A 144179-nucleotide genomic window follows, 5' to 3' on the forward strand; every position below is an offset into this window, starting at 1 on the left:
GGGGGGAATCCGAGGTATCACCCTCGTTGGATTCCGAACGATGTACGCGTCAAGGTGGGCTTGGAGGAATCACCCTCGGGGGTCCCACACTTGACGGGTTACACGACAGAGGCGTCATCGGGAATGGTGAAAGAGGAATCACCCTCGATAACCACGACCGACTAGCTATACTACAGAGATATCATCTGGAGTACTTAGCGAGGTGTCACCCTCGATACCTGATAGTATGTGCTGTGTCGGGTCTGGTTCGTCGATCAGGGATCGAGATTTGAAAACAAGTGGGGCAACTGGACTACGGGGCCAGAGGAGATGACTGCTCCACCTATACTAAGCAGATTTAAAGTACAAGACTGAAACTAGTAGTTCATCAAAAATAGGCTATGCATCAGATATAGGAGCTAACTACAACAGTAGCAAAATACTAATGCAAGCAGTAGGAAGAAAGACATAGGCGATATAGGAATGATCAAGGGGGGTTTGCTTGCCTTGCTGCTCTGCGGCAAAGGACTGATCGGCAGGGTTGTAGATGTACCAGGCAGCAGTGTCAGTCTCGGGGTCTACCGGTAAGAAGAGGGGGAAGAAACAATAAATAATAGCAACGGTGCAACACAAAGCATGACATGGCAAGATGCAAGCTAGACATGAGCTAACGCAGCAACATCTGTCATAGACGGGTTAGAAGAATATCTGACGATATTTTCCGGGTCTCGAGCTACTACCGGTCATACTGAAAATGATGGAAAAGTTCCATGTTTGATATGCTAGGGATGCGTGACAAACGAATGGACCGTGTATCCGGGTTCATATCGTTCTGCTGATCAACTTTCATGTTGAAAATATTTTGATCTGACTTACGGGTTATTTTATATTAATTTTAAAGTTTTATTCAATAATTAGGAATTAAAAACAGATTTAAATAATTTAAGAAAAAGCTATTATGACATCAACATGATGTCATGCTGACATGAGCAGTTGACTGGTCAACTGACCAACGGGTCCCGAACGTCATAGGCACAAGTTTTAATTAAAATTAAATATTAATTAATCAGATTAAATTAGTGGGGGACCCACGCGTCATACTCTAATTATTCTAATTATCCAATTAACTAATTAACTGATATATCTATCTATTTATTTAATAAAAACATTATTATTATTTTTATAATTTAAGTTTTACTTTACTTAAAGAGAGGGTGTGGGGCCTCCCCGTCGTAGACAGCGGGGTGAGTTGGCCCCACCGGTAAGTGACTTTAGGCCACATACACATTTTACCTACAAATACCTATTCATCCAATTAACGTATTCTCCATATACCTACATACATAAATACATACATCGTGCATCTCATACATACCAAATACGTACGACATTTATACATACATACATACGCAAATACATCGTTTATTTTTATTTCTTTTCTTTCAAGTCATCTCCCAACTCCCACCTCTTTGCTTAACACAGAACTCAACAAAGAGATATACATCACCACCATCACCTATGCGAACCTTGTTGGGTAACGTAGCATAAATTCAAAATTTTCCTACGCTTATTCAGATCTTCCTATGGAGAGACCAGCAACGAGAGAGGGGTAAGAGCATCTTCATACCTTTGAAGATCGCTAAGCGGAAGCGTTTGCTAGAACGCGGTTGATGGAGTCGTACTCGCAGCGATTCCGATCTAGTGCCGAACAACGGCACCTCCGCGTTCAACACACGTGCAGCCCGGTGACGTCTCCCGCACCTTGATCCAGCAAGGAGGAGGGAGAGGTTGGGGAAGAAGACCAGCAACACGACGGCGTGGTGTTGGTGGAGAGACGAGGTCTCCCGGCAAGGCTTTGCCAAGCGCCGGCAGCGAGGAGGAGGGAGAGGAGCAGGGCTGCGAGAGAGAGAGAGATTAAACCGTGTCTCAAACAGCCCCGAACCTCATCTATATATAGGGGGAGAGGGAGGGGGCGCAGCCCTTAGGGTTCCCATCCCTAAGGGGTGCGGCAGCCCTCAGATGGGGAAGGGGTGGCGGCTAGGGCAAGGGGGAGGGGTGGCGCACCCCTCTGGTGGGCCTAAGGCCCACCTGAGTTAGGGTTCCCCCCCTCTTTTCCTTTCCCCTGCGCCATGGGCTGAGTGGGGAGGCGCACCAGCCCAACTAGGGGCTGGTTCCCACCCCCACTTAGCCCATCTTACCTCTTGGGGTCGCAGCCCCCCTTCGGTGGTCCCCCGGGACCACCTCCGGTGGTCCCGGTACGTTACCGGTGATGCCCGAAACACTTCCGGTCTCCGAAACCATCCGTCCTATATATCAATCTTTACCTCCGGACCATTCCGGAGCTCCTCGTGACGTCCTGGATCTCATCCGGGACTCCGAACAACTTTCGGTAATCTCGTATAACAATTCCCTATAACCCTAGCGTCATCGAACCTTAAGTGTGTAGACCCTATGGGTTCGGGAGATAGGCAGACATGACCGAGACACCTCTCTGGCCAATAACCATCAGTGGGGTCTGGATACCCATGGTGGCTCCCACTAGCTCCATGATGATCTCATCGGATGAACCACGATGTCAAGGATTCAATCAATCCCGTATACGATTCCCTTTGTCTGTCGGTATAGAACTTGCCCGAGATTCGATCGTCGGTATACCTATACCTTGTTCAATCTCGTTACTGGTAAGTCTCTTTACTCGTTCCGTAGCACGTCATCGTGTGACTAACTCCTTAGTCACATTGAGCTCATGATGATGTTCTACCGAGTGGGCCCAGAGATACCTCTCCGTCACACGGAGTGACAAATCCCGATCTCGATTCGTGCCAACCCAACAGACACTTTCGGAGGTACCCGTAGTGCACCTTTATAGTCACCCAGTTACGTTGTGACGTTTGATACACCCAAAGCACTCCTACGGTATCCGGGAGTTGCACAATCTCACGGTCGAAGGAAAAGATACTTGACATTAGAAAAGCATTAGCATACGAACAATACGATCTAGTGCTAGGCTTACGATTGGGTCTTGTCCACCACATCATTCTCCCAATGATGTGATCCCGTTATCAATGACATCCAATGTCCATGATCAGGAAATCATGATCATCTATTGACTAACGAGCCAGCTAACTAGAGGCTTGCTAGGGACACATTGTGATCTATTCATTCACACATGTATTACTGTTTCCTGTTAATACAATTATAGCATGAACGATAGACGATTATCATGAAAAAGGAAATATGATAATAACCATTTTATTATTGCCTCTAGGGCATATTTCCAATAGTCTCCCACTTGCACTAGAGACAATAATCTAGTTACATTGTGATGTATCGAACACCCATAGCATTATGGTGCTGATCATGTTTTGCTCGTGGAAGAGGTTTAGTCAACGGGTCTGCAATATTCAGATCCGTGTGTACTTTACAAATATCTATCACTCCAGTTTGGACTTGGTCCTGGATGGAGTTGTAGCGGCGCTTGATGTGCTTCGTCTTCCGGTGAAGCCTGGGCTCTTTGGCTATGGCAATGGCTCCAGTGTTATCACAGAAGAGTGTCATAGGACCCGACGCGCTTGGAACCAATCCAAGGTCGGTGATGAGCTCCTTCATCCAAATTCCTTCATGAGCCGCTTCTGAAGCAGCTATGTACTCCGCTTCACATGTAGATGCTGCCACGACTTCTTGCTTGCTGCTGCACCAGCTCACTGCCCCACCATTCAACACATATACGTATCCGGTTTGTGACTTAGAGTCATCCGGATCTGTGTCGAAGCCAGCATCGACGTAACCCTTTACGACGAGCTCTTCGTCACCTCCATAAACGAGAAACATTTCCTTAGTCCTTTTCAGGTACTTAAGGATATTCTTGACCGCTGTCCAGTGTTCCGCACCGGGATTACTTTGGTACCTCCCTACCAAGCTTATCGCAAGGTTTATATCAGGTCTGGTACACAACATGGCATACATTAGAGAGCCCACGGCTGAAGCGTAGGGGACAGAACTCATCTTCTCTCTATCTGCTGCCGTGGTCGGCGACTGAGTCTTACTCAATCTCATACCTTGCAAAACTGGCAAGAACCCTTTCTTTGAGTTTTCCATATTGAATTTAATCAATATCTTGTCAAGGTATGTACTTTGTGAAAGACCTATGAGGCGTCTCGATCTATCTCTATAGATCTTGATGCCTAATATGTATGCAGCTTCTCCAAGGTCCTTCATTGAAAAACTCTTGTTCAAGTAGGCCTTTATGCTCTCCAACATCTCTATATCATTCCCCATCAATAATATGTCATCCACATATAGTACGAGGAAAGCTACAGAGCTCCCACTCACTTTCTTGTACAGACAGGCTTCTCCGTAAACCTGTATGAACCCAAACGCTTTAATCACCTCATTAAAGCGAATGTTCCAACTCCGAGATGCTTGCACCAGCCCATAGATGGAGCGCTGGAGCTTGCATACTTTGTTAGCACCTTTAGGATCGACAAAACCTTCTGGTTGCATCATATACAACTCTTCCTTAAGATTCCCATTAAGGAACGCTGTTTTGACGTCCATTTGCCAAATTTCATAATCATAAAAGGCGGCAATTGCTAACATGATTCGGACTGATTTCAGCTTCGCTACGGGAGAGAAAGTCTCTTCGTAGTCAACTCCTTGAATTTGTCGAAAACCCTTTGCGACAAGTCGAGCTTTGTAAACTGTTACATTACCGTTTGCATCAGTCTTCTTCTTGAAGATCCATTTATTTTCTATGGCTCGCCGTTCATCGGGCAAGTCCACCAAAGTCCATACTTTGTTCTCATACATGGATCCTATCTCGGATTTCATGGCCTCAAGCCATTTGTTGGAATCCGGGCCCGCCATCGCTTCTTCATAGTTCGAAGGTTCACCGTTGTCTAACAACATGATTTCCATCACTGGGTTACCGTACCACTCTGGTGTGGAGCGTACCCTTGTGGACCTTCGTGGTTCAGTAGTAACTTGATCCGAAGCTTCATGATCATCATCATTAACTTCCTCTTCAGTCGGTGTAGGCACCACAGGAACAACTTCTTGCGCTGCGCTACTTTCCTGTTCGAGAGGGGGTGTAATTACCTCATCAAGTTCTACCTTCCTCCCACTTACTTCTTTCGAGAGAAACTCTTTCTCTAGAAAGGATCCGTTCTTGGCAACAAAGGTTTTACCTTCGGATCTAAGATAGAAGGTATACGCAATAGTTTCCTTAGGGTATCCTATGAATACGCATTTCTCCGCTTTGGGTTCGAGCTTTTCTGGTTGAAGTTTCTTCACATAAGCATCGCAGCCCCAAACTTTAAGAAATGACAACTTAGGTTTCTTGCCAAACCACAGTTCATACGGTGTCGTCTCAACGGATTTAGACGGTGCCCTATTTAAAGTGAATGCTGCAGTTTCTAATGCGTATCCCCAAAATGATAGCGGTAAGTCGGTGAGAGACATCATAGATCGTACCATATCTAATAAGGTGCGATTACGACGTTCAGACACTCCGTTGCGTTGCGGTGTGCCAGGCGGCGTTAGTTGTGAAACGATTCCACACTTTCTTAGGTGTGTGCCAAATTCATGACTCAAATATTCTCCTCCACGATCAGATCGTAGACATTTAATTTTTCTGTCACGTTGATTCTCAACCTCACTCTGAAATTCCTTGAACTTTTCAAACGTCTCAGATTTGTGCTTCATCAAGTAGATATACCCATACCTACTCAAATCATCGGTGAGAGTGAGAACATAACGATAACCACCGCGAGCTTCAACGTTCATTGGACCACACACATCAGTATGTATTATTTCCAATAAGTCGGAGGCTCTCTCCATTATTCCTGAGAATGGAGTCTTAGTCATCTTGCCCATGAGGCACGGTTCGCATGTGTCAAATGATTCAAAGTCAAGAGACTCTAGCAGTCCATCAGTATGGAGCTTCTTCATGCGCTTAACGCCGATATGACCAAGGCGGCAGTGCCACAAGTATGTGGGACTATCATTATCAACTTTGCATCTTTTGGTACTCACACTATGGATATGTGTAACATCACGATCGAGATTCATCAAGAATAAACCATTCACCAGCGGAGCATGACCATAAAACATATCACTCATATAAATAGAACAACCATTATTCTCTGACTTAAATGAGTAGCCGTCTCGCATTAAGCAAGACCCTGATACAATGTTCATGCTTAAAGCTGGTACTAAATAACAATTATTAAGGTTTAAAACTAATCCCGATGGTAGATGTAGAGGTAGCGTGCCGACGGCGATCACATCGACCTTTGAACCATTCCCGACGCGCATCGTCACCTCGTCCTTGGCCAGTCTCCGCTTATTCCGCAGTTCCTGCTTTGAGTTGCAAATGTGAGCAACAGCACCGGTATCAAATACCCAGGAGCTACTACGAGCGCTGGTAAGGTACACATCAATAACATGTATATCACATATACCTTTAACGTTGCCGGCCTTCTTGTCCGCTAAGTATTTGGGGCAGTTGCGCTTCCAGTGACCTCTTCCCTTGCAGTAGAAGCACTCAGTCTCAGGCTTGGGTCCGTTCTTTTTCTTCTTCCCGGCATCTGGTTTACCGGGCGCGGCAACAGCTTTGCCGTCTTTCTTGAAGTTCTTCTTACCCCTGCCTTTCTTGAAACTAGTGGTCTTGTTGACCATCAACACTTGATGCTCCTTCTTGATTTCTACTTCTGCAGACTTGAGCATCGAGTACAACTCGGCAATGGTTTTCTCCATCCCTTGCATGTTGTAGTTAAGCACAAAGCCTTTGTAGCTTGGTGGGAGAGACTGGAGGATTCTGTCAATGATAGCATCATCCGGAAGTTCGACTCCAAGTGAAGTCAGACGACCGTGTAACCCAGACATTTTGAGTATGTGCTCACTGACAGAACTGTTCTCCTCCATCTTACAGCTGAAGAACTTGTCGGAGATCTCATATCTCTCGACACGGGCATGAGCTTGAAAAACTAGCTTCAGCTCTTGGAACATCTCATATGCCCCGTGTTGCTCAAAACGTCTTTGGAGCCCCGTTTCTAGACTGTATAACATGCCACACCTGACCAGAGAGTAGTCATCACTTCGCGCTTGCCAGACGTTTAGAACGTCCTGCGCTGCTGCGGGAGCGGGAGGGTCACCTAGCAGCGCATTAAGGACATAAGCCTTTTTAGCTGCTTCAAGGATGAGCTTCAGGTTGCGAACCCAGTCCGCATAGTTGCTACCATCATCTTTCAGCTTGTTTTTCTCTAGGAATGCGTTGAAGTTGAGGTTGACGTTGGACATCTACAATATTTATAAAGACAACTTTTAGACTAAGTTCATGACAATTAAGTTCATTTAATCAAATTAAGTATGAACTCCCACTTAAATCGACATCCCTCTAGTCATCTAAGTGTTACATGATCCATGTTGACTAACCCGTGTCCGATCATCACGTGAGACGGACTAGTCACCATGGTGAGCAACTCATGCTGATCGTATTCAACCATACGACTCATGTTCGACCTTTCGGTCTCTTGTATTCAAGGTCATGTCTGTACATGCTAAGCTCGTCGAGTCAACCTAGGTGTTTTGCGTGTGTAAATCTGGCTTACACCCGTTGTATGCGAACGTTAGAATCTATCACACCCGATCATCACGTGGTGCTTCGAGACAACGAACCTTCACAACGGTGCACACTTAGGGGAATACGTTCTCGAAATTTTAGGAGGGATCATCTTATTATGCTACCGTCGTTTTAAGCAATAAGATGTAAAACATGATAAACATCACAATGCAATCATATAGTGACATGATATGGCCATTATCATCTTTGCTCATTCGATCTCCATCTTCAGGCATCGCATGATCATCATCGTCACCGGCGTGACACCATGATCTCCATCATCATGATCTCCATCATCGTGTCTCCGTGAAGTCGTCACGCCAACTACTACTATCACTACTACTATGGCTAACCGTCAGCAATGAAGTAAAAGTAGCAAGCACATGGCGTTGCATCTCATACAATAAATTAAGACAACTCCTATGGCTCCTGCCGGTTGTCATACTCATCGACATGCAAGTCGTGAAACCTATTACAATAACATGATCATCTCATACATCATACATGCAACATCACAACTTTGGCCATATCACATCACATGTCAAACCCTGCAAAAACAAGTTAGACGTCCTCTAATTGTTGTTGCAAGTTTTACGTGGCTGATTTGGGTTTCTAGCAAGAACGCCTTCTTACCTACGTGACAGCCACAATGATGATATGCCAAAGCTATTTACCCTTCATAAGGACCCTTTTCATCAAATCTAATCCGACTAGAGTAGGAGAGACAGACACCCGCTAGCCACCTTTATGCACGATGTGCATGTCTGTCGGTGGAACCAGTCTCATGTAAGCGTACGTGTTAGGTCGGTCCGGGCCGCTTCATCCCACAATACCGCCGGAAAAGAATAAGACTAGTAACGGCAAGCAAATTGACAAACCATCGCCCACAACTTTTGTGTTCTACTCGTGCATAGAATCTACGCATAGAAAACCTGGCTCGGATGCCACTGTTGGGTAACGTAGCATAAATTCAAAATTTTCCTACGCTTATTCAGATCTTCCTATGGAGAGACTAGCAACGAGAGAGGGGTAAGAGCATCTTCATACCTTTGAAGATCGCTAAGCGGAAGCGTTTGCTAGAACGCGGTTGATGGAGTCGTACTCGCAGCGATTCCGATCTAGTGCCGAACAACGGCACCTCCGCGTTCAACACACGTGCAACCCGGTGACGTCTCCCGCACCTTGATCCAGCAAGGAGGAGGGAGAGGTTGGGGAAGAAGACCAGCAACACGACGGCGTGGTGTTGGTGGAGAGACGAGGTCTCCCGGCAAGGCTTTGCCAAGCGCCGGCAGCGAGGAGGAGGGAGAGGAGCAGGGCTGCGAGAGAGAGAGAGATTAAACCGTGTCTCAAACAGCCCCGAACCTCATCTATTTATAGGGGGAGAGGGAGGGGGCGCAGCCCTTAGGGTTCCCACCCCTAAGGGGTGCGGCAGCCCTCAGATGGGGAAGGGGTGGCGGCCAGGGCAAGGGGGAGGGGTGGCGCACCCCTCTGGTGGGCCTAAGGCCCACCTGAGTTAGGGTTCCCCCCCTCTTTTCCTTTCCCCTGCGCCATGGGCTGAGTGGGGAGGCGCACCAGCCCAACTAGGGGCTGGTTCCCACCCCCACTTAGCCCATCTTACCTCTTGGGGTCGCAGCCCCCCTTCGGTGGTCCCCCGGGACCACCTCCGGTGGTCCCGGTGGTCCCGGTACGTTACCGGTGATGCCCGAAACACTTCCGGTCTCCGAAACCATCCGTCCTATATATCAATCTTTACCTCCGGACCATTCCGGAGCTCCTCGTGACGTCCTGGATCTCATCCGGGACTCCGAACAACTTTCGGTAATATCGTATAACAATTCCCTATAACCCTAGCGTCATCGAACCTTAAGTGTGTAGACCCTACGGGTTCGGGAGACAGGCAGACATGACCGAGACACCTCTCTGGCCAATAACCATCAGCGGGGTCTGGATACCCATGGTGGCTCCCACTAGCTCCACGATGATCTCATCGTATGAACCACGATGTCAAGGATTCAATCAATCCCGTATACGATTCCCTTTGTCTGTCGGTATAGAACTTGCCCGAGATTCGATCGTCGGTATACCTATACCTTGTTCAATCTCGTTACTGGTAAGTCTCTTTACTCGTTCCGTAGCACGTCATCGTGTGACTAACTCCTTAGTCACATTGAGCTCATGATGATGTTCTACCGAGTGGGCCCAGAGATACCTCTCCGTCACACGGAGTGACAAATCCCGATCTCGATTCGTGCCAACCCAACAGACACTTTCGGAGGTACCCGTAGTGCACCTTTATAGTCACCCAGTTACGTTGTGACGTTTGATACACCCAAAGCACTCCTACGGTATCCGGGAGTTGCACAATCTCACGGTCGAAGGAAAAGATACTTGACATTAGAAAAGCATTAGCATACGAACAATACGATCTAGTGCTAGGCTTACGATTGGGTCTTGTCCACCACATCATTCTCCCAATGATGTGTTCCCGTTATCAATGACATCCAATGTCCATGATCAGGAAATCATGATCATCTATTGACTAACGAGCCAGCTAACTAGAGGCTTGCTAGGGACACATTGTGATCTATTCATTCACACATGTATTACTATTTCCTGTTAATACAATTATAGCATGAACGATAGACGATTATCATGAACAAGGAAATATGATAATAACCATTTTATTATTGCCTCTAGGGCATATTTTCAACAAACCTAACGGCGTCGGATCGGTACGCCGTTTGCCGGAACGGAACCGGAATGACGCAAGGAAGGAGATGGTGGGAGGAGCCCGAGGAGGGGCTCACCAACATTGATGAGACGGCCCGGTGAAGCCGGAGTTCGCGGGAAGGTGGAGGTGACGGCGGTGATGACGGCGATGACGGAGCCGGCGAGGTCGTACCGAGATGGGCCCCGGTGAGGAAGGGCCTCGGGATGGAGCCGCCGAGAGGGCTCCGGCCGGCGAGATGGAGAGGGCCTCGGCCGACGGATCCGGAGGGGTGGTGGACGGGGCTCCTGGGGCTGAGGCTCGGGAGGGAGCCGACGTGTGTAGGAGAGGGTCGGGTCGCCGGAGCTTGCAGGGTGGAGGTGGTGCCGCGGTGGGGAGAGGGGCCGACGAGGGGGATCCGAGAGCTGCGGGAGATGGGAGCCTCGATCTGGGACAGCGATGGGAGGCTCGGGCGTGGGGTTCCTGGGGTCTCTCGGTCTCCAGGGGAGAGGAGGGACCGATGGGAGGCTTGGGCGTGGGGTTCGGTGGTAGGTGAGACGGGAGGGAGAGATAGGCTGTCGGTGGGGTGGGTGCTGCCGAGAGAGAGAGGAGAGATCGGTGGGAGGGGGCCAGGCGAGCGGGATTAGGTGGGGAGGGGCCCCGCCTCTCGTGGGGGTTGGTGTGGGGATCGGGGGAAGGGAGCCCCTGGCGGCGGAGGGGGAAACGGGAGAGCGGGGGGGGGGGGGGAGAGCGAGGGGAGCGCGCTCGCTAGGGTTTGGCACGGTGGGCTGGTGGCCTGGCTGGCTGGGCCACTTTGACCAAGTCGTCTACGGGCTCGGTTGTTTTTTTTTATCATTTGTTTTTCTTTCCTTTACTTTCTGACATTCTATTATTATCATTTTCTTATATATATATATATATATATATATATTTCTGTTCTAACTATATAGGACTTTTAGTACCATTAAAAATGTCCGATTCATTTTTATAACCTATTAGGGAATTTCAATAACTCTCCCGACATTTTTACTTAACACCACAAAACGTTTCTCGTTCGATTTTAATTTTAAATTTCGAATTCGACTTGGTTTTCGACTAACACGAGATCAATGATAGAATTTATGATGACATGGCTTCATTAGCGTGGATTACTGTCGCTTGACTACAGGGGTTACTGTAGCACAAATCCGGGGATGTCACACATTGATAGATGGGTATATCTTAAGAACCATGACCATCAGAGAGCAATAAGAACCATGACCATAAAGCATATCAGAGAGCAGATATAACACCATTTGAGCAATAAGAACCATGACCATTTGTTGTGCTATGTGAAATCTGCTAGCTATTAATTTCCTAACTAAAGAGAGCTCTTAATTTCCTAACCTGTTTCTATAAAAAGATGATGAACACATAAATAGATCAGAACCATGACCATCACATCACACATCATATAACCTGATCATCAGCTCACCAAGAACACATAAATAGATGTGAGGCATTCTTATTTTTGAACCCAAAACACATAGGACACATCACTTAGTACTGATCATACTAGGCCTGGGCATTCGGTAGAAACCGAAAATTCAGTTTCTATTGTTCGGTTTTTTAATGAATTCGGTTAGTGAAAGTAAAAAACCGAAATAGACACAAAAAATCAACTAACCGAAAGTTCGGTTAACCAATTTTTTGTTTCGGTTTTTAGTATTAACCGAACTAGGGACAACGTACAAAAACCTTATTTTTACAGTAGAAACAATAAGCTCAAAACCACACTAGTTAAGTGTTTCCTGGCCGTGAGCTAACTTTTGTGTGCGTTGTACATATTGTACTCTGTCTTCTTAAGTAGCCAAGCTCATTTTCGCATCCTCTATAGCTAGCCGAGGTTGGATAAATCCAAGGGAAGTGACGTACGTAGCTACCTGAGAGTACTATTCTGCCAAGTGTGGGCCTTAGTTAATTGCATCGTGTAGGTGAAAGGCCCAGGAGAGGTACACGGCCGTCGCTAACTCACACATGCGGCCACAAGCATGACATGCGCGATGGGATTTTGCATGTTCGAACACGTACTTCGATTTGTGTTTCGGTTATCGGTATAAAACCGAATAGTCCGAATTAAATTCGGTTAGTATACTCAAAAACCGAATTTTACTGTAGCAGCAACAAAAACCGAAAATTCGGTTTTTTTGGTTTCGGTATCGGTTCGGTCTTCGGTTTGTCGGTTTTTATGCCCAGGCCTAGATCATACAACCAGCAAATTCACTTAATACACATCATAGAACTTAGTACTTATCTCTTATCACACATCACTTAGTACTGATCATACAACCAGAAAATACTCTGAATACACATCATTAGTCATGGTTACCACTGGCAGTAAAAAATGCCATCCACCCAGAATGGTTTCTTGGTGTAGGGCAACTGATGAACCTCCAGGAGCTGATGATGAAGCTCTAGCAGCAAATCTTGGGGCAGGAGCGGATGGTGAACCTGCATCAACAGATGATGAACCTCCAGCAGCAAATCTTGGGGTAGTGAAAGGCCTATGAACACTGGCACTACTTGTTGATCTTATGGTAGATCTTGCAGGGGGAGGCTGTGATCTTGCTTCCCTCCTTGGTCTTGCAGATGGAGGCTGTGATGTTCTAGTTCTAGCCTGTAATAATGGATTGAACACATGAACATAATAGTTGCAAAGCAAATAAACACAAAAGGACAATAGTTGGAAAGCACATTATGAGAAAATGGTTTACCACATGCTTGTTTTTCCTTAGAGCCAACTCTGCTCTCAACTGTTGTCTGCAGTTGGTGTATCTGTGGCCTTGGAGCCCACAGTTGTTGCATGTTATAGTGGCCATTCTTGAACTGTCCTTTGGTTTTGGAACCTCAAATTTTCCCTTTATTCTCTTCTCTTTCTTTCTTCCCCTCTTCACATGAAATGTGGGTGGCTCTATGTATGGTCCACTTGTCCTTGTCCAATCATGTTCTCGAGGAACATGATATATCATTGGCTCATAAGAAGCAAGGTAGAAGGTTTTTTAAAGAATTTGGACACATATTCCTGTGGAAATCTTTTTGCCTTGTTAATTGCTGATATTGCATGGTTTCAAGGTATGCCAGACAGGTCCCACTTTGTGCAGCCACATGTATGCAGTTCCAAGTTTACAACATGTGTTTGCTTCCCACTACTAACTTGCCATAGATTAACACCAACTTGGATAGGTTTGCAGTATCTAGCCCTTTCCTTTTCCACCTCTAGCTTCTCAGCATAATGTGGTGTAATCTCCCACAAAGCTGCCTTTCCTTTCTCTCTATTCCTATGCCACCTCACCATCTACTTGTCCTTAATACCATCAATCATAGTCCTAATAGGTTTTTTCCTAAAATCTAGGATATAATTGTTGAACACCTCAGACAGGTTGTTAACAACCAAGTCTATCTTGCAGTTAGTGTCAAAAGCATGCCTAGCCCATGTGTGCTTAGATATTCCACTCAACCACTTCCAAGCTTCCTGACTCTCATTTTTTAGATCATTCATGGCAATGTTAAACTTGTGTTGGTTGTAAGCATAGCTGGCATTATCCATGCATTTCTTAAGATCTTCCCCCCTAAAACCAGCATTCTGGAAATTTGCATAGAGGTGTCCAAGGCAAAATCTTTGATGGCAGTTTGGGAATACTTGATTTACTGCATTTAGCAGCCACTGATCACATAGCATCCTAAACTTAGGTACGATACAACTACAAATACAGAACTTAATAGAAATGCTAAATTTGATTCAGTTGCAAAGCACATACCTTCTGTCTATCAGGCATGATAGTATCAGGACCAAATTTCCCAATTTCACCTCCTAAACATATCTTCAATTGGTGCAAAAACCAACACCAATTATCTGTGTCCTCTTGTCGAACTATAGCAAATGCAAGTGGGAAAATATTGTTATTGCCATCTCTTCCAGTGGCAGCAAGGATTTGAGCACCAGTTGTTAGCTTAATGAAGCATCCATCAACACATGTTGATGGAAAGTAAAGAACAATTTAAGTCTATAAAGCATTGCTAAACAATTAAAATTATTGATGCACAATAAAAGAATGACTAACCAATGAATGGTCTGCATCCATTCAGAAATCCCTCCCTTGCTCCATTGATGCAGAAGAACATAGCATGAAACCTTGGTGCTGGATGTGGTGTTTTTGTAGTAGGTTTAGAAGTAACTGTTGTGACTACAACTCTACTACCAGGGTTTGTATCCATGATGGTCTAAGCATAATCCCTAAGTCTAGGATACTGCTTCTTGTGCTCTCCTAGCACAGCTTCTACAGCAAGGTTTTGGCCCTATAGGCCATGTGCCTTCCCACATCAACACCATAATTCTCCCTACAGTTATCCATCAAAGTGTTTATGCTAGTGCTGGGATCAGACCTGAACAATGACTCATAGGTCTTTGCAAGCCACTTTGCACTAATCCTTGATTTCTGTGTGTTGGTAGGGCAAGTGTGCTCCAGTCTCATTTTCTTAATAGCAAAGGTCTTCTCCCCTTTGTTAACTGCAGCAACAATGCAAAACTGGCAATGATCTTGCTTACAACAAGCAATGATCCTTTGGTCTGAGTTTCTGTGATACCTAAAGTCTCTGGCCTGTGTGATGTGCAAGCTCAACAAAGCTTCTCTGAATTGATGTTGATCCTAATGCACATGTACAGACATAATTGCTGATGTGGATGCTCAAGTTTGTCATTGTACCACATCCTTGGTTTCCTTTTCTTTGCCCTACTCTTCCTCCCTTTAGGTAGCACAAATGAGGGTGGCTCATGTCCATCAACTTCATCCTCAAACAACAACCAATCATCTTCTTCATCTGCTGAAGGAATAAAATCAGGTATCACCTCCTTTAACACACTACAATGTGACCTAGTAGTGGGGCATTTCCTAACTTCAAGTTTCTTCCTCCTTTTTGTAGGTTTTTGCATTGGAGGCTCTTCTCTTGCAAAAACATCCTCATCTTCCTGCTCAAACAAATCCTCAACATCAGTGTCACCCTCATAATGTAATAGTTCCTCATCTGAATTTTCATCTGAATCTTCAGATTGATCTACATCTTCTTCCTCCTCTCCTAATTGTGAGCTGTTATCTGAATTGTTATCACTATCATATGCATCCTCAGTTTCATCACTACTATTATGTGACTGTTCAAACAATGGCTCTTCCTCCATTATAACATTAAGATTGTCCTTTCTAAAGTTTATGCTCTCTTGGGTGCAAAAGGCAGTAGGTTGACTAGGGTTGCTATGGAAAACTACACCTTCTGGATCAACAGCAAGAAATGCAAGCTCACTAAGATCATAAAGAACATGTGGTTCATAAACTATTGCTGCTAATTTTATCCTCTCTATGACTGACAGAAATGATATTACTTAAATTTGTTCTCTCTTCAGTTGCTGCACTTGCTGCTAAATAAGTTGTTGTTGCCCTCACTAGCAAGTTGAGAACTAAACTGTGCTTATATTCCTTTTTTAGTTCCTGTAATTTGATGTTTGTGTCAATCAAATCTAAGCCCTGCTCTCTCTCCTCTCCTATTCCTAAATTCCTCATGTGGTATAACTCATCTGACAAATAAAAACCTTGTGTTTGCAACACTGCATACAGGTTCAGAAATGTAACATCTGAGCTACATAGCTTCATATCAATATTTGGTTGGGAATCAAAGTGAATCCGAAGTTCCCAAACATCATCATTCAAACTACAGTTCAGACATAAAAATTCAGATAAGCACATAAGCATGTAAATTCAGATAAGCAAGCATATAAATTCAGATAAGCAAACTCATAAGCATAAAAATTCAGATAAGCACATAGACATAAAAATTCAGATAAGCACATAAGCATTTGCTGTCTTCACGAGTCAAACTATAAGCATATAAAGCCTCTACTATGAATTCTGAATTGCAGAGGAGCAACACACAACCTCTACTATGAATTCTGAATGTCACAGGAGCAACACACAGAATCTAATATGAACATGATCCTAATAATATCGAGTCCAGGAGCACTGGTTCAGGATTCTTCAGTGACTCTACCATTGATACAACTAGCCTCTACCATTGATACAACCCCAAAAAAGAAAGAAACAACTTGCCAGTGTTCTTCAGTGACTTACATCATGCCGCCACCAGCACCACCGGTCCAGTGATGGCTACTGCTAGGGTTGGCGACCCAGATCTCTGCCATCTTCACCCTGTCCTCCATGCACAGCGTCGCCTCCTCCTCCAAATCCTCATCCTACGAACTAGCGCTGGAGGAGTGGTTCGAACTATAGCCGCCATCGTCCACAGCCAGACCTACGTGGTCATCTACCCCGAGGCCGGGGAGGTCTCCGTAGCCGCCCGCAACGTCATCGCCGCCGGGAGTCACCGTCGCCATCGTTGGAGAGCCGCACAGAGAGGGAGAGGGGAGAGCAAGGCTAGGGTTCGAGCGAGAGAAGAGGGTTGGTCCGGTTCGACCGTGTTTGAGCGAGAGAAGAGTGTTGGTCGGGTTCAACCAGGTTCGAGTGAGTGACCGAACCGGTACGTGTATGCCACCGTGGAGACTGACATGCGGGCCCGGTACGTCAGATACATCGTCAATACGAGTTATACGGCTGTCAGATCATATTGTAACAATTAGGCTATGAGATGGTACTGACACGGAAAAAAATGACTATTGGTACCAATCAGTTACATGGTGACCAAGTGTGGTAGTGCCTTGCAATTATCTCAGTGGATGGTGATGTTGCTGTAGACAACAAGCTCGGATTTAGTGATATGATAATAGTGTCGTAGGTCAAAAGAAGGACACGTTGTGGCGAGGCTGGCATGCCCGACAGAGCGATGGGATCAGAAAATGGTCCCGCGCTGCGCTCTCGCCGGCCCGCAGTGTGGCGCCTAAGCGCTCGACGCCACACTATCATAAGTTTAACGCCTATGGTTAAGACGCCACACTACGGGAGGTGGGATGGGGTCGGACACCAGCGTGATCAGGGGTGTGGTACCTACGACTAAGGTGTCATACAGTGTAGTGTGATGCCTAAGTGTCTGGCGCCACACAAAAGGGTCAGCTGAGTGAATTTTTTTCTAATACAATTCAGTTTGTGAATGTTTTGTGCCCAAGGATCAAATTTGTCGATTTTGCCGCAGTAGGGAGGAAGAAACAAATGAGAGAGAAGGAGAGGCGTGCGGGGTAAGTCGCTAGATGGATTCCGATGGGCTTTTTTATGTTCATTTTGTTAGCCCAACTACGTAGTACATACTAGAGATGAACTATTATTAGATAAACTATAGTGTACACTAGCATATATACTAATGTAACACACACTAGTAATCAAGCTGATACACTGAGGAAAAGAGGAGGATACACACTTGAGTTGAAGTGGCTTGATGCCTTGTGTTGATTGGAGTGGAATGATTTTGCTACAACACTGCTTACCTACAAGAGTGAAAAATAAAAATGTTCTTGCTGACCTACTCAACTGCTAGCTGTTTCACTTCATAGCTAAGTTACTGTTGTCGGCAACTCGACATGCAGCCTTAGTAGACCAAAGTTGACCCAACATTCTCCCTCTCAACATTGTCGAAGGAGTTTGATGTCGATGATTCCAACCAACGAGAAACTCACGGTGTACTAGTAGGTATGAGATCTAGCAAAATCATTCCATTCGGATCAATACAAGGCCTCAAGCCACTTCAACTCAAGTGTGTATCCTTCTCTGTTCCCGAGTGTATCAGCTTGACTACTAGTGTGAGTTACATTAATATATGTGTTAGTGTATACTGCAGTTTATCTAGTAGTACTCCACCTCTAGTTAGTTATTGGGCTAACAATTGGTATCATATTTCACCATTCTTGAAAGTTGTATGTGCACACAGTTTGCATCAGCCATTGGATCCAAAATGCATGGATAAGATAGTAAGGCAGTTTAAGTGTGTGAAATCTACGCGTTTCACTTTTTTAGAGATTTTTTTTACTGTTTTTAGGGTTATAGCGTTGTTTCCTAGTCTTTCGGCAATTTGACACACATTCTCTGGGTCCGGGGCGAACGCAGCTTCGATGAATACATGAAGCCAAGTCTCACCATGACTTATCACTCTTTATCAGCCATCCATTAAAGATTCCACATATTTCAAACTAAAAAGTTTAAAGTGTTCAGAAAAAAAAATCCAATAAATCATAAATGGTCCGTTTTGTATTCTTTGAAAGTTTCAACCAATTGGATGTATGGTTTGTGTTTAAATATCCTGTTGAGCTCATATAAATAGAAATGTTTATTTACGAAGGCTATATCCAAATAGGATGAAACTTTCATAAAACACAAAACAAAAGATATATGACTTATTATAACTTCTTCAAATTCTTTTGAAGATTTCAAAATTTTCAAGTCGAGATAGGGTCAATGGCACTCGGATTTTTAGTGAATGGCAGATAAAGGGGGATAAGTCACGGTGAGACATGGTTTCATGAAGTCATTGAAGTTGCATCCATCCTAGGCTCGGCCTATCTTTTTTCTCATTCGTATCTGTGCATCCATTGAGCAAGCCACCAGTGCTTTGTGAAGCGTCTAGATGCTTCTCAGTCGGTTTCTTTCCTTTTTTTCCTTTTGTTTTTTCTTAAAAAAACTAATGTATATGTTATTTTAAAAATATTCTACCTTTTAAAAAAAAACTTGTGAACTTTTTTGATATCTGAACTTTTCAAATTTTGTCTTTTCAAATTCATGATTATATATTTTTTCTAATTTTGTGACTTTTTGTTGTTCGTGAAAATTTTGAAATTCTAGATTTTTTTCAAACTAGTGATCTTTTTTGAGTTCACAAACATTTCTAAATTTGTGAATATTTCCAAATTCATTAATTTTTAAACTCATGATTTTTATAAAAATCGCAACAAATTTTCAAATTCATGGATATTTTACCTAATTTGTGAACCTTTTGCAAATTCATGGTTATATTTTAAATCCATGAATAATTTTAAATTATTTTTTAAACGAAAATTTTCAAATTCACGAACATTTTTATAAATTGTGACCGTTTTTTGAAATTTTTAACCTTTTCAAAATTTGTGAAATTCCCAAGTTTTTTCCCTTGATATTTTTTATTTGTCTAGAAAATCGATTGTTGTTTTATTGTAATAAACAAAGGGTCATTTTTTAACTAATAACTTATGTTTTTTCATGCACAATACGCGAGAGAGGGGCATATTTTCGCGAGCATGCGAGCGAGTCAGAACGAGTGAGTAGGGCAAGCGAGGAGCCTGTGCGCTGATGGACGGACCAAGAGAGTTATTTTTTTGCGGGGGACCAGGAGAGTGTTATGGGCACTATAGTAGCTAGATGACGGTGAATGTTCCATGTAGTAGCGAGAAGAAGCGCTATGCTTCTTGGAAAGGAAAAACACAATTGTGCTTTCAAAAAATAGAAAGAAAAACGCAGCATGTGCTTTCATGAGAAACAAACTCCTCTTACATGAGAAGCACAATTGTGGTTCCCAAAGAGGAACCTGTGCACTTCCAAGAACTTGGCTTATTCAACTGTGTTTTTGGGTTTCCTTTTTCGAGGTTTAGGCCTTTTCATTTTCTGTTTTATCCGTTTCATTTTTTTTATTACTACTTTAATATTTCGTTTAAAAAAAATGTTTATCAAAAACATATAAATATATGATCTAGTTTAAAGATTTTATGAAATTTAAAAGTGAATACAGTTCGTGAGTTGGATGCATGGTTCAAAAGATAAATGGTTCTAGAAAATGAATATTAAAAAAAAAACTCACATTTGCGATAATGGCGCGCATGCAGTGTCCGACTTGTCACCATCAGAGAAGATGGGGTAGTATTTGCAAATGGTATCCTTAAATTCTTAATGGATGATTTTGGAAAACCCAGTCTCTGTGCTTTGTTTACTCTCTTTTTTAGGTGCTCATGTTTAAACAAAATGGGTTGGGCCGCACGGCTCAATTGAATGGGCTTTGATTGACGGGCCGACGTAGGCCTAGGTTTTTTTTATGCGCCAGGACAATCCTCTATGCCGAGCATGTGGGGATAAATATTTTCCCTTAAAAATGTGGAGATAAATATTGCCAGAATGGAGTACCTGAAATGGGAAATTACATCACAATACAAATTATACAATAACCAGTCCTGTACGCGATCTTCCAAGAAGCTAATGAAAGGCATGACAAAAGTAGCTCTCGATCAAGCAGCACGCGGGCATGGCCATGCATACTACGAGTACTTCGGGACGGCAAAGCCCATCCCACCGAGGCCAGCGACGAGGACGAGAGGGAAAATGGAGAGCCACAAGAAGACCTTTCCAACGGCGAGCCGTCGCCGGTTGCACGGATGGCAGCTCACCGAGAGCCCCACGAACGCCTCGGCGAGCCCGTAGAGGACCACTGCGGCGAGGACGACGTAGTAGGAGCAGAAGACGGCCTTCCCATGGTCCGCGAGCACGCCGGCGGGCTTCCTGTAGAGTACCAGCCACAGCGCTGCCGCGGCCTCCAGGACGCCGCACAGGATCAGAGCGAAGGGCAGCTTCTCGCCGCCGCGGGCTGCGTCGGCTATGGCGCCTGCCGCGCTCTCCAGGTCACCCATGTCTACTTGTGATGGTTTGTGTGTACTGTGTGGCAGGGAGAGGTGGTGTTTGGAGCTTGAGGAATGGCGGAGCTTCAGAGAAATGTGTTTATGGAAGACGTGGGGATTGGATTTTATACGCATCGCGCGTGGCGCGACGCGCACAACGACCAGCATGACCACGAAAGCACAGCATGAACACGAACACGAACACGAACACGAGTCCATGGCATCCAGTGCGACGAACCCCGACTACTATTCTATCCTGTGAATCGGCGGACAAGGATATCTGGCAAAAACGAGCATGACCGTGCGGCATTACCACGGTGCAAACGTCGAAGTCAAACATCCTCACGTCAAAGCAATGTTGTCGTCCCCGATCAGAGCTAGATATGTCTGGACCATGGAATTTCTTTAATCGAGCAGTTACCGGCCTTTTCCGTTGCCTTCCAAAAAACCAACCTACCGTTGTAAAAAAAATCAAATAAATTCAAATTTGAATGATCAAAAAGGGTCAAATAAGGTTCAGTTGAAAGATCGAATCCGGTTTGCCCTGCTCTGTCTTTGATATGCGGGCCCTTCACGGTTGATAGTAGACTTTTAAGCTTGATAAGGCAAAAAATGTGTTGCTAGGTTCATTAAAATCATAAATATTCATGTGACCCCTAGAGTTGGAGTGGTAGATTGAACATATTTAGGACGCATTTGGTAGGTTGCATACAACCCAACCACACCCGAATCGAATGAAAAGAGGTCGTTTGATTGTGTGTGCAAAGGCATGACTTGCGTAGATTGAACATAATCAAGACGCGTTTGGTAGGTTGCATACAACACAACCAGGCCGAGACGAGATGAAAAAGGGTTGTTTGCCTGCGTGCACAGAGGCATGCCTCGCATAGGCACGAAACTTTAAGCACCCGAGAGCCTGACTCGCCGAGGACGCTCGAATCAACCGTTTTCAGCTAGCCAGGCTGACTCGGGTGGAAAAGTTGTTTCGCACATTGGGCGTGATGTAGGGGGAATTCGGGCGGAGATGGCGGGAGAGCGAAATCAACGGAGGTGGGATGGCACGAAATATACCTTCACACCCCTCCCCCCTCATTTACTTTAAGCACCCCAGAGCGTGGCTCGTTGGGAGCGCTTGTGTAACACCCCAAAAATCGGGTTATCGATTTTTGTGTTGTTATTCCTTCCTAGCTTCTCTCTCCCGGATTTTTCCTCTGGAATTTGGCAAATGACAAGGTGAACCCAGTCTATCCTCAACCTCTCCGTGCATTTCCCATGTCCTTGTGCCAGTTTGTTCGCGCTGAGAAAATCCCGAACCTCTTGGAAACCCTAGCTCCGAAATATTGGAACTAGGAATCCTGTCGTTGTGTTTTCAAAGGAGCCATCATTTTCCTTGCTCTATTAATCCTTCAATTTCTCCCAGAGCTCATTATTCCCTCATAGACCCTAAATGTGCAAAAATATTGCCAAGTCTTATGCAATATTTCTTTTCTAAAATTAATTCCTGTTTCTGCCTTTCTGAGGAATTAAATTCAAAAAAGTATCTATCCATCTCCCAAGGTCATGAAAACTTGTAGAGATATTCACTGTGATCATATGAAGCTCTCATAAAATATTGGTTATCACTGAGTAGGGAAAAATGCATTTTTCCTATTTAAAGCCAATATTCCAATTTGGGGCCTTTCCAAAGGAACTACCATTCTGGTAGCGAGGAAAAATCCCAAATAATTTGTGGAGCTTCTCATATCCATATATTCACCATTTCCATCAAGAGATCAAGTTCCCCAGTTCAAAAATTGAGCACAATATCCCTTTGCAGATTCTGTCCAGATTTTCTGTTTGCAAAGGAAGTGCTTGATTCCTTGTCTCCCTTGAGCTGAAATTTTGCAGAGTAGTTCATTATGATAAATCATCCTTGTCCACAAAAAATTAGCCCCTGCCATCACTCCATTCTTCCTCAGTGAATTATTTAAGATGGAGTCTGCAGTTCACTGGAAACACAAAACCACACCTACTTTGACGTCCATGACGTATCCCCACCATTCATTTCATCAAGATTGGTGCAGCTTTTTTCAGTTCGCTTCTTGAAGCCTCTGCCAGTTTGCAAAGGTCGCCTCTAATTCAGCAGATCCTCAAGTATATATGTACATTTCTTCAATCCATTCACAATCCTCTATATGAAGAAGAAAATGTTTGCATATCTTACATTACCATATCTTATGAAGCAAATCATGTGTTTGATAATGTCATGTAGTATACGCAAACTCATATAAGGAAGAACACCATTTATGAAGCAAATTTCGTTGCCACCTACCATGAAGTAAATTTCTATCCAACTAGCAACATGAACATTGTACCAGATCAAATACCATCAACATGATTTCCTTATACCCCTCACTTTCTAAATAATTGTAGTTAGGGAGAACTAGTCTAGTTCTACCCAACTATAATTATTTACGAACGAAGCGAGTAGTACACTGATCCTCTTTTTATATTTTTGTCATCAATTTCATCACATAAAAAACAATGGATCGTGCATAGAAAAACCTATTAATGATAAAGCAACAAAGAAATGCGAATCTGAAAAAATAAAGTCCCCACAAGCAAAGGGGAGGGTGCATGAAAATGTATCTGGACAGAGAAAATCCCCATAAGCAAAAGGGGAGGTGGCATAAAACTGGATCTGAACACAGGAGAATGGAAGCATCCAAGGACAAACAGAAACCATGTAATCATTCTAAGGTCAATTTCTTGGAGCATTATAAAACGTCATTGGCATCCATGGACTCTTCTATGCAAATGCAACAACATCTCAAGCAAACAGATCGAGTTGCACATGCACTTCAAGAAAATCTCAAGAAACAAATCCGAGCAGAAAATAATTCAACATGAAAAAAGAATTGTTCATTGTGAAAAATCAAATATAAACCTAGCAGATCTCGCTCGTTGCCGCTAGCTCGCATCGGGAGGCTGGATCCATCTGTAGCCGTAGCCGGTAGGGAGTGGCCGGCGGAAGTGGAGGGTAAAATCGATAAATTTGACTCTTCGGCGCAAAAAAATTACAAACTGGACTGCGTTTGAATTTTTCTCGCTCAGCTAACCGTTTTGTATGGCGTCCGATACTTAGACACCACGCTGACGTCCGACCCCACCCACCCAGCAGTGTGACACCTAAGCTGCAGGGGTTACACTTATGATAATGTGACGCCGAGCGTTTAGGCACCACACTGCCACTTAAATCTGTGGCCGCGGCTGCTCCCGTCTCTGCCTCCGTCGCTAGGTGGGCTAAGGGGCTGCTCAAGATGGACCTCAGCGACAAGCCAATAACCGCCTCGACGGCCGCATCCTGCCGGAGCTCTCCGGGCTCGAGAGCCTCACGTTGCTCGACCTCCGGAACAACAGCCTCACCGGTGGCCTGCCGGAGTTCGTAAAGGGGATGCAGACGCTCCAAGACCTGCTGCTCTCAAGCAACCCGCTGCTGGGAGGCACCTTGATGCAGCACAAATGGGAGAAGTTCGCGAGCCTGGCCACGCTCGACCTATCCAACGCCGGCCTCGCCGGCACCATCCCAGAGTCCATGATGGCGATGCCCAGGCTGCGGTTCCTGGCGCTGTACCACAACCGGCTCTCCGGCACCGTGCTGGGAAAGTTCGTCGCGCTGCCGAGCATCGGCGCCATGTACATCAACGACAACAACATGACGAGGGCGCTGGAGTTCTCGACCCGGTTCTACCAGAGGATGGGTAGCACGTTCGGCTCCTAGGACAATCCCGACCTGTGCACGACGGAGACGGCCGGCGGTGGGCCGACCGGCGTGGCGGTGTGCAAGGACGCGCTGGATTCGCCTTGTGTCGGCGCGAGGGATTGGATGGATGGGGGTCGGATGGCGTCCTCCTCATCGGCTGGCATGGTCACCGTGCTCCAGTTGTCGGTGCTGGTTCAGTGGATGGGACATAATTGTAGGGCACTACCACACTTGGGCACCATGTAACGGATTGGTACAAATAGTCATTTTTTTGCGTGTCAGTACCATCTCATAGCCTAATTGTTGCAATACGATCTGACAGTCGTATAACTCGTATTGACATTGTATCTGACGTATTGATACGTCTTCAACGTATCTATAATTTTTGATGGTTCCATGCTATTATCTTGTCAACTTTGGATGTTTTGTATGCATGATTATGCTATTTTATATCTTTTTTGGGACTAACCTATTAACTCAGTGCCAAGTGGCAGTTTCTGTTTTTTCCGTGTTTTTGACCTTTTTCAGAGGAGAATATTAAACGGAGTCCAAACGGAATAAAACATGCGGAATGATTTTTTCCAAAATAGAAGATATGCAGGGGACTTGAGAACCAAGGCAAAGGACCCCGGGGGAGGTCACAAGCCCCCTAGCCGCGGCCTAGGGGGCCACGCCTAGCAGGCTTGTGGGCCCCCCGTGGCTCCTTTGCCCTACTTCTTCCGCCTATAAATTCTCTAAAAATCCAAAACTGCGAGAGAGAGCCACAAAAATACTTTTATGCCGCCGCAAGCTTCTATCTCCGCAAGATCCCATCTGGGGCACGTTCTGGTGCCCTACCGGAGGGGGGATTCACACACAGAGGGCTTCTTCATCAACACCATTGCCTCTCCGATGATGCGTGAGTAGTTCACCACACACCTTCGGGTCCATAGCTAGTAGCTAGATGGCTTCTTCTCTCTCTTGGATCTTCAATACAAAGTTCTCCATGATCTTCATGGAGATCTATCTGATGTAATGTTCTTTTGCGGTGTGTTTGTCGAGATCCAATGAATTGTGGATTTATGATCAGATTATCTATGAATATTATTTGAGTCTCCTCTGATCTCTTATATGCATGATTTCGTATCCTTGTAATTCTCTTTGAGTTGTGGGTTTCGTTTGGCCAACTTGATCTATAATTCTTGCAATGGGAGAAGTGCTTGGTTTTGGGTTCATACCATGCGGTGTCCTCACCCAGTGACAGAAGGGGTGGCGAGGCACGCATCATGCTGTTGCCATCAAGGATAAAAAGATGGGGTTTATATCTATTGCATGAATTTATCCCTCTACATCATGTCATCTTGCTTAAGGCGTTACTCTCTTTGTTATGAACTCAATACACTAGATGCATGTTGGATAACAGTCGATGTGTGGAGTAATAGTAATAGATGCAGACAGTATCGGTCTACTTGTCTCGGACGTGATGTCTATATGTATGATCATTGCCTTAGATATCATCATGACTTTGCGCGGTTCTATCAATTGCTCGAAAGTAATTCGTTCACCCACTGTAATACTTGCTATCATGAGAGAAGCCTCTAGTGAACACTATGGCCCCCGGGGTCTACTTCACATCATATTTTCAGCTCTACACTTTTACTTTGTTACACTTTCCATCTTCAGATCTCACCTTGCAATTAATCGTGAAGGGTTTGACAACCCCTTTCTAGCGTTGGGTTCAAGTTTGTTTGTTTTTGCGCTGGTATATTGCTGACTTGTCTTGATACTCCTACTGGATTGATACCTTGGTTCTCAAACTGAAGGAAATACTTACTGCTACTGTGCTGCATCACCCTTTCCTCTTTAAGGGAAAAACCAACGGAAGCTCAAGAGGTAGCAAGAAGAATTTGTGGCGCCGTTGCCGGGGAGGATCAAGTCAAGAATAGTCTCCCGTCAACGTGCCAATTTCTGGAGCCGTTGCCGGGGAGGATCAAGTCAAGAATAGTCTCCCGTCAACATGCCAATTTCTGGCGCCGTTGCCGTGGAGGATCAAGTCAAGAATAGTCTCCCGTCAACGTGCCAATTTCTGGCACCGTTGCCGGGGAGTATCAAGTCAAGAATAGTCTCCCTTCAACGTGTCAATTTCTAGCGCCAGAGACTATTCTAAGTGAAGCTTATCCAAGTAACTATCGCAAACTCATCTCTTGCATTTACTTTTTTTTTGCCTTTTGCCACTCGTTTTCCTCTCCCCCACTTCAGAAAAAACAAAATTTACAAAAATATTTGCCTTTTTCGCTTACCTTTCCTTTGCTTGTGTGCTATGTGCCTCCAATATGCTTGCATCTTCGCTTGCTGAAAATCTATTGATATGGATCCTCATCCACTTGCTAATCTCTTTAAGAGATCCAATTATGTTGAACCAATTGCTAGTGATTTGAGTGCACTTGACTATCTTTATGAAGTTTTGCTTGAGATGCCTGAATCTGAAAATTGTGATGAAGAAATTTATGAAGTGATTCACGAGGGCTCCTTGAATGAAAAGCATGATTCAGTGGTTTCACTATAAATTCTATTAATGACAATCATGCTAAAAATATGCAAAATCCTAAGGTTGGGGACACTAGTTTTGCTATGTCCACTACTTGTTGCAATGATCATGATTGGGGTGATGATTTTTCTTATGATTTTGAAAATTTGTTTAAGCCTCATGATGAAAATGATATTGATAATAATGTTTGCAATAAGATTGAAAGTGGGTTTGGAGAAGTCATGACTTTAGTTGATGATAATCCCACTATTTTTGAAGAGCGTCAACTTTGCATGCATGTGGATCATGAAAAGAATATCCTATGTGTAGTTATATTGTTGAATTTGAGTATGATCCCGCATGTAATTATTATGAGAGAGGAAAATATGGTTGTAGAAATTTTCATATCACTAAATCACCTCTCGTTATGTTGAGATTGCTATTGTCTCTTTCTTCTTCCTTGCATATGGTAGTTATTGCTTGTCTTGATAATTTGTTTTCCTATAAAATGCCTATGCATAGGAAGTATGTTAGACTTAGATATGTTAGTCACATGCTTTATGATGCTCTCGTTGTGCTTCAATTCTTGTCTTTTGTGTGAGTATCATTGAATTATCAATGCCTAGCTAAGGGCGTTAAGCAATAGCGCTTGTTGGGAGGCAACCCAATGAATTTATGTTTGCTTTTTTTTCTTTCTGTTTTGTTGTGTCCACACCTTAATAATTCTGTTATGATTGTGTTTTTGTGTTTCTTTTTGTGTTTGTGCCAAGTAGAACCTTTATGATTAGTTTTGGTGATGGTTGTTTGATCATGCTGAAAAAGACAAAACTTTGTGCTCACGAAATTATTTATAATTCCTATCCAGAAAGAGATTTTGAGTTGATTCTTTTTGTTGATGGTTGATATACAAATTTCCCTAATTGCCATAATGTTTCAGAATTTTTGGGATACCATAAGTATATGAAGTATACAGATTGCTACAGACTGGTCTGTTTTTGACAGATTCTGTTTTTGTTGTGTTGATTGCTTATTTTGATGAAACTATGGATAGTATCGGGGGGGGGGGGGGGGTACTAGCCATGGAAAAGTGAGAATACAGTAATCTAACATCAATCTAAATAGAAATCAAGTTTACTACAGTATCTAAAGAGTTGGTAGTTTGTTTTCTTATGCTAATGATATCACGAGTCTCTGTTTAAGTTTTGTGTTGTGAAGTTTTCAAGTTTTGGGTGATGTTCTCATGGACAATGGGATAAAGAGTGGAAAGAGCTCAAGCATGGGGATGCCCAAGGCATCCCAAGCCAAATTCAAGGACACCAAAAAGCCTAAGCTTGGGGATGCCCTGGGCTTGTGGGCCCCTCGTGGCTCCTTTGCCCTACTTCTTCCGCCTATAAATTCTCTAAAAACCAAAACTTTTAGAGAGCCACGAAAATACTTTTCTGCCGTCGCAAGCTTCTGTCTCCGCAAGATCCCATCTGGGGCACGTTCTGGTGCCCTGCCGGAGGGGGGATTCTGACACGGAGGGCTTCTTCATCAACACCATTGCCTCTCAGATGATGCGTGAGTAGTTCACCACAGACCTTCGGGTCCATAGCTAGTAGCTAGAACACTTCTTCTCTCTCTTGGATCTTCAATACAAAGTTCTCCATGATCTTCATGGAGATCTATCCGATGTAATCTTCTTTTGCGGTGTGTTTGTCGAGATCCGATGAATTGTGGATTTATGATCAGATTATCTATGAATATTATTTGAGTCCCCTCTGATCTCTTATATGCATGACTTCGTATCCTTGTAATTCTCTTCGAGTTGTGGGTTTCATTTGGCCAACTTGATCTATAATTCTTGCAATGGGAGAAGTGCTTGGTTTTGGGTTCATACCGTGCGGTGTCCTCACCCAGTGACAGAAGGGGTAGCGAGGCACGCATCATCCTATTGCCATCAAGGGTAAAAAGATGGAGTTTATATCTATTGCATGAATTTATCCCTCTACATCATGTCATCTTGCTTAATGCGTTACTCTGTTTGTTATGAACTCAATACACTAGATGCATGCTGGATATCTGTTGATGTGTGGAGTAATAGTAGTAGATGCAAACAGTATCAGTCTACTTGTCTCGGACGTGATGCCTATATGTATGATCATTGCCTTAGATATCATCATGAATTTGCACGGTTCTATCAATTGCTCGACAGTAATTCGTTCACCCACCGTAATACTTGCTATGATGAGAGAAGCCTCTAGTGAACACTATGGCCCCCGGGTCTACTTCACATCATATTTTCAGCTCTACACTTTTACTTTGTTGCACTTTCCACCTTCAGATCAACCTTGCAATTAATCGTGAAGGGATTGACAACCCCTTTATAGCGTTTGCTGCAAGTTTGTTTGTTTTTGTGCAGGTACATGTTGGAAATATGCCCTAGAGGCAATAATAAATTAGTTATTATTATATTTCTTAGTTCATGATAATCGTTTATTATCCATGCTATAATTGTATTGATTGGAAACACAATACTTGTGTGGATACATAGACAAAACACTATCCCTAGTAAGCCTCTAGTTGACTAGCTCGTTGATCAAAGATGGTTAAGGTTTCCTGGCCATAGGCAAGTGTTGTCACTTGATAACGGGATCACATCATTAGGAGAATCATGTGATGGACTAGACCCAAACTAATAGACGTAGCATGTTGATCGTGTCATTTTGTTGCTACTGTTTTCTGCGTGTCAAGTATTTGTTCCTATGACCATGGATGATATAACTCACGGACACCGGAGGAATGCGTTGTGTGTATCAAACGTTGCAACGTAACTGGGTGACTATAAAGATGCTCTACAGGTATCTCCGAAGGTGTTCGTTGAGTTAGTATGGATCGAGACTGGGCATTGGGGGTGGCACACCAGCCCTTAGTGGGCTGGTAGGACAGCCCAATAGAGCCCTATGCGCCATAGGAAGAAAAATCAAAGAGAAAAGAAAAAAAAGAGGAGGTGGGAAAAGGGGGAAGGACTCCTCCTTCCAAACCTAGTTGGACACGGTTTGGAAGGGGAGGGTTCCCCCCTTAGGTTCGGCCGACCCCCTTGGGTGTCCTTGGACCCCAAGGCAAGGCTCCCCCCTCCTCCCCCTATATATACAGAGGTTTTAGGGCTGATTTGACACAACTTTGCCACGGCAGCCCGACCACATATCTCCACGGTTTTACCTCTAGATCGCGTTTCTGCGGAGCTCGGGCGGAGCCCTGCTGAGACGAGATCATCACCAACCTCCGGAGCGCCGTCACGCTGCCGGAGAACTCTTCTACCTCTCCGTCTCTCTTGCTGGATCAAGAAGGCTGAGATCATCGTCAAGCTGTACGTGTGTTGAACGCGGTGGTGCCGTCCGTTCGGCACTAGATCGTGGGACTGATCGCGGGACGGTTCGCGGGGCGGATCGAGGGACGTGAGGACGTTCCACTACATCAACCGCGTTCATTAACGCTTCTGCTGTACGGTCTACAAGGGTACGTAGATCACACATCCCCTCTTGTAGATGGACATCACCATGATAGGTCTTCGTGCGCGTAGGAAATTTTTTGTTTCCCATGCGACGTTCCCCAACAGTACATTGGTGACTTGTCCTGATACTCCTACTGGATTGATACCTTGGTTCTCAAACTGAGGGAAATACTTACTGCTACTATGCTGCATCACCCTTTCCTCTTCAAGGGAAAAACCAACGCATGCTCAAGAGGTAGCACGTACCGGGCCCGCCTGTCAGTCGGCACGAACCGGTTCGGTCGGTCTTTGTATCTCGCTCGAACCTGGTCGACCAAGCCAATCGCCTCCTTCCCCCCTTCTTCTCTCCTTGCACTCCGCCCCTCTCGTCGCCGAACCTCGTCGGTCGCCACCACCTCCATCGCGCCATGGTTTATGAGGATGAGAGTAGCAATGACCTATCGAGCCTGGACATCAGCTCTTCCTCCGACGGCATGATGTACCAGGTAATTTGTAGAGCTAGGGTTAGGTTTAGGGTTTCTGTTTCTTCACATTGGGGATTTATCTCTGTTTTTTGGTTGTTTCTTTAGATCCATGCTAGCATCAACGACGAACACTACATGGGCATCGAGAATTCTGCCCTGGATGTTTGCTCGGAGCATGGGCTGTCACTAGTAGAAAACAGGGCTATCGTTCGGCCCTAGCCAGCCCATTAGTCCCGGTTCTTCAAGAACCGGGACAAATGGGGGGTATTAGACCCGGTTCGTGAGCCCAGGGGGCCGGCCGGGGCCTCGTGGGCATTGGTCCCGGTTCGTGTAGAACCATTGGTCCCGGTTCGAGCCACGGACCGGGACCAATGGTCCTCGCTGCTGGCCCACAACCATTGGTCCCGGTTCGTGGCATGAACCGGGACAGAAGGGGTGGCTTTAGTCCCGGTTCATGCCACGAACCGGTACAAATAAGTTGCCTATATATACCCATCGCCGCGGCAGAGCACTCTGTTTTTTTGGCCGGCGAGGGGAGGGCATTTTGGTGCTCTAGCTCACCTCCTATGAACATGAGGTGTTCGATGAAATGCCCGAGCCACACTAGTTAAGCTTTCTCCTCTCAAAGCTCGACCTAGGAGCTTCATTTTTCCCGAGATTTGTCTAGATTTAGGGGTCCGTCACGCCCCGTCCCCGTTTTTACCGCCGTTGATCGCCCGCGCCGATCTCGTCGCCGGCACCACCATGGTGAGCCTCTTGTTCTTATCTTCTTTATGATACTTGTCTGATTTTCTTACTTTAGATAGATATTTGTCTGATTTTCTTAATTTTGACACACATAATTATATGTAATGCACGCAGATGAACCGGCAATGGATGTATGGTGACAGACACACCTCCGAGTACATTAAGGGCGTGCATATTTTTCTCCAAGTAGCTGAGGCAAACAAGGAGAATGGTTTTATGTGTTGTCCATGCAGTAAATGTGGGAATACGAAGTCTTACTCTGACCTGAAAATCCTTCATACCCACCTGCTTTACAAGGGTTTCATGCCACACTATAATGTTTGGACGAGGCATGGAGAAATAGGGGTTATGATTGAAGACGGCGAAGAAGAAGAGGACGATGACAACTATGTGCCCCCTGAATACGGTGATGCTGCAACAGGGGGAGCTGCTGAAGATCAAGAGGAACCAGACGATGTGCCCGATGATGCTGCAACGGGGGAAGCTGTTCAAGATCAAGAGAAACCAGACGATGTGCCCGATGATGCTGCAACGGGGGAAGCTGTTCAAGATCAAGAGAAACCAGACGATGTGCCCGATGATGATCTTCGCCGGGTCATTGTCGATGCAAGGACGCAATGCGAAAGTCAAAAGGAGAAGCTGAAGTTCGATCTCATGTTAGAGGATCACAAAAAAAGTTGTACCCCAATTGTGAAGATGGCAACACAAAGCTGGGTACCGTACTGGAATGCTGCAGTGGAAGGCAGAGAATGATGTGCCTGACAAAGGATTTGAGAAGCTACTGAAAATATTGAAGAAGAAGCTCCCAAAGGATAATGAATTGCCCGACAGTACGTACGCAGCAAAGAAGGTCGTATGCCCTCTAGGATTGGAGGTGCAGAAGATACATGCATGCCCTAATGACTGCATCCTCTACCGCGGTGCGTACGAGGATATGAACGCATGCCCGGTATGCGGTGCATTGCGGTATAAGATCAGACGAGATGACCCTGGTGACGTTGACGGCGAGACCTGCAGGAAGAGAGTTCCTGCGAAGGTGATGTGGTATGCTCCTATAATACCACGGTTGAAACGACTGTTCAGAAACAAAGAGCATGCCAAGTTGATGCGATGGCACAGTGAGGACCGTAAGAAAGACGGGAAGTTGAGAGCACCCGCTGACGGGTCGCAGTGGAGAAAAATTGAGAGAGAGTACTGGGCTGAGTTTGCACGTGACCCAATGAACGTATGGTTTGGTTTAAGCGTGGATGGCATTAATCCTTTCGGGGAGCAGAGCAGCAATCACAACACCTGGCCCGTGACTCTATGTATGTATAACCTTCCTCCTTGGATGTGCAGGAAGCGGAAGTTCATTATGATGCCAGTTCTCATCCAAGGCCCTAAGCAACTCGACAATGACATTGATGTGTAACTAAGGCCATTAGTTGAAGAACTTTTACAGCTGTGGAATGGAAACGGTGTACGTGCGTGGGATGAGCACAAACAGGAGGAATTTAACCTCCACATGTTGCTGTTTGTAACCATCAACGATTGGCCCGCTCTCAGTAACCTTTCAGGACAGACAAACAAGGGATACCACGCATGCACGCACTGTTTAGCTGACACCAAAAGTATATACCTGGGAAGCTGCAGGAAGAATGTGTACCTGGACCATCGTCAATTTCTTCCGACCAACCATCAATGTCGAAAGAAAGGCAAGCATTTCAAAGGCGAGGCAGATCACCGGAAGAAGCTCGCCATGCGTACCGGTGCTCACGTACTTGCTATGGTCAATGATTTACACGTAATATTTGGAAAGGGTCCCGGCGGACTAGCTGTTCCGAGTGACGCTGGGGGACACGCATCCATGTGGAAGAAGAAATCTATATTTTGGGACCTACCCTACTGGAAAGACCTAGAGGTCCGCTCTTTGATAGACGTGATGGACGTGACGAAGAACCTTTGCGTCAACCTGCTAGGCTTCTTGTGCGTGTATGGGAAGAAAAAATATACAGCTGAGGCATGGGAGGACCTGCAACGTTTGCATGAACAAGACGGCATGCCTCCAAAGCAGTATGAAGGTCCTGCCGGCTACGCTCTTACCAAAGAAGAGAAGGAAATCTTCTTTCAATGCCTGCTTAGTATGAAGGTCCCGACTGGCTTCTCGTCGAATATAAAGGGAATAATAAATATGGCAGAGAAAAAGTTTCAGAACCTAAAGTCTCATGACTGCCACGTGATTATGACGCAACTGCTCCGGTTGCATTGAGGGGGCTTCTACCGGAAAACGTCCGATTAGCCATTGTAAAGCTATGTGCATTCCTCAATGCAATCTCTCAGAAGGTGATCGGTCCAGAAATCATACCAAGGCTAAGGAGTGATGTGGTGCAATGTCTTGTCAGTTTTGAGCTGGTGTTCCCACCATCCTTCTTCAATATCATGATGCACGTCCTAGTTCATCTAGTTGACGAGATTGTCATTTTGGGCCCCGTATTTCTACACAATATGTACCCCTTTGAGAGGTTCATGGGAGTCCTAAAGAAATATGTCCGTAACCGCGCTAGGCCAGAAGGAAGCATCTCCATGGGCCATCAAACAAAGGATGTCATTGGGTTTTGTGTTGACTTCATTCCTGACCTTAAGAAGATATGTCTCCCTAAATCGCGGTATGAGGGGAGACTGACTGGAAAAGGCACGCTTGGAGGGGAGACAATAATATGCAGGGACGGATATTCTTGGTCTCAAGCACACTGCACAGTTCTACATAACTATACCTTGGTGACCCCTTATGTCGATGAACACAAGAACAGTCTGCGCTCCAAACACCCGGAGCACTGCGACGACTGGATTACATGTGAACACATCAGGACTTTTAGCAGTTGGTTGGAAACACGTCTCAGAGATAAAAACACTATTTGTGATGAGATGTACTCGTTGTCCAGGGGACCATCTTCGACTGTTACGATTTGGAAAGGATACGAGATAAATGGGAATACATTTTACACGACCCCCCAAGATCACCAAAACAGCGGTGTCCGCTTTGATGCAGCCACCGAGAGGGGAAAGGACACATATTATGGTTACATAGTGGACATATCGGAACTTGACTACGGAGTAGATTTTTAGGTCCTTTTGTTTAAGTGCAAATGGGTCAATATGTCAGGAGGCGGGGTACAGGTAGACCCACAATACGGAATGACAAGAGTGGATCTGAACAATCTTGGGTACACTGACGAACCGTTCGTCCTAGCCAATGATGTGGCACAGGTTATCTATGTGAAGGACATGTCTACCAAACCGAGAAAAGGAAAAAAATAAGGAAGCGAATGCATCATACGATGAGCCAAAGCGCCACATAGTTCTTTCAGGAAAGAGGGACATCGTGGGAGTGGAGGGCAAGACAGACATGTCCGAAGATTATGAAAAGTTTCATGAAATTCCTCCCTTCAAAGTCAAGGCTGACCCAAGCATCCTGATAAATGATGAAGATTATCCATGGTTACGGCGCAATAAGGAAAGGAAACCAGCGAAGAAAAAGTGAAGACTTTCTCCACAACTATTATGATGATACCATATGCCAACTTTCAACCTTTTTGTAGTTCATTTGAAATGCATGTTGTAACAGACAGGTGAGTACTACGCTTCTCCATTCATCGTCTCTACACTCAGGGCTTATAAACCGCTGCGAGTGCCTCTCGCTTGGCGAGGTGGGACTAAAAAACAACTGCAGAAATAATCAACTAAAAAACTCTTTTACCGGTTCATGCCACGAACCGGTACTAAAAGGTTCTTGTGGGGCCTAGCCTTAAAATCTGTACGAAATAAAATGCCTCTGTACTAAAATTATATAGAATTTTCTTCAAAACATTAAAAGCAAAAAGAATTATCATAGAAGAAAATAAAGAAGTAATTAGAATTTTGTTACAAACTTTAATAGCAAAAAGAATCATCGTAAAAGAAAATAAATAAGTAATTAGAAAAAAGCAAAAAAAACTAGGAAAAAAATAAAATAAAGGAATCAACTAAAAAGCTTTTATAAACCTCTAGTATTATTGAAACTAAAATTATATAAAATTTTGTTACAAACTTTAATAGCAAAAAGAATTATCATAAAAGAAAATAAATAAGTAATTAGAAACAATATAAAATAAAAAAATAAGTATTTTGTTGTAAGTAGAAACAAAACAAAATAAACTAACTAGCACTTTGAATTTAAGTAGAAACAAAACAAAAATAATGGAAAAAAATTAATAAAAATAGATTTGAATTTAGAGAGAAATTCAACCTAAATTCAAAGTGCTAGTTAGCCTAACTAGCTCTTTGAATTGAAAGTGCTAGTTAGCCTAACTAGTTGTTTGAATTTAGGTTGAATTTTGTCTCTAAATTCGTAGAGCTCGACATTGCAGCCGCGGCGGAGCTTATAAACAGGCTCGACAGCCCTTCGCTTGGCGAGGTGGGACTAAACATCCAACCGCACCGCGGCTGTGGCAGGCACATGCCTTTAGTCCCGGTTGGTGGCTCCAACCGAGACTAATGCCCCTCTTTAGTCCCGGTTGGTGGCACCAACCGGGACCAAAGGCCTGTGCTTCCCGCCCTTTGGGCTGCCAAAAAGAGGCCTTTGGTACTGGTTGGTGCCACCAACCGGGACCAATGCAACCCTTTAGTCCCGGTTGGTGCCACGAACCGGGACCAATGCTTCTGCTATATAAGCCAACAGTTCGGAAATTTTCAGATTTGACGGGCCGCGAGCTCATCCACGCCCGACGACGCGGCGAGCTCATCCACGGCGCCGCCAGGCTGCCCCGTTGCCCGTCGCCGTTGCCCTCTGCCCCCCAAGGCCACGCCATCGCCCGTCGCCGTCGCCCTCCGCCCCTCCCGCCGTCGCCGTCGCCCTCCGCCGCCCCCAAGCTGTCGCCAGTCACCGTCGCCCTCGCCCTCCGCCCCCCGCCGCCGTCGTCGTCGCCCTCGCCGCCCACGCCGTCGCCCCGACCGCCCCCAATGTGAGCCGCCGCTGCCATGGCTCTGTTTTTTTATTTACTGTTTTTAATTTTTGATTTGTAACATTTGATTTCTATATACATATATAGTTGTAGAATGCTCATTTCATGCATGTATGTTTGCATTTTTCATATATGTATGTTTGCAGAGACCGGGGGTCTTAACCTCCTTTTCAAACAAAAATATACCCATATGACCAACGTCTGATGGGTAGCGTGAGTCGTTGCCTTCTTTGTGTGCGATATTTGGCACAAATATGGCCTCAAATAAAAAAATGTTCAACAAGAAAGTTGTTTGTATCACCCATATATATAAATTTGAAATTGGGCGCACCTCCATCCGAGATCATATGTGGACTGTGGTACCCAAGAATGAAATTGTTGTCTCAACCATACTTAAATCCGAGTTCGGTTAATTTTTAAAGAATGTTTAAAGGATTTGGAATACTTCCATTTTATGGGAAGTCCAGTGATGGGGTTATAGTCCTAGGGTAGGGTCATAGGCTTGCCCTGTAGGTCCTACCCAAGGACTACCCCTCGAAAAGGACTAGACCCTTAGTCAGCTCCGACTGAATTAAGGAGTCCCTTTCATCCAGTCGGTAAAGAACCCTCAATCATCCAGTCGGAGACTAGCATTCGGAGCATATCAAGCTAACCGACTGGATATCACTCGGTACATCGTAACCCCCTGGAGGGAAACGGTCGTACGTTTCCAGGTGCATTTATTAGCATTTAGGGCGTACGTTACCTGTAACGTACACATTCAATAGCCACTACTCCACCCCTGTATCGGAACCGTTGTGGAGGGCAGCACACTCTATATAAGCCACCCTCCCCCACTGGTAAGGGGGTTAGCAACTCATTGTATTCCCTATTCCACTCGACAACAAGCTCCCTGAGCACTGAGACGTAGGGCTATTACCTCCACCGAAGAGGGGCCTGAACTCATACATCCTCGCCGTAGCTCGGACTCTGCCCATCCTTTTCGTACCCTACACATCTACTGTCAGGCTTATACCCACGACAGTTGGCGCCCACCTTGGGGCGGGCGTCTAAGCGACTTCCGGCGAGTTTGCGACTACTGCCTTCCGTCATGTCGTCCGGTGGAGGTTCGAGCATGGGTCACCAGATTTTCTTCGGCGCTCTCTCCTTCATCATCGACGATTCGGCGTGGCTTCGGCATGCTCCTCTCGACGTCGAGGCGCTTCCCCGTCGTGGGGCTACGCACTTCCGTGCCGGCGCCCGCGGCATTCTTCTTCTCCAACAGTCGGCTCCGGTGTCGACCTGCACCGTCGTCACGCGCCGTAGCAAGCGGTCTCGCCGTCCGCGGCTCCAGCGTTGGGTGGAGCACGCGCAGGCGCGCTAGAACGCGTCTTCACAGGTGGCGGTTCTAGAGTCCGTTGTGGTTGCCCCGCTGTCCTAGCACTCGGACTCAGTTCCGACTGAGTTCCCTTCCGAGTATGCGGGTCGCGGGCCCGCAACAGAAGTACACATGGCCAACTCCCATGAAGATCCCCGTCAAGCTGGCCGAAGCGAGCACGAGGTCGGCGAAACGTCCGGCGCGCGCCGTCCACCTCGCCGTTCTGCCAGTCGGCATACTAGGGGGAGCAACGTAGAGTTGTTCCGCACACCCCTCCTCAACGTGGCTGCGGCTGCCAAGATAGCTGATTCCGTCCAGCCGACTGATTCAGAGGCAGGAAGAGGGATCGAGCAGATCCGAGCCCTGTTGCACACGGCACAGCAGCAGAATTTGGCAGTCTCCCAGTCGCACAACACGATCCATAATAGTTCCGTTCATGCGAATACGCATCGGTCGGTTCATAGCCCAGGTTCCTATCAGCGCCGCAGGGGAGGCAGACATTCCTTGAATCACGAAGATCGCCGTCGCTCACGCACCCCTCCGCAGGGTGGGCCCTACGGGTTCCGACATCATGATGATCGGCGTTCAGTCGGCGACACATACGACCCAAGACCCGACGCAAGAGGGCGTATCGCCCAGCAAAGAGTCGACAGGGGCCGAGCCCACCGTGATGGTCACGATATGGACCGTCCAAGTGGAAGCAAGACCATCGTGTCTAGTCCCGAGTGTTTTAGTCGAGCCATCCGCTCGGCTGACATCCCGCCCAACTTCCGATTGGCGGCGGGAATCAGTAAGTTTACAGGAGAGTCCAAGCCAGAAACATGGCTAGATGACTACCGAGTGGCAGTCCAGATCGGAGGAGGGGACGACCATGTCGCCATGAAGCACCTCCCTCTGATGCTCGACGGCTCGGCGTGAGCGTGGCTGAATAAGTTGGCCCCCTCGAGCATCTACAGTTGGGCGGATCTGGCCCGAGTGTTCATCCGGACCTTCGAAGGGACGTGCAAGCGCCTTGCGGGCCTCGTGGAGCTCCAGCATTGCGTCCAAAAGCCGAATGAGCCCCTGCGCGACTTCATCCAACGTTGGACAACTCTCTACCAAACGGTGGAGAACGTCATCGAGCATCAAGCAGTCTGCGCCTTCAAGGCAGGTGTGCGGTACAGAGAGCTGTACCTGAAGTTCGGTCGAACAGGTGACATCTCCATGAGCAAGATGATGGAGATAGAAGCTCGCTACGCAAATGGCGAAGAAGAGGACCGCATTCGAAGCGGAAAGCACAAGACAGTCAGCGACGGGGATGGAAGCAACACTCGAAAGCAAAAGCAAAAAGCTCCATCCACTCCGCAGGCAAAAGCTGCAGTCGTGACCAATGCCAAGTTCAAGGGCAAAGGGAAGGCGCAGTTTACCCCCAAGAAGAAGCCGTTCAATAATCCCATCCTGGACCAACCATGCCCGGTTCATACGAAGATGGACGAAGAGGGCAACCCCATATATCCAAAGCATACCACTCGGTAGTGCCGCCTCCTGATCCAGGGGTTCGGCGAAGGGCAACCGAGTGAGAAGGTCAATGAACAAGATGAGGAGGATCCGTTCCCCCAGGTCCATGCGACACTCATGATTTTTGCTCACGTTGAAATCAAGAGTCGACTGAAGCTGGTGAACAGGGAGGTTAACATGGCCACTCCAACCAGCCCCAAGTTCCTTAAATGGTCTCAGACTGCGATCACCTTTGACCAGTCGGATCATCCAGCGCATGTTCCCACCCCAGGAAGACAAGCTCTGGTCGCCGACCCGGTGGTGGAAGGAGTCCGACTGCACAAAGTCCTCATGGACGGCGGCAGCGGTTTGAACATCATGTATGCCGACACTCTCAAGGGGATGGGCATTCCGATGTCCAAACTCAGCGAGAGCAGTATGTAGTTCCATGGAGTCGTCCCTGGACGGAAGGCCAAGTCACCCGGCCAGATCGCATTGGACGTCGTTTTCGGCTCCGACAAGAACTTTCGCAAGGAAAAGCTCACGTTTGAAGTGGTGGATTTCCAGAGCTCTTACCACGCAATTCTGGGCCGCCCGGCGTATGTGAGTTTCATGGCCCGTCCATGTTACGTATACTTGAAGCTGAAGATGCCAGGCCCAAAAGGCATGATCACCATCACGGGCAATCGGCAGCGAGCCAAAGAGTGCCTGCAGCAAGGATCAAGAATCGCCGACCAGCAGATGGCCGTCCTCGAGGTCGACGAGTACAAGAAAACAGTCGACCCCACCGACCTGATGCGCTCGAAGAAGCCAGCTTCAGAATCCGCTTTCCAGTCGGCGGGAGAGACGAAGAAGGTCAGCATCCACCCGACGGACGACACTGTTGCCCCGACGAACATCTCCACCACCCTCGATCCTAAATAGGAAGCCGAGCTCACCCAATTCCTTCGTGAGAACTGGGACATCTTCGCATGGAAACCCTCTGACATGCCAGGTGTTCCCAGGGAGTTGGTTGAGCACCGACTGCATGTGGACCCCGTCGCTCAGCCCGTCCGAGAGCGCTTGCGCCGGTCCGCCGCGCATAAGAGGAATGCAATCGGGGAGGAGGTGGCCAAGCTGCTGGCAGCCAACTTCATTCGCGAGGTTCACCACTCCGAGTGGCTCGCCAATGTTGTCATGGTGCCCAAGAAGGACAAGTCGCTCCGAATGTGCATCGACTTCAAAGACCTCAATAAGGTCTGCCCGAAGGACCATTTTCCGCTGCCCCGCATAGATCAAATTGTCGATTCGACTGCGGGGTGCGAGCGTTTGTCATTTCTTGATGCCTACTCGGGCTATCATCAGATCCGTTTGTATGGTCCCGATGAATTAAAGACAGCCTTTATCACCCCATTCAGGTGCTTCTTCTACATCACTATGCCATTTGGTTTGAAGAATGCAGGAGCTACATTTATGCGCATGATCCAAAAATGCCTTCTCGACCAGATCGGTCGGAATGTGGAGGCATATATGGATGATATCGTAGTCAAGTCACGCAAAGGTTCCGACCTGCTGACTGACTTGGCAGAAACATTCGCCAACCTTCGTAGGTACGATATCAAGCTCAACCCCGCCAAATGTTCATTCGGCGTTCCCAGCGGAAAGTTACTCGGTTTGTTCGTTTCCGAACGAGGGATCGATGTCAACCCCGAAAAGATCGGGACCCTTGTTCGAATGGAGAGGCCGGTCAGAATACACGATGTTCAACGGCTCACAGGTTGCCTAGCGGCTTTGAGCAGGTTCATCAGTCGACTCGGCGAGAAAGCACTTCCTCTGTACCGACTCATGAAGAAATCAGATACTTTCGAGTGGAGAGACGAAGCCCAAGTCGCATTCGACGACCTCAAAGTCCTACTTTCCACCCAGCCGGTTCTTACTGCTCCGCTCAGTAAAGAGCCCCTTCTTCTGTATATCGCGGCTACAAATCAAGTCGTCAGTACTGTTCTTACAGTCGAACGAGAAGAAGAAGTCAAAGCATACAAAGTTCAGCGGCCAGTGTACTACGTCTCTGAGGTCCTGACTCCTTCCAAGCAGAGGTATCCCCACTATCAAAAACTTATCTACGGGATTTACATGACTGCGAAGAAGGTGGCTCATTATTTCCAAGACCACTCGGTGTGTGTCGTTTCTAATGCTCCGTTGTCGGAAATTCTCCACAATCGAGACGCGTCAGGCCGAGTGGCGAAGTGGGCAATGGAGATGTTGTACTGCGATATCAAGTTCGAGGCCAAGAAAGCTATTAAGTCTCAAGCCCTGGCTGACTTCATAGCAGAATGGGTAGAACAACAGCAACCGAACCACATCTACTCGGCCCATTGGACAATGTTCTTTGATGGGTCCAAGATGTTGAATGGCTCCGACGCTGGCGTTGTGATCATATCGCCAAAGGGCGACAAACTCAAGTACGTGCTGCAGATACACTTCGATTCCTCCAACAACGAGGGAGAGTATGAAGCTCTCCTCTACGGATTGCGCATGGCCATCTCACTCGGCGTCCGTCGCCTGATGGTCTACGGCGATTCGGATTTGGTGGTCAATCAAGTGATGAAAGAGTGGGATGTTAGGAACCCCACCATGACCACATACTGCAATTCAGTAAGGAAGCTCGAGAAAAAGTTTGAAGGTCTGGAACTCCACCATGTTCTGCGACTGAAAAACCAAGCAGCAGATGAATTGGCGAAACTCGGATCCACTCGGAGACCAGTCCCGAGTGACGTCTGCCTCGAGCACCTTCACCTCCCTTCGGTCAAAGAAGATCCTTTTACAGAAGAACCAGTACAACCCAAGAGTTCAACAGATCCGTCTGAAGTCGACGTACCTGCTGTGGTTGATCTGGGCGTGGAGATTCTTACTGTCATCCCCGATTGGACTGTGCCAATCATTGCATATATTCTGAGACAGGAACTACCAGAAGACGAAGTCCAGGCCAGGCAGATAGTTCGCAGATCAAAGTCGTTCACTGTCATTGATGGCCAATTGTATAAGGAGAGCGTTTTAGGCGTTCTCCAACATTGCATCTCCCCAGAGGAGGGGCAGTTGATCCTAGAAGATATTCACTCGGGGACCTGCGGTCATCACGCCTCTTCGAGAGCAATCGTCGCCAAGGCATTCAGGGCTGGTTTCTTCTAGCTGCAGGCGAACGAGATGGCTAAAGATATGGTCGACCGATGTGAGGGCTGTCAGTTCTACTCCAACAAGTCCCACAAGCCGACATCTGCGTTGAAGACAATCCCGCTCGTGTGGCCGTTTGCGGTTTGGGGATTAGACACAGTCGGACCATTCAAAACAGGCCAGGGGGGATACACACATCTGTTGGTGGCAGTCGACAAGTTCATGAAATGGATCGAAGCTAAGCCCATCAAGAAACTCGACGCCTCAACAGCCGTCAAGTTTTTTAGGGACATCATCTCCAGATTCGGTGTACCTTACAGCATAATCACGGATAACGGGAAAAACTTTGACTCGGACAGATTCAAAGGTTTTTGTGCAAGCCAAGGTATCCGAGTGGATTTTGCTTCTGTAGCACATCCTCAATCCAATGGACAAGCAGAGTGGGCAAATGGACTTATTCTTCAGGGTTTGAAGCCCCGACTCCTGCGAGACGTGGGCCATGCCGCTGGCGCATGGGTCACCGAGCTACCTTCAGTACTTTGGGGTCTCCGCACAACCCCGAACAGATCTACATGGCGATCACCATTCTTCCTCATTTATGGAGGAGAAGCGGTCCTCCCGAGTGACTTGCTTCATAATGTGCCACGAGTCGAACTCTTCTCCGAAGCTGAAGCAGAACAAGCAAGGCAAGATGGAGTGGACCTTCTGGAGGAGGAGCGCGAGATGGCACTGACTCGCTCAACCATTTATCAACAAAATCTGCGGCGGTTTCATGTACGCCATGTCAGGAGTCGCACGTTCCAAGTAGGCGACCTGGTGCTCCGAGTGGATCAGCAAAGACCTCACAAGTTAGCACCGGCCTGGGAAGGACCCTTCATCATCGCCAAGGTGCTGAACAACGGAGCATACAGACTCTACAACATCGAGAGGGAGACAGATGAACCGCGTGCATGGAATGGAGACCTCCTGAAGTGCTTCTACACGTGATCGTCGACTGAAGCAGTGTAAAGAACAAGTATTGATGAAATAATATAAAGCAGATTCAGTTTTTGCAGATTCAGAGTTCTTCCGCGGTCGCAGACTCCGGTCACAAAAAAAAAACTTAGGTGCGATCCAGAATCGCCTAAGTTATAACTTTCTCCGAGTGTGCGCTAAATGTCGCACTCGGGGACTTAGCTGTGATCAAGAATCACCTAAGTAATAACTTTCTCCGAGTGTGCGCTAAACGTCGCACTCGGGGACTTAGCTGTGATCAAGAATCACCTAAGTAATAACTTTCTCCGAGTGTGCGCTAAACGTCGCACTCGGGGACTTAGCTGTGATCAAGAATCACCTAAGTAATAACTTTCTCCGAGTGTGCGCTAAACGTCGCACTCGGGGACTTAGCTGTGATCAAGAATCACCTAAGTAATAATTTCCTCCGAGTGTGCACTAAGCGTCGCACTCGGGGACTTAGCTGTGATCAAGAATCACCTAAGTAATAACTTCCTCCGAGTGTGCACTAAGCGTCGCACTCGGGAACTTAGCTGTGATCAAGAATCACCTAAGTAATAACTTCCTCCGTGTGTGCGCTATACGCCACACTCGGGGCCTTACCTGTGATCAAGGATCACCTAAGTAATAACTTCCTCCGAGTGTGCCCTAAACGCCGCACTCGGGGACTTAGGTGTGATCAAGGATCACCTAAGTAATAACTTCCTCCGAGTGTGCGCTAAACGCTGCACTCGGGGACTTAGCTGTGATCAAGGATCACCTAAGTAATAATTTCCTCCGATTGTGCACTAAACGCCGCACTCGGGGACTTAGCTGTGATCAAGAATCACCTATGTAATAACTTCCTCCGAGTGTGCACTAAACGACGCACTCAGGGACTTAGCTGTGATCAAGGATCACCTAAGTAGTAACTTCCTCCGAGTGTGCACTAAAACATCGCACTCGGGGACTTAGCTGTGATCTAGAATCACCTAAGTAATCACTTTCTCCGAGTGTGCACTAAACGTCGCACTCGAGACAACATTGCAACACAAGAGCAAACGCTTCGATTAAGATTCAAACGTTCTAGAAAAGATAGCTCACTCGATGCGGATCAAGCTTACCCGCACCGATCTAAGAATGTGACGGCCAACAGCAGTGGCCAAAGTACCTTACAGATAAACACTCGGCATACCGAGGATAAAAATGTTTTTACGCATCATTTGGATTAACGCCAGGACTGGAGGGCTCTACGAACGTGTCCAGATCAATACCGTCGGCGATGCGGGTAGCACTTTCAAGGAAAGTCTCCATGAAGTCTTCGAATCGAAGCTTCTTCGTGTTGGCGACCTTCAATGTCTTCAACTTCTCCTCGCGCACCTCCTTGCAATGGACTCGGACCAAGGACAAAGCAACATCTGCACCGCAACGAGCTGCAGATTTCTTCCACGACTGCACTCGGTTCGGGATCTCCTCCAGTCGCGCCATCAGGCTCTCCATCTCCTGCCGCGACTCATCTTCTGGCCAAAGCTCCTTGTCGATTCGGCCGACGACTTCTCTCAGCCGACCGATGAAAGGGCCAACTTTGCCCACGCGGATGTGCGCCCGGAGCAAATCCCGATTGGCATCCTCGCCGAGTGGCACGTTGTCGCGAATCGATCGCTCCACGTCCGCTGCTTCAACTTCAGCATCAACGCAAAAATCTGCAACAGAAGGAAAAGCAAGCAAGCAATACCGAGTGTGACGTACATAGGACAAACACTCAGCAAAAAACAGGACTTACCAGCCAGACGCGTCATCATCTGCCCAGCCCAGTCGCTGACATACTTCTCCTTAGCTATGCATCGTTTATTCAGCACGACCATCTGACCCGTGAGAGCAGTCCTCTGTTTCTTCATCTTTTCCACTTCCTCAGTCAACACCTTGTTCGCTTCACGAGCCTCCTCCAAGGACTTCTCTCGTCCCTCCACAGCATCCTTCATGCCAGCCATTGCGAGCATGGCCGCATCAAACTCACCAGCAAACTAATTCCTCTCCGCCCTGAGAGTCTCATAGGTCGTCCCCATTTCACAGGTTTTCTGCCAACAAACACCAAGGGACAATCAGAAAGTTCAACAACTAAAAGTCTATGTTCTTCAGACCCCTGCCGACGCAAGTAGCCGACAACGGTCTCGGGGACGACACCCAGTGGGTTCACTAAGAGTGACCCCACTGACATGCAACTCAAGAAGGCCCGCCCTATTGAGATGCATGTTATCACCTACGCCTACGAGGCCAATACTACCCGACCTGAGTACAACTTAATCTCGGGGACTCTTACAGTAAGTGCACTCCGAGTGCAGCAACTGCTCGCAGTCGGTAATATTATTTACAGACACGACCAAAGTAAAGACAATATGTATAAAGACAACTGTCGGTGCAAGCACTCGACAGAAGTCTCGGGGACTACACCCACTGGGTTCACTCAGAGTGAACCCATTGCAAACAACAGCTGCTATCCAAGAACACCCAGTGGGTTACAAGGGAAAAGTAAATACTTACTAGACCACTTACTCGGACATCATCCCGCAGCTCCAAGCTCCGCTGGTACAAGGACGCAACGGAGTCGTAGGCCCTCTTGGCTTCTCCAGCCATCAGCTCCGCCTGCACCATAGCTCCCTTGGCCGCTCCCACCTGGGAGACGCTGGATGTTGAATTCAGCATTCGACGAGCCTGGAATCGTCGGAAGTTCCTGAGGCATCCCAAGGTCCGCCCCAGTCGGCTCCTCATCCACCAGCACCGGTTCAGTCTGTGGCAGCGCCTCAGTCGGCAACACGTCGGCAGCGAGAGCAGCAGCAGGAGGAGCGGCCTCAAGAACAGGCTCTGCAGCTGGTTCGGCTCTCCCCTGGTCGCCCTCGTCCAGGCAAATCGCTCCTGACAGGACGAATGACACGAGGTCTCAGAAAAAGAATGAAGCAGTACCTATGATAGAATTCGAGACGCGATATTATAAAACACTCGGCGTCACTACAACGCACCTGGCTGGGACGAGACGACGTTGTCCGTGTCCATGGGATCATCTTCCTGGCGCGTCGGAGAGGTGGCAGAACTAGCGACTCTGTCGAGTGAAATCCATTCGACCAGTAAACAGGAGTTCACTCGGATATCAGAAAGAATTGAAAGATGGATACACTTACGTGGAGGTGACAGGGACAGCAACCCTCATTCGCGGCAGAGCCTTTCGAGGCTTAGGGCCACTCGGTTTGGCCGCCTTAGAAGACTGACCCGCAGGCTCAGCAGCGGCATCCCTGGCCCTCTTGGCGCTTCGAACACTCGGGACCACCGGGGCAGTGGGCGGAGCACTCGAAGACACAGGAGGAGCCGAGGGAACGGCGGGCTCGTGTCGGCGCTTGGTCTGATGCTCTAATTGCGGAGGCGGCGAGTCCTCCTCTTCGTCTTCTTCCTCCTCCTCGCTAGTCTCCTCCTCCGATTCCCCACTGTCGGAGACATACTCAACGCTCTCCACGCTGCCCTCCTGGCTGCCTTCCTCCTCCTCCTCGGCCGGATTCCCATTCGAGGCGGGGGAGAACCGGTTGGTCCACTTCTGCATAAATTTTAGTCGGCAACATCAGACATCACGCGGAGATTCAAACAAACGACAGGAATTAAGACAGTTAAGTGCACTCGACAAGTGTTACTCACCTGATTCGGAGGAGGATGATCCGCGCAGTAAGGCTTCACTCGCCGAGATCCTTTGGGATTCTCGCAGGGGCCTGTGATCTGGAGCACCCACGAGGTCACCTTCTCCTCAGTCACGCCCACCACGTTGGTCCGAGTGGAGTCTTCGGGCCCCGTGTAATGCCACATGGCATGGTCGCGAGCCTGCAGAGGCTGGATACGCCGACCGAGGAAGACCTCCAGCAAGTCTATGCCAGTGACCCCCCCTCCTGACGACATCTACGAGTGCCTCAACCAAAGGCTGGATGTCGTTCTTCTCCGCCTTCGTGAGCGCGAGCTGCTTAGGCGGGGCGGGCCGATCTAAACTAAAGGGAGGCAGCCCAGTCGACGCATTCGGACAAGCGATATCCTGGCAGTAGAACCACGTTGACTGCCAGTTCCTGACCGACTCACTTAACTGAAGAGCAGGATAGCTACTCTAACTCTTCTTCTGGAAACCTAAGCCCTCGTAGAGCTGGAGGAGATGTGTCTTATCATCCGACTGGCTGAGTCGTTTGATGGTTTGGGATCTGGCGGAAAAGATGTGCTTGAACAAACCCCAATGGGGAGGGCAGCCGATGAAACACTCGCACAAAACTATAAAGGCAGAGAGATGGGCAATGGCATTCGGAGGAAAGTGATGAAGTTGTGCCCCGAACTGATTCATGATGCCCTTGAAGAAAGGATGCGGGGGCAAGGAGAAACCTCGGTGGACGTGGCTGAGCAGCAAGACGCGCTCCCCCTCCCGGGGCGCCGGCTCGACCTCGTTCTCCGCCGGCAGCCTCCAGGACTTGTGCACGATCATCCCGTGCTCCACCAGCTGCAGCAGATCCCCCTCCGTCACCGTGGAGGGGAGGAAGTCGCCCTGAATCCACCCCGCCGGCAACGGCCGCCGCCGCCGCTGAGCAGGCGCCGCCGCCTTCCCCTTCTTCTTCCTCACCTCCATCTTGCTGGTCTGACCCTTGGTCATGGCGGCAACTGCGAGCCCTCGGGAGGAAGGAGAAAGAAGGAGTGTAGAAGCGCTGGAGGTGGCGAGAAGGGCGGAGCAGGCAATAGCGAGAGATTCGGCGAGCGTAACGAAGAAGCCTCGCCGCCGAGATTTAAATAGGGTTCCGACTGGGTCACTGGCAGGTGGCCCCGAAACCTTATCCTCCCGACCCACCACGGTGATATTAGTGGAGAGGTTGAAGGCGCGAGAATCGAGGCGTCAGGCGCTACTCGAGCGCGATGGCGTCATCCCCGCTGAGCGCACGGAAACCGAAATTTGAGGATCCCGGAAAATCCGCCGCTGTCAGTTGACCGGTCGCATCAGAAGATGCCGCAGAAGCACTCGGCTCCCGACAGTCTATTTCGCGAGTACTTCCACTCGGATCGTCGATCAGAAAGTCAAAATGGACCGAGGCAAGCAACGCCCAAGCCAAGTCCGTTCCACTCGGATCCAAACTTCAAACATCGCTTCGTCGTTCCAACCCCAATCCATTCGGGGACTAATGATGGGGTTATAGTCCTAGGGTAGGGTCATAGGCCTGCCCTGTAGGTCCTATCCAAGGACTACCCCTCGCAAAGGACTAGACCCTTAGTCAGCTCCGACTGAATTAAGGAGTCCCTGTCATCCAGTCGGTAACGAACCCTCAATCATCCAGTCGGAGACTAGCATTCGGAGCATATCAAGCTAACCGACTGGATATCACTCGGTACATCGTAACCCCCTGGAGGGAAACGGTCGTACATTTCCAGGTGCATTTATTAGCATTTAGGGCGTACGTTACCTGTAACGTACACATTCAATCGCCGCTACTCCACCCCTGTACCGGAACCGTTGTGGAGGGCAGCGCACTCTATATAAGCCACCCTCCCCCACTGGTAAGGGGGTTAGCAACTCATTGTATTCCCTATTCCACTCGACAACAAGCTCCCTGAGCACTGAGACGTAGGGCTATTACCTCCACCACAGAGGGGCCTGAACTCATACATCCTCGCCGTAGCTAGGACTCTGCCCATCCTTTTCGTACCCTACACATCTACTGTCAGGCTTATACCCACGACATCCAGCAACATCATAAATAGATGTGAGGTCACGGTGCATTGAACAACACATAGCAAAATATTCAATCAACCACTTTTTACATTTATATACCTTTTTATCTCTCCCTTGTTTATATGCTTTCACGTTCTTCATTGTTCGTCATTCTTGCTATGAATAGATCATCAGCATGTGTTTGTTATCTGATATACCCAACCACTTTGTGTAGTGGCCAATAATTCATATGGTGTTTCTAGATCGTTCAATGAATATACTCTATCAACCATCCCTAGTTTTCTCATTCATGCATCTAATTACATGCAAAGGACTATTCAAACTAATATCCACTAGTCAACAATCCGTGCATTTGCACGGACTAGTTTTAATGCATGGTTACTTAGCAATGGTCTCGTGAAAGTATATTGATTTTGGAAATAGTGGTTAGTCTTATACTTGTCAGATTTTTTTGTTATGTGTGTAGTTCCTTAAAAAAAATGTGAAAACCAAAGTGGTAATTTTTTTAGTTCATTTTACGATGCCTATCCCGCACCCGCGTCGTCGACTCGGTGGAGGACACCTGCTTGATCAGAGGGGCCATGTCCGGGACTGGGCTCCGCCCGTCTGGTATTGCGAGGTGCTACCTTCCGGGGGACGTAGGTTGGTGAGGAGGCAGCCCGTTTTTGACCCGATCCTGGTCGCGTGGGCCAGTGACGGCGCCGAGGCTTCCGGACACCGCGGAGGTGGTATGTCACCGTGTTAGCGAGGAGGACGAGCACGTCCGTTGCTACATGGTTGCATTGGAGGGCAGGTTCGACAATACCTGGCATGTTCTTCAGGGATCTCGCTGGAGCTGTGATCCTGTGATGGTTCCTTCTCTTCGGGTGTCCACCGCCCGCGATGATACCCGTCGGGCGCTACGGTTCTAACTGTATTAATGATGCTTTATGTATGATAGTATTCGAGGAGTATTAATTAGTGATAATATTCGACGATGTATGACACAAGAGATCGATGATGTAGTCTTGCTTATAATTGAATGCATGCTAATTTGAATACTACTTTATTTTACAGTTTGTTTTTTGCTTATTGAATGTTCAAATTGGAAAAGTACTCCTACTTTGAATGCTAAAATTAGAGAGCACTATGGAGAAATCTAGGAGCCCCCCTCCATCATCCGCACCGTCGTCCCCGTCACCGACCCCCCTCCGACCTCGATTCAGGGTCTATATTGTTTTATGCTATTTTACCTTAAATAGGGTATTTAAGTAGGTCCTCCCTAATACTAATGATCATGTTGCTGTAAATGTTGTATGACAATGTTGTAAAGGGTAGTAATTGGTCTCTTCTGCTGCTTTTCAGAGATGGAGTTCTTCACGGTTATACTTGAGAAATCCTCCATGCTGGTGCCGCTGCACAATTTTGTGAAGATGCTGGATGACCATTGGCCACAGAACATGAAGCTGAGGCAGGCCGGCAACGGGCTTCACAAGCTGCGGGACGTGGAGGTGGTGTTCGACGCCGATGGCCGCATGTACCTAGATCGTGGCTAGAAGCAGTTCGTCCGTGCATACGACCTGAGGATGGGAGCAGGAGCAGGAGTACTGCGACAGGTGCTATGTCTACGACAACAGCGACTCTGGCAGCAAAAGTAGTAGCGACTCTGGCGACAGCAAAAGTAGCAGCGACGATGGCCTCGCGATGGATGTCCCACAGCTGGGCGACAGGGCCATGCCAATTGTGGTAGAGGAGTACATCCCACAGCCTGGCCTGGGGCTTCGCCGCTCTAAGCGCATCAAGATGATGAAGGAGAAGGTGAAGAAGCAGGAGTGAATATCTTAAGAACCTGATGGCTTTAATTTTTATAGTATAAACCTTTTAAGTACGCTAGTGTTGAACTGCTACTGCACTTTTAAGTATGATGGTGGTGTGCCTGATGAAATTTTGTGCATGCTCATAGATGCTTCTTGTTATTATGATGTATGATGATGCATGATTAGGACTTCTTATTATATACGATGATGTATGATGCGAGCATGAAGAGTTATTATATATCAGCGGGTGAAATGTGTTGGAATTGTGCCCTAGAGGCAATAATAAATGTATAGTTATTATTATAAATTCCTGTATCAAGATAATAGTTTATTATCCATGCTATAATTGTATTGAATGAAGACTCATTTACATGTGTGGATACATAGACAAAACACCGTCCCTAGCATGCCTCTAGTTGGCTAGCCAGTTGATCGATGATAGTCAGTGTCTTCTGATTATGAACAAGGTGTTGTTGCTTGATAACTGGATCACGTCATTGGGAGAATCACGTGATGGACTAGACCCAAACTAATAGACGTAGCATGTTGATCGTGTCATTTTGTTGCTACTGTTTTCTGCGTGTCAAGTATTTATTCCTATGAACATGAGATCATATAACTCACTGACACCGGAGGAATGCTTTGTGTGTATCAAACGTCGCAACGTAACTGGGTGACTATAAAGATGCTCTACAGGTATCTCCGAAGGTGTTAGTTGAGTTAGTATGGATCAAGACTGGGATTTGTCACTCCGTATGACGGAGAGGTATCTCGGGGCCCACTCGGTAATACAACATCACACACAAGCCTTGCAAGCAATGTAACTTAGTGTAAGTTGCGGGATCTTGTGTTACGGAACGAGTAAAGAGACTTGCCGGTAAACGAGATTGAAATAGGTATGCGGATACTGACGATCGAATCTTGGGCAAGTAACATACCGAAGGACAAAGGGAATGACATACGGGATTATACGAATCCTTGGCACTGAGGTTCAAACGATAAGATCTTCGTAGAATATGTAGGATCCAATATGGGCATCCAGGTCCCGCTATTGGATATTGACCGAGGAGTCTCTCGAGTCATGTCTACATAGTTCTCGAACCCGCAGGGTCTGCACACTTAAGGTTCGACGTTGTTTTATGCGTATTTGAGTTATATGGTTGGTTACCGAATGTTGTTCGGAGTCCCGGATGAGATCACGGACGTCACGAGGGTTTCCGGAATGGTCCGGAAACGAAGATTGATATATAGGATGACCTCATTTGATTACCGGAAGGTTTTCGGAGTTACCGGGAATGTGCCGGGAATGACGAATGGGTTCCGGGAGTTCACCGGAGGGGGGCAACCCACTCCGGGGAAGCCCATAGGTATTTGTGGGGGTCACACCAGCCCTTAGTGGGCTGGTGGGACAGCCCACCAAATCCTATGCGCCATGGAAGAAAAATCAAAGGAAGAAAAAAAAAAGAGGAAGAAGTGGGAAAGGGGAAGGACTCCCTCCCACCAAACCAAGTAGGACTCGGTTTGGGGGGGGAGAGTCCTCCCCCCTGGCTCGGCCGACCCCTTGGGGTTCCCTTGGACCACAAGGCAAGGTCCCCCTCCCTCCTCCTATATATATGGGGCTTTTAGGGCAGATTTGAGACGACTTTCTCACGGCTGCCCGACCACATACCTCCATAGTTTTTCCTCTAGATCGTGTTTTTGCGGAGCTCGGGCGGAGCCCTGCTGAGACAAGATCATCACCAACCTCCGGAGCGCCGTCACGCTGCCGGAGAACTCTTCTACCTCTCCGTCTCTCTGGCTGGATCAAGAAGGCCGAGATCATCGTCGAGCTGTACGTGTGCTGAACGCGGAGGTGCCGTCCGTTCGGTACTAGATCGTGGGACTGATCGCTGGATTGTTCGCGGGGCGGATCGAGGGACGTGAGGACGTTCCACTACATCAACCGCGATCTCTAATCGCTTCTGCTGTGCGATCTACAAGGGTACGTAGATCACTCATCCCCTCTCGTAGATGGACATCACCATGATAGGTCTTCGTGCGCGTAGGAAAATTTTTGTTTCCCATGCGACGTTCCCCAACAGTGGCATCATGAGCTAGGTTCATGCGTAGATGTCTTCTCGAGTAGAACACAAAAGGTTTTGTGGGCGGTGATGTGCGTTTTGCTGCCCTCCTTAGTCTTTTCTTGATTCCGCGGTATTGTTGGATTGAAGCGGCTTGGACCGACATTACTCGTACGCTTACGAGAGACTGGTTTCATCGTTACGAGTAACCCCCTTTGCTCAAAGATGACTGGCAAGTGACGGTTTCTCCAACTTTAGTTGAATCGGATTTGACCGAGGAGGTCCTTGGATGAGGTTAAATAGCAACTCATATATCTCAGTTGTGGTGTTTGCGTAAGTAAGATGCGATCCTACTAGATACCCTTGGTCACCACGTAAAACATGCAACAACAAAATTAGAGGACGTCTAACTTGTTTTTGCAGGGTATGATTGTGATGTGATATGGCCAAACGATGTGATGTGATATATTGGATGTATGAGATGATCATGTTGTAATAGAAATATCGACTTGCATGTCGATGGTACGACAACCGGCAGGAGCCATAGGGTTGTCTTTATACTAACATATGTGCTTGCAGATGCGTTTACTATTTTGCTAGGATGTAGCTTTAGTAGTGATAGCATAAGTAGCACGACAACCCCGATGGCGACACGTTGATGGAGATCATGATGATGGAGATCATGGTGTGGCGCCGGTGACAAGAAGATCGTGCCGGTGCTTTGGTGATAGAGATCAAGAAGCACATGATGATGGCCATATCATGTCACTTATGAATTGCATGTGATGTTAATCCTTTTATGCACCTTGTTTTGCTTAGAACGACGGTAGCATTATGAGGTGATCTCTCACTAAAATTTCAAGACGAAATTGTGTTCTCCCCGACTGTGCACCGTTGCTACAGTTCGTCGTTTCGAGACACCACGTGATGATCGGGTGTGATAGACTCAACGTTCACATACAACGGGTGCAAAACAGTTGCGCACGCGGAACACTCGGGTTAAGCTTGACGAGCCTAGCATGTGCAGACATGGCCTCGGAACACATGAGACCGAAAGGTCGATCATGAATCATATAGTTGATATGATTAGCATAGGGATGCTTACCACTGAAACTACTCTCAACTCACGTGATGATCGGACATGGGATAGTGTAAATGGATCATGAACCACTCAAATGACTAGAGAGATGTACTTTTTGAGTGGGAGTTTAGCATATAATTTGATTAAGTTGAACTCTAATTATCTTGAACATAGTCTAAGTCCACTTTGTATATATTTGTGTTGTAGATCATGGCTCACGCAAGTGTCATCCTGAATTTTAATACGTTCCTAGAGAAAGCTAAGTTGAAAGATGATGGAAGCAACTTTGTAGACTGGGCTCGTAATCTTAAGCTAATCTTACAAGCTGGAAAGAAGGATTATGTCCTTAATGCTGCGCTAGGAGATGAACCACCTGCTACGGCTGATCAGGATGTTAAGAACGCTTGGTTAGCACGTAAGGAGGACTACTCAATAGTTCAATGTGCAGTCTTGTATGGCTTAGAGCCGGGACTTCAACGTCGCTTTGAGCGTCATGGAGCATTTGAGATGTTCCAGGAGTTGAAGTTTATCTTTCAGAAGAACGCCCGGATCGAGAGGTATGAGACCTCCGATAAATTCTATGCCTGCAAGATGGAGGAAAACTCATCTGTCAGTGACTATGTGCTCAAAATGTCTGGGTACTCAAACCGTCTAGCTGAACTGGGGATTGAACTCCCGCAAGAAGCTATCACTGACAGAATCCTCCAATCACTGCCGCCAAGCTATAAAGGCTTTGTGTTGAACTACAACATGCAAGGGATGAACAAGTCTCCCGGCGAGTTGTTTGCGATGCTGAAAGTCGCAGAGTCTGAACTCCGTAAAGAGCATCAAGTGTTGATGGTCAGCAAGACCACTAGTTTCAAGAGAAACGGCAAAGGCAAGAAGGGCAATTCAAAGAAGAGCGGCAAGCCTGTTGCCAATCCGCCGAAGAAACCCAAAGCTGGACCTAAGCCTGAAACAGAGTGCTTCTATTGCAAGGGTATGGGTCACTGGAAGCGCAATTGCCCCAAGTATCTGGCAGATAAGAAGGCGGGCAAAGAAAAATCAGGTATATTTGATATACATGTTATTGATGTGTACTTAACCAGCTCTCGTAGTAGTGCCTGGGTATTCGATACCGGTTCTGTTGCTCACATTTGCAACTCGAAGCAGGAACTGCGGAATAGACGAAGACTGGCGAAAGACGAAGTGACGATGCGCGTAGGAAACGGTTCCAAGGTTGATGCAATCGCCGTCGGCACCGTGTCACTTCAACTACCATCGGGATTAGTGATGAACTTAAATCATTGTTATTTAGTGCCTGCGTTGAGCATGAACATTATATCTGGATCTTGTTTATTGCGAGACGGTTACTCTTTTAAGTCTGAGAATAATGGTTGTTCTATTTCTATGAGTAACATCTTTTATGGTCATGCACCAAATGTGAGAGGATTGTTCATATTGAATCTCGATAGCGATACGCATATACATAACATTGAGACCAAAAGAGTTAGAGTAAACAATGATAGCGCCATATTTTTGTGGCACTGCCGCTTAGGTCATATTGGTGTAAAGCGCATGAAGAAACTCCATGCCGATGGACTTTTGGAGTCACTTGACTTTGATTCACTTGACACGTGCGAACCATGCCTCATGGGCAAGATGACTAAAACTCCGTTCTCCGGAACAATGGAGCGTGCAAGTGACTTGTTGGAAATCATACATACCGATGTGTGTGGTCCAATGAGCGTGGAGGCACGCGGCGGATATCGTTATTTTCTCACCTTCACTGACGATTTGAGTAGATATGGTTATGTCTACTTAATGAAGCATAAGTCTGAAACATTTGAAAAGTTCAAGCAATTTCAGAGTGAAGTAGAAAATCATCGTAACAAGAAGATCAAGTTCCTACGGTCTGATCGTGGGGGTGAATATCTGAGTTTCGAGTTTGGTACTCACTTAAGACAATGTGGAATTGTTTCGCAGTTAACACCGCCTGGAACACCACAGCGTAATGGTGTGTCCGAACGTCGTAATCGTACTTTATTAGAAATGGTGCGATCTATGATGTCTCTTACTGATTTGCCGTTATCGTTTTGGGGTTATGCATTAGAAACAGCTGCATTCACTTTAAATAGGGCACCGTCGAAATCCGTTGAGACGACACCATACGAACTATGGTATGGCAAAAGGCCAAAGTTGTCGTTTCTTAAAGTTTGGGGATGTGATGCTTATGTCAAAAAGCTTCAGCCTGAAAAGCTGGAACCCAAAGCGGAAAAATGCGTCTTCATAGGTTACCCAAAAGAGACAGTTGGGTACACCTTCTATCTCAAATCCGAGGGCAAAGTGTTTGTTGCTAAGAACGGAACTTTTCTCGAGAAGGAGTTTCTCTCGAGAGAATTGAGTGGGAGGAAGATAGAACTTGACGAGGTTGTCGAACCTCTCATCCCTCTGGATGGTGGCGCAGGGCAGGGGGAAACCCCTATGATTGCGACGCCGGTTGAGGAGGAAGTTAATGATGATGATCATGAAACTCCAGTTCAAGTTTCTGTTGAACCACGCAGGTCGACGAGATCACGCGCTGCTCCAGAGTGGTACGGTAATCCCGTCTTGACAATCATGTTGTTAGACAAAAATGAACCTGCAAGTTATGAAGAAGCAATGGTGGGCCCAGATTCCAACAAATGGCTAGAAGCCATGAAATCCGAGATAGGATCCATGTATGAGAACAAAGTATGGACTTTGGAGATACTACCTGAGGGCCGCAAAGCTATTCAGAACAAATGGATCTTTAAGAAGAAGACGGACGCTGACGGTAATGTGACCGTTTATAAAGCTCGACTTGTGGCAAAGGGTTTTTCACAAGTTCCAGGAATTGACTACGATGAGACTTTCTCTCCCGTAGCGATGCTTAAGTCCGTCAGAATCATGTTAGCAATAGCTGCATTTTTCGATTATGAAATTTGGCAGATGGATGTCAAAACGGCGTTCCTTAACGGTTTCCTTAAGGAAGAGTTGTATATGATGCAACCCGAAGGTTTTGTCGATCCTAAAAATGCTGACAAGGTGTGCAAGCTCCAGCGATCCATTTATGGACTGGTGCAAGCATCTCGGAGTTGGAACAAACGCTTTGATGAGGTGATCAAAGCATTTGGGTTTATACAAGTGGTTGGAGAATCTTGTATTTACAAGAAAGTGAGTGGGAGCTCTGTGGCGTTTCTAATATTATATGTGGATGACATATTGCTGATTGGAAACAACGTAGAGCTTTTGGAGAGCATAAAAGGTTACTTGAATAAAAGTTTCTCTATGAAGGACCTAGGAGAAGCTGCTTACATTCTAGGCATTAAGATCTATAGGGATAGATCAAAAACGCCTGATAGGACTTTCACAAAGCACATACCTTGATAAAGTTTTGAAAAGGTTCAAAATGGAACAATCCAAGAAAGGGTTCTTGCCAGTGTTACAAGGTACGAGATTGAGTAAGACTCAGTGCCCAGCAACTGATGAAGATAGAGAGCATATGCGCTCCGTCCCCTATGCTTCAGCCATAGGCTCTATCATGTATGCGATGCTGTGCACTAGACCGGATGTTAGCCTGGCCATAAGTATGGCAGGCAGGTTCCAGAGTAATCCAGGAGTGGATCACTGGACAGCGGTCAAGAATATCCTAAAGTACCTGAAAAGGACTAAGGAGATGTTTCTCGTGTATGGAGGTGACGAAGAGCTCGCCGTAAAAGGTTACGTCGATGCAAGCTTTGACACAGATCCGGACGACTCTAAGTCGCAAACCGGATACGTATTTATTCTTAATGGGGGTGCAGTAAGCTGGTGCAGTTCCAAGCAAAGCGTCGTAGCAGATTCTACATGTGAAGCGGAGTACATGGCTGCCTCGGAAGCGGCTAAGGAGGGTGTCTGGATGAAGCAGTTCATGACGGATCTTGGAGTGGTGCCAAGTGCACTGGATCCAATAACCTTGTTCTGTGACAACACTGGTGCCATTGCCTTAGCAAAGGAACCAAGGTTTCACAAGAAGACCAGACACATCAAACGACGCTTCAACCTCAGCCGCGACTACGTCGAAGAGGAGGACGTAAATATATGCAAAGTGCACACGGATCTGAATGTAGCAGACCCGCTGACTAAACCTCTTCCACGGCCAAAACATGATCGACACCAGAACTGTATGGGTGTTATATTTATTACAATGTAATTCACATGGTGATGTGAGGGCTAGATTATTGACTCTAGTGCAAGTGGGAGACTGTTGGAATTGTGCCCTAGAGGCAATAATAAATGTATAGTTATTATTATAAATTCTTGTATCAAGATAATAGTTTATTATCCATGCTATAATTGTATTGAATGAAGACTCATTTACATGTGTGGATACATAGACAAAACACCGTCCCTAGCATGCCTCTAGTTGGCTAGCCAGTTGATCGATGATAGTCAGTGTCTTCTGATTATGAACAAGGTGTTGTTGCTTGATAACTGGATCACGTCATTGGGAGAATCACGTGATGGACTAGACCCAAACTAATAGACGTAGCATGTTGATCGTGTCATTTTGTTGCTACTGTTTTCTGCGTGTCAAGTATTTATTCCTATGACCATGAGATCATATAACTCACTGACACCGGAGGAATGCTTTGTGTGTATCAAACGTTGCAACGTAACTGGGTGACTATAAAGATGCTCTACAGGTATCTCCGAAGGTGTTAGTTGAGTTAGTATGGATCAAGACTGGGATTTGTCACTCCGTATGACGGAGAGGTATCTCGGGGCCCACTCGGTAATACAACATCACACACAAGCCTTGCAAGCAATGTAACTTAGTGTAAGTTGCGGGATCTTGTGTTACGGAACGAGTAAAGAGACTTGCCGGTAAACGAGATTGAAATAGGTATGCGGATACTGACGATCGAATCTCGGGCAAGTAACATACCGAAGGACAAAGGGAATGACATACGGGATTATACGAATCCTTGGCACTGAGGTTCAAACGATAAGATCTTTGTAGAATATGTAGGATCCAATATGGGCATCCAGGTCCCGCTATTGGATATTGACCGAGGAGTCTCTCGGGTCATGTCTACATAGTTCTCGAACCCGCAGGGTCTGCACACTTAAGGTTCGACGTTGTTTTATGCGTATTTGAGTTATATGGTTGGTTACCGAATGTTGTTCGGAGTCCCGGATGAGATCACGGACGTCACGAGGGTTTCCGGAATGGTCCGGAAACGAAGATTGATATATAGGATGACCTCATTTGATTACCGGAAGGTTTTCGGAGTTACCGGGAATGTGCCGGGAATGACGAATGGGTTCCGGGAGTTCACCGGAGGGGGGCAACCCACTCCGGGGAAGCCCATAGGTATTTGTGGGGGTCACACCAGCCCTTAGTGGGCTGGTGGGACATCCCACCAAATCCTATGTGCCAAGGAAGAAAAATCAAAGGAAGAAAAAAAAAGAGGAAGAAGTGGGAAAGGGGAAGGACTCCCTCCCACCAAACCAAGTAGGACTCGGTTTGGGGGGGGAGAGTCCTCCCCCCTGGCTCGGCCGACCCCTTGGGGTTCCCTTGGACCCCAAGGCAAGGTCCCCCTCCCTCCTCCTATATATATGGGGCTTTTAGGGCAGATTTGAGACGACTTTCTCACGGCTGCCCGACCACATACCTCCATAGTTTTTCCTCTAGATCGTGTTTTTGCGGAGCTCGGGCGGAGCCCTGCTGAGACAAGATCATCACCAACCTCCGGAGCGCCGTCACGCTGCCGGAGAAATCTTCTACCTCTCCGTCTCTCTTGCTGGATCAAGAAGGCCGAGATCATCGTCGAGCTGTACGTGTGCTGAACGCGGAGGTGCCGTCCGTTCGGTACTAGATCGTGGGACTGATCGCTGGATTGTTCGCGGGGCGGATCGAGGGACGTGAGGACGTTCCACTACATCAACCGCGATCTCTAATCGCTTCTGCTGTACGATCTACAAGGGTACGTAGATCACTCATCCCCTCTCGTAGATGGACATCACCATGATAGGTCTTCGTGCGCGTAGGAAATTTTTTGTTTCCCATGCGACGTTCCCCAACAAAATGAACATAGAAGTAGCGTTGGTAAACCAAGCACGAAGATAAGAGAGGACACTTCTGTCTATTAGCTAGCTAATAACAACCTAAATTAACCCCCAAAACCCCTAAACCAGCCACCTTCAAAAAAAACCTTAGCTGCAGCCAGTTTCTAACGCATGGATGCCTTTCGGTCCCGGTTTATGTCACCAACCGGGACCAAAGGCCCCCCTGCCTGGGTTGCCTGCAGCGGCCACGTGGATTTCCATCTGTCCCGATTCGTGTAAGAACCGGGACTAAAGGGGGGAGGCATTAGTAACGACCTATTAGTCCCGGTTCAAGAACCGGGACTAATGGCCCTTACGAACCGGGACAAATGCCTTGTTTTCTACTAGTGTACCGCCTGAGCGTCGCGTAGCATTCGAAGGATTTGAGACAGGCAGGAGGTTTTTAGTGTGTGCTCAGCCGGTAATATGCATCAAGTTGCTTCAGTTTTTTCTATCTGCTGGTGCCCTGCAATTATCTCAGCTTAGTTAGATGCAGCTTAGTTAGATTAGCTAATTGTTGATGTAACAATATAGAATGTGCCTTGCACATTCCTCTTTAGATCCCTGATTAGTCAATATAGAAGACTACATAGTTAATTGTTTTTGGTTGGTTCTTTAGATCACTGTTAGCTCAGTTAGATGCAGACTGTCATTGTTCCTGATCCCACCACTATTATTGTTTATTACAAATGGCCAAGTGCTTTTAGATTGTTTAATAATAAAGATGGAGCTTAGCTAGTACTGAAGATTCTGGCTTAGTCATTGTTAAAGTGCTCTCAGATTGTTTTGTACCCTTGGTCATTAGTAATGGGCATGAATCTTAGTTACAATTGCTGGTATTTTTTTATTGATTCTAAACATGGAGCTTAGCTCAAAGATTATGGCTTAGTTGGAAGTGTTGGTATTTTTTTACAAGTAGTGGAAGTAGTGGTCAGTACTTCTACAATTGCAGGTATTTTTTTATTGATTCTAAACATGGAGCTTAGCTCAAAGATTCTGGCTTAGTTGGAAGTGCTGGTATTTTTTACAAGTAGTGGAAGTAGCGGTCAGTACTTCTGCAATTGATGTTATTTTTTACAAGTAGTTAGAAGGGCTGGTATTGATGGACTGCTAAAGATGCGGCTTAGTTACAATTGCTGCTATTTTCTTACAAGTAGTGGAAGTAGTGGTCAGTTTTCCAAAAATTTTATTGGTGTCCTTTATGGAGTAATATAATATGTGTTTTTTGTATTGCAGCCACCTCAAAACTGTGGTTTTGGTGGGTGGGTAGACTAAGAGTGGCCTCCCACAATGCAAAATGTATTGTTGAAACTTTGGGAAATGTTGGAAGACAAAAAGAGTGGTAGGACGGATGATAATTTGGAGAATTCACTGAAAATTCACCACCTCACAGAGGAGAAAAGAAATCTGGATGCAAACTATGACAAACTAGTAGAAGATGTGAATCAACTGCTCAATGCCCAGGAGGAGAGGGTCATGTATTTGAGCTATATGAAGGTGAATGCCCATGGTGCAGAGAGCTCTAGTTCTGTTGTGTTTGTCATGAAGTCTGAGATTGAGAAGAAAGAGGCAGATATAATGGAAGTTAAAGGGAAGTATTCAGTGCTTATGAACCTTGCAGAAGCTCAAGGCAGGGTCATTAGGACCCAGAAGGCAAATCATTTGAAGGAGAAGGAGAAGCTAAGTGAAGAGAACTACAATTTAAAGGTTCAGGTTGATAAACTGACAAAATTTGAGGAAAAACTTAATGATCACATTGTAGTGCTCAACCTTCACATTGATGGTCTGAAGAAAGGAATTGGGCATTTCATTAAACGCAGGGTTGAGCTGAAGCTCCAGATTGCTGATCAGTTGAAGGCATTGGAGAAGAACGAAGAGAAGTTGAAGATGATCAGGGACATTTTGGATGGATGAGCTGATCAGATGAAGATGGCGTCCACTATGCTATGGTTGATGTGGTGCCCTTTTGTGAAATGTTGTTCTTTAATGCATGATGAACTCCACTATGATATGTTTGTAACTCCACTATGCTATGGTTGGTGTGGTGCCCTTTTGTGAAATGGTGTTCTTTAATGCATGATGAACTCCACTATCACTACAGGAATCAACTTCTTTGCCGTCTGCCATCACAAACAGCAAAGACTAAATCCCGGACGACAAAGAGAAAACAACAGACGGCAAAGAATCTCATGGCCGGCAAAATTTCTGCGTCAGCCTACGACGGCATAGGACCTTCTTTGCCCTTTGTCCCCCCAAAGCGGACAGCAAAGCTCTTTGCCATCAGCTTTCCTTAGGAGCACTCGGCAAAGTGCCCGAGACGGAAGCCGACAGGCGTTGCCTCCGTTAGGGGTTAACAGAGGCTTTGTCGTCTGCCTCCCCCTTATTCTTTGCCGTGTGCCTCCCCCTTATTCTTTGTCGTCTGCCTCCCCCTTATTTTTTGCCGTCTGCCTCCTCCTCCTCCCCCCTCCACTCTTTGTCGTCTGCCTCCTCCTCCCCCTCCTCTGTGCCCTCTTCTTTGCCGTCTGCCCACCTTGGAGGCAGATGGCAAAGAGCCTATATAGACACCCCAGGATGCACAGCTGGGTGCCATGTGGCACCTTTGCCATGTGCTAGCTGATGGCACAGGTCTTTGCCATCAGCTGGAAGACGGCAAGGAGCCCATATAGTACCTGTTTTGTTTGTTTTATATTATTTCACAGCACACACACACACACACACACACACACACACACACACACATATATATATATATATATATATATATATATATATTTGACATCACATTTATATAATTCACCACACATATATGATATATAGTTCACCACACATATACTTGCCAACACATATATATAATTCACCACACATATATGATATACATATAAATCAATGTACATCCCCATATATCAAAAGAACCAACATACAAAGTATTGCACTGTTTATCCATATATACATATACATATAGTTCGACATTGTTCATCAACTCAAATGAAAACTAGATGATAAACATATAAAGTTCATCCATCGACATTGGTCAACTCCATGAATGCCAGCTTCCATGCATATAGTATATCCATTCTGCAAAAATGTGAATAAGAAAGTCAGAAGAACAATGAAATATGATGTTTTTCAGCTAATTATGTCATTTTTAGCGGAAAACAAGCTAAGAATATAATATTCATGAGCTAACCAAGGTTCTTATGCTATTTTTAGCTTATTATTGCATTTTGGAGCTAAATGGGTTAATTAAAGCAAGGATAATATGAAAGAGGAGAAGAAAGACGAGGAGGAGGAGAAGAAGAAGAAATCAAGAAGAAGGAGGAGAAGCACTAGAAGGTCCTTGGCCTTCTCCTCCTCCTCCTCCTCCTCCTCCTTCTCCTTCTTCTCTTCGTCTTCTTCTTCTTCTTCTTCTTCTTCTTTCTTTTCATTTTGCCTATTTCTTCTCCTCTTCTCCTCTTGTTGGAGCTAAATTACCTAATTATGTATTTTTGGAGTTAAATGGGTTAATTATCCCATTTTAGAGGAAAACAAGCTAAGTATATAATATTCATGAGCTAACCAAGGTTCTTATGCAATTTAGAGCTTATTATGGTATTTTGGAGCTAAATGGGCTAACTATGCCATTGTTGGGGAAATTAAAGCAAGGATAATATGAAAGAGGAGCAGAAAGAGGAGGAGGAGGAGAAGAAGAAGAAATCAAGAAGAAGGAGGATAAGGAGGAGAAGGAGGAGGAGGAGAAGGACTAGAAGGTCCTTGGCCTTCTCCTCCTCCTTCTCCTTCTTCTCTTCTTCTTCTTCTTCTTCTTCTTCTTCTTCTTCTTTCTTTTCATTTTTCCTATTTCTTCTCCTCTTCTCCTCTTGTTGGAGCTAAATTACCTAATTATGTCTTTTTGGAGCAAAATGGGCTAATTATCCCATTTGAAGGAAAACAAGCTAACTATATAATATTCATGAGCTAACCAAGGTTCTTATGCCATTTTAAGCTTATTATGGTATTTTGGAGCTAAATGGGCTAATTATGTCATTGTTGGGGAAATTAACGCAAGGATAATATGAAAGAGGAGAAGAAAGAGGAGGAGGAGGAGAAGAATAAGAAATCAAGAAGAAGGAGGAGAAGCAGGGGAAGGAGGAGGAGGAGAAGGACTAGAAGGTCCTTGGCCTTCTCCTCCTCCTCCTCCTTCTTCTCTTCTTCTTCTTCTTCTTCTTTCTTTTCATTTTCCTATTTCTTCTCCTCTTCTCCTTTTGTTGGAGCTAAATTACCTAATTATGTCTTTTTGCAGCTAAATGGGCTAATTATACCATTTCAGAGGAAAATAAGCTAAGTATATAATATTCATGAGCTAACCAAGGTTCTTATGCCATTTTGAGGTTATTATGGCATTTTGGAGCTAAATGGGCTAATTATGTCTTTTTGGGGAAATTAAAGCAAGGATAATATGAAAGAGGAGAAGAAAGAGGAGGAGGAGGAGAAGAAGAAGAAGAGAAGAAGGAGGAGCAGGAGGAGGAGGAGAAGGACTAGAAGGTCCTTGGCCTTCTCCTCCTTCTCCTCCTCCTCCTCCTTCTCCTTCTTCTCTTCTTCTTCTTCTTCTTCTTTCTTTTCATTTTTCCTATTTATTCTCCTTTTGTTGGAGCTAAATTATCTAACTATGTCTTTTTGGAGCTAAATGGGCTAATTATCCCATTTTAGAGGAAAACAAGCTAAGTATATAATATTCATGAGCTAACTAAGGTTCTTATGCCATTTTGAGCTTATTATGGCATTTTGGAGCTAAATGGGCTAATTATGTCGTTGTTGGTGAAATTAAAGCAAGGATAATATGACATAGGAGAAGAAAGAGGAGGAGGAGGAGGAGAAGAAGAAGAAATCAAGAAGAAGGAGGAGAAGGAGGAGAAGGACTAGAAGGTCCTTGGCCTTCTCCTCCTTCTCCTCCTCCTCTTCCTCCTCCTCCTCCTTCTCCTCCTTCTCCTTCTTCTCTTCTTCTTCTTCTTCTTTCTTTTCATTTTTCCTATTTCTTCTCCTCTTCTCGGAGCTAAATTACCTAATTATGTCTTTTTGGAGCTAAATGGGCTAATCATCTCATTTTAGAGGAAAACAAGCTAAGTATATAATATTCATGAGCTAACCAAGGTTCTTATGCCATTTTGAGGTTATTATGACATTTTGGAGCTAAATGGGCTAATTATATCTTTTTGGGGAAATTAAAGCAAGGATAATATGAAAGAGGAGAAGAGAAACTTACCGTAGTGCTCATCAAGGAAGAGAAACACCACGGTTGCTCGCGGCGGCTTCGTTTGGAGACGGTTGCCCTGGAGAAGGGTCGTGCGATGCCGCTTGGGAGTTATTCTGCAGAAAAGATATTTTGCAATGTCTCAGTTAGCATGATGACACTCAATTATTAATACTAGTTTATAATGAAACTCACCGTGCCAATCGAAGAGAAGACGGGCATCGGCGGAGGGACTTGACCGCTCTTCTCGCATAGACCTTGAAGAGTGGGTCGTATTAGTTAGTAATGAAACAGACATTACACACATGATTTGGCTAATGTGAAAAAAACATACCACAAAAAGCTCGTACAGGGCCCGTTGACCTGCCTCATTTCGGGCCCTCCCCTCCTCAATCAATCGTGCCGTGGTCTGGTCCCTCTCATCAAGAGCAGCCTGGCTTGCCAATCTCTCTTTCTCAAGAGTAGCCTGGTTTGCCACTCTCTCTTTGTGAAGAGCAGCCTGAAACACCATTCCTCGTTACCACAGTAATGATCTATGGTGACACACATAATGAAATGGATGAAAGTGTTCTTAGTCCGTACAACTAACCTCGATGGTAAGTTCGACTGGCCGTGGACGACGCGTTATCTCAGGACAGCTGCTCGACTGGCGCGCCTTGATCTTTGGAAGAGTGAGTGGACAACGTATTATCCCATCTCCAATGGCTATCGAGCCATGGGGCCTCCCGCCACCAGATATCATCACCAGCTCTGGATCCAAAGGTTCCTGGCTAGGGTTAAAGTCATCCCCTTTCGTAGCCTTCCCCGCGTCCCTGTATGCCACGAGCTTCTGGTGGGGTGATATGTTGGTGAAGTTATTGGGATCATCCAGGTCCGACTCAGAGAATGCCTTCGCCTTCTTGTACGAGGCAGTATGGGCCATGCCATAAAGGTCGTACAAGTGTGGCATCTCCGTCTTATTGTGATGCGCCTAAAAGAGAGGAACAAAATATTAGCATCAAGAATGAATTGCATGAATCATGAAGCAAATCACATACCCAGTTTCGTCCAAACTGAAGTAAGTTGGTGTTGCCTTGATGATGTGGCACACCAACCATTTGGCTACGCCGATCTTCCGCATTCTCGTGGACGGCTCGCCAGCTGCCTGTGCACCACTCATCTACCAACGCCTCCCAACAATCCATCTTATCGGCACACCATCTCGGGGGCACCTATAAGTTATTAGAAAGAATTTTCAGCGCTACGCCTATGAATGAAATCAAGAAAACTACGTAGAAGGACTTAAGAATAGGTAATTACCTTCATGTATTGCTCCTTCTTCAGAAACTTTCCGCGGCAATCCTTCTTCTCCTTCTTAATACCACGCGTGCCGTAGTAATCTCGAATAGCCTGCGGCCGAGCCTCGTGGCGCAAGTTCTGTAGTAACCGCCTACACTCGGCCTCGAGAACCCTGGCCGCCTCCTCCTCATATCCATCCTCACACCTATAGAAGGTCTCCAATCAAACGTGAAAACACCGATTAGTACAAAAATTAGCTATATTGTTAATTTTAGATTCTGTAAAAGGATAATTTACCCAAAAGCTCTTGATCACCATCTCGGCCCTCGTGTGGCACAAGACACCATCTATAATCTCCTCCGGCGGGGCCTGCGCAGCCTAGTAGTGCTCCCAGGAAAATCCTAGTGTAGGAACCTCACCCTCACCAGGCAACATGACAAACCCAGGGAAATTTTTCCGGCAAAGCACACCAAGGATGGAGTTCGGCCTGCGGACTCCAAGAGGGTGTACCCATCCCCTGCAGTATGATAAGGTCAACGCATTAGATATTTGAACAAACTTGAAGGAAAAAGCTAAAAAAGAGTAAATGTACTTACCTATCTCCTTCAGGTTTAATCACCAGCCTCTGCTCGCGGGTAGCCGGCGCGACCGGGAGACGTGTACTACCACGCTTGTACAGGGTGGCCCCGTCCACCTGCACATCGCCCTCACTATCCGTAAGCTCATCCCCGCCATCCCCGCCCCCTGAGCCACCCAGACCCTCGGTCCAATCCGGCAACTCGGTACGATCCGGCCAGGTCTCCCATCCGGGCCTCTCCACGTTGGGTGAAGCCTCCGGAACCGTAGTCTCCTTCGGCTGCTCCTGGGCCGAATGCACCTCGACCCGAGGCTGCTCCTCGACCGGAGTCTCATGGGACGAATGCCTGTCAACAACGGGCTCCTGGAACGGAGTCCCCATAGCCTCCTCCGCAAACGGGTCGACCATACTAGTCCTATGCTCGGGTGAATGAGCTGGTGGTGGTGGCGAGGACGGCTCAACAGTCCTCCTGGATCTTCCGCGGCCACCACCTCTCCATGTACCCTTCCCCTTCTTCCCTACCCGACCAGCACCTCTCCTAGTGGGCAATGCCGCCGATGAAGAAGAACCCACGGGTGGTGTCGACAGACTGTCTGCCAAGGCTCTACGGAGAGATAGGGGTGGAAGGGAAGTACCACCCCTCGTGCGGGGCACCTGGGAAGAACCCCTCGAGCGATCTGGACCAGCGCCCACCATCTTTCCACACCTGGTGACCTGCCATGATAAAGATTAAAATAAATTAGTACAACATAAAAAAATTGAATAACTGACACGAATAATAATATGTACATGAATAATAAAGATTAAAATATACATAATTTAAGTTATGAATCTTACAAACTAATAATCATCATCAATAAATGCATCATCATCATCACTATCACGCATGTCTTCATGAATGACGTGCTCGTCGGATTCAACGGCGTGAAGTTGTGAAAGGCCTTACTTTAATCGTTGAAGCATTGACAGGTCATCCGCATCAGTAACCTCTACGAGTTCCAGGTCTTCTGGTTCCGGCTCAGGGCTGGAGTCGGATTCATTGTCGCTTTCCATGTTCTTGGGTGAAACACGACGGTTCTTGAAACGTTTCTTGGAAAGACGTGTTTCTTGGAAGAATTCTCCATCATATGTGTCTCGGTTAATGTGAGGTTCATAATCTTGTTCATTTGGGACACGTGGTCTGACATGTGGCGGCACTTCATAAACAACATACCAACTTTCCAGATTCTTATCCGTTTGGCATGCCCACGGTAGATAGAAAACTTGGGTCGCCTGTTGAGCCGTAATATAGACATCGGGAACATCTAAATGGGTATTTGGATTGATTTCTACTAGTCCTATATGTTCATGAGTCCTTCTAGTCTTTTTCGGCTGGAACCAATAACATTTGAAGACTACGACGTTCGGTGGGTTTTCACCATAGAATTGAAGTTCATAAATTGCTTCAACTCTTCCATAATACTCGATAACACCTTCGCCGATAGCAGAGACACCACAATTTGTAGATTTCCGGTCGGGCATAGATAGCTCTTTGCCAAAGGTACGAAAGAGATACCCGTTGATGTTGTATTTCTCAATTCGGTGTCCATAGACTCTGAATTAGCCTACAAGTTTAATACGAAATGGTTGTTGCATTAGCCGCAAGTTAGACCAAGAATGAAATGGTCCATTATTGATAATTACCGTTTGTTTGAACCAAGAGATGAAACCGGGATAGCCGCCTCCTGTCTTTGACAGAAGCTCATACTCTTCGACGGAATCATTTTCGATCACTGCTCCATCCGAGAATTTGACGACGTAACGGCTGTTTGAAATATCCGAGAATAAGAGCAGTTCAAATGAATTAGAAGTTACGGGAAAATGTGCCGAGAACTCACTCGATGTCCGGCCGCACTTCGGTTAGCTTGTTGAAGATATACAATGAAATGTTCCGCCATTCTTTGACATCCAACGTTATTGGTTTCAAAGCACCGACTGGTGCGAGCTTCCCTTTGAATAGGCTGAGGTTGGACCCACCTTTTTAGGGTCTGCATCATTGTGCCGAGGCTTCGGATTATGCAAATGATGATTTTTGGCTTCGTATTGTGCTGTCACAAAGTTTGCCACCTCCTCAGTAATGAATGCCTCAGCCATCGACGCTTCAATTGTACGCTTATTTTTACATTTAGCTCGAAGGGTCTTCTGCATCCTCTCAGTTGCATAGCACCAACGATCTTGCATGGGCCCACCCAATCTTGCCTCGGTCGGTAGATGTAAAATCAAATGCTGCATTGGATTAAAGAAGCCCGGTGGAAAGATCTTCTCTAACTTGCACAACAACTCCGGTGCAAACTCCTCCATGTCTTCTACCACGCCAGACGACAATTCTTTCGCACAAAGAACACGGAAGAAATAGCTCAGCTCCGCCAGTACTAGCCATTCATCCTCAGGAATAAAGCCACGTAACATCACCGGCATTACCCGCTCTAGCCATATGTGCCAATCATGACTCTTGAGACCAAAGATTTTAAATTTTTCAAGACTCGCTCCCCTCTTTAGATTCGCTGCATACCCATCGGGAAACATCAAGTGCAGTTTGACCCACAAGATAATTTCCCTCATAGCTAGCCTTCCAAGATTGAACCAGGCCTTTGGCTTCGACCACTTCTGCTTTCCTTTGCCTTCTCGCATGTTTTGTAACGGTCTATGACATAGTGTCTCTTGATCGACTCTAGCCTTAATATTATCCTTTGTCTTCCCATCTATGTCGAACAATGTACCAAAAATAGCCTCTCCGATATTCTTTTCATTGTGCATCATGTCGATATTGTGTGAAAGAAGGAGGTCTTTGAAGTAAGGCAGATCCCAGAAGCATGGCTTGTGAGTCCAGGCGTGTTTTGAATTATACCCCTTGAAATACCCTGGACGCTCTGGATCAGGCTCGAGGGCGTTTAACTGATCCAGGATCTGTTGGCCTGTGAACGCAGGTGGTGCCAAGTTTTTGACAACTTTACCTTTGGTAAACTTCTTCTTGTCTTTTCTGAACTGATGGTCAGGATCCAGGATCTGTCTACGCAAGTCAAAGCAAGAATACTTCCGACCCTCCTGCAACCAATGAAACTGAAGAGCTGCCTAGCATTGGGGGCACGGGAACCTTCCATGCACACACCATCCAGAGAATAGCGCATACGCTGGCAAGTCATGCATAGAGTACATGTACAACACATGCATTTTGAAGTTTTCTTTTCTAGCAGCATCATATGTCTTGACCCCATTATCCCAAGCTTCTTCCAATTCATCCTTAAGCGGTTGCAGGTACACATTCATATTCTTCCCCGGATAATTGGGCCCTGGAATTATCAACGTCAGAAATATGTTCTTTCTTTGCATAATCTGCCCGGGGGGAGATTGAGTGGAATGACAAATACAGGCCAACAACTGTATTGGGTTGTCGTCATGCCGAAGGGATTAAAACCATCCGTGGCGGTGCAGACTCAAGGATTCCTTGGATCTGCCGCTTTATCCTGATGCAATCCATCGAAATGTTTCCACACTTCCCCATCCGATGTGTGTACCATCATCTTATTCCCATCCGCATCTAGTTCGGTTCTTTTTCCCAATTTGTGCCATGTCATCTGTCTGGCTGTCTCTTCGACCATGAAAAGATGTTGAAGTCTTGGTACGATTGGCATATACTGAATAACACTAACTGCGATTTTGGTGTGCCTCTTCTCACCCATACCGTTGTCTACCACAAGATACCTGCAAGACTCGCAATTGGGACAATAGTCCAATTGTGCATACTCCTTCCTAAATAAGACACATCCTTTCTCACATGCATCTATCTTCTCATAGAGCATCTTAAGTATACGAAGTATTTTGTCCGACTGGTACAGGTTTGCAGGCATGACATGGCCTTTGGGTAGGAAACGTCCAAATAGTGTCATCATCGCGTCGTAGCATTCTCTTCCCAAGTTGAACTGAGCCTTCAGAGCCATTACTTGTGCAATTGCATCCAGCTGACAGAGCTCAGTGTGCTCATGGAGAGGACGTTTTGAAGACTCCAACATTTCATAAAAGGCCTTTGCAGATTCCTCCATCTCATCTTCCGAATCCCGACCATCATCAAAGTCTTGCACCATGTCTTCGATCCCGGTACCATGCTCGTCCATGCGACGACGGACCACCTCAGCTCATGTGCGTTGTATAGACTCACCATGAAATGTCCACACCGTATAATTAGGCTTAAAACCCCTCCTCTGCAGGTGTTTAATCATTACAGCCTCGGTCGTCTTTTATAGTTGTCGCATCCAGGACAGGGGCAATAGTTTCTTTCCTGGGCATTTGCAATGCGGCTTTCACAAATTCCTTTGTTTTTACAAACCATTCTTTCGTCATCTCTTTCTAACTAGGGTGACCGGTATACATCCATGCACGATCACTCATCTTGCATAGCTACTAAATACAGAAGAAATATATTTATATATAATTTAGCATTTATATTCATCGGTTAATCAGGTTCGCCATTTTTATTACGTCCAGGCAACCTACACGCTAATAGGTAAAGATAGGTCTAATCCCATCCGAGTATGTGTAGATTGGGTTCGTTTTCCCATGCTCTGCTCCGGATCCAATGCAAAACTTTGGCAGCACCTCCCTGCTGTTCTCCTGATACACGTCTTCGCAATAAATAGAGAGAATGTGCATCCAGAGAACAACAGGGAGGCACTGACGAAATTCCGCATCGGATCTAGAGCACAGCATACGGGAAAATGAACCCAATCTACACATACTCGGGCTGTCCATGGATAATGTTGGACAATTTGAAAGGGTGGCGGTTATAAATATGCAAAGACATGCATATTTATAGATGTCGCCCTTTCGAACGGGAGACGCATACTGGTCACGTATACTGATAAATTAATTGAATTACCTAAATCTAGAAAGTTTCATCCGGAAACCGAGCCACAGTAAATGAAGGGGCGAGGAGGAGATGAAATTTGTACTGACCCACGAATGCAGGGGTGGAGCTCGTCCAACGCACGGGCAGGTCTTCGCACTCCAGACCTCACAGCGACGAGACAACTATCACATGTAAATCTACCCGATCAACACAAATATTCTAATTATGTCATTTTAGAGGAAAACAAGTTAAGAATGTAATATTCATGATCTAACCAAGGTTTTTATGCCATTTTGTAGCTAAATGGGCTAATTATCTCATTGTTGGGGAAATAAGGTCAGGAGAATAAGATAGAGGAGAAGAAAGAGGAGGAGGAGGAGAAGAAGAAGAAATCAAGAAGAAGGAGAAGGAGGAGGAGAAGAAGGAGGAGAAGAAGGAGGAGGAGAAGGTATTCTTCTTCTCTTCTTCTTCTCTTCTTTTCTTCTTCTTTTCTGCTTCTCCTTCTTATTTTTGTCTTCTCCTCCTCCTATTCTTCTTCTTCTTCTTCTTCTTCTTCTTCTTCTTCTTCTCCTCCTCCTCCTCCTCTTCTCCTCTTCTCCTCCTCCTCCTCTTCTTCTTTTTCCTATTCTTTCTATTAAACTAATTAACTAACTAACCTAACTAACCAAGCTAACTAAACCTATCGCTAAACCTTGATAGCACTAAACAGCAAAAAAATAACCAAAACAGAATCTACCACTATAACAAAAACAGAATCTACCACTAAGTAACTAAAAAAGAATCTAGCTACCACTAAATACCAAACAATAAAAAATCAACTTCTTCTTCTTTTTTCTCTTCTTCTCCTTCTTATTTTTTTCTTATTCTCTTCTTCTTCCTTTTCTTTTTGTTCTCCTCCTCCTCTTCCTCCTACTCCTCTTCTTCTTCTCCTCTTCTTGTCCTCCTCCTCCTCCTCTTCTCCTCTTCTCCTCCTCCACCTAACTAACCAAGCTAACTAACTAACCTAAGTAAAACTGCTAACCTAACTAAATCTACCACTAAAACTACTAACAATAACAACAACTAAAACTACTAAAAAATAATAAAACTACTAAAAAATAATGCGGGTGGGGGTGGGGGTGGGCGTGTGGGGGCTCACCGGGAGGGGCGGCTGTGGAGGTGCCGGGGTGTTGGGGGTGGCGGGGCGGCGCTGGGGGCGGCAGGGGTGGCGGCGCGACGGTGGTGGGGCAGCGGCAGCGGGGGCGAGGTGGGGAGAGAGAGGGGCGGCGGCGGGGGCGACATGGGCGGCAGTGGGGCCGACAGGGGCGACGGCGGGGGCGATAGGGGCGGCGACGCGACGGGGGCGGCGACGCGACGGTTGTGGCGGCGGCCGTTACAGAGAGAGGGGCGCGTGGGGTGGGGAGAGAGAGAGGGGCGCCCGGGGTGACCGTTACAGATAGAGAGAGGGGCGGTGTGGGGGGGGGGAGGAGCCGTTTAACGGTGTTAGCGTGTTGCCGTCTGCCGGCGGAGGCAAAGAGTCTAGACTCTTTGTCGTCTGCCTCCGGACTCTTTGTCGTCTGCTAGCACACGACAAAGGTCCGACTCCAGTTTGACCTAGCTACCCCGCGGTCAGGTGGGCCCATCTATATCTTTGCCGTCTGCCTCTGGACTCTTTGTCGTCCCCTAGCGGACGACAAAGATGTGACAGATGGCAAAAAGACTTTATGCCATCAACATGTGCTTTGTCGTCTGTTTTGCTGAAACTGACGGCGAAGACACTCTTTGCCATCAGCTAGCAGACGACAAAGACTAGGCAGATGGCAAAAAACTGTTTTCCAGTAGTGTATGCTATGTTTGTAACTCCACTATGCTATGGTTGGTGTGGTGCCCTTTTTGTACCAATGTTGTATTGCAAGAATCTATGAATTATGTATGCTTAAGTGACTTGATCTTTATTCAACCCAAGTATGTTGTATTATGTGAAATATCTTATTTGTTGCATTGATAGATGGGTATGTGTTTAAGTGTCCATGACCATGAAGCACCTGTTGCATTGTGTGACGCCCTCGATTTAATCGTACGCTAACCATACACGCAAATGCGTACGATCAAACCCAAGGACTCACGGGAAGATATCACAACACAACTCTTGACACAAATAAAATAACATCAGCTTCATATTACAAGCCAGGGGCCTCGAGGGCTAGAATACGAAAGCTCGATAAACACACGAGTCAGCGGAAGCAACAATATCTGAGTACAGACATAAAACATGGGGTGCCTTTGAGAAGGCTAGCACAAAAGAAACACGATCGAACGAGCCGAGGCCTCCTGCCTGGGAACCTCCTAAACTACTCCTATCTTTCGCGGCCTCCATGAAGAAGACACCATCGGGATGGCAGACATTGACAGGAAACTCCACTCCTGGGCCCCATCATCTGGTCGCAGCAACGGATCAAGGGGACAAAGGGGGAGCAAAGCAGTGATGAGTACTCATCCAAAGTACTCACAAGTCTTACATCAGAACTATTCTAAGTATGCATCAGTAACAGGAAGGGGGGGTTGTTATATGTGGACTGACTACAGCAATGCGAGAATAGAGAGAGAAGGCCTAGTCCTATCGAAGACTAGCATCTTCAGGGTCTTGCAGCAATGGACGAGAGTAGAACAGGAGGTAAAACAATAATAGTCATATTGTTGCAGCAATATTAAAGTGAGGTCACACCTAAAGATCCTCCCTCGACTCCCTGCAAGGAAGCAATCCTGAGGCAAACTAATTCCAGTTAAGTAACCATTGTAGTTGCATAAGATCGGGGCACAACTCCAAGTCGTCCTGTAGCCGTGGACATGGCTATTTGAATAGTTAATTTTCATCCCTGCAGGGATGCACCACATGTCCCGTCACGCTCGATAACCCTCTGGCCGGACATACTGTTCCCGGTCCTTCCCGGCCTTGGAATATCGACACGTCGCAGCCCCACCTAAGACTAATCAGAGAGGCCAGCTCGCCGGTCTAACTCCTAAGCACAAAGGGTTCATGGGCCCAGTTCGCCTTCGCGCTCCTGCACGTGGCGTGGGCGGCCGACGTCAGTCCTAGCATCCCTTAATCACAAGAGCGATGCATCTCGGGACCACTCGGGCGCGCGCCGCTACATTGCTGGCATCTGAAAAGCTTCGGCTGATACCGCGACGCCGAGTACCCATAATTCTTCCCGCGTAGCCGGTTAGTGTGAAAATGTCTCAACACAGTCTCACGGGAATCCACCCGTCTTACAACTAATCACCAAAGATCCCAGTAACATGGTCGAGTAACTGTGTGGTTGTAACATCGGGGGGAATCCGAGGTATCACCCTCGCTGGATTTCGAACGATGTACCCGTCAAGGTGGGCTTGGAGGAATCACCCTCGGGGGTCCCACACTTGAGAGGTTGCACGACAGAGGCGTCATCGGGAATGGTGAAAGAGGAATCACCCTCGATAACCATGACCGAATAGCTATACTACAGAGATATCATCTGGAGTACTTAGCGAGGTGTCACCCTCGGTACCCGATAGTATCTCTGTACCTTCGTACAACGAAGGAGGTGTATGTGCTGTGTCGGGTCTGGTTCGTCGATCAGGGATCGAGATTTGAAAACAAGCGGGGCAACTGGACTACGGGGTCAGAGGGGATGACTGCTCCACCTATACTAAGCAGATTTAAAGTACAGGACTGAAAGTAGCAGTTCAGCAAAAATAGGCTATGCAACACATATAGGAGCTAACTACAACAGTAGCAAAATACTAATGCAAGCAGTAGGAAGAAAGACATAGGCGATATAGGAATGATCAAGGGGGGTTTTCTTGCCTTGCTGCTCTGCGGCAAAGGACTGATCGGCAGGGTCGTAAATGTACCCGGCATCAGCGTCAGTCTCGGGGTCTACCGGTAAGAAGAGGGGAAGAAACAATAAATAATAGCAACGATGCAACAAAAAGCACGACATGGTAAGATGCAGGCTAGACATGAGCTAACGCAGCAACATCCGTCATAGACGGGTCGGAAGAATATCTCACGATATTTTCCGGGTCTCGGGCTACTACCGGTCATACTGGAAACGATGGAAAAGTTCCATGTTAGCTATGCTAGGGACGCGTGACAGACGAATGGACCGTGTATCCGGGTTCGTCTCGTTCTGCTGATCAACTTTCATGTTGAAAATATTTTGATCTGACTTACGGATTATTTTATATTGATTTTTAAAGTTTTATTCAATAATTAGGAATTAAAAACAGATTTAAATAATTTAATAAAAAGCTATTATGACATCAGCATGACGTCATGCTGACATCAGCAGTTGACTGGTCAACTGATGAGGGGGTCCCGAACGTCATAGGCACAAGTTTTAATTAAAATTAAATATTAATTAATCAGATTAAATTAGTGGGGAACCCACGTATCATACTCTAATTATTCTAATTATCCAATTAACTAATTAACTGATATATCTATTTATTTATTTAATAAAAACATTATTTTTTTATTTACATAATTTAAGTTTTACTTTACTTAAAGAGAGGGTGTGGGGCCTCCCTGTCATAGACAGCGGGGTGAGTTGGCCCCACCGGTAAGTGACTTTAGGCCACATACACATTTTACCTACAAATACCTATTCATCCAATTAACGTATTCTCCATATACCTACATACATAAATACATACATCGTGCATCTCATACATACCAAATACGTATGACATTTATACATACATACATACCAAATACGTATGACATTTATACATACATACATACGCAAATACATCGTTTATTTTTATTTCTTTTCTTTCAACTCATCTCCCAACTCCCACCTCTCTGCTTAACACAGAACTCAACACAGAGATATACATCACCACCATCACCTATGCGAACCTAACGGCGTCGGATCGGAACGCCGTTTGCCAGAACGGAACCGGGACGACGCAAGGAAGGAGATGGTGGAAGGAGCCCGAGGAGGGGCTCACCAACGTTGATGAGACGGCCCGGTGAAGCCGGAGTTCGCGGGAAGGTGGAGGTGACGGCGGTGATGGCGCGGTGGTGACGGCGGTGACGGAGCCGGCGAGGTCGTACCGAGATGGGCCCCGATGAGGAGGGGCCCCGGGATGGAGCCGCCGAGAGGGCTCCGGCCGGCGAGATGGAGAGGGCCTCGACCGACGGATCCGGAGGGGTGGTGGACGGGGCTCCTAGGGCTGAGGTTCAGGAGGGAGCCGACGTGTGTAGGGGAGGGTCGGGTCGTCGGAGCTTGCAGGGTGGAGGTGGTGCTGCGGTGGGGAGAGGGGCCGACGAGGGGGATCCGAGAGCTGCGGGAGATGGGAGCCTCGATCTGGGACAGCGATGGGAGGCTCGGGCGTGGGGTTCCTGGGGTCTCTCGGTCTCCAGGGGAGAGGAGGGACCGATGGGAGGCTCGGGCGTGGGGTTCGGTGGTAGGTGAGACGGGAGGGAGAGATAGGCTGTCGGTGGGGTGGGTGCTGCCGAGAGAGAGAGGAGAGATCGGTGGGAGGGGGCCAGGCGAGCGGGATTAGGTGGGGAGGGGCCCCGCCTCTCGTGGGGGTTGGTGTGGGGATCGGGGGAAGGGAGCCCCTGGCGGCGGCGGGGGAAACGGGAGAGCGGGGGAGAGCGAGGGGAGCGCGCTCGCTAGGGTTTGGCGCGGTGGGCTCGTGGCCTCGCTGGCTCGGCCACTTTGGCCCAGTCGGCTAGGGGCTCGGTTGTTTTTTTTTATCATTTGTTTTTTCTTTCTTTTACTTTGTGACATTCTATTATTATCATTTTTTTATATATATAAATATGTTTTGTTCTAACTATATAGGACTTTTAATACCATTAAAAATGTCCGATTCATTTTTATAACCTATTAGGGAATTTCAATAACTCTCCCGACATTTTTACTTAACATCACAAAACGTTTCTCGTTCGATTTTAATTTTAAATTTCGAATTCGACTTGGTTTTCGACTAACACGAGATCAATGATAGAATTTATGATGACGTGGCTTCATTAGCATGGATTACTGTCGCTTGACTACAGGGGTTACTGTAGCACAAATCCGGGGATGTCACAACTCTCCCCCACTAACAAGAATTCTCGTCCCGAGAATTAAGAGGTAGAGGGAAAGAGGTCGAGAATGCGGACCGGATGCTCTTTATAAGAGAGGTCTTGTTGGAGCCCAAGCATACCATGATCCATTGCTCGAATAGGATCCTTGAAGCAGCGACGGAGCTGAGAAACACGGAAGACATCGTGAACCTGAGAAAGGTTTGCCGGCAGTTCCAATTGATAAGACACTCTTCTACGGCTTTCGAGAACAGTGAAAGGACCAATATAGCGAGGAGCTAACTTGCCCTTGATCACAAAACGATGTGCACCTCTCATTGGTGTGACATGAAGATAAGCCTTTTCGCCAGGTTGATAGACCATATCTTGATGATGACGGTCATACTGACTCTTCTGACGAGACTGAGCAGCCTTCAGATTATCATGAATAATGTGGACTTGATCTTCGGCATGTTGAATAATATCCGGACCGAAGAGTGATCGGCCATTGAACGGTGGCTCGAGAATTTCATACGAACCAAGTGTAAGGGATACCTTGGAGTCAGAGATGTATAGGATTGTCAGGTTTCAATCCTGTGGAACTTTGGGTTATGGGTCCACCATGTGGGTCAAGAATAGGCAGAGGGGTGACATATTATACAGTCTTGGTAGCAGGACATGTCAGAGGATAATTTGTCAGTTATGTTGGAACAACAGCGGTACCAAGAGAGGGGAACGAATAGAACCATTTTCCTGCTCGTTGAAACGAGGCGGACCAATAGGCAAGGTTCCCGTCCACCGACGGTTACCAGAATGTTATCCACAATACTAACGGGGTCTTAGCGACAGATTTGTATACCGAGATTTTTACCTAAGCAGGGAATTAACACTGCTTAGATAAGTTATGCCACAAGAAAGGTCAAACAAACCAATGGGAATGAGAATGTTCACTCACACAAAGAATTTAAAGTATACCATTCCCGAGGAAAACATAGAGTATGGTATACATGATAGGTCATTAAGTACATAACCATCTTGATAAAGAGGCAAGAAGAATCGAGAATTTTACCCATACCACGTGGTCTGGATAATTGATCAGGAACAATTTTAGCATTGCGCTTCCAATGTTCCTGTTGAAATTTGAAGTACCACATCCGTGCTTCGGGGTAGCATCGACATGGTCATCAGGTAAGGGTTGGACTCATGGGTATACAAAGAGGATTCATGAGGAACAACTTATGAAATAAGTCACATAGTTTCCGCATGAAAGGATGGTGAATCTTACATATGGAAGAATTTATAACAATAGGTCCTTCGGCCCGGTGTGCCAGACAAGACATCACCGTACCAGGTTACATAAAGACCAAAGTTATAGTTATCGGGAAAATGTTCCAACCATCATATCTGCCCGAGATTCAGACCTGATTGGTGTCGAGACACCTGAGACTCAAGATACCCGAGAAGGAAGATGAAGATGCAAGATTCTCACGATATGAGCTACACAAGCAATTCTTGAATCATGAGTTCGATTGTAAGACATATGAACCCAATGCCAAGACATTCGTGCCCACATAGACTTATTACGTGAAAAAGCAACTGAGTTCTCATTTGGAAACCATCATTGAGGATAACAAGGTTCCATGTGCAAATCTCGATTAGCTCTTATGAAGGAACTTCTTTTCCTTGATCAAATCAGTTAGTGGCTTGGCGTGCTGAGCAAGTTATATGCAGTGAGAATAGCAAATCATCAAAACATATAACACTTCGCACATGCATGAATGATTTGGTATTTCCCAAGAGGGAGTGAAACAAAACCTTCACATATTCACGGCGGAAAGATTGCACGTGAACTTTGGGGAAATACACTTCTTCTATGAAACATATTCTTTACAAGCTAGGGACAAAGATAAGGCTTTCAAGGGCTTCATCGTGAATCATGAATATGTTGATGGTGTGGTCGATGCGCTCAGCATCAATCCCTCAAGATTTTGACACGGATGAATTTCCAAAGTTATAATATCAAGGAGATAGCATTTGTCAAATCAAATGGTATAATGTCGTATGCTCGAGGGAACATCAACAATTAAACATTGGTCGAAGGGTGCACTCGAAAATACGGAATGAGTAGCACGACCAATGCTAAAATGATGAGTCAACACCCAACACACTAAGGAGGAAACAATCTATTATTAACCTCAAGGGGATAGGGTTGACAAAAGTATTGGAGTCACACATCAGAGTTCACTTGTTCACTTGTCGGTAGTCCGGTTTGAAACAACACGGGACCAAGAATGAATGGTGATGGCGAGAAGTATTACTATATCAAGAATCCTTAAGAGGTGCAATGATGTTCACAACATTCTTGATAGAAATGGTAGTAATACTCCAAGGTAGAAGGCGACATAAGCTGAATTAGCAAGGAACTCGAAGGACAACACAAAACATGAACACGTTTGTGTTGGAGGGAAGGCAAAAAGGTTGTCGATGAAAACACAAACCATCGAGGGGCAGGGATGGTATTTTCTCATCATGCATTCAATTGATACCCTGCAAGAGCTCAGAATGCTAATGATGATCACGACACATTTGTCGAGAAGCTTCACGAAGATGTGATCGATCAGCGACGACATCAAGCAAGGGAATGATAAAGCAAGAGGTTGTCGGAATCACAGATAAGGCTGCTAGCTTAGAATTGAGATTGCCTTTCAGGACAACCAACATGATGTGGAAAGCTCGATGCAAGCTATACACATAGTTGGAATTGTGTTCCAGGGATGAACGGTAGAGGTAGCATGGTCGAGCTCGAACATGACGATGATGATGTAGCTTGTCAGCTTGGCTTGACATGATCGAGTACAAACTCGTAAACAAGGAAGATTACTAAAAATTGTTCAATCGCAGTGCATACTCGATTCAGTTATCGATGTACTTGTGTGTCCAACGATTCAGAACACGAGGAAAATTGGAATAAATGAAAATATCATAGTTGATGAGGAGCTCACAAGATGTTATATAGCTCCGAGATATCCTCGGGCTACAAGGGATATTAATCGGAGGTAGATCAACATTAAGGCTTGGACTGATGTATTGGTCTGAAGAAGACAAGTACTTTAACTCGTCTAAGACTGAAACCAAGGTAGGACAACATGGTCGGAACCATGATTGTAAAGGACAATATCACAGATACCAGATTTAATCCACAGAATGAATGATTATCGATACGAGAAGTTTGATAGGATCAACATGGTTTCCATGGGCATGAACACAAAGTTCAAGGTCGACTCCCGCTTCATCAATGCATCACCTGCCATTTATTCCTCGCCTTTGATCAGGTTGTAGCTTTGAAAGAACATTCGGCAAAACACCAAAAGAGCAAGACTCGTGAAAACTCTTCGGATCATATTGATTTAGTAAGGCATAGGTTCAACCCATAGGGGCATCTTAGGAACATATACCATACACTCCAAGAGTAATTAACACATGCTTGACAACAGCGCATGGCCAACAAAAGTATAGGCTAGAATTTAACAGAGGGAGAAGACACAATTTACCAATGGCATCATGTGTCACGGGAAGCATTCACAAGAATTTTCGAAAGCAAAAGATGTCGTCGAATAATAACCCAGAATGAGTCTGGTAGTCCACAAAGATCTGATGTGAGTATCGGTACTCAATCCGAGGGATATAGGATGCAATGCATCGTGTTAATAAAACATCTGAAAATTATCGCTACTTAATTACCAAAGGAATTATGATTTTTAGGTTGGCGTATCATAATCAGATGCTCCGATCAAATACAAGTAGGTTGAATGGACTTAGATGGACAACCAACCAAAAATTGATTTGTCGAGAATCAGCTCGGTCTGGAAGGACGTCTGAGCCGGCAGATAATTTATGAGTCACAACACATGATTGTGTGCATTCACACAAAGATAGAATCAATAAGATCACAGGAAAATTCACAAAGGAATTTTAATGAATGCAGTTAGTCATATGGATTTAACCATAATGCAAGCAGGTGAGACAGGTTATGAACATTAGGCTACGGAGGATTTCGGAAGACCGAATAGTAAGTCGTAGATCTTTCGAAACCCATGATCACTGATGATGGACGAATCCCCGATAAGATAATTCGTTGCATCTCGTAAAACAAGAGCAATTAGAAAATAAGGTATGAACGACATTTGCATGTAGTCATCCATAGTGGTTGACGAAGGAAGGGTAATCGCAAGAGCGATGGGCACAAGTTCTCGAGAGAAAGCATAGGAGAATACCATCGGAGTCTCCTGACGAATCGAGTCATTATCAGGAATGAGGGGCTCTTCGGAAGGAAGTATTTACGAGAACCTAATGTTAGAGTTAGTAAAATCTTTAACCCGAAAGAGAAGAGAGAGTAGAGCCCAGGGTATAGGAAAGGAGTGAAAGATACTAATACCACCCAATTGAGATGTGGGCCCGTAAGCCACAACATCAGTGTTAGTAAAGTTTTTCAAACACTAGACTCAACTTCGGCCAAGGAGTTGGAAAGGGGGCTACCTACAGGCAGTCGGCTCTGATACCAACTTGTGACGCCCTCGATTTAATCGTACGCTAACCATACACGCAAATGCGTACGATCAAACCCAAGGACTCACGGGAAGATATCACAACACAACTCTAGACACAAATAAAATAACATCAGCTTCATATTACAAGCCAGGGGACTCGAGGGCTAGAATACAAAAGCTCGATAAACACACGAGTCAGCGGAAGCAACAATATCTGAGTACAGACATAAAACAAGGGGTGCCTTAGAGAAGGCTAGCACAAAAGAAACACGATCGAACGAGGCGAGGCCTCCTGCCTGGGAACCTCCTAAACTACTCCTATCTTCAGCGGCCTCCATGAAGAAGACACCATCGGGATGGCAGACATCGACAGGAAACTCCACTCCTGGGCTCCATCATCTGGTCGCAGCAACGGATCAAGGGGACAAAGGGGGAGCAAAGCAGCGATGAGTACTCATCTAAAGTACTCGCAAGTCTTACATCAGAACTATTCTTAGTATGCATCAGTAACAAGAAGGGGGGGTTGTTATATGTGGACTGACTGCAGCAATGCGAGAATAGAGAGAGAAGGCCTAGTCCTATCGAAGACTAGCATCTTCAGGGTCTTGCAGCAATAGACGAGAGTAGAACAGGGGGTAAAACAATAATAGTCATATTGTTGCAGCAATATTAAAGTGAGGTCACGCCCAAAGATCCTCCCTCGACTCCCTGCGAGGAAGCAATCCCGAGGCAAACTAATTCCAGTTATGTAACAATTGTAGTTGCATAAGATCGGGGCACAACTCCAAGTCGTCCTGTAACCGTGGACACGGCTATTCGAATAGTTAATTTTCATCCCTACACGGGTGCACCACATGTCCCGTCACGCTCGATAACACTCTGGCCGGACATACTTTTCTAGGTCCTGCCCGGCCTCGGAATATCGACACATCGCAGCCCCACCTAAGACTAATCAGAGAGGCCAGCCCGCCGGTCTAACTCCTAAGCACAAAGGGTTCGTGGGCCCAGTTCCCCTTCGCGCTCCTGCACGTGGCGTGGGCGGCCGACGTCAGTCCTAGTATCCCTTAATCACAAGAGCGATGCATCTCGGGACCACTCGGGCGCGCGCCGCTACATTGCTGGCATCTGAAAAGCTTCGGCTGATACCGCGACGCCGAGTACCCATAATTCTTCCCGCGTAGCCGGTTAGTGCGAAAAGGTCTCCGACCAACCCAGATCAAAATACCCAAATCCGTTAACATTTTAATTAGGCCATCAGCACAGTCTCACGGGAATCCACCCGTCTTACAACTAATCACCAAAGATCCCAGTAACAAGGTCGAGTAACTGTGTGGTTGTAACATCGGTGGGAATCCGAGGTATCACCCTCGTTGGATTCCGAACGATGTACGCGTCAAGGTGGGCTTGGAAGAATCACCCTCGGGGGTCCCACACTTGAGGGGTTGCACGACAGAGGCGTCATCGGGAATGGTGAAAGAGGAATCACCCTCGATAACCACGATCGATTAGCTATACTACAGAGATATCATCTGGAGTACTTAGCGAGGTGTCACCCTCGGTACCCGATAGTATGTGCTGTGTCGGGTCTGGTTCGTCGATCAGGGATCGAGATTTGAAAACAAGCGGGGCAACTGGACTACGGGGTCAGAGGGGATGACTGCTCCACCTATACTAAGCAGATTTAAAGTACAGGACTGAAACTAGTAGTTCATCAAAAATAGGCTATGCATCAGATATAGGAGCTAACTACAACAGTAGCAAAATACTAATGCAAGCAGTAGGAAGAAAGACATAGGCGATATAGGAATGATCAAGGGGGGTTTGCTTGCCTTGCTGCTCTGCGGCAAAGGACTGATCGGCAGGGTTGTAGATGTACCCGGCAGCAGCGTCAGTCTCGGGGTCTACCGGTAAGAAGAGGGGGAAGAAACAATAAATAATAGCAACGGTGCAACACAAAGCATGACATGGCAAGATGCAAGCTAGACATGAGCTAATGCAGCAACATCCGTCATAGACGGGTCGGAAGAATATCTGACGATATTTTCCGGGTCTCGAGCTACTACCGGTCATACTGAAAACGATGGAAAATTTCTATGTTTGCTATGCTAGGGACACGTGACAAACGAATGGACCGTGTATCCGGGTTCGTCTCGTTCTGCTGATCAACTTTCATGTTGAAAATATTTTGATCTGACTTACGGATTATTTTATATTAATTTTTAAAGTTTTATTCAATAATTAGGAATTAAAAACAGATTTAAATAATTTAATAAAAAGCTATTATGACATCAACATGATGTCATGCTGACATGAGCAGTTGACTGGTCAACTGACCAGCGGGTCCCGAACGTCATAGGCACAAGTTTTAATTAAAATTAAATATTAATTAATCAGATTAAATTAGTGGGGGACCCACGTGTCATACTCTAATTATTCTAATTATCCAATTAACTAACTAACTGATATATCTATTTATTTATTTAATAAAAACATTATTATTATTATTTTTATAATTTAAGTTTTACTTTAGTTAAAGAGAGGGTGTGGGGCCTCCCTGTCGTAGACAGCGAGGTGAGTTGGCCCCACCGGTAAGTGACTTTAGGCCACATACACATTTTACCTACAAATACCTATTCATCCAATTAACGTATTCTCCATATACCTACATACATAAATACATACATCGTGCATCTCATACATACCAAATACGTACGATATTTATACATACATACACAAATACATCGTTTATTTTTATTTCTTTTCTTTCAACTCATCTCCCAACTCCCACCTCTCTGCTTAACAGAGAACTCAACAAAGAGTTATACATCACCACCATCACCTATGTGAACCTAACGGCGTCGGATCGGAACGCCGTTTGCCGGAACGGACCGGAACGACGCAAGGAAGGAGATGGTGGGAGGAGCCCGAGGAGGGGCTCACCAACGTTGATGAGACGGCCCGGTGAAGCCGGAGTTCGCGGGAAGGTGGAGGTGACGGCGGTGATGGCGCGGTGGTGACGGCGGTGACGGAGCCGGCGAGGTCGTACCGAGATGGGCCCCGGTGAGGAAGGGCCCCGGGATGGAGCCGCCGAGAGGGCTCCGGCCGGCGAGATGGAGAGGGCCTCGGTCGACGGATCCGGAGGGGTGGTGGACGGGGCTCCTGGGGCTAAGGCTCGGGAGGGAGCCGACGTGTGTAGGGGAGGGTCGGGTCGCCGGAGCTTGCAGGGTGGAGGTGGTGCCGCGGTGGGGAGAGGGGCCGACGAGGGGGGATCCGAGAGCTGCGGGAGATGGGAGCCTCGATCTGGGACAGCGATGGGAGGCTCGGGCGTGGGGTTCCTGGGGTCTCTCGGTCTCCAGGGGAGAGGAGGGACCGATGGGAGGCTCGGGCGTGGGGTTCGGTGGTAGGTGAGACGGGAGGGAGAGATAGGCTGTCGGTGGGGTGGGTGCTGACGAGAGAGAGAGGAGAGATCGGTGGGAGGGGGCCAGGCGAGCGGGATTAGGTGGGGAGGGGCCACGCCTCTCGTGGGGGTTGGTGTGGGGATCGGGGGAAGGGAGCCCCTGGCGGCGGCGGGGGAAACGGGAGAGCGGGGGGGGGGGGGAGAGCGAGGGGAGCGCGCTCGCTAGGGTTTGGCGCGGTGGGCTGGTGGCCTCGCTGGCTGGGCCACTTTGGCCCAGTCGGCTAGGGGCTCGGTTGTTTTTTTTATCATTTGTTTTTCTTTCTTTTACTTTCTGACATTCTATTATTATCATTTTCTTATATATATATATCTTTCTGTTCTAACTATATAGGACTTTTAGTACCATTAAAAATGTCCGATTCATTTTTATAACCTATTAGGGAATTTCAATAACTCTCCCGACATTTTAACTTAACATCACAAAACGTTTCTCGTTCGATTTTAATTTTAAATTTCGAATTTGACTTGGTTTTGGACTAACACGAGATCAATGATAGAATTTATGATGACATGGCTTCATTAGCGTGGATTACTGTCGCTTGACTACAGGGGTTACTGTAGCACAAATCCGGGGATGTCACAAATTGATAGATGGGTATATCTTAAGAACCATGACCATCAGAGAGCAATAAGAACCATGACCATAAAGCATATCAGAGAGCAGATATAACACCATTTGAGCAATAAGAACCATGACCATTTGTTGTGCTATGTGTAATATGCTAGCTATTAATTTCCTAACTAAAGAGAGCTCTTAATTTCCTAACCTGTTGCTATAAAAAGATGATGAACACATAAATAGATCAGAACCATGACCATCACATCACACATCATATAACCTGATCATCAGCTCACCAAGAACACATAAATAGATCTGAGGCATTCTTACTTTTGAACCCAAAACACATAGGACACATCACTTAGTACTGATCATACTAGGCCTGGGCATTCGGTAGAAACCGAAAATTCGGTTTCTATTGTTCTGTTTTTTAATGAATTCGGTTAGTGAAAGTAAAAAACCGAAATAGACACAAAAAATCAACTCACCGAAAGTTCGGTTAACCAATTTTTTGGTTCGGTTTTTAGTATTAACCGAACTAGGGACAACGTACAAAAACCTTATTTTTACAGTAGAAACAATAAGCTCAAAACCACACTAGTTAAGTGTTTCCTGGCCGTGAGCTAACTTTTGTGTGCGTTGTACATATTGTACTCTGTCTTCTTAAGTAGCCAAGCTCATTTTCGCATCCTCTATAGCTAGCCGAGGTGGGATAAATCCAAGGGAAGTGACGTACGTAGCTACCTGAGAGTACTATTCTGCCAAGTGTGGGCCTTAGTTAATTGCATCGTGTAGGTGAAAGGCCCAGGAGAGGTACACGGCCGTCGCTAACTCACACATGCGGCCACAAGCATGACATGCGCGATGGGATTTTGCATGTTCGAACACGTACTTCGATTTGTGTTTCGGTTATCGGTATAAAACTGAATAGTCCGAATTAAATTCGGTTAGTATACTCAGAAACCGAATTTTACTGTAGCAGCAACAAAAACCGAAAATTCGGTTTTTTTGGTTTCGGTATCGGTTCGGTCTTCGGTTCGTCGGTTTTTATGCCCAGGCCTAGATCATACAACCAGCAAATTCACTTAATACACATCATAGAACTTAGTACTTATCGCTTATCACACATCACTTAGTACTGATCATACAACCAGAAAATACTCTGAATACACATCATTAGTCATGGTTACCACTGGCAGTAAAAAATGCCATCCACCCAGAATGGTTTCTTGGTGTAGGAGCAACTGATGAACCTCTAGGAGCTCATGATGAAGCTCTAGCAGCAAATCTTGGGGCAGGAGCGGATGGTGAACCAGCATCAACGGATGATGAACCTCCAGCAGCAAATCTTGGGGTAGTGAAAGGCCTATGAACACTGGCACTACTTGTTGATCTTATGGTAGATCTTGCAGGGGGAGGCTATGATCTTGCTTCCCTCCTTGGTCTTGCAGCTGGAGGCTGTGATGTTCTAGTTCTAGCCTGTAATAATGGATTGAACACATGAACATAATAGTTGCAAAGCAAATAAACACAAAAGGACAATAGTTGGAAAGCACATTATGAGAAAATGGTTTACCACATGCTTGTTTTTCCTTAGAGCCAACTCTACTCTCAACTGTTGTCTGTAGTTGGTGTATCTGTGGCCTTGGAGCCCACAGTTGTTGCATGTTATAGTGGCCATTCTTGAACTGCCCTTTGGTTTTGGAACCTCAAATTTTCCCTTTATTCTCTTCTCTTTCTTTCTTCCCCTCTTCACATGAAATGTGGGTGGCTCTATGTATGGTCCACTTGTCCTTGTCCAATCATGTTCTCGAGGAACATGATATATCATTGGCTCATAAGAAGCAAGGTAGAAAGGTTTTTTAAAGAATTTGGACACATATTCCTCTGGAAATCTTTTTGCCTTGTTAATTGCTGATATTGCATGGTTTCAAGGTATGCCAGACAGGTCCCACTTTGTGCAGCCACATGTATGCAGTTCCAAGTTTACAACATGTGTTTGCTGCCCACTACTAACTTGCCATAGATTAACACCAACTTGGATAGGTTTGCAGTATCTAGCCCTTTCCTTTTCCACCTCTAGCTTCTTAGCATAATGTGGTGTAATCTCCCACAAAGCTGCCTTTCCTTTCTCTCTATTCCTATGCACCTCACCATCTACTTGCCCTTAATACCATCAATCATAGTCCTAATAGGTTTTTCCTAAAATCTAGGATATAATTGTTGAACACCTCAGACAGGTTGTTAACAACCAAGTCTATCTTGCAGTTAGTGTCAAAAGCATGCCTAGCCCATGTGTGCTTGGATATTCCACTCAACCACTTCCAAGCTTCCTCACTCTCATTTTTTAGATCATTCATGGCAATGTTAAACTTGTGTTGGTTGTAAGCATAGCTGGCATTATCCATGCATTTCTTAATATCTTCCCCCCTAAAACCAGCATTCTAGAAATTTGCATAGAGGTGTCCAAGGCAAAATCTTTGATGGCAGTTTGGGAATACTTGATTTACTGCATTTAGCAGCCACTGATCACATAGCATCCTAAAGTTAGGTACTATACAACTACAAATACAGAACTTAATAGAAATGCTAAATTTGATTCAGTTGCAAAGCACATATCTTCTGTCTATCAGGCATGATAGTATCAGGACCAAATTTCCCAATTTCACCTCCTAAACATATCTTCAATTGGTGCAAAAACCAACACCAATTATCTGTGTCCTCTTGTCGAACTATAGCAAATGCAAGTGGGAAAATATTGTTATTGCCATCTCTTCCAGTGACGGCAAGGATTTGAGCACCAGTTGTTAGCTTAATGAAGCATCCATCAACACATGTTGATGGAAAGTAAAGAACAATTTAAGTCTATAAAGCATTGCTAAACAATTAAAATTATTGATGCACAATAAAAGAATGACTAACCAATGAATGGTCTGCATCCATTCAGAAATCCCTCCCTTGCTCCATTGATGCAAAAGAACATAGCATGAAACCTTGGTGCTGGATGTGGTGTTTTTGTAGTAGGTTTAGAAGTAACTGTTGTGACTACAACTCTACTACCAGGGTTTGTATCCATGATGGTCTAAGCATAATCCCTAAGTCTAGGATACTGCTTCTTGTGCTCTCCTAGCACAGCTTCTACAGCAAGGTTTTGGCCCTATAGGCCATGTGCCTTCCCACATCAACACCATAATTCTCCCTACAGTTATCCATCAAAGTGTTTATGCTAGTGCTGGGATCAGATCTGAACAATGACTCATAGGTCTTTGCAAGCCACTTTGCACTAATCCTTGATTTCTGTGTGTTGGTAGGGCAAGTGTGCTCCAGTCTCATTTTCTTAATAGCAAAGGTCTTCTCCCCTTTGTTAACTGCAGCAACAATGCAAAACTGGCAATGATCTTTCTTACAACAAGCAATGATCCTTTGGTCTGAGTTTCTGTGATACCTAAAGTCTCTGGCCTGTGTGATGTGCAAGCTCAACAAAGCTTCTCTGAATTGATGTTGATCCTAATGCACATGTACACACATAATTGCTGATGTGGATGCTCAAGTTTGTCATTGTACCACATCCTTGGTTTCCTTTTCTTTGCCCTACTCTTCCTCCCTTTAGGTAGCACAAATGAGGGTGGCTCATGTCTATCAACTTCATCCTCAAACAACAACCAATCATCTTCTTCATCTGCTGAAGGAATGAAATCAGGTATCACCTCCTCTAACACACTACAATGTGACCTAGTAGTGGGGCATTTCCTAACTTCAAGTTTCTTCCTCCTTTTTGTAGGTTTTTGCATTGGAGGCTCTTCTCTTCCAAAAACTTCCTCATCTTCCTGCTCAAAAAAATCCTCAACATCAGTGTCACCCTCATAATGTAATAGTTCCTCATCTGAATTTTCATCTGAATCTTCAGATTGATCTACATCTTCTTCCTCCTCTCCTAATTGTGAGCTGTTATCTGAATTGTTATCACTATCATATGCATCCTCAGTTTCATCACTACTATTATGTGACTGTTCAAACAATGGCTCTTCCTCCATTATAACATTAAGATTGTCCTTTCTAAAGTTTATGCTCTCTTGGGTACAAAAGGCAGTAGGTTGACTAGGGTTTCTATGGAAAACTACACCTTCTGGATCAACAGCAAGAAATGCAAGCTCACTAAGATCATAAAGAACAGGTGGTTCATAAACTATTGCTGCTAATTTTATCCTCTCTATGACTGACAGAAATGATATTACTTAAATTTGTTCTCTCTTCAGTTGCTGCACTTGCTGCTAAATAAGTTGTTGTTGCCCTCACTAGCAAGTTGAGAACTAAACTGTGCTTATATTCCTTTTTTAGTTCCTGTAATTTGATCTTTGTGTCAATCAAATCTAAGCCCTGCTCTCTCTCCTCTCCTATTCCTAAATTCCTCATGTGGTATAACTCATCTGACAAATAAAAACCTTGTGTTTGCAACACTGCATACAGGTTCAGAAATGTAACATCTGAGCTACATAGCTTCATATCAATATTTGGTTGGGAATCAAAGTGAATCCGAAGTTCTCAAACATCATCATTCAAACTACAGTTCAGACATAAAAATTCAGATAAGCACATAAGCATGTAAATTCAGATAAGCAAGCATATAAATTCAGATAAGCAAACTCATAAGCATAAAAATTCAGATAAGAACATAGACATAAAAATTCAGATAAGCACATAAGCATTTGCTGTCTTCATGAGTCAAACTATAAGCATATAAAGCCTCTACTATGAATTCTGAATTGCAGAGGAGCAACACACAACCTCTACTATGAATTATCAATGTCACAGGAGCAACACACAAACTCTAATATGAACATGATCCTAATAATATCGAGTCCAGGAGCACTGGTTCAGGGTTCTTCAGTGACTCTACCATTGATACAACTAGCCTCTACCATTGATACAACCCCAAAAAAGAAAGAAACAACTTGCCAGTGTTCTTCAGTGACTTACATCATGCCGCCACCAGCACCACTGGTCCAGTGATGGCTACTGCTAGGGTTGGCGACCCAGATCTCTGCCATCTTCACCCTGTCCTCCATGCACAGCGTCGCCTCCTCCTCCAAATCTTCATCCTCCGAACCAGCGCTGGAGGAGTGGTTCGAACTATAGCCGCCATCGTCCACATCCAGACCTACGTGGTCATCTACCCCGAGGCCGGGGAGGTCTCCGTAGCCGCCCGCAACGTCATCGCCGTCGGGAGTCACCGTCGCCATCGTTGGAGAGCCGCACAGAGAGGGAGAGGGGAGAGCAAGGCTAGGGTTCGAGCGAGAGAAGAGGGTTGGTCCGGTTCGACCATGTTTGAGCGAGAGAAGAGTGTTGGTCGGGTTCGACCAGGTTCGAGTGAGTGACCTAACCGGTATGTGTATGCCACCGTGGAGACTGACATGCGGGCCCGGTACGTCAGATACATCGTCAATACGAGTTATACGGATGTCAGATCATATTGTAACAATTAGGCTATGAGATGGTACTGACACGGAAAAAATGACTATTGGTACCAATCAGTTACATGGTGACCAAGTGTGGTAGTGCCTTGCAATTATCTCAGTGGATGGTGATGTTGCTGTAGACAACAAGCTCGGATTTAGTGATATGATAATAGTGTCGTAGGTCAAAAGAAGGACATGTTGTGGCGAGGCTGGCATGCCCGACAGAGCGATGGGATCAGAAAATGGTCCCGCGCTGCGCTCTCGCCGGCCCGCAGTGTGGCGCCTAAGCGCTCGACGCCACACTATCATAAGTTTAACGCCTACGGTTAAGACGCCACACTATGGGAGGTGGGATGGGGTTGGACACCAGCGTGATCAGGGGTGTGGTACCTACGACTAAGGTGTCATACAGTGTAGTGTGATGCCTAAGTGTCTGGCGCCACACAAAAGGGTCAGCTGAGTGAATTTTTTTCTAATACAATTCAGTTTGTGAATGTTTTGCGCCCAAGGATCAAATTTGTCGATTTTGCCGCAGTAGGGAGGAAGAAACAAATGAGAGAGAAGGAGAGGCGTGCGGGGTAAGTCGCTAGATGGATTCCGATGGGCTTTTTTTATGTTCATTTTGTTAGCCCAACTACGTAGTACATACTAGAGATGAACTATTATTAGATAAACTATAGTGTACACTAGCATATATACTAATGTAACACACACTAGTAGTCAAGCTGATACACTGAGGAAAAGAGGAGGATACACACTTGAGTTGAAGTGGCTTGATGCCTTGTGTTGATTGGAGTGGAATGATTTTGCTACAACACTGCTTACCTACAAGAGTGAAAAATAAAAATGTTCTTGCTGACCTACTCAACTGCTAGCTGTTTCACTTCATAGCTAAGTTATTGTTGTCGGCAACTCGACATGCAGCCTTAGTAGAGCAAAGTTGACCCAACATTCTCCCTCTCAACATTGTCGAAGGAGTTTGATGTCGATGATTCCAACCAACGGAGAAACTCACGGTGTACTAGTAGGTATGAGAGCTAGCAAAATCATTCCATTCGGATCAATACAAGGCCTCAAGCCACTTCAACTCAAGTGTGTGTCCTTCTCTGTTCCCGAGTGTATCAGCTTGACTACTAGTGTGAGTTACATTAATATATGTGTTAGTGTATACTGCAGTTTATCTAGTAGTACTCCACCTCTAGTTAGTTATTGGGCTAACAATTGTTATCATATTTCACCATTCTTGAAGGTTGTATGTGCACACAGTTTGCATCAGCCATTGGATCCAAAATGCATGGATAAGATAGTAAGGCAGTTTAAGTGTGTGAAATCTATGCGTTTCACTTTTTTAGAGATTTTTTTACTGTTTTTAGGGTTATAGCGTTGTTTCCTAGTCTTTCGGCAATTTGACACACATTCTCTGGGTCCGGGGCGAACGCAGCTTCGATGAATTCATGAAGCCAAGTCTCACCATGACTTATCACTCTTTATCAGCCATCCATTAAAGGTTCCACATATTTCAAACTAAAAAGTTTAAAGTGTTCAGAAAAAAATCCAATAAATCATAAATGGTCCGTTTTGTATTCTTCGAAAGTTTCAACCAATTGGATGTATGGTTTGTGTTTAAATATCCTTTTGAGCTCATATAAATAGAAATGTTTATTTACGAAGGCTATATCCAAATAGGATGAAACTTTCATAAAACACAAAACAAAAGATATATGACTTATTATAACTTCTTCAAATTCTTTTGAAGACTTCAAAATTTTCAAGTCGAGATAGGGTCAATGGCACTCGGATTTTTAGTGAATGGCAGATAAAGGGGGATAAGTCACGGTGAGACATGGTTTCATGAAGTCATTGAAGTTGCATCCATCCTAGGCTCGGCCCATCTTTTTTCTCATTCATATCTGTGCATCCATTGAGCAAGCCACCAGTGCTTTGTGAAGCGTCTAGATGCTTCTCAGTCGGTTTCTTTCCTTTTTTCCTTTTGTTTTTTCTTAAAAAAACTAATGTATATGTTATTTTAAAAATATTCTATCTTTTCAAAAAAAACTTGTGAACTTTTTGATATCTGAACTTTTCAAATTTTGTCTTTTCAAATTCATGATTATATATTTTTTCTAATTTTGTGACTTTTTGTTGTTCGTGAAAATTTTGAAATTCTAGATTTTTTTCAAACTAGTGATCTTTTTTGAGTTCACAAACATTTCTAAATTTGTGAATATTTCCATATTCATTAATTTTTAAACTCATGATTTTTATAAAAATCGCAACAAATTTTCAAATTCATGGATATTTTACCTAATTTGTGAACCTTTTGCAAATTCATGGTTATATTTTAAATCCATGAATAATTTTAAATTATTTTTTAAACGAAAAATTTCAAATTCACGAACATTTTTATAAATTGTGACCGTTTTTTGAAATTTTTAACCTTTTCAAAATTTGTGAAATTCCCAAGTTTTTTCCCTTGATATTTTTTATTTGTCTAGAAAATTGATTGTTGTTTTATTGTAATAAACAAAGGGTCATTTTTTAACTAATAACTTATGTTTTTTCATGCACAATACGCGAGAGAGGGGCATATTTTCGCGAGCATGCGAGCGAGTCAGAACGAGTGAGTAGGGCAAGCGAGGAGCCTGTGCGCTGATGGACGGACCAAGAGAGTTATTTTTTTGCGGGGGACCAGGAGAGTGTTATGGGCACTATAGTAGCTAGATGACGGTGAATGTTCCATGTAGTAGCGAGAAGAAGCGCTATGCTTCTTGGAAAGGAAAAACACAATTGTGCTTTCAAAAAATAGAAAGAAAAACGCAGCATGTGCTTTCATGAGAAACAAACTCCTCTTACATGAGAAGCACAATTGTGGTTCCCAAAGAGGAACCTGTGCACTTCCAAGAACTTGGCTTATTCAACTGTGTTTTTGGGTTTCCTTTTTCGAGGTTTAGGCCTTTTCATTTTCTGTTTTATCCGTTTCATTTTTTTTATTACTACTTTAATATTTCGTTTAAAAAAAATGTTTATCAAAAACATATAAATATATGATCTAGTTTAAAGATTTTATGAAATTTAAAAGTGAATACAGTTCGTGAGTTGGATGCATGGTTCAAAAGATAAATGGTTCTAGAAAATGAATATTAAAAAAAAAACTCACATTTGCGATAATGGCGCGCATGCAGTGTCCGACTTGTCACCATCAGAGAAGATGGGGTAGTATTTGCAAATGGTATCCTTAAATTCTTAATGGATGATTTTGGAAAACCCAGTCTCTGTGCTTTGTTTACTCTCTTTTTTAGGTGCTCATGTTTAAACAAAATGGGTTGGGCCGCACGGCTCAATTGAATGGGCTTTGATTGACGGGCCGACGTAGGCCTAGGTTTTTTTTATGCGCCAGGACAATCCTCTATGCCGAGCATGTGGGGATAAATATTTTCCCTTAAAAATGTGGAGATAAATATTGCCAGAATGGAGTACCTGAAATGGGAAATTACATCACAATACAAATTATACAATAACCAGTCCTGTACGCGATCTTCCAAGAAGCTAATGAAAGGCATGACAAAAGTAGCTCTCGATCAAGCAGCACGCGGGCATGGCCATGCATACTACGAGTACTTCGGGACGGCAAAGCCCATCCCACCGAGGCCAGCGACGAGGACGAGAGGGAAAATGGAGAGCCACAAGAAGACCTTTCCAACGGCGAGCCGTCGCCGGTTGCACGGATGGCAGCTCACCGAGAGCCCCACGAACGCCTCGGCGAGCCCGTAGAGGACCACTGCGGCGAGGACGACGTAGTAGGAGCAGAAGACGGCCTTCCCATGGTCCGCGAGCACGCCGGCGGGCTTCCTGTAGAGTACCAGCCACAGCGCTGCCGCGGCCTCCAGGACGCCGCACAGGATCAGAGCGAAGGGCAGCTTCTCGCCGCCGCGGGCTGCGTCGGCTATGGCGCCTGCCGCGCTCTCCAGGTCACCCATGTCTACTTGTGATGGTTTGTGTGTACTGTGTGGCAGGGAGAGGTGGTGTTTGGAGCTTGAGGAATGGCGGAGCTTCAGAGAAATGTGTTTATGGAAGACGTGGGGATTGGATTTTATACGCATCGCGCGTGGCGCGACGCGCACAACGACCAGCATGACCACGAAAGCACAGCATGAACACGAACACGAACACGAACACGAGTCCATGGCATCCAGTGCGACGAACCCCGACTACTATTCTATCCTGTGAATCGGCGGACAAGGATATCTGGCAAAAACGAGCATGACCGTGCGGCATTACCACGGTGCAAACGTCGAAGTCAAACATCCTCACGTCAAAGCAATGTTGTCGTCCCCGATCAGAGCTAGATATGTCTGGACCATGGAATTTCTTTAATCGAGCAGTTACCGGCCTTTTCCGTTGCCTTCCAAAAAACCAACCTACCGTTGTAAAAAAAATCAAATAAATTCAAATTTGAATGATCAAAAAGGGTCAAATAAGGTTCAGTTGAAAGATCGAATCCGGTTTGCCCTGCTCTGTCTTTGATATGCGGGCCCTTCACGGTTGATAGTAGACTTTTAAGCTTGATAAGGCAAAAAATGTGTTGCTAGGTTCATTAAAATCATAAATATTCATGTGACACCTAGAGTTGGAGTGGTAGATTGAACATATTTAGGACGCATTTGGTAGGTTGCATACAACCCAACCACACCCGAATCGAATGAAAAGAGGTCGTTTGATTGTGTGTGCAAAGGCATGACTTGCGTAGATTGAACATAATCAAGACGCGTTTGGTAGGTTGCATACAACACAACCAGGCCGAGACGAGATGAAAAAGGGTTGTTTGCCTGCGTGCACAGAGGCATGCCTCGCATAGGCACGAAACTTTAAGCACCCGAGAGCCTGACTCGCCGAGGACGCTCGAATCAACCGTTTTCAGCTAGCCAGGCTGACTCGGGTGGAAAAGTTGTTCCGCACATTGGGCGTGATGTAGGGGGAATTCGGGCGGAGATGGCGGGAGAGCGAAATCAACGGAGGTGGGATGGCACGAAATATACCTTCACACCCCTCCCCCCTCATTTACTTTAAGCACCCCAGAGCGTGGCTCGTTGGGAGCGCTTGTGTAACACCCCAAAAATCGGGTTATCGATTTTTGTGTTGTTATTCCTTCCTAGCTTCTCTCTCCCGGATTTTTCCTCTGGAATTTGGCAAATGACAAGGTGAACCCAGTCTATCCTCAACCTCTCCGTGCATTTCCCATGTCCTTGTGCCAGTTTGTTCGCGCTGAGAAAATCCCGAACCTCTTGGAAACCCTAGCTCCAAAATATTGGAACTAGGAATCCTGTCGTTGTGTTTTCAAAGGAGCCATCATTTTCCTTGCTCTATTAATCCTCCAATTTCTCCCAGAGCTCATTATTCCCTCATAGACCCTAAATGTGCAAAAATATTGCCAAGTCTTATGCAATATTTCTTTTCTAAAATTAATTCCTGTTTCTGCCTTTCTGAGGAATTAAATTCAAAAAAGTATCTATCCATCTCCCAAGGTCATGAAAACTTGTAGAGATATTCACTGTGATCATATGAAGCTCTCATAAAATATTGGTTATCACTGAGTAGGGAAAAATGCATTTTTCCTATTTAAAGCCAATATTCCAATTTGGGGCCTTTCCAAAGGAACTACCATTCTGGTAGCGAGGAAAAATACCAAATAATTTGTGGAGCTTCTCATATCCATATATTCACCATTTCCATCAAGAGATCAAGTTCCCCAGTTCAAAAATTGAGCACAATATCCCTTTGCAGATTCTGTCCAAATTTTCTGTTTGCAAAGGAAGTGCTTGATTCCTTGTCTCCCTTGAGCTGAAATTTTGCAGAGTAGTTCATTATGATAAATCATCCTTGTCCACAAAAAATTAGCCCCTGCCATCACTCCATTCTTCCTCAGTGAATTATTTAAGATGGAGTCTGCAGTTCACTGGAAACACAAAACCACACCTACTTTGACGTCCATGACGTATCCCCACCATTCATTTCATCAAGATTGGTGCAGCTTTTTTCAGTTCGCTTCTTGAAGCCTCTGCCAGTTTGCAAAGGTCGCCTCTAATTCAGCAGATCCTCAAGTATATATGTACATTTCTTCAATCCATTCACAATCCTCTATATGAAGAAGAAAATGTTTGCATATCTTACATTACCATATCTTATGAAGCAAATCATGTGTTTGATAATGTCATGTAGTATACGCAAACTCATATAAGGAAGAACACCATTTATGAAGCAAATTTCGTTGCCACCTACCATGAAGTAAATTTCTATCCAACTAGCAACATGAACATTGTACCAGATCAAATACCATCAACATGATTTCCTTATACCCCTCACTTTCTAAATAATTGTAGTTAGGGAGAACTAGTCTAGTTCTACCCAACTATAATTATTTACGAACGAAGCGAGTAGTACACTGATCCTCTTTTTATATTTTTGTCATCAATTTCATCACATAAAAAACAATGGATCGTGCATAGAAAAACCTATTAATGATAAAGCAACAAAGAAATGCGAATCTGAAAAAATAAAGTCCCCACAAGCAAAGGGGAGGGTGGATGAAAATGTATCTGGACAGAGAAAATCCCCATAAGCAAAAGGGGAGGTGGCATAAAACTGGATCTGAACACAGGAGAATGGAAGCATCCAAGGACAAACAGAAACCATGTAATCATTCTAAGATCAATTTCTTGGAGCATTATAAAACGTCATTGGCATCCATGGACTCTTCTATGCAAATGCAACAACATCTCAAGCAAACAGATCGAGTTGCACATGCACTTCAAGAAAATCTCAAGAAACAAATCCGAGCAGAAAATAATTCAACATGAAAAAAGAATTGTTCATTGTGAAAAATCAAATATAAACCTAGCAGATCTCGCTCGTTGCTGCTAGCTCGCATCGGGAGGCTGGATCCATCTGTAGCCGTAGCCGGTAGGGAGTGGCCGGCGGAAGTGGAGGGTAAAATCGATAAATTTGACTCTTCGGCGCAAAAAAATTACAAACTGGACTGCGTTTGAATTTTTCTCGCTCAGCTAACCGTTTTGTATGGCGTCCGATAGTTAGACACCACGCTGACGTCCGACCCCACCCACCCAGCAGTGTGACACCTAAGCTGCAGGGGTTACACTTATGATAATGTGACGCCGAGCGTTTAGGCACCACACTGCCACTTAAATTTGTGGTCGCGGCTGCTCCCGTCTCTGCCTCCGTCGCTAGGTGGGCTAAGGGGCTGCTCAAGATGGACCTCAGCGACAAGCCAATAACCGCCTCGACGGCCGCATCCTGCCGGAGCTCTCCGGGCTCGAGAGCCTCACGTTGCTCGACCTCCGGAACAACAGCCTCACCGGTGGCCTGCCGGAGTTCGTAAAGGGGATGCAGACGCTCCAAGACCTGCTGCTCTCAAGCAACCCGCTGCTGGGAGGCACCTTGATGCAGCACAAATGGGAGAAGTTCGCGAGCCTGGCCACGCTCGACCTATCCAACGTCGGCCTCGCCGGCACCATCCCGGAGTCCATGATGGCGATTCCCAGGCTGCGGTTCCTGGCGCTGTACCACAACCGGCTCTCCGGCACCGTGCTGGGAAAGTTCGTCGCGCTGCCGAGCATCGGCGCCATGTACATCAACGACAACAACATGACGAGGGCGCTGGAGTTCTCGACCCGGTTCTACCAGAGGATGGGTAGCACGTTCGGCTCCTAGGACAATCCCGACCTGTGCACGACGGAGACGGCCGGCGGTGGGCCGACCGGCGTGGCGGTGTGCAAGGACGCGCTGGATTCGCCTTGTGTCGGCGCGAGGGATTGGATGGATGGGGGTCGGATGGCGTCCTCCTCATCGGCTGGCATGGTCACCGTGCTCCAGTTGTCGGTGCTGGTTCAGTGGATGGGACATAATTGTAGGGCACTACCACACTTGGGCACCATGTAACGGATTGGTACAAATAGTCATTTTTTTGCGTGTCAGTACCATCTCATAGCCTAATTGTTGCAATACGATCTGACAGTCGTATAACTCGTATTGACATTGTATCTGACGTATTGATACGTCTTCAACGTATCTATAATTTTTGATGGTTCCATGCTATTATCTTGTCAACTTTGGATGTTTTGTATGCATGATTATGCTATTTTATATCTTTTTTGGGACTAACCTATTAACTCAGTGCCAAGTGGCAGTTTCTGTTTTTTCCGTGTTTTTGACCTTTTTCAGAGGAGAATATTAAACGGAGTCCAAACGGAATAAAACATGCGGAATGATTTTTTCCAAAATAGAAGATATGCAGGGGACTTGAGAACCAAGGCAAAGGACCCCGGGGGAGGTCACAAGCCCCCTAGCCGCGGCCTAGGGGGCCACGCCTAGCAGGCTTGTGGGCCCCCCGTGGCTCCTTTGCCCTACTTCTTCCGCCTATAAATTCTCTAAAAATCCAAAACTGCGAGAGAGAGCCACGAAAATACTTTTATGCCGCCGCAAGCTTCTATCTCCGCAAGATCCCATCTGGGGCACGTTCTGGTGCCCTACCGGAGGGGGGATTCACACACAGAGGGCTTCTTCATCAACACCATTGCCTCTCCGATGATGCGTGAGTAGTTCACCATAGACCTTCGGGTCCATAGCTAGTAGCTAGATGGCTTCTTCTCTCTCTTGGATCTTCAATACAAAGTTCTCCATGATCTTCATGGAGATCTATCTGATGTAATCTTCTTTTGCGGTGTGTTTGTCGAGATCCGATGAATTGTGGATTTATGATCAGATTATCTATGAATATTATTTGAGTCTCCTCTGATCTCTTATATGCATGATTTCGTATCCTTGTAATTCTCTTTGAGTTGTGGGTTTTGTTTGGCCAACTTGATCTATAATTCTTGCAATGGGAGAAGTGCTTGGTTTTGGGTTCATACCATGCGGTGTCCTCACCCAGTGACAGAAGGGGTGGCGAGGCACGCATCATGCTGTTGCCATCAAGGATAAAAAGATGGGGTTTATATCTATTGCATGAATTTATCCCTCTACATCATGTCATCTTGCTTAAGGCGTTACTCTCTTTGTTATGAACTCAATACACTAGATGCATGTTGGATAACAGTCGATGTGTGGAGTAATAGTAATAGATGCAGACAGTATCGGTCTACTTGTCTCGGACGTGATGTCTATATGTATGATCATTGCCTTAGATATCATCATGACTTTGCGCGGTTCTATCAATTGCTCGAAAGTAATTCGTTCACCCACTGTAATAGTTGCTATCATGAGAGAAGCCTCTAGTGAACACTATGGCCCCCGGGGTCTACTTCACATCATATTTTCAGCTCTACACTTTTACTTTGTTGCACTTTCCATCTTCAGATCTCACCTTGCAATTAATCGTGAAGGGTTTGACAACCCCTTTCTAGCGTTGGGTTCAATTTTGTTTGTTTTTGCGCTGGTATATTGCTGACTTGTCTTGATACTCCTACTGGATTGATACCTTGGTTCTCAAACTGAAGGAAATACTTACTGCTACTGTGGTGCATCACCCTTTCCTCTTTAAGGGAAAAACCAACGGAAGCTCAAGAGGTAGCAAGAAGAATTTGTGGCGCCGTTGCCGGGGAGGATCAAGTCAAGAATAGTCTCCCGTCAACGTGCCAATTTCTGGAGCCGTTGCCGGGGAGGATCAAGTCAAGAATAGTCTCCCGTCAACATGCCAATTTCTAGCGCCGTTGCCGTGGAGGATCAAGTCAAGAATAGTCTCCCGTCAACGTGCCAATTTCTGGCGCCGTTGCCGGGGAGTATCAAGTCAAGAATAGTCTCCCTTCAACGTGTCAATTTCTAGCGTCAGGGACTATTCTAAGTGAAGCTTATCCAAGTAACTATCGCAAACTCATCTCTTGCATTTACTTTTTTTTTGCCTTTTGCCACTCGTTTTCCTCTCCCCCACTTCAGAAAAAACAAAATTTACAAAAATATTTGCCTTTTTCGCTTACCTTTCCTTTGCTTGTGTGCTATGTGCCTTCAATATGCTTGCATCTTCGCTTGCTGAAAATCTATTGATATGGATCCTCATCCACTTGCTAATCTCTTTAAGAGATCCAATTATGTTGAACCAATTGCTAGTGATTTGAGTGCACTTGACTATCTTTATGAAGTTTTGCTTGAGATGCCTGAATCTGAAAATTGTGATGAAGAAATTTATGAAGTGATTCACGAGGGCTCCTTGAATGAAAAGCATGATTCAGTGGTTTCACTATAAATTCTATTAATGACAATCATGCTAAAAATATGCAAAATCCTAAGGTTGGGGACACTAGTTTTGCTATGTCCACTACTTGTTGCAATGATCATGATTGGGGTGATGATTTTTCTTATGATTTTGAAAATTTGTTTAAGCCTCATGATGAAAATGATATTGATAATAATGTTTGCAATAAGATTGAAAGTGGGTTTGGAGAAGTCATGACTTTAGTTGATGATAATCCCACTATTTTTGAAGAGCGTCAACTTTGCATGCATGTGGATCATGAAAAGAATATCCTATGTGTAGTTATATTGTTGAATTTGAGTATGATCCCGCATGTAATTATTATGAGAGAGGAAAATATGGTTGTAGAAATTTTTCATATCACTAAATCACCTCTCGTTATGTTGAGATTGCTATTGTCTCTTTCTTCTTCCTTGCATATGGTAGTTATTGCTTGTCTTGATAATTTGTTTTCCTATAAAATGCCTATGCATAGGAAGTATGTTAGACTTAGATATGTTAGTCACATGATTTATGATGCTCTCATTGTGCTTCAATTCTTGTCTTTTGTGTGAGCATCATTGAATTATCAATGCCTAGCTAAGGGCGTTAAGCAATAGCGCTTGTTGGGAGGCAACCCAATGAATTTATGTTTGCTTTTTTTTCTTTCTGTTTTGTTGTGTCCACACCTTAATAATTCTGTTATGATTGTGTTTTTGTGTTTCTTTTTGTGTTTGTGCCAAGTAGAACCTTTATGATTAGTTTTGGTGATGGTTGTTTGATCATGCTGAAAAAGACAAAACTTTGTGCTCACGAAATTATTTATAATTCCTATCCAGAAAGAGATTTTGAGTTGATTCTTTTTGTTGATGGTTGATATACAAATTTCCCTAATTGCCATAATGTTTCAGAATTTTTGGGATACCATAAGTATATGAAGTATACAGATTGCTACAGACTGGTCTGTTTTTGACAGATTCTGTTTTTGTTGTGTTGATTGCTTATTTTGATGAAACTATGGATAGTATCGGGGGGGGGGGGGGGGGTACTAGCCATGGAAAAGTGAGAATACAGTAATCTCACATCAATCTAAACAGAAATCAAGTTTACTACAGTATCTAAAGAGTTGGTAGTTTGTTTTCTTATGCTAATGATATCACGAGTCTCTGTTTAAGTTTTGTGTTGTGAAGTTTTCAAGTTTTCGGTGATGTTCTCATGGACAATGGGATAAAGAGTGGAAAGAGCTCAAGCATGGGGATGCCCAAGGCATCCCAAGCCAAATTCAAGGACACCAAAAAGCCTAAGCTTGGGGATGCCCTGGGCTTGTGGGCCCCTCGTGGCTCCTTTGCCCTACTTCTTCCGCCTATAAATTCCCTAAAAACCAAAACTTTTAGAGAGCCACGAAAATACTTTTCTGCCGTCGCAAGCTTCCGTCTCTGCAAGATCCCATCTGGGGCACGTTCTGGTGCCCTGCCGGAGGGGGGATTCGGACACGGAGGGCTTCTTCATCAACACCATTGCCTCTCAGATGATGCGTGAGTAGTTCACCACAGACCTTCGGGTCCATAGCTAGTAGCTAGAACACTTCTTCTCTCTCTTGGATCTTCAATACAAAGTTCTCCATGATCTTCATGGAGATCTATCCGATGTAATCTTCTTTTGCGGTGTGTTTGTCGAGATCCGATGAATTGTGGATTTATGATCAGATTATCTATGAATATTATTTGAGTCCCCTCTGATCTCTTATATGCATGACTTCGTATCCTTGTAATTCTCTTCGAGTTGTGGGTTTCGTTTGGCCAACTTGATCTATAATTCTTGCAATGGGAGAAGTGCTTGGTTTTGGGTTCATACCGTGCGGTGTCCTCACCCAGTGACAGAAGGGGTAGCGAGGCACGCACCATGCTATTGCCATCAAGGGTAAAAAGATGGAGTTTATATCTATTGCATGAATTTATCCCTCTACATCATGTCATCTTGCTTAATTCGTTACTCTGTTTGTTATGAACTCAATACACTAGATGCATGCTGGATAGCGGTTGATGTGTGGAGTAATAGTAGTAGATGCAAACAGTATCAGTCTACTTGTCTCGGACGTGATGCCTATATGTATGATCATTGCCTTAGATATCATCATGAATTTGCACGGTTCTATCAATTGCTCGACAGTAATTCGTTCACCCACCGTAATACTTGCTATGATGAGAGAAGCCTCTAGTGAACACTATGGCCCCCGGGTCTACTTCACATCATATTTTCAGCTCTACACTTTTACTTTGTTGCACTTTCCACCTTCAGATCAACCTTGCAATTAATCGTGAAGGGATTGACAACCCCTTTATAGCCTTTGCTGCAAGTTTGTTTGTTTTTGTGCAGGTACATGTTGGAAATATGCCCTAGAGGCAATAATAAATTAGTTATTATTATATTTCTTAGTTCATGATAATCGTTTATTATCCATGCTATAATTGTATTGATTGGAAACACAATACTTGTGTGGATACATAGACAAAACACTGTCCCTAGTAAGTCTCTAGTTGACTAGCTCGTTGATCAAAGATGGTCAAGGTTTCCTGGCCATAGGCAAGTGTTGTCACTTGATAACGGGATCACATCATTAGGAGAATCATGTGATGGACTAGACCCAAACTAATAGACGTAGCATGTTGATCGTGTCATTTTGTTGCTACTGTTTTCTGCGTGTCAAGTATTTGTTCCTATGACCATGGGATCATATAACTCACGGACAACGGAGGAATGCTTTGTGTGTATCAAACGTTGCAACGTAACTGGATGACTATAAAGATTCTCTACAGGTATCTCCGAAGGTGTTCGTTGAGTTAGTATGGATCGAGACTGGGATTTGTCACTCCATGTGACGGAGAGGTATCTCGGGGCCCACTCGGTAATACAACATCGCACACAAGCCTTGCAAGCAATGTGACTTAGTGTAAGTTGCGGGATCTTGTATTACGGAACGAGTAAAGAGACTTGCCGGTAAACGAGATTGAAATAGGTATGCGGATATTGACAATCGAATCTCGGGCAAGTAACATACCGAAGGACAAAGGGAATGACATACGGGATTATATGAATCCTTGGCACTGAGGTTCAAACGATAAGATCTTCGTAGAATATGTAGGATCCAATATGCGCATCCAGGTCCCACTATTGGATATTGACCGAGGAGTCTCTCGGGTCATGTCTACATAGTTCTCGAACCCGCAGGGTCTGCACACTTAAGGTTTGACGTTGTTTTATGCGTATTTGAGTTATATGGTTGGTTATCGAATGTTTTTCGGAGTCCCGGATGAGATCACGGACGTCACGAGGGTTTCCGGAATGGTCCGGCAATGAAGATTGATATATAGGATGACCTCATTTGATTACCGGAAGGTTTCCGGAGTTACCGGGAATGTACTGGGAATGACGAATGGGTTCCAGGAATTCACCGGGGGGGCAACCCACCCCGGGGAAGCCCATAGGCATTGGGGGTGGTGCACCAGCCCTTGGTGGGCTGGTGGGATAGCCCAAGAGAGCCCTATGCGCCATAGGAAGAAAAATCAAAGAGAAAAGAAAAAAAAGGAGGTGGGAAAAGGGGGAAGGACTCCTCCTTCCAAACCTAGTTGGACTCAGTTTGGAAGGGGAGGGTTCCCCCCTTAGGTTCGGCCGACCCCCTTGGGTGTCCTCGGACCCCAAGGCAAGGCTCCCCCTCCTCCCCTATATATACGGAGGTTTTAGGGCTGATTTGACACAACTTTGCCACGGCAGCCCGACCACATATCTCCACGGTTTTACCTCTAGATCGCGTTTCTGCGGAGCTCGGGCGGAGCCCTGCTGAGACGAGATCATCACCAACCTCCGGAGCGTCGTCACGCTATCGGAGAACTCTTCTACCTCTCCGTCTCTCTTGCTGGATCAAGAAGGCCGAGATCATTGTCAAGCTGTACGTGTGCTGAACGCGGAGGTGCCGTCCGTTCGGCACTAGATCGTGGGACTGATCGCGGGACGGTTCGCGGGGCGGATCGAGGGACGTGAGGACGTTCCAGTACATCAACCGCGTTCATTAACGCTTCTGCTGTACGGTCTACAAGGGTACATAGATCACACATCCCCTCTCGAAGATGGACATCACCATGATAGGTCTTCGTGCGCGTAGAAAAATTTTCGTTTCCCATGCGACGTTCCCCAACAGTGGCATCATGAGCTAGGTTCATGCGTAGATGTCTTCTCGAGTAGAACACAAAAGTTTTTGTGGGCGGTGATGTGCGTTTTTCTGCCCTCCTTAGTCTTTTCTTGATTCCTCGGTATTGTTGGATCGAAGCGGCTCGGACCGACATTACTCGTACGCTTACGAGAGACTGGTTTCATCGCTACGAGTAACTCCGTTGTTGAAAGATGACTGGCGGGTGTCAGTTTCTCCAACTTTAGTTGAATCAGAATTGACCGAGGAGTTCCTTGGATGAGGTTAAATAGCAACTCATATATCTCCGTTGTGGCGTTTGCGTAAGTAAGATACGATCCTACTACATACCCATGGTCACCACGTAAAACATGCAACAACAAAATTAGAGGACGTCTAACTTGTTTTTGCTGGGTATGCTTGTGATATGATATGGCCAACGATGTGATGTGATATATTGGATGTATGAGATGATCATGTTGTAATAGTTAATATCGAATTGCACGTCGATGGTACGGCAACCGGCAGGAGCCATAGGGTTGTCTTTAAACTAACGTTTGTGCTTGCAGATGCGTTTACTATTTTGCTAGGATGTAGCTTTAGTAGTAATAGCATGAGTAGCACGACAACCCCGATGGCGACACGTTGATGGAGATCATGATGATGGAGATCATGGTGTGACGCTGGTGACAAGAAGATCATGCCGGTGCTTTGGTGATGGAGATCAAGAAGCACATGATGATGGCCATATCATGTCACTTATGAATTGCATGTGATGTTAATCCTTTTATGCACCTTATTTTGCTTAGAACGACGGTAGCATTATGAGGTGATCTCTCACTAAAATTTCAAGACGAAATTGTGTTCTCCCCGACTGTGCACCGTTGTGACAGTTCTTCGTTTCGAGACACCACGTGATGATCGGGTGTGATAGACTCAACGTTCACATACAACGGGTGCAAAACAGTTACACACGCAGAACACTCGGGTTAAGCTTGACGAGCCTAGCATGTGCAGACATGGCCTCGGAACACATGAGACCGAAACATCGATCATGAATCGTATAGTTGATATGATTAGCATAGAGATGCTTACCACTGAAACTATTCTCGACTCACGTGATGATCGGACTTGAGATAGTGGATTTGGATCATGTACCACTCAAATGACTAGAGAGATGTACTTTTTGAGTGGGAGTTCTTAAGTAATATGATTAATTGAACTAATTGTCATGAACGTAGTCTAATGGTCTTTGCGAATTATGATGTAGCTTGCGCTATAGCTCTACTGTTTTTATATGTTCCTAGAGAAAATTTAGTTGAAAGTTGATAGTAGCAAACTTTGCAGACTGAGTCTGTAAAACCGAGGATTGTCCTCATTGCTGCGGAGAAGGCTTATGTCCTTAATGCACCACTCGGTGTGCTGCACCTCGAGCGTCGTCTGTGGATGCTGTGAACATTCGACATACACGTTTCTGATGACTACACGATAGTTCAGTGCAAAATACTTAATGGCTTAGAAGCAAGGCGCCGAAGACGTTTTGAAACGTCACGGAACATAAGTGATGTTCTAAAGAGATGAAATTGTGATTTCATGCTTGTGCCCTTGTTAAGAGGTACGAGACCTCTGACAAGATTCTTTGTCCACAAAGTAAAGGAGAAAAGCTCAATCGTTGAGCGTGTGCTCAGAATGTCTGAGTACGACAATCGCTTGAATCAAGTGGGAGTTAATCTTCCAGATGAGATAGTGATGGTTCTCCAAAGTCACTGCCACCAAGCTGTGAGAGCTTCGTGATGAACTATAACATATCAAGGATAGATACAATGATCCTTGAGCGATTCACGATGTTTGACACTGCGAAAGTAGAAATCAAGAAGGAGCATCAATAGTTGATGGTTAGTAGAACCACTAAGTTTCAAGAAAGGCAAGGGCTAGAAGGGATACTTCATGAAACGGCAAAACAATTGCTGCACTAATGAAGAGACCCAAGATTAAACCCAAACCCGAGACTAAGTGCTTCTGTAATGAGGGGAACAGTCACTGAGGCGGAGCAACTCTAGATACTTGGTAGATAAGAAGGCTGGCAAATGTCGAAAGAAGTATATTTGATATACATGATCTTGATGTGTACTTTACTGGTACTCCTAGTAGCATGAGGGTATTGGATACCGGCTCGGTTGCTAAGTGATTAGTAACACGAAATGAAAGCTACGGCATAAACGGAGACTAGCTAAAGGCAAGGTGACGATACGTGTTGGAAGTGTTTCCAAGGTTGATATGATCAAATGTCGCACGCTCCCTCTACCATCGGGATTGGTGTTAAACCTAAATAATTGTTATTTGGTGCTTGCGTTAAGCATGAACATGATTGGATCATGTTTATTGCAATACGATTATTCATTTAAAGAGAATAATGGTTACTCTATTTGCTTGAATAATCACCTTCAATGGTTTATTGAATCTCGATCGTAGTGTTACACATGGTCATGATATTGGTGCCAAAAGAAACAAGGTAATGATGATAGTACCACTTAGTTGTGGCACTGCCGCTTGAGTCATGTTGTTATAAATTGCATGAAGAGGATCCATGCTGATGGATCTTTGTACTCACTTGATTTTGAATCACTAGTAACATGCAAATCATACCACATGAGCAAGGCCTTGTTTTCATTGAGATGAAATAAGATAGTAACTTGTTGGAAGTGATACATTTTGATGTATGCAGTCCAATGGGTGCTGAGGCACGCAGTGGATATCATTATGTTCTTACTTCAATGACCATTTGAGTAGATACAAGAGTATTTACTTAATGAATCACAAGTCTGAAATATAGAAAAGTTCAATTCTGTTTCGGAGTGAAGTTCGTCGTAACAAGAGGATAAACTGTCTACGATATGATCATAGAAATGAATATCTGAGTTACGAGTTTTGGTACGCAGTTAAGACAATGTGGAAATTGTTTCACAGTTCATGCCACCCAAAACATCATAGTGTGATCATGTGTCTGAACGTCATAGCCATGCACTATTTGGTATGGTGCATGCTGTGATGTCTCTTATCGAAATACCACTATCGTTTATGGGTTAAGCATTAGACACAACCGCATTCACTTTAAATAAGGCACCACGTATTTCCGTTGAGATGACACAGTATAGACTGAGGTTTAGAGAAATCTAAACTGTCGTTTCTTGAAAGTTTGGGGCTTCGACACTTACGTGAAAAAGTTTCAGTGTGATAAGCTCGAACCCAAAGCGGATAAATGCATCTTCAGAGGATATCCAAAACAGTTGGGTACATCTCCTATCTCAGATCCGAAAGCAAAGTGTTTGTTTCTAGAAACGGATCCTTTCTCGAGGAAAGGTTTCTCTCGAAAGAATTGAGTGGGAGGGTGGTAGAACTTGATAAAGTTATTGAACCATCACTTCAACCAGTGTGTAGCAGGGCGCAGGAAGTTGTTCCTGTGGCGCCTACACCAATTGAAGTGGAAGCTGATGATGGTCATCATCAAGCATCGAATCAAGTTACTACAAGCCTCGTAGGTTGACAAGGTCGCGTACTACTACAGAGTGGTACGGTAGCCCTGTCTTGGAGGTCATGTTGTTGAGCAACAGTGAACCTACGAGTTATGGAGAAAGCGATGGTGGGCCCAGATTCCGACAAATGGCTGGAAGCCATGAAATCCGAGAGAGGATCCATGTATGAAAACAAAGTGTAGACTTTGGAAGAATTACTTGATGGTCATAGGACTATTGAGTAAAATGGATCTTTAAAATAAGACAGACGATGATGGTGATAAGTCACTATTAAGAAAAGCTCGACTTGTCGCAAAGATGTTTTCGACAAGATCAAACTGTTGACTATGATGAGACTTTCTCACTCGTAGCGATGCTAAACGTTTGTTAGAGTTATGTTAGTTGTTGATGCATTATTTATGAAATATTGCACGTAGGATGTCAAAACATTGTTTCCTCGACGGTTTCCTTGAGCAAACATTGTATGTGATACAACCAGAAGGTTTTGTCGATCCTAAAGATACTAGCAAGTATGCAAGCTCCAGTGATCCTTCAATGGACTGGTGCAAGCATCTCGGAGTTGGAATATATACTTTGATGAGATGATCAAAGATTTTGGGTTTATACAAGGTTTATGAGAAACTTGTATTTCCAAAGAAGTGAGTGGGAGCACTATAGAATTTCTGATAAGTGTATGTGGTAGACATATTGTTGATCAGAAGTAATGTAGAATTTCTGTAAAGCATATAAGGTTGTTTGAAAGGAGTTTTCAAAGGAATACCTGGATTGCGCTACTTGAACGTTGAGCATCAAAGATCTATGGAGATAGATCAAAAGCGCTTAATGGAAGTTTCAATAAGATGCATGCCTTGTCAAGTTTTTTGAAGGAGTTCAAAATAGATCAGCAAAGAAGGAGTTCTTGGTTGCGTTGTAAGGTGTAAATTTGAGTAAGACTCAAAACCCGACCACGGTAGAATAAAGAGAATAGATGAAGGTCGTCTTCTATGCCTTAGCCGTAGAATCTAAAGTATGCCATGCTGTGTACCGCACCTGATGTGTGCCTTGACTCAAAGTCTGTTGAGAGGTACACAGAGTGATCCATGATTGAATCACTAGCAGCGGTCAAAATTTATCCTTAGTAACTAATGGACTAACGAATTTTTCTCGATTATGGAGGTGGTTAAAGAGTTCGTCGTAAAGGGTTACGTCGATGCAAGCTTTGACACTAATCCGAATAACTATGAGTAGTGAAACGGATTCGTATAGTAGAGTAGATATTTGGAGCATTTCCGAATAGCACGTAGTAGCAGCATCTATAAGATGACATAAAGATTTGTAAAGAACGCACGGATCTGAAAGTTCCAGAACCGTTGACTAAAACCTCTCTCACGAGCAAGAGGTGATCAGACCCCATAACTATATGGGTGTTGGATTCGTTGGAATCACATGATGATGTGAACTAGATTATTGACTCTAGTGCAAGTGGGAGACTGTTGGAAATATGCCCTAGAGGCAATAATAAATTAGCTATTATTATATTTCTTAGTTCATGATAATCGTTTATTATCCATGCTATAATTGTATTGATTGGAAACACAATACTTGTGTGGATACATAGACAAAACACTGTCCCTAGTAAGCCTCTAGTTGACTAGCTCGTTGATCAAAGATGGTTAAGGTTTCCTGGCCATAGGCAAGTGTTGTCACTTGATAACGGGATCACATCATTAGGAGAATCATGTGATGGACTAGACCCAAACTAATAGACGTAGCATGTTGATCGTGTCATTTTGTTGCTACTGTTTTCTGCGTGTCAAGTATTTGTTCCTATGACCATGGATCATATAACTCACGGACACCGGAGGAATGCGTTGTGTGTATCAAACGTTGCAACGTAACTGGGTGACTATAAAGATGCTCTACAGGTATCTCCGAAGGTGTTCGTTGAGTTAGTATGGATCGAGACTGGGATTTGTCACTCCGTGTGACGGAGAGGTATCTCGGGGCCCACTCGGTAATACAACATCACACACAAGCCTTGCAAGCAATGTGACTTAGTGTAAGTTGCGGGATCTTGTATTACGGAACGAGTAAAGAGACTTGCCGGTAAACGAGATTGAAATAGGTATGCGGATACTGACGATCGAATCTCGGGCAAGTAACATACCGAAGGACAAAGGGAATGACATACGGGATTATATGAATCCTTGACGCTGAGGTTCAAACTATAAGATCTTCGTAGAATATGTAGGATCCAATATGGGCAGCCAGGTCCCGCTATTGGATATTGACCGAAGAGTCTCTCGGGTCATGTCTACATAGTTCTCGAACCCACAGGGTCTGCACACTTAAGGTTCGACGTTGTTTTATGCGTATTTGAGTTATATGGTTGGTTACCGAATGTTGTTCGGAGTCTCAGATGAGATCACGGACGTCACGAGGGTTTCCGGAATGGTCCGGAAACGAAGATTGTTATATAGGATGACCTCATTTGATTACCGGAAGGTTTTCGGAGTTACCGGGAATGACGAATGTGTTCCGGGAGTTCACCGGGGGGGGCAACCCACCCCGAGGAAGCCCATAGGCATTGGGGGTGGCACACCAGCCCTTAGTGGGCTGGTGGGACAGCCCAATAGAGCCCTATGCGCCATAGGAAGAAAAATCAAAGAGAAAAGAAAAAAAAAGAGGAGGTGGGAAAAGGGGGAAGGACTCCTCCTTCCAAACCTAGTTGGACACGGTTGGGAAGGGGAGGGTTCCCCCCTTAGGTTCGGCCGACCCCCTTGGGTGTCCTTGGACCCCAAGGCAAGGCTCCCCCCTCCTCCCCCTATATATACAGAGGTTTTAGGGCTGATTTGACACAACTTTGCCACGGCAGCCCGACCACATATCTCCACGGTTTTACCTCTAGATCGCGTTTCTGCGGAGCTCGGGCGGAGCCCTGCTGAGACGAGATCATCACCAACCTCCGGAGCGCCGTCACGCTGCCGGAGAACTCTTCTACCTCTCCGTCTCTCTTGCTGGATCAAGAAGGCCGAGATCATCGTCAAGTTGTACGTGTGCTGAACGCGGAGGTGCCGTCCGTTCGGCACTAGATCGTGGGACTGATCGCGGGACGGTTCGCGGGGCGGATCGAGGGACGTGAGGACGTTCCACTACATCAACCGCGTTCATTAACGCTTCTGCGGTACGGTCTACAAGGGTACGTAGATCACACATCCCCTCTCGTAGATGGACATCACCATGATAGGTCTTTGTGCGCGTAGGAAATTTTTTGTTTCCCATGCGACGTTCCCCAACAGTACATTGGTGACTTGTCTTGATACTCCTACTGGATTGATACCTTGGTTCTCAAACTGAGGGAAATACTTACTGCTACTATGCTGCATCACCCTTTCCTCTTCAAGGGAAAAACCAACGCATGCTCAAGAGGTAGCACGTACCGGGCCCGCCTGTCAGTCGGCACGAACCGGTTCGGTCGGTCTTTGTATCTCGCTCGAACCTGGTCGACCAAGCCAATCACCTCCTTCCCCCTTCTTCTCTCCTTGCACTTCGCCCCTCTCGTCGCCGAACCTCGTCGGCCGCCACCACCTCCATCGCGCCATGGTTTATGAGGATGAGAGTAGCAATGACCTATCGAGCCTGGACATCAGCTCTTCCTCCGACGGCATGATGTACCAGGTAATTTGTAGAGCTAGGGTTAGGTTTAGGGTTTCTGTTTCTTCACATTGGGGATTTATCTCTGTTTTTTGGTTGTTTCTTTAGATCCATGCTAGCATCAACGACGAAGACTACATGGGCATCGAGAATTCTGCCCTGGATGTTTGCTCGGAGAATGGGCTGTCACTAGTAGAAAACAGGGCTATCGTTCGGCCCTAGCCAGCCCATTAGTCCCGGTTCTTCAAGAACCGGGACAAGTGGGGGGTATTAGACCCGGTTCGTGAGCCCAGGGGGCCGGCCGGGGCCTCGTGGGCATTGGTCCCGGTTCGTGTAGAACCATTGGTCCCGGTTCGAGCCACGGACCGGGACCAATGGTCCTCGCTGCTGGCCCACAACCATTGGTCCCGGTTCGTGGCATGAACCGGGACAGAAGGGGTGGCTTTAGTCCCGGTTCATGCCACGAACCGGTACAAATAAGTTGCCTATATATACCCATCGCCGCGGCAGAGCACTCTGTTTTTTTGGCCGGCGAGGGGAGGGCATTTTGGTGCTCTAGCTCACCTCCTATGCACATGAGGTGTTCGATGAAATGCCCGAGCCACACTAGTTAAGCTTTCTCCTCTCAAAGCTCGACCTAGGAGCTTCATTTTTCCCGAGATTTGTCTAGATTTAGGGGTCCGTCACGCCCCGTCCCCGTTTTTACCGCCGTTGATCGCCCGCGCCGATCTCGTCGCCGGCACCACCATGGTGAGCCTCTTGTTCTTATCTTCTTTATGATACTTGTCTGATTTTCTTACTTTAGATAGATATTTGTCTGATTTTCTTAATTTTGACACACATAATTATATGTAATGCACGCAGATGAACCGGCAATGGATGTATGGTGACAGACACACCTCCGAGTACATTAAGGGCGTGCATATTTTTCTCCAAGTAGCTGAGGCAAACAAGGAGAATGGTTTTATGTGTTGTCCATGCAGTAAATGTGGGAATACGAAGTCTTACTCTGACCTGAAAATCCTTCATACCCACCTGCTTTACAAGGGTTTCATGCCACACTATAATGTTTGGACGAGGCATGGAGAAATAGGGGTTATGATTGAAGACGGCGAAGAAGAAGAGGACGATGACAACTATGTGCCCCCTGAATACGGTGATGCTGCAACAGGGGGAGCTGCTGAAGATCAAGAGGAACCAGACGATGTGCCCGATGATGCTGCAACGGGGGAAGCTGTTCAAGATCAAGAGAAACCAGACAATGTGCCCGATGATGCTGCAACGGGGGAAGCTGTTCAAGATCAAGAGAAACCAGACGATGTGCCCGATGATGATCTTCGCCGAGTCATTGTCGATGCAAGGACGCAATGCGAAAGTCAAAAGGAGAAGCTGAAGTTCGATCTCATGTTAGAGGATCACAAAAAAAGTTGTACCCCAATTGTGAAGATGGCAACACAAAGCTGGGTACCGTACTGGAATGCTGCAGTGGAAGGCAGAGAATGATGTGCCTGACAAAGGATTTGAGAAGCTACTGAAAATATTGAAGAAGAAGCTCCCAAAGGATAATGAATTGCCCGACAGTACGTACGCAGCAAAGAAGGTCGTATGCCCTCTAGGATTGGAGGTGCAGAAGATACATGCATGCCCTAATGACTGCATCCTCTACCGCGGTGCGTACGAGGATATGAACGCATGCCCGGTATGCGGTGCATTGCGGTATAAGATCAGACGAGATGACCCTGGTGACGTTGACGGCGAGACCTGCAGGAAGAGAGTTCCTGCGAAGGTGATGTGGTATGCTCCTATAATACCACGGTTGAAACGACTGTTCAGAAACAAAGAGCATGCCAAGTTGATGCGATGGCACAGTGAGGACCGTAAGAAAGACGGGAAGTTGAGAGCACCCGCTGACGGGTCGCAGTGGATAAAAATTGAGAGAGAGTACTGGGCTGAGTTTGCGCGTGACCCAATGAACATATGGTTTGGTTTAAGCGCGGATGGCATTAATCCTTTCGGGGAGCAGAGCAGCAATCACAACACCTGGCCCGTGACTCTATGTATGTATAACCTTCCTCCTTGGATGTGCAGGAAGCGGAAGTTCATTATGATGCCAGTTCTCATCCAAGGCCCTAAGCAACTCGACAATGACATTGATGTGTAACTAAGGCCATTAGTTGAAGAACTTTTACAACTGTGGAATGGAAACGGTGTACGTGCGTGGGATGAGCACAAACAGGAGGAATTTAACCTCCACATGTTGCTGTTTGTAACCATCAACGATTGGCCCGCTCTCAGTAACCTTTCAGGACAGACAAACAAGGGATACCACGCATGCACGCACTGTTTAGCTGACACCAAAAGTATATACCTGGGAAGCTGCATGAAGAATGTGTACCTGGACCATCGTCAATTTCTTCCGACCAACCATCAATGTCGAAAGAAAGGCAAGCATTTCAAAGGAGAGGCAGATCACCGGAAGAAGCTCGCCATGCGTACCGGTGCTCACGTGCTTGCTATGGTCAATGATTTACACGTAATCTTTGGAAAGGGTCCCGGCGGACTAGCTGTTCCGAGTGACGCTGGGGGACACGCATCCATGTGGAAGAAGAAATCTATATTTTGGGACCTACCCTACTGGAAAGACCTAGAGGTCCGCTCTTTGATAGACGTGATGGACGTGACGAAGAACCTTTGCGTCAACCTGCTAGGCTTCTTGTGCGTGTATGGGAAGACAAAATATACAGCTGAGGCATGGGAGGACCTGCAACGTTTGCATGAACAAGACGGCATGCCTCCAAAGCAGTATGAAGGTCCTGCCGGCTACGCTCTTACCAAAGAAGAGAAGGAAATCTTCTTTCAATGCCTGCTTAGTATGAAGGTCTCGACTGGCTTCTCGTCGAATATAAAGGGAATAATAAATATGGCAGAGAAAAAGTTTCAGAACCTAAAGTCTCATGACTGCCACGTGATTATGACGCAACTGCTCCGGTTGCATTGAGGGGGCTTCTACCGGAAAACGTCCGATTAGCCATTGTAAAGCTATGTGCATTCCTCAATGCAATCTCTCAGAAGGTGATCGGTCCAGAAATCATACCAAGGCTAAGGAGTGATGCGGTGCAATGTCTTGTCAGTTTTGAGCTGGTGTTCCCACCATCCTTCTTCAATATCATGATGCACGTCCTAGTTCATCTAGTTGACGAGATTGTCATTTTGGGCCCCGTATTTCTACACAATATGTACCCTTTGAGAGGTTCATGGGAGTCCTAAAGAAATATGTCCGTAACCGCGCTAGGCCAGAAGGAAGCATCTCCATGGGCCATCAAACAGAGGATGTCATTGGGTTTTGTGTTGACTTCATTCCTGACCTTAAGAAGATATGTCTCCCTAAATCGCGGTATGAGGGGAGACTGACTGGAAAAGGCACGCTTGGAGGGGAGACAATAATATGCAGGGACGGATATTCTTGGTCTCAAGAACACTGCACAGTTCTACATAACTCTACCTTGGTGACCCCTTATGTCGACGAACACAAGAACAGTCTGCGCTCCAAACACCCGGAGCACTGCGACGACTGGATTACATGTGAACACATCAGGACTTTTAGCAGTTGGTTGGAAACACGTCTCAGAGATAAAAACACTATTTGTGATGAGATGTACTCGTTGTCCAGGGGACCATCTTCGACTGTTACGATTTGGAAAGGATACGAGATAAATGGGAATACATTTTACACGACCCCCCAAGATCAAAAGAGCACCAACCAAAACAGCGGTGTCCGCTTTGATGCAGCCACCGAGAGGGGAAAGGACACATATTATGGTTACATAGTGGACATATGGGAACTTGACTACGGAGTAGATTTTTAGGTCCCTTTGTTTAAGTGCAAATGGGTCAATCTGTCAGGAGGCGGGGTACAGGTAGACCCACAGTACGGAATGACAAGAGTGGATCTGAACAATCTTGGGTACACTGACGAACCGTTCGTCCTAGCCAATGATGTGGCACAGGTTATCTATGTGAAGGACATGTCTACCAAACCGAGAAAAGGAAAAAAATAAGGAAGCGAATACATCATACGATGAGCCAAAGCGCCACATAGTTCTTTCAGGAAAGAGGGACATCGTGGGAGTGGAGGGCAAGACAGACATGTCCGAAGATTACGAAAAGTTTCATGAAATTCCTCCCTTCAAAGTCAAGGCTGACCCAAGCATCCTGATAAATGATGAAGATTATCCATGGTTACGGCGCAATAAGGAAAGGAAACCAGCGAAGAAAAAGTGAAGACTTTCTCCACAACTATTATGATGATACCATGCCAACTTTCAACCTTTTTGTAGTTCATTTGAAATGCATGTTGTAACAGACAGGTGAGCACTACGCTTCTCCATTCATCGTCTCTACACTCAGGGCTTATAAACCGCTGCGAGTGCCTCTCGCTTGGCGAGGTGGGACTAAAAAACAACTGCAGAAATAATCAACTAAAAAACTCTTTTACCGTTTCATGCAACGAACCAGTACTAAAAGGTTCTTGTGGGGCCTAGCCTTAAAATCTGTACCAAATAAAATGCCTCTGTACTAAAATTATATAGAATTTTCTTCAAAACATTAAAAGCAAAAAGAATTATCATAGAAGAAAATAAAGAAGTAATTAGAATTTTGTTACAAACTTTAATAGCAAAAAGAATCATCGTAAAAGAAAATAAATAAGTAATTAGAAAAAAGCAAAAAAACTAGGAAAAAAATAAAATAAAGGAATCAAATAAAAAGCTTTTATAAACCTCTAGTATTATTGAAACTAAAATTATATAAAATTTTGTTACAAACTTTAATAGCAAAAAGAATTATCATAAAAGAAAATAAATAAGTAATTAGAAACAATATAAAATAAAAAAAATAAGTATTTTGTTGTAAGTAGAAACAAAACAAAATAAACTAACTAGCACTTTGAATTTAAGTAGAAACAAAACAAAAATAATGGAAAAAAATTAATAAAAATAGATTTGAATTTAGAGAGAAATTCAACCTAAATTCAAAGTGCTAGTTAGCCTAACTAGCTCTTTGAATTGAAAGTGCTAGTTAGCCTAACTAGTTGTTTGAATTTAGGTTGAATTTTGTCTCTAAATTCGTACAGCTCGACATTGCAGCCGCGGCGGAGCTTATAAACAGGCTCGACAGCCCTTCGCTTGGCGAGGTGGGACTAAACATCCAACCGCACCGCGGCTGTGGCAGGCACATGCCTTTAGTCCCGGTTGGTGGCTCCAACCGAGACTAATGCCCCTCTTTAGTCCCGGTTGGTGGCACCAACCGGGACCAAAGGCCTGTGCTTCCCGCCCTTTGGGCTGCCAAAAAGAGGCCTTTGGTACTGGTTGGTGCCACCAACCGGGACCAATGCAACCCTTTAGTCCCGGTTGGTGCCACGAACCGGGACCAATGCTTCTGCTATATAAGCCAACAGTTCGGAAATTTTCAGATTTGACGGGCCGCGAGCTCATCCACGCCCGACGACGCGGCGAGCTCATCCACGGCGCCGCCAGGCTGCCCCGTTGCCCGTCGCCGTTGCCCTCCGCCCCCCAAGGCCACGCCATCGCCCGTCGCCGTCGCCCTCCGCCCCTGCCGCCGTCGCCGTCGCCCTCCGCCGCCCCCAAGCCGTCGCCAGTCACCGTCGCCCTCGCCCTCCGCCCCCCGCCGCTGTCGTCGTCGCCCTCGCCGCCCACGCCGTCGCCCCGACCGCCCCCAATGTGAGCCGCCGCTGCCATGGCTCTGTTTTTTATTTACTGTTTTTAATTTTTGATTTGTAACATTTGATTTCTATATACATATATAGTTGTAGAATTCTCATTTCATGCATGTATGTTTGCATTTTTCATATATGTATGTTTGTAGAGACCGGGGGTCTTAACCTCCTTTTCAAAAAAAATATACCCATATGACCAATGTCTGATGGGTAGCGTGAGTCGTTGCCTTCTTTGTGTGCGATATTTGGCACAAATATGGCCTCAAATAAAAAAATGTTCAACAAGAAAGTTGTTTGTATCACCCATATATATAAATTTGAAATTGGGCGCACCTCCATCCAAGATCATATGTGGACTGTGGTACCCAAGAATGAAATTGTTGTCTCAACCATACTTAAATCCGAGTTCGGTTAATTTTTAAAGAATGTTTAAAGGATTTGGAATACTTCCATTTTATGGGAAGTCCAGTGATGGGGTTATAGTCCTAGGGTAGGGTCATAGGCTTGCCCTGTAGGTCCTACCCAAGGACTACCCCTCGAAAAGGACTAGACCCTTAGTCAGCTCCGACTGAATTAAGGAGTCCCTGTCATCCAGTCGGGAACGAACCCTCAATCATCCAGTCGGAGACTAGCATTCGGAGCATATCAAGCTAACCGACTGGATATCACTCGGTACATCGTAACCCCCTGGAGGGAAACGGTCGTACGTTTCCAGGTGCATTTATTAGCATTTAGGGCGTACGTTACCTGTAACGTACACATTCAATAGCCACTACTCCACCCCTGTACCGGAACCGTTGTGGAGGGCAGCACACTCTATATAAGCCACCCTCCCCCACTGGTAAGGGGGTTAGCAACTCATTGTATTCCCTATTCCACTCGACAACAAGCTCCCTGAGCACTGAGACGTAGGGCTATTACCTCCACCGAAGAGGGGCCTGAACTCATACATCCTCGCCGTAGCTCGGACTCTGCCCATCCTTTTCGTACCCTACACATCTACTGTCAGGCTTATACCCACGACAGTTGGCGCCCACCTTGGGGCGGGCGTCTAAGCGACTTCCGGCGAGTTTGCGACTACTGCCTTCCGTCATGTTGTCCGGTGGAGGTTCGAGCATGGGTCACCAGATTTTCTTCGGCGCTCTCTCCTTCATCATCGACGATTCGGCGTGGCTTCGGCATGCTCCTCTCGACGTCGAGGCGCTTCCCCGTCGTGGGGCTACGCACTTCCGTGCCGGCGCCCGCGGCATTCTTCTTCTCCAACAGTCGGCTCCGGTGTCGACCTGCACCGTCGTCACGCGCCGTAGCAAGCGGTCTCGCCGTCCGCGGCTCCAGCGTTGGGTGGAGCACGCGCAGGCGCGCTAGAACGCGTCTTCACAGGTGGCGGTTCTAGAGTCCGTTGTGGTTGCCCCGCTGTCCTAGCACTCGGACTCAGTTCCGACTGAGTTCCCTTCCGAGTATGCGGGTCGCGGGCCCGCAACAGAAGTACACATGGCCAACTCCCATGAAGATCCCCGTCAAGCTGGCCGAAGCGAGCACGAGGTCGGCGAAACGTCCGGCGCGCGTCGTCCACCTCGCCGTTCTGCCAGTCGGCATACTAGGGGGAGCAACGTAGAGTTGTTCCGCACACCCCTCCTCAACGTGGCTGCGGCTGCCAAGATAGCTGATTCCGTCCAGCCGACTGATTCAGAGGCAGGAAGAGGGATCGAGCAGATCCGAGCTCTGTTGCACACGGCACAGCAGCAGAATTTGGCAGTCTCCCAGTTGCACAACACGATCCATAATAGTTCCGTTCATGCGAATACGCATCGGTCGGTTCATAGCCCAGGTTCCTATCAGCGCCGCAGGGGAGACAGCCATTCCTTGAATCACGAAGATCGCCGTCGCTCACGCACCCCTCCGCAGGGTGGGCCCTACGGGTTCCGACATCATGATGATCGGCGTTCAGTCGGCGACACATACGACCCAAGACCCGACGCAAGAGGGCGTATCGCCCAGCAAAGAGTCGACAGGGGCCGAGCCCACCGTGATGGTCACGATATGGACCGTCCAAGTGGAAGCAAGACCATCGTGTCTAGTCCCGAGTGTTTTAGTCGAGCCATCTGCTCGGCTGACATCCCGCCCAACTTCCGATTGGCGGCGGGAATCAGTAAGTTTACAGGAGAGTCCAAGCCAGAAACATGGCTAGATGACTACCGAGTGGCAGTCCAGATCGGAGGAGGGGACGACTATGTCGCCATGAAGCACCTCCCTCTGATGCTCGACGGCTCGGCGTGAGCGTGGCTGAATAAGTTGGCCCCCTCGAGCATCTACAGTTGGGCGGATCTGGCCCGAGTGTTCATCCGGACCTTCGAAGGGACGTGCAAGCGCCCTGCGGGCCTCGTGGAGCTCCAGCATTGCGTCCAAAAGCCGAATGAGCCCCTGCGCGACTTCATCCAGCGTTGGACAACTCTCTACCAAACGGTGGAGAACGTCATCGAGCATCAAGCAGTCTGCGCCTTCAAGGCAGGCGTGCGGTACAGAGAGCTGTACCTGAAGTTCGGTCGAACAGGTGACATCTCCATGAGCAAGATGATGGAGATAGAAGCTCGCTACGCAAATGGCGAAGAAGAGGACCGCATTCGAAGCGGAAAGCACAAGACAGTCAGCGACGGGGATGGAAGCAACACTCGAAAGCAAAAGCAAAAAGCTCCATCCACTCCGCAGGCAGAAGCTGCAGTCGTGACCAATGCCAAGTTCAAGGGCAAAGGGAAGGCGCAGTTTACCCCCAAGAAGAAGCCGTTCAATAATCCCATCCTGGACCAACCATGCCCGGTTCATACGAAGATGGACGAAGAGGGCAACCCCATATATCCAAAGCATACCACTCGGCAGTGCCGCCTCCTGATCCAGGGGTTCGGCGAAGGGCAACCGAGTGAGAAGGTCAATGAACAAGATGAGGAGGATCCGTTCCCCCAGGTCCATGCGACACTCATGATTTTTGCTCACGTTGAAATCAAGAGTCGACTGAAGCTGGTGAACAGGGAGGTTAACATGGCCACTCCAACCAGCCCCAAGTTCCTTAAATGGTCTCAGACTGCGATCACCTTTGACCAGTCGGATCATCCAGCGCATGTTCCCACCCCAGGAAGACAAGCTCTGGTCGCCGACCCGGTGGTGGAAGGAGTCCGACTGCGCAAAGTCCTCATGGACGGCGGCAGGGGTTTGAACATCATGTATGCCGACACTCTCAAGGGGATGGGCATTCCGATGTCCAAACTCAGCGAGAGCAGTATGTAGTTCCATGGAGTCGTCCCTGGACGGAAGGCCAAGTCACCCGGCCAGATCGCATTGGACGTCGTTTTCGGCTCCGACAAGAACTTTCGCAAGGAAAAGCTCACGTTTGAGGTGGTGGATTTCCAGATCGCTTACCACGCAATTCTGGGCCGCCCGGCGTATGTGAGTTTCATGGCCCGTCCATGTTACGTATACTTGAAGCTGAAGATGCCAGGCCCAAAAGGCGTGATCACCATCACGGGCAATCGGCAGCGAGCCAAAGAGTGCCTGCAGCAAGGATCAAGAATCGCCGACCAGCAGATGGCCGTCCTCGAGCTCGACGAGTACAAGAAAACAGTCGACCCCACCGACCTGATGCGCTCGAAGAAGCCAGCTTCAGAATCCGCTTTCCAGTCGGCGGGAGAGACGAAGAAGGTCAGCATCCACCCGACGGACGACACTGCTGCCCCGATGAACATCTCCACCACCCTCGATCCTAAATAGGAAGCCGAGCTCACCCAATTCCTTCGTGAGAACTGGGACATCTTCGCATGGAAACCCTCTGACATGCCAGGTGTTCCCAGGGAGTTGGTTGAGCACCGACTGCATGTGGACCCCGTCGCTCGGCCCGTCCGAGAGCGCTTGCGCCGGTCCGCCGCGCACAAGAGGAATGCAATCGGGGAGGAGGTGGCCAAGCTGCTGGCAGCCAACTTCATTCGCGAGGTTCACCACTCCGAGTGGCTCACCAATGTTGTCATGGTGCCCAAGAAGGACAAGTCGCTCCGAATGTGCATCGACTTCAAAGACCTCAATAAGGTCTGCCCGAAGGACCATTTTCCGCTGCCCCGCATAGATCAAATTGTCGATTCGACTGCGGGGTGCGAGCGTTTGTCATTTCTTGATGCCTACTCGGGCTATCTTCAGATCCGTTTGTATGGTCCCGATGAATTAAAGACAGCCTTTATCACCCCATTCAGGTGCTTCTTCTACATCACTATGCCATTTGGTTTGAAGAATGCAGGAGCTACATTTATGCGCATGATCCAAAAATGCCTTCTCGACCAGATCGGTCGGAATGTGGAGGCATATATGGATGATATCGTAGTCAAGTCACGCAAAGGTTCCGACCTGCTGACTGACTTGGCAGAAACATTCGCCAACCTTCGTAGGTACGATATCAAGCTCAACCCCGCCAAATGTTCATTCGGCGTTCCCAGCGGAAAGTTACTCGGTTTTTTCGTTTCCGAACGAGGGATCGATGTCAACCCCGAAAAGATCGGGACCATTGTTCGAATGGAGAGGCCGGTCAGAATACACGATGTTCAACGGCTCACAGGTTGCCTAGCGGCTTTGAGCAGGTTCATCAGTCGACTCGGCGAGAAAGCACTTCCTCTGTACCGACTCATGAAGAAATCAGATACTTTCGAGTGGACAGACGAAGCCCAAGTCGCATTCGACGACCTCAAAGTCCTACTTTCCACCCAGCCGGTTCTTACTGCTCCGCTCAGTAAAGAGCCCCTTCTTCTGTATATCGCGGCTACAAATCAAGTCGTCAGTACTGTTCTTACAGTCGAACGAGAAGAAGAAGTCAAAGCATACAAAGTTCAGCGGCCAGTGTACTATGTCTCTGAGGTCCTGACTCCTTCCAAGCAGAGGTATCCCCACTATCAAAAACTTATCTACGGGATTTACATGACTGCGAAGAAGGTGGCTCATTATTTCCAAGACCACTCGATGTGTGTCGTTTCTGATGCTCCGTTGTCGGAAATTCTCCAAAATCGAGACGCGTCAGGCCGAGTGGCGAAGTGGGCAATGGAGATGTTGTACTGCGATATCAAGTTCGAGGCCAAGAAAGCTATTAAGTCTCAAGCCCTGGCTGACCTCATAGCAGAATGGGTAGAACAACAGCAACCGAACCACATCTACTCGGCCCATTGGACAATGTTCTTTGATGGGTCCAAGATGTTGAATGGCTCCGGCGCTGGCGTTGTGATCATATCGCCAAAGGGCGACAAACTCAAGTACGTGCTGCAGATACACTTCGATTCCTCCAACAACGAGGGAGAGTATGAAGCTCTCCTCTACGGATTGCGCATGGCCATCTCACTCGGCGTCCGTCGCCTGATGGTCTACGGCGATTCCGATTTGGTGGTCAATCAAGTGATGAAAGAGTGGGATGTTAGGAACCCCACCATGACCACATACTGCAATGCAGTAAGGAAGCTCAAGAAAAAGTTTGAAGGTCTGGAACTCCACCATGTTCCGCGACTGAAAAACCAAGCAGCAGATGAATTGGCGAAACTCGGATCCACTCGGAGACCAGTCCCGAGTGACGTCTGCCTCGAGCACCTTCACCTCCCTTCGGTCAAAGAAGATCCTTTTACAGAAGAACCAGTACAACCCAAGAGTTCAACAGATCCGTCTGAAGTCGACGTACCTGCTGTGGTTGATCTGGGCGTGGAGATTCTTACTGTCATCCCCGATTGGACTGTGCCGATCATTGCATATATTCCGAGACAGGAACTACCAGAAGACGAAGTCCAGGCCAGGCAGATAGTCCGCAGATCAAAGTCGTTCACTGTCATTGATAGCCAATTGTACAAGGAGAGCGTTTTAGGCGTTCTCCAACGTTGCATCTCCCCAGAGGAGGGGCAGTTGATCCTGGAAGATATTCACTCGGGGACCTGCGGTCATCACGCCTCTTCGAGAGCAATCGTCGCCAAGGCATTCAGGGCTGGTTTCTTCTAGCTGCAGGCGAACGAGATGGCTAAAGATATGGTCGACCGATGTGAGGGCTGTCAGTTCTACTCCAACAAGTCCCACAAGCCGACATCTGCGTTGAAGACAATCCCGCTCGTGTGGCCGTTTGCGGTTTGGGGATTAGACACAGTCGGACCATTCAAAACAGGCCAGGGGGGATACACACATCTATTGGTGGCAGTCGACAAGTTCATGAAATGGATCGAAGCTAAGCCCATCAAGAAACTCGACGCCTCAACAGCCGTCAAGTTTTTCAAGGACATCATCTCCAGATTCGGTGTACCTTACAGCATAATCACGGATAACGGGAAAAACTTTGACTCGGACAGATTCAAAGGTTTTTGTGCAAGCCAAGGTATCCGAGTGAATTTTGCTTCTGTAGCACATCCTCAATCCAATGGACAAGCAGAGTGGGCAAATGGACTTATTCTTCAGGGTTTGAAGCCCCGACTCCTGCGAGATGTGGGCCATGCCGCTGGCGCATGGGTCACCGAGCTACCTTCAGTACTTTGGGGTCTCCGCACAACCCCGAACAGATCTACATGGCGATCACCATTCTTCCTCATTTATGGAGCAGAAGCGGTCCTCCCGAGTGACTTGCTTCATAATGTGCCACGAGTCGAACTCTTCTCCGAAGCTGAAGCAGAACAAGCAAGGCAAGATGGAGTGGACCTTCTGGAGGAGGAGCGCGAGATGGCACTGACTCGCTCAACCATTTATCAACAAAATCTGCGGCGGTTTCATGAACGCCATGTCAGGAGTCGCACGTTCCAAGTAGGCGACCTGGTGCTCCGAGTGGATCAGCAAAGACCTCACAAGTTAGCACCGGCCTGGGAAGGACCCTTCATCATCGCCAAGGTGCTGAACAACGGAGCATACAGACTCTACAACATCGAGAGGGAGACAGATGAACCGCGTGCATGGAATGGAGACCTCCTGAAGTGCTTCTACACGTGATCGTCGACTGAAGCAGTGTAAAGAACAAGTATTGATGAAATAATATAAAGCAGATTCAGTTTTTGCAGATTCAGAGTTCTTCCGCGGTCGCAGACTCCGGTCACAAAAAAAAACTTAGGTGCGATCCAGAATCGCCTAAGTTATAACTTTCTCCGAGTGTGCGCTAAACGTCGCACTCGGGGACTTAGCTGTGATCAAGAATCACCTAAGTAATAACTTTCTCCGAGTGTGCGCTAAACGTCGCACTCGGGGACTTAGCTGTGATCAAGAATCACCTAAGTAATAACTTTCTCCGAGTGTGCGCTAAACGTCGCACTCGGGGACTTAGCTGTGATCAAGAATCACCTAAGTAATAACTTTCTCCGAGTGTGCGCTAAACGTCGCACTCGGGGACTTAGCTGCGATCAAGAATCACCTAAGTAATAACTTCCTCCGAGTGTGCACTAAGCGTCGCACTCGGGGACTTAGCTGTGATCAAGAATCACCAAAAGTAATAACTTCCTCCGAGTGTGCACTAAGCGTCGCACTCGGGAACTTAGCTGTGATCAAGAATCACCTAAGTAATAACTTCCTCCGTGTGTGCGCTATACGCCACACTCGGGGCCTTAGCTGTGATCAAGGATCACCTAAGTAATAACTTCCTCCGAGTGTGCGCTAAACGCCGCACTCGGGGACTTAGCTGTGATCAAGGATCACCTAAGTAATAACTTCCTCCGAGTGTGCGCTAAACGCTGCACTCGGGGACTTAGCTGTGATCAAGGATCACCTAAGTAATAATTTCCTCCGAGTGTGCACTAAACGCCGCACTCGGGGACTTAGCTGTGATCAAGAATCACCTATGTAATAACTTCCTCCGAGTGTGCACTAAACGACGCACTCAGGGACTTAGCTGTGATCAAGAATCACCTAAGTAGTAACTTCCTCCGAGTGTGTACTAAAACATCGCACTCGGGGACTTAGCTGTGATCTAGAATCACCTAAGTAATCACTTTCTCCGAGTGTGCACTAAACGTCGCACTCGAGACAACATTGCAACACAAGAGCAAACGCTTCGATTAAGATTCAAACGTTCTAGAAAAGATAGCTCACTCGATGCGGATCAAGCTTACCCGCACCGATCTAAGAATGTGACGGCCAACAGCAGTGGCCAAAGTACCTTACAGATAAACACTCGGCATACCGAGGATAAAAATGTTTTTACGCATCATTTGGATTAACGCCAGGACTGGAGGGCTCTACGAACGTGTCCAGATCAATACCGTCGGCGATGCGGGTAGCACTTTCAAGGAAAGTCTCCATGAAGTCTTCGAATCGAAGCTTCTTCGTGTTGGCGACCTTCAATGTCTTCAACTTCTCCTCGCGCACCTCCTTGCAATGGACTCGGACCAAGGACAAAGCAACATCTGCACCGCAACGAGCTGCAGATTTCTTCCACGACTGCACTCGGTTCGGGATCTCCTCCAGTCGCGCCATCAGGCTCTCCATCTCCTGCCGCGACTCATCTTCTGGCCAAAGCTCCTTGTCGATTCGGCCGACGACTTCTCTCAGCCGACCGATGAAAGGGCCAACTTTGCCCACGCGGATGTGCGCCCGGAGCAAATCCCGATTGGCATCCTCGCCGAGTGGCACGTTGTCGCGAATCGATCGCTCCACGTCCGCTGCTTCAACTTCAGCATCAACGCAAAAATCTACAACAGAAGGAAAAGCAAGCAAGCAATACCGAGTGTGACGTACATAGGACAAACACTCAGCAAAAAACAGGACTTACCAGCCAGACGCGTCATCATCTGCCCAGCCCAGTCGCTGACATACTTCTCCTTAGCTATGCATCGTTTATTCAGCACGACCATCTGACCCGTGAGAGCAGTCCTCTGTTTCTTCATCTTTTCCACTTCCTCAGTCAACACCTTGTTCGCTTCACGAGCCTCCTCCAAGGACTTCTCTCGTCCCTCCACAGCATCCTTCATGCCAGCCATTGCGAGCATGGCCGCATCAAACTCACCAGCGAACTAATTCCTCTCCGCCCTGAGAGTCTCATAGGTCGTCCCCATTTCACAGGTTTTCTGCCAACAAACACCAAGGGACAATCAGAAAGTTCAACAACTAAAAGTCTAAGTTCTTCAGACCCCTGCCGACGCAAGTAGCCGACAGCGGTCTCGGGGACTACACCCAGTGGGTTCACTAAGAGTGACCCCACTGACATGCAACTCAAGAAGGCCCGCCCTATTGAGATGCATGTTATCACCTACGCCTACGAGGCCAATACTACCCGACCTGAGTACAACTTAATCTCGGGGACTCTTACAGTAAGTGCACTCCGAGTGCAGCAACTGCTCGCAGTCGGTAATATTATTTACAGACACGACCAAAGTAAAGACAATATGTATAAAGACAACTGTCGGTGCAAGCACTCGACAGAAGTCTCGGGGACTACACCCACTGGGTTCACTCAGAGTGAACCCATTGCAAACAACAGCTGCTATCCAAGAACACCCAGTGGGTTACAAGGGAAAAGTAAATACTTACTAGACCACTTACTCGGATATCATCCCGCAGCTCCAAGCTCCGCTGGTACAAGGACGCAACGGAGTCGTAGGCCCTCTTGGCTTCTCCAGCCATCAGCTCCGCCTGCACCATAGCTCCCTTGGCCGCTCCCACCTGGGAGACGCTGGATGTTGAATTCAGCATTCGACGAGCCTGGAATCGTCGGAAGTTCCTGAGGCATCCCAAGGTCCGCCCCAGTCGGCTCCTCATCCACCAGCACCGGTTCAGTCTGTGGCAGCGCCTCAGTCCGCAACACGTCGGCAGCGAGAGCAGCAGCAGGAGGAGCGGCCTCAAGAACAGGCTCTGCAGCTGGTTCGGCTCTCCCCTGGTCGCCCTCGTCCAGGCAAATCGCTCCTGACAGGACGAATGACACGAGGTCTCAGAAAAAGAATGAAGCAGTACCTATGATAGAATTCGAGATGCGATATTATAAAACACTCGGCGTCACTACAACGCACCTGGCTGGGACGAGACGACGTTGTCCGTGTCCATGGGATCATCTTCCTGGCGCGTCGGAGAGGTGGCAGAACTAGCGACCCTGTCGAGTGAAATCCATTCGACCAGTAAACAGGAGTTCACTCGGATATCAGAAAGAATTGAAAGATGGATACACTTACGTGGAGGTGACAGGGACAGCAACCCTCATTCGCGGCAGAGCCTTCCGAGGCTTAGGGCCACTCGGTTTGGCCGCCTTAGAAGACTGACCCGCAGGCTCAGCAGCGGCATCCCTGGCCCTCTTGGCGCTTCGAACACTCGGGACCACCGGGGCAGTGGGCGGAGCACTCGAAGACACAGGAGGAGCCGAGGGAACGGCGGGCTCGTGTCGGCGCTTGGTCCGATGCTCTAATTGCGGAGGCGGCGAGTCCTCCTCTTCGTCTTCTTCCTCCTCCTCGCTAGTCTCCTCCTCCGATTCCCCACTGTCGGAGACATACTCAACGCTCTCCACGCTGCCCTCCTGGCTGCCTTCCTCCTCCTCCTCGGCCGGATTCCCATTCGAGACGGGGGAGAACCAGTTGGTCCACTTCTGCATAAATTTTAGTCGGCAACATCAGACATCACGCGGAGATTCAAACAAACGACAGGAATTAAGACAGTTAAGTGCACTCGACAAGTGTTACTCACCTGATTCGGAGGAGGATGATCCGCGCAGTAAGGCTTCACTCGCCGAGATCCTTTGGGATTCTCGCAGGGGCCTGTGATCTGGAGCACCCACGAGGTCACCTTCTCCTCAGTCACGCCCACCACGTTGGTCCGAGTGGAGTCTTCGGGCCCCGTGTAATGCCACATGGCATGGTCGCGAGCCTGCAGAGGCTGGATATGCCGACCGAGGAAGACCTCCAGCAAGTCTATGCCAGTGACCCCCCTCCTGACGACATCTACGAGTGCCTCAACCAAAGGCTGGATGTCGTTCTTCTCCGCCTTCGTGAGCGCGAGCTGCTTAGGCGGGGCGGGCCGATCTAAACTAAAGGGAGGCAGCCCAGTCGACGCATTCGGACAAGCAATATCCTGGCAGTAGAACCACGTCGACTGCCAGTTCCTGACCGACTCACTTAACTGAAGAGCAGGATAGCTACTCTGACTCTTCTTCTGGAAACCTAAGCCCCCGTAGAGCTGGAGGAGATGTGTCTTATCATCCGACTGGCTGAGTCGTTTGATGGTTTGGGATCTGGCGGAAAAGATGTGCTTGAACAAACCCCAATGGGGAGGGCAGCCGATGAAACACTCGCACAAAACTATAAAGGCAGAGAGATGGGCAATGGCATTCGGAGGAAAGTGATGAAGTTGTGCCCCGAACTGATTCATGATGCCCTTGAAGAAAGGATGCGGGGGCAAGGAGAAACCTCGGTGGACGTGGCTGAGCAGCAAGACGCGCTCCCCCTCCCGGGGCGCCGGCTCGACCTCGTTCTCCGCCGGCAGCCTCCAGGACTTGTGCACGATCATCCCGTGCTCCACCAGCTACAGCAGATCCCCCTCCGTCACCGTGGAGGGGAGGAAGTCGCCCTGAATCCACCCCGCCGGCAACGGCCGCCGCCGCCGCTGAGCAGGCGCCGCCGCCTTCCCCTTCTTCTTCCTCACCTCCATCTTGCTGGTCTGACCCTTGGTCATGGCGGCAACTGCGAGCCCTCGGGAGGAAGGAGAAAGAAGGAGTGTAGAAGCGCTGGAGGTGGCGAGAAGGGCGGAGCAGGCAATAGCGAGAGATTCGGCGAGCGTAACGAAGAAGCCTCGCCGCCGAGATTTAAATAGGGTTCCGACTGGGTCACTGGCAGGTGGCCCTGAAACCTTATCCTCCCGACCCACCGCGGCGATATTAGTGGAGAGGTTGAAGGCGCGAGAATCGAGGCGTCAGGCGCTACTCGAGCGCGATGGTGTCATCCCCGCTGAGCGCACGGAAACCGAAATTTGAGGATCCCGGAAAATCCGCCGCTGTCAGTTTGAAGATGCCGCAGAAGCACTCGGCTCCCGACAGTCTATTTCGCGAGTACTTCCACTCGGATCGTCGATCAGAAAGTCAAAATGGACCGAGGCAAGCAACGCCCAAGCCAAGTCCGTTCCACTCGGATCCAAACTTCAAACATCGCTTCGTCGTTCCAACCCCAATCCATTCGGGGACTAATGATGGGGTTATAGTCCTAGGGTAGGGTCATAGGCCTGCCCTGTAGATCCTATCCAAGGACTACCCCTCGCAAAGGACTAGACCCTTAGTCAGCTCCGACTGAATTAAGGAGTCCCTGTCATCCAGTCGGTAACGAACCCTCAATCATCCAGTCGGAGACTAGCATTCGGAGCATATCAAGCTAACCGACTGGATATCACTCGGTACATCGTAACCCCCTGGAGGGAAACGGTCGTACGTTTCCAGGTGCATTTATTAGCATTTAGGGCGTACGTTACCTGTAACGTACACATTCAATCGCCGCTACTCCACCCCTGTACCGGAACCGTTGTGGAGGGCAGCGCACTCTATATAAGCCACCCTCCCCCACTGGTAAGGGGGTTAGCAACTCATTGTATTCCCTATTCCACTCGACAACAAGCTCCCTGAGCACTGAGACGTAGGGCTATTACCTCCACCACAGAGGGGCCTGAACTCATACATCCTCGCCGTAGCTAGGACTCTGCCCATCCTTTTCGTACCCTACACATCTACTGTCAGGCTTATACCCACGACATCCAGCAACATCATAAATAGATGTGAGGTCACGGTGCATTGAACAACACATAGCAAAATATTCAATCAACCACTTTTTACATTTATATACCTTTTTATCTCTCCCTTGTTTATATGCTTTCATGTTCTTCATTGTTCGTCATTCTTGCTATGAATAGATCATCAGCATGTGTTTGTTATCTGATATACCCAACCACTTTGTGTAGTGGCCAATAATTCATATGGTGTTTCTTGATCGTTCAATGAATATACTCTATCAACCATCCCTAGTTTTCTCATTCATGCATCTAATTACATGCAAAGGACTATTCAAACTAATATCCACTAGTCAACAATCCGTGCATTTGCACGGACTAGTTTTAATGCATGGTTACTTAGCAATGGTCTCGTGAAAGTATATTGATTTTGGAAATAGTGGTTAGTCTTATACTTGTCAGATTTTTTTGTTATGTGTGTAGTTCCTTCAAAAAAAATGTGAAAACCAAAGTGGTAATTTTTTTAGTTCATTTTACGATGCCTATCCCGCATCCGCGTCGTCGACTCGGTGGAGGACACCTGCTTGATCAGAGGGGCCATGTCCGGGACTGGGCTCCGCCCGTCTGGTATTGCGAGGTGCTACCTTCCGGGGGACGTAGGTTGGTGAGGAGGCAGCCCGTTTTTGACCCGATCCTGGTCGCGTGGGCCAGTGACGGCGCCGAGGCTTCCAGACACCGCGGAGGTGGTATGTCACCGTGTGAGCGAGGAGGACGAGCACGTCCGTTGCTACATGGTTGCATTGGAGGGCAGGTTCGACAATACCTGGCATGTTCTTCAGGGATCTCGCTGGAGCTGTGATCCTGTGATGGTTCCTTCTCTTCGGGTGTCCACCGCCCGCGATGATACCCGTCGGGCGCTACGGTTCTAACTGTATTAATGATGCTTTATGTATGATAGTATTCGAGGAGTATTAATTAGTGATAATATTCGACGATGTATGACACAAGAGATCGATGATGTAGTCTTGCTTATAATTGAATGCATGCTAATTTGAATACTACTTTATTTTACAGTTTGTTTTTTTCTTATTGAATGTTCAAATTGGAAAAGTACTCCTACTTTGAATGCTAAAATTAGAGAGCACTATGGAGAAATCTAGGAGCCCCCCTCCATCATCCGCACCGTCGTCCCCGTCACCGACCCCCCTCCGACCTCGATTCAGGGTCTATATTGTTTTATGCTATTTTACCTTAAATAGGGTATTTAAGTAGGTCCTCCCTAATACTAATGATCATGTTGCTGTAAATGTTGTATGACAATGTTGTAAAGGGTAGTAATTGGTCTCTTCTGCTGCTTTTCAGAGATGGAGTTCTTCACGGTTATACTTGAGAAATCCTCCATGCTGGTGCCGCTGCACAATTTTGTGAAGATGCTGGATGACCATCGGCCACAGAACATGAAGCTGAGGCAGGCCGGCAACGGGCTTCACAAGCTGTGGGACGTGGAGGTGGTGTTCGACGCCGATGGCCGCATGTACCTAGATCGTGGCTAGAAGCAGTTCGTCCGTGCATACGACCTGAGGATCGGGTACTTCCTTGTCTTCAGGTACGACGGCAACGCCACGTTCGCCGTGAAGGTGTTCGACACGACTATGTGTCGGAGGCGCTACCAGGACGACGACGATGCTGGTACGCTCTGTCTCTTCTTCCTCTCCATTAGGCTATCTCTCACACCCATTTTAATTTTTTTTTGCATTTGTCAAGGCAATGGGAGCAGGAGCAGCGAGTACTGCGATAGGTGCTATGTCTACGACAACAGCGACTCTGGCAGCAAAAGTAGTAGCGACTCTGGCGACAGCAAAAGTAGCAGCGACGATGGCCTCGCGATGGATGTCCCACAGCTGGGCGACAGGGCCATGCCAATTGTGGTAGAGGAGTACATCCCACAGCCTGGCCTGGGGCTTCGCCGCTCTAAGCGCATCAAGATGATGAAGGAGAAGGTGAAGAAGCAGGAGTCAATATCTTAAGAACCTGATGGCTTTAATCTTTATAGTATAAACCTTTTAAGTACGCTAGTGTTGAACTGCTACTGCACTTTTAAGTATGATGGTGGTGTGCCTGATGAAATTTTGTGCATGCTCATAGATGCTTCTTGTTATTATGATGTATGATGATGCATGATTAGGACTTGTTATTATATACGATGATGTATGATGCGAGCATGAAGAGTTATTATATATCAGCGGGTGAAATGAACATAGAAGTAGCGTTGGTAAACCAAGCACGAAGATAAGAGAGGACACTTCTGTCTATTAGCTAGCTAATAACAACCTAAATTAACCCCCAAAACCCCTAAACCAGCCACCTTCAAAAAAAACCTTAGCTGCAGCCAGTTTCTAACGCATGGATGCCTTTCGGTCCCGGTTTATGTCACCAACCGGGACCAAAGGCCCCCCTGCCTGGGTTGCCTGCAGCGGCCACGTGGATTTCCATCTGTCCCGGTTCGTGTAAGAACCGGGACTAAAGGGGGGAGGCATTAGTAACGACCTATTAGTCCCGGTTCAAGAACCGGGACTAATGGCCCTTACGAACCGGGACAAATGCCTTGTTTTCTACTAGTGTACCGCCTGAGCGTCGCGTAGCATTCGAAGGATTTGAGACAGGCAGGAGGTTTTTAGTGTGTGCTCAGCCGGTAATATGCATCAAGTTGCTTCAGTTTTTTCTATCTGCTGGTGCCCTGCAATTATCTCAGCTTAGTTAGATGCAGCTTAGTTAGATTAGCTAATTGTTGATGTAACAATATAGAATGTGCCTTGCACATTCCTCTTTAGATCCCTGATTAGTCAATATAGAAGACTACATAGTTAATTGTTTTTGGTTGGTTCTTTAGATCACTGTTAGCTCAGTTAGATGCAGACTGTCATTGTTCCTGATCCCACCACTATTATTGTTTATTACAAATAGCCAAGTGCTCTCAGATTGTTTAATACTAAAGATGGAGCTTAGCTAGTACTGAAGATTCTGGCTTAGTCATTGTTAAAGTGCTCTCAGATTGTTTTGAACCCTTGGTCATTAGTAATGGGCATGAATCTTAGTTACAATTGCTGGTATTTTTTTATTGATTCTAAACATGGAGCTTAGCTCAAAGATTCTGGCTTAGTTGGAAGTGTTGGTATTTTTTTACAAGTAGTGGAAGTAGTGGTCAGTACTTCTACAATTGCAGGTATTTTTTTATTGATTCTAAAAATGGAGCTTAGCTCAAAGATTCTGGCTTAGTTGGAAGTGCTGGTATTTTTTACAAGTAGTGGAAGTAGCGGTCAGTACTTCTGCAATTGATGTTATTTTTTACAAGTAGTTAGAAGGACTGGTATTGATGGACTGCTAAAGATGCGGCTTAGTTACAATTGCTGCTATTTTCTTACAAGTAGTGGAAGTAGTGGTCAGTTTTCCAAAATTTTTATTGGTGTCCTTTATGGAGTAATATAATATGTGTTTTTTGTATTGCAGCCACCTCAAAACTGTGGTTTTGTTGGGTGGGTAGACTAAGAGTGGCCTCCCACAATGCAAAATGTATTGTTGAAACTTTGGGAAATGTTGGAAGACAAAAAGAGTGGTAGGACGGATGATAATTTGGAGAATTCACTGAAAATTCACCACCTCACAGAGGAGAAAAGAAATCTGGATGCAAACTATGACAAACTAGTAGAAGATGTGAATCAACTGCTCAATGCCCAGGAGGAGAGGGTCATGTATTTGAGCTATATGAAGGTGAATGCCCATGGTGCAGAGAGCTCTAGTTCTGTTGTGTTTGTCATGAAGTCTGAGATTGAGAAGAAAGAGGCAGATATAATGGAAGTTAAAGGGAAGTATTCAGTGCTTATGAACCTTGCAGAAGCTCAAGGCAGGGTCATTAGGACCCAGAAGGCAAATCATTTGAATGAGAAGCTAAGTGAAGAGAACTACAATTTAAAGGTCCAGGTTGATAAACTGACAAAATCTGAGGAAAAACTTAATGATCACATTGTAGTGCTCAACCTTCACATTGATGGTCTGAAGAAAGGAATTGAGCATTTCATTAAACGCAGGGTTGAGCTGAAGCTCCAGATTGCTGATCAGTTGAAGGCATTGGAGAAGAACGAAGAGAAGTTGAAGATGATCAGGGACATTTTGGATGGATGAGCTGATCAGATGAAGATGGCGTCCACTATGCTATGGTTGATGTGGTGCCCTTTTGTGAAATGTTGTTCTTTAATGCATGATGAACTCCACTATGATATGTTTGTAACTCCACTATGCTATGGTTGGTGTGGTGCCCTTTTGTGAAATGGTGTTCTTTAATGCATGATGAACTCCACTATCACTACAGGAATCAACTTCTTTGCCGTCTGCCATCACAAACAGCAAAGACTAAATCCCGGATGACAAAGAGAAAACCACAGACGGCAAAGAATCTCACGGCCGGCAAAATTTCTGCGTCAGCCTACGACGGCATAGGACCTTCTTTGCCCTTTGTCCCCCCAAAGCGGACAGCAAAGCTCTTTGCCATCAGCTTTCCTTAGGAGCACTCGGCAAAGTGCCCGAGACGGAAGCCGACAGGCGTTGCCTCCGTTAGGGGTTAACAGAGGCTTTGTCGTCTGCCTCCCCCTTATTCTTTGCCGTCTGCCTCCCCCTTATTCTTTGTCGTCTGCCTCCCCCTTATTTTTTGCCGTCTGCCTCCTCCTCCTCCCCCCTCCACTCTTTGTCGTCTGTCTCCTCCTCCCCCTCCTCTGTGCCCTCTTCTTTGCCGTCTGCCCACCCTGGAGGCAGATGGCAAAGAGCCTATATAGACACCCCAGGATGCACAGCTGGGTGCCATGTGGCACCTTTGCCATGTGCTAGCTGATGGCACAGGTCTTTGCCATCAGCTGGAAGACGGCAAGGAGCCCATATAGTACCTGTTTTGTTTGTTTTATATTATTTCACAGCACACACACACACACACACATATATATATATATAGATATATATATATATATATATATTTGACATCACATTTATATAATTCACCACACATATATGATATATAGTTCACCACACATATACTTGCCAACACATATATATAATTCACCACACATATATGATATACATATAAATCAATGTACATCCCCATATATCAAAAGAACCAACATACAAAGTATTGCACTGTTTATCCATATATACATATACATATAGTTCGACATTGTTCATCAACTCAAATGAAAACTAGATGATAAACATATAAAGTTCATCCATCGACATTGGTCAACTCCATGAATGCCAGCTTCCATGCATGTAGTATATCCATTCTGCAAAAATGTGAATAAGAAAGTCAGAAGAACAATGAAATATGATGTTTTTCAGCTAATTATGTCATTTTTAGCGGAAAACAAGCTAAGAATATAATATTCATGAGCTAACCAAGGTTCTTATGCTATTTTTAGCTTATTATTGCATTTTGGAGCTAAATGGGTTAATTAAAGCAAGGATAATATGAAAGAGGAGAAGAAAGACGAGGAGGAGGAGAAGAAGAAGAAATCAAGAAGAAGGAGGAGAAGCACTAGAAGGTCCTTGGCCTTCTCCTCCTCCTCCTCCTCCTCCTTCTCCTTCTTCTCTTCGTCTTCTTCTTCTTCTTCTTCTTCTTCTTCTTTCTTTTCATTTTGCCTATTTCTTCTCCTCTTCTCCTCTTGTTGGAGCTAAATTACCTAATTATGTATTTTTGGAGTTAAATGGGTTAATTATCCCATTTTAGAGGAAAACAAGCTAAGTATATAATATTCATGAGCTAACCAAGGTTCTTATGCAATTTAGAGCTTATTATGGTATTTTGGAGCTAAATGGGCTAACTATGCCATTGTTGGGGAAATTAAAGCAAGGATAATATGAAAGAGGAGGAGAAAGAGGAGGAGGAGGAGAAGAAGAAGAAATCAAGAAGAAGGAGGAGAAGGAGGAGAAGGAGGAGAAGGAGGAGGAGGAGAAGGACTAGAAGGTCCTTGGCCTTCTCCTCCTCCTTCTCCTTCTTCTCTTCTTCTTCTTCTTATTCTTCTTCTTCTTCTTTCTTTTCATTTTTCCTATTTCTTCTCCTCTTCTCCTCTTGTTGGAGCTAAATTACCTAATTATGTCTTTTTGGAGCAAAATGGGCTAATTATCCCATTTGAAGGAAAACAAGCTAAGTATATAATATTCATGAGCTAACCAAGGTTCTTATGCCATTTTGAGCTTATTATGGTATTTTGGAGCTAAATGGGCTAATTATGTCATTGTTGGGGAAATTAATGCAAGGATAATATGAAAGAGGAGAAGAAAGAGGAGGAGGAGGAGAAGAATAAGAAATCAAGAAGAAGGAGGAGAAGGAGGGGAAGGAGGAGGAGGAGAAGGACTAGAAGGTCCTTGGCCTTCTCCTCCTCCTCCTCCTCCTTCTCCTTCTTCTCTTCTTCTTCTTCTTCTTCTTTCTTTTCATTTTCCTATTTCTTCTCCTCTTCTCCTTTTGTTGGAGCTAAATTACCTAATTATGTCTTTTTGCAGCTAAATGGGCTAATTATACCATTTTAGAGGAAAATAAGCTAAGTATATAATATTCATGAGCTAACCAAGGTTCTTATGCCATTTTGAGGTTATTATGGCATTTTGGAGCTAAATGGGCTAATTATGTCTTTTTGGGGAAATTAAAGCAAGGATAATATGAAAGAGGAGAAGAAAGAGGAGGAGGAGGAGAAGAAGAAGAAGAGAAGAAGGAGGAGCAGGAGGAGGAGGAGAAGGACTAGAAGGTCCTTGGCCTTCTCCTCCTTCTCCTCCTCCTCCTCCTTCTCCTTCTTCTCTTCTTCTTCTTCTTCTTCTTTCTTTTCATTTTTCCTATTTCTTCTCCTTTTGTTGGAGATAAATTATCTAACTATGTCTTTTTGGAGCTAAATGGGCTAATTATCCCATTTTAGAGGAAAACAAGCTAAGTATATAATATTCATGAGCTAACTAAGGTTCTTATGCCATTTTGAGCTTATTATGGCATTTTGGAGCTAAATGGGCTAATTATGTCGTTGTTGGTGAAATTAAAGCAAGGATAATATGACATAGGAGAAGAAAGAGGAGGAGGAGGAGGATAAGAAGAAGAAATCAAGAAGAAGGAGGAGAAGGAGGAAAAGCACTAGAAGGTCCTTGGCCTTCTCCTCCTCCTCTTCCTCCTCCTCCTCCTTCTCCTCCTTCTCCTTCTTCTCTTCTTCTTCTTCTTCTTTCTTTTCATTTTTCCTATTTCTTCTCCTCTTCTCGGAGCTAAATTACCTAATTATGTCTTTTTGGAGCTAAATGGGCTAATCATCTCATTTTAGAGGAAAACAAGCTAAGTATATAATATTCATGAGCTAACCAAGGTTCTTATGCCATTTTGAGGTTATTATGACATTTTGGAGCTAAATGGGCTAATTATATCTTTTTGGGGAAATTAATGCAAGGATAATATGAAATAGGAGAAGAAAGAGGAGGAGGAGGAGAAGAAGAAGAAATCAAGAAGAAGGAGGAGAAGGAGGAGGAGGAGAAGGACTAGAAGGTCCTTGGCCTTCTCCTCCTTCTCCTCCTCTTCCTCCTCCTCCTCCTTCTCCTTCTTCTCTTCTTCTTCTTCTTCTTCTTTATTTTCATTTTTTATATTTCTTCTCCTCTTCTCCTCTTCTCCTCTTCTTGGAGCTAAATTACCTAATTATGTCTTTTTGGAGCTAAATGGGCGAATTATCTCATTTTAGAGGAAAACAACCTAAGTATATAATATTCATGTGCTAACCAAGGTTCTTATGCCATTTTGAGGTTATTATGGCATTTTGGAGCTAAATGGGCTAATTATGTATTTTTGGGGAAATTAAAGCAAGGATAATATGAAAGAGGAGAAGAGAAACTTACCGTAGTGCTCATCAAGGAAGAGAAACACCACGGTTGCTCGCGGCGGCTTCGTTTGGAGACGGTTGCCCTGGAGAAGGGTCGTGCGATGCCGCTTGGGAATTATTCTGCAGAAAAGATATTTTGCAATGTCTCAGTTAGCATGATGACACTCAATTATTAATACTAGTTTATAATGAAACTCACCGTGCCAATCGAAGAGAAGACGGGCATCGGCAGAGGGACTTGACCGCTCTTCTCGCACAGACCTTGAAGAGTGGGTCGTATTAGTTAGTAATGAAACAGACATTACACACATGATTTGGCTAATGTGAAAAAAACATACCACAAAAAGCTCGTACAGGGCCCGTTGACCTGCCTCATTTCGGGCCCTCCCCTCCTCAATCAATCGTGCCGTGGTCTGGTCCCTCTCATCAAGAGCAGCCTGGCTTGCCAATCTCTCTTTCTCAAGAGTAGCCTGGTTTGCCACTCTCTCTTTGTGAAGAGCAGCCTGAAACACCATTCCTCGTTACCACAGTAATGATCTATGGTGACACACATAATGAAATGGATGAAAGTGTTCTTAGTCCGTACAACTAACCTCGATGGTAAGTTCGACTGGCCGTGGACGACGCGTTATCTCAGGACAGCTGCTCGACTGGCGCGCCTTGATCTTTGGAAGAGTGAGTGGACAACGTATTATCCCATCTCCAATGGCTATCGAGCCATGGGGCCTCCCGCCACCAGATATCATCACCAGCTCTGGATCCAAAGGTTCCTGGCTAGGGTTAAAGTCATCCCCTTTCGTAGCCTTCCCCGCGTCCCTGTATGCCACGAGCTTCTGGTGGGATGATATGTTGGTGAAGTTATTGGGATCATCCAGGTCCGACTCAGAGAATGCCTTCGCCTTCTTGTACGAGGCAGTATGGGCCATGCCATAAAGGTCGTACAAGTGTGGCATCTCCGTCTTATTGTGATGCGCCTAAAAGAGAGGAACAAAATATTAGCATCAAGAATGAATTGCATGAATCATGAAGCAAATCACATACCCAGTTTCGTCCAAACTGAAGTAAGTTGGTGTTGCCTTGATGATGTGGCACACCAACCATTAGGCTACGCCGATCTTCCGCATTCTCGTGGACGGCTCGCCAGCTGCCTGTGCACCACTCATCAACCAACGCCTCCCAACAATCCATCTTATCGGCACACCATCTCGGGGGCACCTATAAGTTATTAGAAAGAATTTTCAGCGCTACGCCTATGAATGAAATCAAGAAAACTACGTAGAAGGACTTAAGAATAGGTAATTACCTTCATGTATTGCTCCTTCTTCAGAAACTTTCCGCGGCAATCCTTCTTCTCCTTCTTAATACCACGCGTGCCGTAGTAATCTCGAATAGCCTGCGGCCGAGCCTCGTGGCGCAAGTTCTGTAGTAACCGCCTACACTCGGCCTCGAGAACCCTGGCCGCCTCCTCCTCATATCCATCCTCACACCTATAGAAGGTCTCCAATCAAACGTGAAAACACCGATTAGTACAATAATTAGCTATATTGTTAATTTTAGATTCTGTAAAAGGATAATTTACCCAAAAGCTCTTGATCACCATCTCGGCCCTCGTGTGGCACAAGACACCATCTTAATCTCCTCCGGCGGGGCCTGCGCAGCCTAGTAGTGCTCCCAGGAAAATCCTAGTGTAGGAACCTCACCCTCACCAGGCAACATGACAAACCCAGGGAAATTTTTCCGGCAAAGCACACCAAGGATGGAGTTCGGCCTGCGGACTCCAAGAGGGTGTACCCATCCCCTGCAGTATGATAAGGTCAACGCATTAGATATTTGAACAAACTTGAAGGAAAAAGCTAAAAAAGAGTAAATGTACTTACCTATCTCCTTCAGGTTTAATCACCAGCCTCTGCTCGCGGGTAGCCGGCGCGACCGGGAGACGTGTACTACCACGCTTGTACACGGTGGCCCCGTCCACCTGCACATCGCCCTCACTATCCGTAAGCTCATCCCTGCCATCCCCGCCCCCTGAGCCACCCAGACCCTCGGTCCAATCCGGCAACTCGGTACGATCCGGCCAGGTCTCCCATCCGGGCCTCTCCACGTTGGGTGAAGCCTCCGGAACCGTAGTCTCCTCCGGCTGCTCCTGGGCCGAATGCACCTCGACCCGAGGCTGCTCCTCGACCGGAGTCTCATGGGACGAATGCCTGTCAACAACGGGCTCCTGGAACGGAGTCCCCATAGCCTCCTCCGCAAACGGGTCGACCATACTAGTCCTATGCTCGGGTGAATGAGCTGGTGGTGGTGGCGAGGACGGCTCAACAGTCCTCCTGGATCTTCCGCGGCCACCACCTCTCCATGTACCCTTCCCCTTCTTCCCTACCCGACCAGCACCTCTCCTAGTGGGCAATGCCGCCGATGAAGAAGAACCCACGGGTGGTGTCGACAGACTGTCTGCCAAGGCTCTACGGAGAGATAGGGGTGGAAGGGAAGTACCACCCCTCGTGCGGGGCACCTGGGAAGAACCCCTCGAGCGATCTGGACCAGCGCCCACCATCTTTCCACACCTGGTGACCTGCCATGATAAAGATTAAAATAAATTAGTACAACATAAAAAAATTGAATAACTGACACGAATAATAATATGTACATGAATAATAAAGATTAAAATATACATAATTTAAGTTATGAATCTTACAAACTAATAATCATCATCAATAAATGCATCATCATCATCACTATCACGCATGTCTTCATGAATGACGTGCTCGTCGGATTCAACGGCGTGAAGTTGTGAAAGGCCTTACTTTAATCGTTGAAGCATTGACAGGTCATCCGCATCAGTAACCTCTACGAGTTCCAGGTCTTCTGGTTCCGGCTCAGGGCTGGAGTCGGATTCATTGTCGCTTTCCATGTTCTTGGGTGAAACACGACGTTTCTTGAAACGTTTCTTGGAAAGACGTGTTTCTTGGAAGAATTCTCCATCATATGTGTCTCGGTTAATGTGAGGTTCATAATCTTGTTCATTTGGGACACGTGGTCTGACATGTGGCGGCACTTCATAAACAACATACCAACCTTCCAGATTCTTATCCGTTTGGCATGCCCACGGTAGATAGAAAACTTGGGTCGCCTGTTGAGCCGTAATATAGACATCGGGAACATCTAAATGGGTATTTGGATTAATTTCTACTAGTCCTATATGTTCATGAGTCCTTCTAGTCTTTTTCGGCTGGAACCAATAACATTTGAAGACTACGACGTTCGGTGGGTTTTCACCATAGAATTGAAGTTCATAAATTGCTTCAACTCTTCCATAATACTCGATAACACCTTCGCCGATAGCAGAGACACCACAATTTGTAGATTTCCGGTCGGGCATAGATAGCTCTTTGCCAAAGGTACGAAAGAGATACCCGTTGATGTTGTATTTCTCAATTCGGTGTCCATAGACTCTGAATTAGCCTACAAGTTTAATACGAAATGGTTGTTGCATTAGCCGCAAGTTAGACCAAGAATGAAATGGTCCATTATTGATAATTACCGTTTGTTTGAACCAAGAGATGAAACCGGGATAGCCGCCTCCTGTCTTTGACAGAAGCTCATACTCTTCGACGGAATCATTTTCGATCACTGCTCCATCCGAGAATTTGACGACGTAACGGCTGTTTGAAATATCCGAGAATAAGAGCAGTTCAAATGAATTAGAAGTTACGGGAAAATGTGCCGAGAACTCACT

At 46.1% G+C, this 144179-nt stretch overlaps 2 pseudogenes; both read right to left on the reverse strand.

Annotated features, from left to right (window-relative positions):
• Positions 1-12671: 12671 nt before the first annotated feature.
• On the reverse strand, positions 12672-16551 carry LOC123425309 (annotated as a pseudogene).
• Positions 16552-24666: 8115 nt separating this feature from the next.
• On the reverse strand, positions 24667-92361 carry LOC123425310 (annotated as a pseudogene).
• Between the last annotated feature and the right edge of the window lie 51818 nt (positions 92362-144179).

Source organism: Hordeum vulgare, chromosome 2H (assembly GCF_904849725.1).
Source record: "Hordeum vulgare subsp. vulgare chromosome 2H, MorexV3_pseudomolecules_assembly, whole genome shotgun sequence".
NCBI lineage: Eukaryota > Viridiplantae > Streptophyta > Magnoliopsida > Poales > Poaceae > Hordeum > Hordeum vulgare.